The sequence below is a fragment of the Daucus carota genome, chromosome 4 (genome assembly GCF_001625215.2).
Source record: "Daucus carota subsp. sativus chromosome 4, DH1 v3.0, whole genome shotgun sequence".
Classification (NCBI taxonomy): domain Eukaryota; kingdom Viridiplantae; phylum Streptophyta; class Magnoliopsida; order Apiales; family Apiaceae; genus Daucus; species Daucus carota.
In genome coordinates, this window is record NC_030384.2 from 28,568,816 (window position 1) to 28,691,146 (window position 122,331).

General features: G+C 34.6%; 12 protein-coding genes and 1 pseudogene across 15 annotated transcripts; 9 read left to right on the plus strand and 4 right to left on the minus strand.

Moving 5' to 3' along the window:
* Positions 1-9,289: 9,289 nt before the first annotated feature.
* Positions 9,290-14,927, plus strand: LOC108215742 (chlorophyll synthase, chloroplastic). Its single transcript, XM_017388300.2, has 15 exons — positions 9,290-9,505; positions 9,641-9,685; positions 9,892-9,980; positions 11,903-11,990; positions 12,227-12,312; positions 12,402-12,488; positions 12,581-12,646; positions 12,728-12,811; positions 12,896-12,957; positions 13,281-13,356; positions 13,444-13,506; positions 13,612-13,693; positions 13,974-14,050; positions 14,154-14,201; positions 14,545-14,927. The coding sequence occupies exons 1-15, from the start codon at positions 9,397-9,399 to the stop codon at positions 14,605-14,607; spliced, it is 1,125 nt and encodes a 374-aa protein (XP_017243789.2). The 5' UTR covers positions 9,290-9,396; the 3' UTR covers positions 14,608-14,927.
* Positions 14,928-17,500: 2,573 nt separating this feature from the next.
* LOC135146745 (wall-associated receptor kinase 2-like) lies at positions 17,501-20,374 on the plus strand. The gene is made up of 3 exons (XM_017392487.2): positions 17,501-18,656; positions 18,746-18,907; positions 19,024-20,374. Exons 1-3 carry the CDS (start codon positions 17,708-17,710, stop codon positions 20,244-20,246), a joined length of 2,334 nt encoding a protein of 777 aa, XP_017247976.2. The 5' UTR covers positions 17,501-17,707; the 3' UTR covers positions 20,247-20,374.
* Positions 20,375-24,255: 3,881 nt separating this feature from the next.
* On the plus strand, positions 24,256-30,593 carry LOC108219183 (wall-associated receptor kinase 2). Its single transcript, XM_064092154.1, is given in 8 exon segments — positions 24,256-25,267; positions 25,355-25,528; positions 25,613-26,830; positions 28,475-28,662; positions 28,756-28,893; positions 28,993-29,167; positions 29,250-29,984; positions 29,987-30,593. Coding segments are annotated over 8 exon segments (4,053 nt in total). The 5' UTR covers positions 24,256-24,333; the 3' UTR covers positions 30,478-30,593.
* A 5,425-nt stretch (positions 30,594-36,018) lies between these two features.
* On the plus strand, positions 36,019-39,358 carry LOC108216540 (wall-associated receptor kinase 2-like). Its single transcript, XM_017389330.2, has 3 exons — positions 36,019-37,072; positions 37,170-37,337; positions 37,902-39,358. The coding sequence occupies exons 1-3, from the start codon at positions 36,133-36,135 to the stop codon at positions 39,122-39,124; spliced, it is 2,331 nt and encodes a 776-aa protein (XP_017244819.1). The 5' UTR covers positions 36,019-36,132; the 3' UTR covers positions 39,125-39,358.
* Positions 39,359-47,326: 7,968 nt separating this feature from the next.
* On the minus strand, positions 47,327-49,264 carry LOC135152285 (uncharacterized). Its single transcript, XM_064092155.1, has 2 exons — positions 49,199-49,264; positions 47,327-48,721 (listed from the first exon to the last, which is right to left on the minus strand). The coding sequence occupies exon 2, from the start codon at positions 48,506-48,508 to the stop codon at positions 47,327-47,329; it is 1,182 nt and encodes a 393-aa protein (XP_063948225.1). The 5' UTR covers positions 48,509-48,721; positions 49,199-49,264.
* A 3,073-nt stretch (positions 49,265-52,337) lies between these two features.
* Positions 52,338-55,781, plus strand: LOC108217144 (putative wall-associated receptor kinase-like 16). The gene is made up of 3 exons (XM_064091620.1): positions 52,338-53,298; positions 54,075-54,263; positions 54,403-55,781. The coding sequence occupies exons 1-3, from the start codon at positions 52,626-52,628 to the stop codon at positions 55,620-55,622; spliced, it is 2,082 nt and encodes a 693-aa protein (XP_063947690.1). The 5' UTR covers positions 52,338-52,625; the 3' UTR covers positions 55,623-55,781.
* Positions 55,782-72,905: 17,124 nt separating this feature from the next.
* Positions 72,906-74,566, plus strand: LOC108217146 (ERBB-3 BINDING PROTEIN 1-like; annotated as a pseudogene).
* Positions 74,567-74,769: 203 nt separating this feature from the next.
* On the minus strand, positions 74,770-90,312 carry LOC108215778 (uncharacterized). Of its 4 annotated transcripts, none has more exons than XR_010291533.1 (24): positions 89,949-90,312; positions 89,718-89,827; positions 89,169-89,241; positions 88,160-88,221; positions 87,242-87,383; positions 86,589-86,804; positions 86,414-86,480; positions 85,657-86,056; positions 85,148-85,295; positions 84,883-85,043; positions 83,616-83,715; positions 82,401-82,475; positions 82,151-82,285; positions 78,849-78,938; positions 77,951-78,127; positions 77,724-77,828; positions 77,477-77,635; positions 76,662-76,706; positions 76,334-76,555; positions 76,044-76,150; positions 75,898-75,951; positions 75,726-75,786; positions 75,439-75,655; positions 74,770-75,152 (listed from the first exon to the last, which is right to left on the minus strand). XR_010291533.1 is itself a non-coding variant. In XM_017388345.2 (24 exons), the coding sequence occupies exons 1-23, from the start codon at positions 90,087-90,089 to the stop codon at positions 75,494-75,496; spliced, it is 3,030 nt and encodes a 1,009-aa protein (XP_017243834.1). In that variant the 5' UTR covers positions 90,090-90,312; the 3' UTR covers positions 74,770-75,152; positions 75,465-75,493. The 4 variants fall into 4 exon arrangements, 1 of the variants encoding a protein (XP_017243834.1); XR_010291532.1 differs by having other exon boundaries at positions 75,726-75,783; positions 89,169-89,259; XR_010291531.1 differs by having other exon boundaries at positions 89,169-89,259.
* Positions 90,313-94,773: 4,461 nt separating this feature from the next.
* On the plus strand, positions 94,774-99,153 carry LOC108216137 (dnaJ protein ERDJ3A). Its single transcript, XM_017388820.2, has 7 exons — positions 94,774-94,999; positions 95,364-95,419; positions 96,336-96,409; positions 96,908-97,443; positions 97,577-97,918; positions 98,038-98,388; positions 98,520-99,153. The coding sequence occupies exons 1-7, from the start codon at positions 94,919-94,921 to the stop codon at positions 98,805-98,807; spliced, it is 1,728 nt and encodes a 575-aa protein (XP_017244309.1). The 5' UTR covers positions 94,774-94,918; the 3' UTR covers positions 98,808-99,153.
* A 737-nt stretch (positions 99,154-99,890) lies between these two features.
* LOC108216640 (zinc finger BED domain-containing protein RICESLEEPER 2-like) lies at positions 99,891-102,314 on the minus strand. The gene is made up of 4 exons (XM_017389464.2): positions 102,141-102,314; positions 100,861-101,903; positions 100,738-100,793; positions 99,891-100,100 (listed from the first exon to the last, which is right to left on the minus strand). The coding sequence occupies exons 2-4, from the start codon at positions 101,546-101,548 to the stop codon at positions 100,080-100,082; spliced, it is 765 nt and encodes a 254-aa protein (XP_017244953.1). The 5' UTR covers positions 101,549-101,903; positions 102,141-102,314; the 3' UTR covers positions 99,891-100,079.
* A 1,545-nt stretch (positions 102,315-103,859) lies between these two features.
* Positions 103,860-106,939, plus strand: LOC108216609 (pyruvate decarboxylase 1). The gene is made up of 6 exons (XM_017389418.2): positions 103,860-104,449; positions 104,946-105,109; positions 105,217-105,867; positions 105,944-106,061; positions 106,263-106,451; positions 106,568-106,939. The coding sequence occupies exons 1-6, from the start codon at positions 103,925-103,927 to the stop codon at positions 106,736-106,738; spliced, it is 1,818 nt and encodes a 605-aa protein (XP_017244907.1). The 5' UTR covers positions 103,860-103,924; the 3' UTR covers positions 106,739-106,939.
* Positions 106,940-111,234: 4,295 nt separating this feature from the next.
* Positions 111,235-114,089, plus strand: LOC108217920 (pyruvate decarboxylase 1). Its single transcript, XM_017390831.2, has 6 exons — positions 111,235-111,827; positions 112,040-112,203; positions 112,311-112,961; positions 113,042-113,159; positions 113,350-113,538; positions 113,652-114,089. The coding sequence occupies exons 1-6, from the start codon at positions 111,303-111,305 to the stop codon at positions 113,820-113,822; spliced, it is 1,818 nt and encodes a 605-aa protein (XP_017246320.1). The 5' UTR covers positions 111,235-111,302; the 3' UTR covers positions 113,823-114,089.
* Positions 114,090-115,996: 1,907 nt separating this feature from the next.
* Positions 115,997-117,515, minus strand: LOC108217147 (F-box/FBD/LRR-repeat protein At1g13570). The gene is made up of 2 exons (XM_017389992.1): positions 116,640-117,515; positions 115,997-116,305 (listed from the first exon to the last, which is right to left on the minus strand). The coding sequence occupies exons 1-2, from the start codon at positions 117,513-117,515 to the stop codon at positions 115,997-115,999; spliced, it is 1,185 nt and encodes a 394-aa protein (XP_017245481.1).
* Between the last annotated feature and the right edge of the window lie 4,816 nt (positions 117,516-122,331).

The window sequence follows — 122,331 nt, forward strand, 5'->3', positions numbered from 1 at the left end:
CAATGGGTCGGGTAAGCCTTCCAAATGTTCGTATTTGATGTAAGAAGGATTAAAGTTGAAATATTGACTTCCACTCTGAAAATATTCTCGGAATATTCGTTTAGTTGTTGCAAAAGCCATGTTGATAAATTTTCTTATGATTTTCTTTTTACAATAAGAGTTTGTGAGCATGTAAAATGGCGGGAAAAGAATACCTCTCAAAACTTCAACACCATCATTCAACTTCATCAAGAACTCAATAAGTCTCATATCATGTTTGATTTCAACAGTTTCGTAGAGATAGTACCTACAAGAAAAATCAGATATTTTTGACCGATTATTTCTGAACGCCTTATTTGTGACCGAATGCGATCAAATTTAATTAAATTTGACCGGTATTGGTGGTCAAATTTAACCGTTTCCGTTGTAGTGAGTGCAAGTACCATTGTCACAATTACGGACCAGAAGTGGATCATTGGAGTCCAATTAATCCGAGAGCATCTTAATTTTTGTGATGAAAGTAGATATATTATCATTACCTTGTTTGATTTCATACAAAGCTTGTTGTGTTTCAAAACGTTGTGTGCCTTATGTTTAACCATATCTTTTTTCAAGATTCATCCAAATTTTCCTAGTCGTAGTAAATAGAGAACACTTCTAGCAATATTCTGACCAAGGAAACCTCATGATCAAGATGTCAACATACTGTTACAACGATCCCAGGCTGTATAAGTCACTTCATGCAATCTTGATTTGATGATACTTCCATCAACAAATCTAATTTTGTTTTTAGCAGACAAACTCAAAATCATTGAACATTTTCAATCGTTATAGTAATCACCATCACCACTAAAAATTAGAGAAACAAGCTTCATACTAGGATTATCAGACGAATGTAGAAATAATTATTAAATTAGGACTAAGTGAAGGATCATTAACTCAGTGTTCTAGCCATAGAAAACCCCTCAAAGAATTGAGAAATATATCAAAGTAAATGGAAACACGAGGAAATGATTAAATCAAGACCGATGTAACATCAAAAACATTAAGATTCAACCGGAAAAACATCATGAAACAAGAATGAAATGATAAAAATTACAAACAAATGCAAACCAGATAAAGAGGAAGACCGTAAGAGAGATCGAGAGAGAAATCACCAGAGATATGGCTACAAACATGTGTACAAGATCCGCAACAAACTAAATAAAGACCGTCGTTTGTATACCATGTTAAGATACTCATGGAAGCAACAAACATCCACTATCTCCATTAAAACCATCATGAACTCATTATTCCTTACACCTAGAAAGCTACTATACTGCATTGTTTCTACTGTAACTAAAACTCTCATTATGAATAACTAACTAGAAGAATGTAGGCTATACTATATATATGTAAGAAGAAAAATTATTTTTGTAAGTGGTTGTGTATTGCCACCACTTTTTGAGTTGTCAATTAGTTGCTAAATAAATGAGCAATCTTCCTGTGGTTTTGATCTATGGTAAGTATTGATTAAGGAATTTGGTTATCATTTTACCTAGAGTGGATCTTAGGCCTTTAACATATCAAACAAAACTAATCTTGGGCCTCTGACATATTAACTAGAGCAAATCTTGGGCTTTAATATATTACCCATAACTTGTCTTAGGGCATACCCAAAACTAATCTTGGGCCTTTGACATGGTATCCAAATCTAATCTTGAGCCTTTGACATGGTATCCAAATCTAATCTTGAGATTTCGACATGGTATCCAAATCTAATCTTGGGCATTCGACATATTACCTAGAGAGAATCTTGGGCATTCATAGCATTTAGAGCGGATCGTGGATAGCATCTAATTAAAGCAGATCGTGGATGGTGAACAATTCATATGTGAGGATGGATGGAGATGCTGCCAAGATAAATGAGGCACGACTCTTTAGATATAAGGATGCACGGCTAAAGATCAGGGATCATGTATTTGGAGACTGTTGAAGATTGTGAAAACAATGTTGTGAAAACAATATCATTTTTCTAAATCCAATGCTATGTTACTAGAATTTCTCAAACCCCCAGAGGTTTCGATAGATTTCAATATTACATAATTTATATGCACATTTATTAGTTATGTACATTCCTTGGAATAATAAACAATGTTATAAATAGTAGACAAGCTCGTTCTAAGATAGAGGCACTATTGAGGTCCGCAAAATATGAGGATATAACTGATCTTAATTTTAAACACTCATCCTCTGCATCAATATGTAAATTTTATTAAAAAATGTGAACTAAAATTTTATTTTATATGATATTCATCCTATCTTATATGTAAATTTTATTGTATTATGTTATATTATATTTGAATATACTTTTATTTATTAGCTACACCCTCTGTCTCACCGAATTCCTTACATTGAGTGAAGTTTTAGTTGTTTATGATTGGTGATAATTTTTAAATTAAGCTATGTAATGTATGTTTGTCATTGGAATTCGAAGTTATGTTTAGTTAGGTCGTGGTTATTGGTTTCACGGAATGATAATTCCCTGATTATGATCTCCATTATTAGCGTGTTTATGCTATGGCGACTAAGGGGAGACAAAGTGACGGTTTTACTCGCTGGAGGAACAATGGAGGTGGAACTTTCTACGAGGGGAGACATTCAAATTGGAATACCTCTTTAGATTCTAGCGGACTCAAAGAAGAATGTTTCGAGTTAGTACGCAAGAACATTGAGCGGTTAAATGAAGATGAAAAGCAACATCTTAAAACCTCGCCTGAAAGAAGCCATAATCAAGGATAACTTGAAACTTTCCAGATTTGCGATTCGAAGAATCCATTTCTTAGCTAAGCATGTACAACGAGGGCTATTAGAAGGGGCTTTAGCAGGAGTGGAAAAGGCACCATAGGATCTACAAGACTTATTGTTAAGTAAAGGTCAAAGGAAAAGGGCAAATATTTTAAAAAAAATCAGAAGTGCTGGAGACGGTCTCTAGAAAGCAAAGAGAAGCTGAAAAAAGGGACCCGATGAACTTCATATGGGATCACAAAGAGTTTATTGTTGTGTTTCGATGCATAAAACACAGCGAAAAAAATTAAAACAATATAAATTTCAAAACCCATCGCATGATCCATGCAAAAATAAATATGTAATTCATGGATTAGATATTTATTATAAAGTGATTTACAATTTGGTTGTCTAATGGAGGTCCAAGCTTCAATGATCACCACGTATCCCATCACGATATGATCTACGCCTTGAAGGTATCCACAATCTTACGGAGGATGAGCGTGTACCAGCACCCGAATCTTCTTGCTCTCTCTATCTCTCTAGCTCAAAAGCTGCTAGGGTTATGTGTATTTTTACAATATAAAAACGTAAACCCTAATCTAGGCTTAAGAGATTATATAGAGAGTGGAAAAAGAGTACTCCTAACTTTAAAATGATTTTCGAGTTATAAAAAATATGAAATTCCTAATCATATTAGACTTAGTCTTACTCAATCAACCAACAACATAATTTCAATTTATTAATTAATTCAAATTCCTTATTTATTTAATTAATTGAGTCCCACTCAATTAATCAATAAATAATTTGAACTATTACCATTTTAATATAAATTCAAATTTATATTAAATAATCCTCCTTCATTCTTTGTGTGACCCTTAAGGTTATTATTACATTGGCAATAATTTTAATATCTTATATTAAAATTATAAACAATGAGCGGCATATAGTAATATATCATTACTACCCAAGTAATAATAATTAAAATCAGTTATCAATTAATTAAACCTTTCATGAATAACGTACAATATTTATAATACTTTTAACCTCATATTATAGATTAATTTAGAAGCATGTAATTTGTCATCCTCATTATAGTTCAATCCGAGTTTCCTTGATCAATGAGTAGACTAATATTTCAAGTCAACATTTGAGTGTGACCACGCATTTCATAGTCTATATCCACAAGAAACCAATATCTCTCCGAAAATAGGAGGGTTAAATCCTTTCTCGATCATTCATATTTCTCATACGATTTATAATGTACCAGAAGTCCACTTTTATCATTAAATCGGTCAAAGGCAACTTAAATGTAATCAAAGTATATTAGCCATCGTATAAAAATATAACTGATTTCAAGTCTAAGGATCATTACATCATTATTATCACTGTGAGATTACTTATGACACAATACACTTGAAGAATCTCATTAGGTCTATCCAACAGCATATATATATTTCATTCATGTGCTTGTGTTCTTGACTTTAGTATCACGTACTATACCTATGATCAATAAGATGTGGTCATTAGTCAACAAAACACACTAGTCTTAATGTATTATCATCGTTCCATATTAATAATACTCGACTACAGATGTTTAGAAATATCAGTACTATATATTGTTATAATCTCATTTCTAAGTCACGTACTTAAAGATATAGAATTTATATTATATTCCACGGACATTTATTAATCTAACATTTATAACGCAGTAAATAAAGATATAATAAATTATAAAAGGAATAATCAATAAAACAATGTTATTAATAATCATATGTCATACATATTCTTTAGTATGTCTATGTGCCTTATATTTGTAGGGATCAAGTCATACCTATTCTCGGAGGCCAAGATGCCTAAACCTATCCAAGGTAGGTTTCTTGTGGATAGGCTTATGTCCAAGACGGTGGCCTATAGCCTGCAAGGGTCTTTTAAAATCTTTTAGGGTCTTCAGCAAAGGCGGTTCTGATAAGTTCAGAAGGCAGCCCATTCCACCGGGGCACAGTCATAAGGCCCAGTACCTCCCTCCAACTTGGTAACTTCACGAATATGACATTTGATCAGACTGTCCCCTAGTGCTTGTGAATGAGTCCTTACCCCCAGTGAGGCTAAATCACTAGAATACAGGACAAGGTCTCCCCCAAAATAATGGCATATATAATCAACCCGATTCCTCAATGAGGATAACCCATCAGAATACAAGTTCTATATGTATGATCATTTTCAGATAATCCCGGAGGGTCTTTGATAAATGATATAATCACCTTAAGCCCATACACGAGGATAACCCGACAAAATATATACGTGATTGAGGATTGCATATCACAATGGTCAATGGGTAGGGCTTCGGAAGCCATGGGCATCAAATACCCTCAGAGTGGCCTTCACTAGTATTCAGGGACATCACCCTAAGGAGGGGCCATCTATCAAAATTCTTATGGTGTAGCAAAGCCATTTTTTTTTCCTCCTAAGACGAGCCCTTAAGGGAGCACCCTTCCTTCATATGACAATCCCACCAGGGGCGCCCCCTTTCTCCAGGGAAAGTAGTCTCTTCTTACTTACTTTATCAAATAGACCAATAATATCAGGCTCATATATAAGACAATGATCCGGTTCATTAGCATGTAGACACATTTTGCGTATAAAATGATTAAAATAAAATGTTTAAAAGTATAAGATACTCTGGAGGTCATCCTCTTACACTTAATAATTTTAGATGTGTTGGTTACTTCATATGATATCAGAGTCGGAGAAGATTCAGTTTATATCTCTTCAAATCAATTTATTTTATTTAAATATTTATGTGTATTGATAATTGATGATGGTAATACGCCTTTTTTTTCGAAAATATGATGGTAGTACTCCTGTATGATGTTTTTCAATCATATGATTTTGAAGCAGTTTTAAAGAGTATAAGATCATCTGGGGTCTTCGTCTCTAACTTTAATGTACTGTAGCTTATCGAAGCTCATAGTCAATCTAGAATAAGATGATGAAAAATAAAGAATTCGAATATCATGGAGTAAAAAAAACTTTATTAATCGCAAAAACATATTGCGAGCCTATAGTTCGAGATAATCAAATTAACAATATATTAATGTGCTAGAGTTAAGTTCAATGGAGACCACATTTTTTTTGGAGACCTGGAGACCACATATGTTCTGCAAGTAAAATATTTCATAAAAGTATTGCAAAACGTCTAATTTTGCAAATCATGTTCTACAAAATCATTATTTCATTTAAAATCTTAAATATCATATAAGTTTTACATGTGGAATATTACAAAATATTTTGTTCTATGAAATATGTTTAGTTTGCAGAACATTTGTTCAACTTGCAAAACATACATTATCTACTTATTAAACACAGATAATCTTCAACAATTTTAAGAATACATGATATCTGCAGAACATATTTTACAAAATAATGTATTTTATAATGTTTTGATTGCAGAATATACGTGGTCTCCGAGGTCTCTGATGAAATAGCGGTCTCCATTGAACTTTCCTCTAATGTGCTATAATAAAAAATTATTTTCAAAGAGGTGACGTACCATTATAGTCTAACGATCCTTTCGCGTAATTAACAAAGTTCGAGTTTTACTTACATTTCATATTAAAAGAAAATATATCGACATACGCAGTAAAAAATTGGTGCGGTGGTTGAGTTCTAGTATCCCATTGTGGGAGGTCAGAAGTTCGAGCATCATGCCTACAAAAAGCCTGTTTGGGGCAATTTTAAGATGGGGCTTAAAACTGTTTCCAACTTTAAGCTGAAAAATGTTTGTTAGTGTAATAAGTCAGAAGTCGTATTAAAATCAGAAATAAGCCAAAATCTGACTTAAAGTCATAAGTTAGTTTTAGGTACTTTTTTCAGTGACTTAATTTTTTTGAACTTTTTTTTCGATAAAAATTACCCATAAGTCATAAGTTACTCATAAAATACTTCTATTTTTATCTTTATATTTTTAATAACCAATAAGCCGTTAATAAGTCAATATTACCGAAACAAACATTTTAAATTCTCAGCTTATCAGATAAGTCACGTTAAGTCATAAGTCACGTTAAGTCATAAGTCATAAGCTCAGCCAAACGGTCTCAAAATTTGTAATGAAAGAAATAATTTTTTATATGCTTAATCTTCCGTTTTCAGTGAAAGTTTTGATGGAATCATATCATGTGTCATAAAGGAACACCACCGAAAAATCATACAAATGAGTAGGTTTTGCAAAAATTAAACTTATCCAGAAATAAAAAAAATAAGCAGCATCCATCAATTATATTGATTGCTCTTTTATCGAGTATGTGAATAAGAAAATACTAAAAAAGTGCTATTTATGAAACATGTAATTAAAATATTATTCCAATTAATATCTTGAAAATTATGTTAAGTTTGATAGTAAAGTAGTGCAAGATTAATATTGATTTATAATCATTTTTTACTTGTAAAAGATACAAGATCTTTGAAATGTTTTAAGGGAAATTTATATGCTGCCAATGTAGATTTGGTTTTTTCAAAGTAGTATGATCGGCTATTTTAAACTTACAACTAGTAACATCGAACTATTAACTTCTTTCAAATTACACAATAATCTAACAAAGAGGTCGTTTGGCTGAGTTTATGAGTTATGACTTAACGTGACTTATGACTAACGTGACTTATCGGATAAGTTGAGAATTTAAAATGTCTATTTGGGGCATTTTGACTTATTAACGACTTATGTGTTATTAAAAATATAATGATAAAAATTCAAAAAAATTAAGTCACTGAAAAAAGTACCTCAAACTAACTTCTGACTTAAGTCAGTTTCTGGCTTATTTCTGATTTTAAACCGATTTCCGAATTATTACATAATAAACAGATTTTTTTCAGTTTAAAGTTGGAAACAACTTTAAGCCCCAGCTTAAAACTCCCCCAAACAGGCTCAAAGTGTTATAATTTGAAAGAATTCAATATTGAAAGACCACATGATCGTATCACTTGGAAAAGCAAACTCTACGGTGATAGGTTAGGAATTTCCCATTTTTTAATATAAAGATGATATTTATAAGACATATTTTACAAAACAATACAGTTCAAAATATTACATAAGTGCAAGTCCAACATCTGCCCTATTTAGTGTTCTAAGTCATAATATAAAGCACTTGATTAAAAAGATTAATCCAACAATGTCCTAGTGATGCCTTAAAATATTAGGACACCTGACAAGTGCCTTATTAATGAGGCATTTATTATGCATGCCAGCAAGTCCAACAGTGTCTTAGTAGAAGCGCTATATATATAATAATATATAATGTCCTAGTGATTTAGGACACTATACACATAAATCTATTCCAACAATATGCCTTATCTTCATGTCTTAATATTAAAATATTAATATATTTGAATACAACAATATATAAGCGAAAAGGTGTGAAAAGAAAGAGAAAGTGAATATTTTATGGATTAAAATGGTTTAGGACAAGTGTGGTAGTGCCCTATAAATAAGCACATGTAGTGTGTCTTAGTGTTTTAAGAGCAAGTCCAACAATGTCTTAAAAAGTGCCTTATATATATAATAAAAAATGATGTCCTAGTGATTTAGGACATCATTTTAATATAACAACTCCAACAATATGCCTTATTATTGTGCCTTATTATTTAAATAATAGTATATTTGAATTATTGTTGGAGGGAAGTGAAAAAAAAGAAGAAGAGAGGTGTGTTGGAATGTGATCAAGCTAATATTTTATTGATAAAAATGATTTAGGGCATGCATGATTGTGCCTCAAAAATAATTCATTTGTTAGATGTCCTAGTGTTTTGAGGCACCACTAGGACATTGTTGGAGCTCCATTTTACTTCAATGCCTTAAATTTTGATTTAGGACATGATTTTAGGGCACTCTTGGACTTGCTCTAAGGCACTAGGACTGTTGGATTACATCTTTATCTCAAATGCCTTAAATTTTAACTTATGACACTATTATAGGGCACTGTTGGACTTGCTCTTAAACCTTGACAATCAATAAAAAATTAGTTTCATTTCATCTCTCTCTTCCCTTCCTTTTCATTTCCCTCTGATAATGTTAAATATATTAGTACTATTTTAATAATAGGACTTGTGGATAAGGCTTCTTGTTGGAGTGAATGTATAAAAGTAATGTGCTAAACCACTAGGACATCATATTTTATTATTTGGTGCTATTTTGCATTTACTATTGGACCATAAATTCTATTTTAACACCAAAAACCACTTTTTGATTTCAAATTATAACAATGACTATATATTTTCAAAAAAAAAAATGACTATATTTATTTTAACATCACAATTGGATTTGCTCTAATATTAGATTACACTGGCTTTTATTTTGATCCAAATTAAAGAAATTGAACCGACCAAATTTTCAAAACATCAAAATCCAACCGAATCAAATTTAAATACCTTAATTTAAAATTTCAGTTAAATTTTCTTTGGTCCGTTTTTTCCAAGAAAATTAGCAAATACTAGGAAAATACTTTTTGTCAATACGGAAAAAAGATTCTCACACGGACACACAAAGTACAATACACACGAGTTAAGTTATCATCTACAACACTTTATCACTTTAGATACTAAAAAGACAAACAAAAGTCTTGGCCTGCCGCTCAAAATAAAAAAGGAGAAGCATCAATGGCTGCTGCTGTACTAAACACAGTGTCATCAATCAGATTATCAAATGTTAAGACTAACCCACTTCGAGTTCCACGCCTTTTAGCTACCCCATCTGTTTCTTTTGCTCGTAAGCTCACTCTACTAGTTAAAGTTTCGATTTTTAGCTCTGTTTTAGATTTGTTTTCTTCATATTGTTGAAATGTTAGTGTGTTTTTTGGTTTATTTATATTGGGTTTGTTAATCTTGTTTTGTATTTAATTAGGCCGGCAGCTTACGATCAGAGCAACAGAAACAGATGCAAATGAAGGTATGAATAAATTAATGACTGATTGGGTTTAGTTGAAGTCCTTTTAAAGAGAAGCTATTTGTTTTTTTGAGTTTTTTTGTTGTTAAAATGAAATAAAATTTGTATAGTTGTACATGAAAGCAAGCAACAAGATGGGCTGATGTAATAATGAATTAAATTTGAGCTGGAATATATGTGTTGTGTGATTATGAATTTTGTTGTGGCAGTTAAACCTCAGGTACCAGAGAAGGCACCGGCGGGCAGTGGTTCGGGGTTTAACCAGATACTTGGTATTAAAGGGGCCAAGCAAGAAACAGTAAGGCCTTTACATTTCTGTTTTATGTATTGTAACTAGATCTTAACATTTGTGTTTTATGTATAGTAAACTGGGCTAACTTCTTGGTTTAGTTTAGAATTTTTTTTAGGAGTTGTAAATTGTAATTTCTTGGTAAACTAATCACACATCAGATACCTGGAATATATTGTTATAATCGCTAGGCTATAAATAATAATGTTCTTTGCTTCATAGACATTGTATCTCTCCAGATAGCAAGGTTTGGCTGGACCCACCACGAGCACCCTGTGGTTCCAACCCTGGGTGGCATTGGTAGCTAAAAATTGATACTTTTACCCTTTCTTGTCAACCCAAAAGCTTGCTACCAATTATAGTAAATCAGTTGTTCGCCTTATATTTCACAACTAGAGGGTCAAGTTATTACAGTTTGGTGAAATGTGGCACATAATGCCACATTTCATATGCCAATTTACCACAATTTCGTAATTAGGACCAACTATATCACCATTAGGAGACATTTATAGGAGCGTAAGGTGAAACACATTGGAGACATAAATCACATGTGGAAAGTGTATGGTATCCTGAGCATTGCACGGGCTTTTTATACTTAGGCATAACAGTAGTCACACAGGGTATATGCGCATTTCTCTCATGAGCATTGCACGCCTATTTTACCAATTGCAGTCAAGCTGGTCCCACATGATGTATTATTTGGGACGTTTCTCCTAAATTGTGCTATGTGAGTAAAAATTTCACTGTGGTATTTTGGTCATTCTTTTAGAAAGTAGGCACGATATACTGTATTTGCTATTAGGAAAAGAAATGGGATATAGTAGTATTATAATTTAATGTCGGAACCCTCCAAGGATCGAGGCTCTATAGTACAAATATACTACAAAGAGGGATAAGCAAATGATTCAGTTTGCTAATTATTAATATAATTTTTTATGATTCAGAATCGGTTACAAGTCGAAAACTATAAATGGTGGACAATTCGAAGAATCACATATTCAAAATAGATGGTGGTAATGTTATAAAATACCTATTAATGGTCCCTTGGTCCACCATTTGTCCCTCTCTCAATTTACAAGGAGGTCGAGTATTCTACTCTTATTAATATCAAGTTGTGTTTGTGTTTTAATTATTAAAAAATTGATATCCATTTGTGAACCGAAGTATTGTCGCTCTTTAAAAATCACAGGTTGTCTGTGTGCGACTTTTTAATGGTCTAGGGAATCTCTATAGTGGTCCTAGCTTAATTTCCAGGAAAAGAAAATTTTAAAAATAATTGCCATTATGTTGTAAAGTGCATCATTTGTCAAACACTGGTATAATTTACAGAACAAAAACACTAAAAAATGACATTCATCCACATTTTAAACACAATCAAAAACTTAAAGTCAAAATAATTAGAATAGAGTCCCTCCTAATTAGTAAACCCAGTTCCTTAATATCACAAGTACTAGAAGTTGATATAGATATGTAATAGCAAAAAGAAAAATATGATATAAGAACATAGATTTAGCAAAAATAGTAAGATACTGAAAATTACAGGAGAAACTAATGTATCTCTGTTACTCTGTATGTTCATTAACAAATTTTTAGCAATTCATTCATCATGTCATATGGGGAAATAATTTATGATTTTGTTTGCAAGTAGAAAGAAAATGATTTTTTTTTTTGTTGCTAAATTGATAGTTTTCTTCTGATTTTTATGGTTTGTTTGCAAGAACAAATAATAATTATACTTTACAACACTTCCCTTATCACTTGTACGACCACGTGGTGATATTGCAAATGCATACTAAATTTATACTTTACCTTTTAGTTAGTTTGTTTGCACGGATAATATGTAATTTGTCCAAGAAAAAAATTGTTAGAAGTAGTGAAGAAACAAATTGTCATACAATCCAATACATAGCCACATTTTCTGTTTTCCGCAGGATATCTGGAAAATTCGAGTGCAGCTTATGAAGCCTGTTACTTGGCCTCCACTGATATGGGGAGTGGTTTGTGGTGCTGCCGCTTCTGGTAATATTGCTTTCTTCTGCTGAAGGCTTGCTCAAAAAATTTCTCTTCTCCATCTAATCTCAAGTGATTCTTTATTCTGTTTACGGTTTATTACAAGTCACAGTTCTTCTGTCTAATTTCTGCCATGACTCGTATGTTTTTATACTTATGAACTAGAATACATCTGTGAAGCAAGTTAATGCAATGTTGATGGTATTTTAAAAGTCAATTTTGATCAGTTATTATCGACTTTGCAGGAAATTTTGAGTGGAATGTAGAAAACGTTGCTAAATCAATTGTTTGCATGATGATGTCTGGTCCCTTTTTAACTGGTTATACACAGGTGAATCTCTGCTGCATAAACTTGGTGCTTATTCCCGCTTGATTAATTTCTTTGAAGTCAATAAATTTTGTATTTTCTTATTTATCTAGACGCTCAATGATTGGTATGACAGAGAGATTGATGCTATTAATGAACCTTATCGTCCGATTCCTTCTGGGGTCATATCTGAGAATGAGGTTAGTAATACAAGTTATTGTTATCATAGACATACACGAAAGTTATCTCCATTTTTACGATAATTTTTATGCAAGAACACTTTCATCCTCAGGTTATTACTCAAATATGGGTACTGCTTTTGGGAGGACTTGGGTTAGCTGGTATACTTGATGTGTGGGTAGGTCTTTTTAAATTGATGATCTTCTTCAGCAAATAACACTGAGCTTTCTGTCCCTGAGCCTACTACTCCCCTTCACAGGCAGGGCATAAATTCCCTATCATGTTTTATCTTGCTTTGGGAGGGTCTTTTATATCTTACATCTATTCTGCTCCCCCTTTAAAGGTAATTGTATTTGGATATCACAATTATATGATTGAAAATAGTTCTTTTTCAAGCCTCACGCAACTCTTTTCTCCTTTTCTACAGCTGAAACAGAATGGATGGATTGGAAATTTCGCACTAGGAGCAAGTTATATCAGTTTACCATGGTATGATAGCTTACCATTAGTGATTATCCCGTGTCTTCAACTTTTGTTTAAATAAAGAGAAAGGAAACAATAATTTTTTTCCCCAAATACTTGATTGCTCATGCAATTTTTGGCACTTTTACTTGTTTTTTTTTATTCTATAGACAATAAATGAGATTTTATTCCTGACCAAATCGATCAGCTTCGACAATAAACCTTAAATGACAAGGATATAAAATTGGCTCTTAAACACTTATTAGGCTGTCATTAATTCTCTTTCACCCACCCACACACACAAAAAGAACCCAATTACTGTATACATGATAAGCATATAATTGTGATAGGTGGGCTGGCCAAGCATTGTTTGGAACCCTTACACCCGACATAATTGTTCTCACACTGTTGTACAGCATTGCTGGGGTATGTTTCTTGCATAGCCAAATTAATTCTTTGTGAACCAGACCAAAGATTACCAAGTCCTTTACCTCTTTACATTTCATGTTTTAGCTGGGAATTGCGATTGTAAATGACTTCAAAAGTGTTGAAGGAGATAGAGCAATGGGATTGCAGGTTATTGCCTTGTCTCCTTTAATGAGATCTGTAGCATATGTTAATTCATAAAGTCATGGCATATAACCTTCCATTAACCTTCATATGTTGATGATATATGTCCAGTCACTCCCAGTAGCTTTTGGCTTTGAGACCGCTAAATGGATATGTGTTGGTGCTATCGATGTGACGCAGTTGTCTGTTGCAGGTATGTAATCTATACATATGGAATTTGATGCCACCGTAATTACCTAAGAATCATGTTTTTTTTGCATCCTTATATTCTTGCTAGGGTGTTGGGTAGGGCTGTAACTCATTCCTCAGGAGCTGGAATGTTTCACTTAATTTTCTAACATGCCAATCATACTTCATTTGCATTATTTCAGTATTTATCTGCTAACGTCCAATTAGAATTAAAGACCGACTCTGTTGTCTGATGTTGGATAAAAAAGTGAAGCCAATAAAGTTATTATATGTTCCTTCTGCAGGTTATCTTCTTGGAGCTGGTAAACCATACTACGCATTAGCACTTCTTGGTTTAATTGCTCCACAAGTATTTTTTCAGGTACAATATCTTTTACGAGCTACCCTATTTTTGCATATTCAACTATACGTGACTTGTCAATTGCTTTTACTTCTCTAACACTTGATATTATCTACATGAACAGTTCAAATACTTTCTTAAAGATCCAGTTAAATATGATGTCAAGTACCAGGTACTGATTTCTTTTTCTTTTGCATTAAAGATTAGAAGTCCAAAAATAACTTGCACAATAGCAAATTACTTTGACGGCTTTATCTACCAGTTTAATGATGAAATAGTGTGTTAGCATTTGCTTTGTTTCATAACAAACAACCGATCTTGTAAGTCTAGAAGTGATCACACATATATTTAAGTATCTACATTACATTTTACGGAGCATAGACATAATCGCACAACTTGTAATTGTTCAAATACCTAAATGATCCCATGTCGTGGGAGAAATAAAAAAACTTGATTCCTGCAAGTAACGACAAAATGAACCACAACCCTTGATTACACTACATTATTGTTTTCAGGCCAGTGCTCAACCATTTCTTATACTTGGTCTATTGGTGACGGCATTAGCAACTAGCCACTAATCACATGTAGCAGTTGCCATACTGGAGAAGACAGGCAAGAGCGGCAGACTAAAAAGCAGCACAGGGATCAAAATTGACAGAGGTAACACAACCGTACCAGCTTTGCCAAGAATGTTGTTGTTTGTAAGATTGCGCCCAACACTTCACCCATTTTGTTTGTTCCTGGGTCATTTTTGGTTTTCTTTTTCCACTCATCCCTTTACTAGCTTGAATTTCTATGGTTTATTAGGCAATGTTCTAGATCCAAAATTGTATATAACTTGAATAATGTGTGCTCACATTCTCTGACCTTACTCAGCGTTTTGTACTTGTTTCCATCAGATTTTTTGGTCCCAGTTCTTCTGGCAGCGGAACTCACACCCTCCCGAATTAAGTTGCTTCTGCAAATAATAAATGTTAAAACATCACTTGTAACTAAAACAATAAAAAGAAAATAATATGACGAATAATATGTTTCATATCATATATGAACATTTAGTAATATATGACGTGGCCACAATCTAAACGATGACTAGACATGAAACAACTAGTGGGGCAACAGCACAACGACCTGAAGACTTGACTGCCAGATCAAATGTTAGGTACGGTTATTCCAGTTGAGTTAAATTAACTGAAATATATATAAATTTCATAACCGAATTTTGATCATTTGTATCTCCCCAAGTCTGACTCAGTTTATATGATTCAAAAGTTTCATATGTTCTTTACGAGTTAATTTTAATGGAGACCACATTTTTTGTGAAGATCTGGAGACCATGTTCTGCACGTTAAATATTTCATGAAAACATTGCAAAATGTATAGTTTTGTAAATCATGTTTTACGAAATCATTATTTCATTTAGAATCTTGAATATCATATAAATTTTACATGTGGAACATTACAAAATGTTTTGTTCTATGAAATATGTTTAGTTTGCAGAATATTTGTTCAAGTTGCCGAACATACATTATCTACTTATTAAACATGGATAATATTCAACAATTTTAATGAATAATGATATCTGTAGAACATATTTTACAAAATGATGTATTTTATAGTGTTTTGATTGCAGAACATACGTGGTCTCCAAGGTCTCCGATAAGATTTCAAATATATAATTTATTTCATAATCTGAAATTAATTTTATTAAATTCTACGTAACATGAGAGTATTGTAGATGGAAAATTATAAATACATGATTCGCAGATATAAAAAACAAATGACACTATTGAAAAAGCCAATTTCAAGAGAATACTATAAATAATATCCCAAAATTTATTGCAATGATATATTCTAACCAACGGTCAATTGGGATTTAACTTTATTATCAATGCATATGTTTTAACCGGAACAATGTCGAATGACGAGCAGTCATAATATTTGAAGATTTTTAATAAAGATGAAGGGTTTCTTAGAATAATTATTTATTCCATTGAAGTTTATATTATATAATATTGAATATATATATTAATATATTAATATTATTTTTATTGGGAAATTAGATTGAAATTTTAATTATGATATAGTTGAATATTTAGGAATTTCATTTCTTCGACCTTTGCATTCCTGTAGTTCTTAACTATAGTTCTAACTCCAGTTCAAAAAAAAAAACTATAGTTCTAACTCCAGTTCATGAAAATAGGGACTCCAAATTGAGGAGTCAAAAATTTTTATAAAATGTTCTTGGATCAATAATATTATTGATTATCTTGATAAATATCAAGATAATATATGAAGAAAACATGATTCCAAGCCGAGACTTGACACATTAGGAATCCACTTATGTAATAGAGTTGATCCACTGAGGTATTGAGGAGCGGTGTAGGATCAGAAAGTTCATATTCTTTCGTCATTGATTAACAATTTGTTGGACAATACTCAACGCAGGAATGTTCCAATTTTTATAATATCTATTCCCCAGGTTTATATTGTCCATTTCATTGATTGCAACCAAACAGAGCATAATACTACTGATCTTTACCATTCTAAATAAGCAGGGATGTATATTCTTCTCATCTCGTGCAACTCTAATTCGATCTCCCACCGATTCAAATGGGAAACATGAATTTTTTTTCAAATATAATAAAGAGATCTTGGAGACCTTTATTAAAAATGATCATGACAGGTCAGTGGATTAGTGTTATGTCGCTCCATCCATGATTTTCAAATATGATGCCGATATCATTTTTATATATTTGTATTATCAAAAATATTAGCAATAAATATATTGTGTAGATAAGTGTTAGCTCGAGTTGTTTAAAATATGATATAAATGTAAAAAAATAAAATACAATTGGCTTTGTCTTCCTGAAACCGGGTGTGATTCGGCTTTGATACTTTTGCTGGAAACGTTGGGGTAGTGGCTGAATGACTACCACCACATGTTGGCTGAATTTGCATTTAATCTTAACACCATTTCGACAGGGATATGCAACAACATAGATAAAGGAAGACAGTGACCTTAACCTACAAGCTGTGTACCATCATTGGCTGTTCAACACCCCTTTACTCGCATCTGAAAGTGAAATTCTAAGGTGGTGCTTGGCCACGGCTTAAAAGTCTGGATTTATAAGTTAGAACTGTTTGTGTAATAAGTCAAGAAGTACTTATAAAAAGCCGAGAATACTAGCTTTTATGTGATGACTTCTCCTTATTTCCCAAACACTTTAATGACTTATAAGTATTAATTTGCTTCTAACTTTTATTTCACTTCTTTACTTTAATCAAGAAGCACTTATTTTAACCCCACCCAAACGACCCCTAACTCTATCGAAATTTTACAGACACGAAAATTTCACAACCAACTCTGCAATAATGCAGGAGAGGACATGATCAAGACTCGTATCTGTCCAAACTCTAACGCGTTTTAATAGTTTCTTAGTACTTTCAAGGATTGCAGTCTAGTGTTTTGCTGATCAGCGTGTAGATACGAGTATGTAAAGGGCTGAACATTCTTCTCATGTAAAAAGTATTTGTTCGATACCCTGTGTCACAGACTCGGCACCCATTGACTCGTAGACTTGAGAAGTCGGGCCTGCTATAAATTACAGAGCTATACTGAGAATATACACATTAAAACATAAACTGCTGAGTGCTCATATCAAAACACTAAACAGTATTATGAAGGCCTTATTTCTTTTTCTTGCTGTTTTAGTGTTCTTTTCTTGGGGGTTAAAACCGCTAGAGTCTACCACATTGAAATTCAATACCAGCGACACTAATCACACTATTATGCAGGCTAAAGTCATTACAATTCACCCGGAATGTCAGAGGAAATGTGGTGACCTAGTCGTACCATATCCGTTTGGCATCAATTCAGAAAGTCTCAACTGTTCCATAAATCCGTCATTTGCTATTACCTGCAACAGTTCTACCAAGCCTCCGAAGGCCTTCTTAATGAATGGTAACGTTCAGGTTTATGATATATCCAACACTGAGTTGCGGATTTCTAATTATTTGGCTTTTAGGTGCTATGATAAGTTTGGCAATCTAACCAGCGACGAATATTCCTACATTAGTCTGGGAGAAACTTCATTTACGTATTCTGCTGCAAATGTATTCACTGTTGTTGGTTGTGATGACTTAGCTAACATATATAATGCTCCGGCTGGCACTTTGCCTAAAGGATGCAGTACAACATGCCAAAACATAAACGAAGTCACTGAAAACGAGACTTGTTCCGGCAGTGGCTGTTGTCAAGTACCCATCAATGTTGTGCAGTACTTCCGAGCCTATCTCCACAGCTATAATGACCATACAAATGTCTCATCCTTCAATAGATGCGGGTTTGCATTCATGGGCGAGAAAGGTAGCTTCACTTTTCGAGGTAAATCAGATCTTGCTGATCCAGTTGCCTTCTGGAATAGGACTCGGCAAAGTGTTCCCATAGTACTAGATTGGGTAATTGGGAATAAAAGTTGCACCGAAGCAGCTCACTTGAAGTCTTCTGTTTGCAAATACCCAAATAGCTACTGCATCGACGGAATTCTGGCCAGAGGATATAAAGGATATCAGTGTAAATGCAATGAAGGTTATGAGGGCAATCCATATCTCAGTTCAGGTTGCCAAGGTAATTATCTAAGTTGACCGTGCTTCTAGTTTTGAACTTGTTTATTAATTTAATATTATGTAACTGATTCGATTTTTATCTTTTCTAAGATATCAATGAATGTGAACGAGATCATGATTGCGAACAACTCTGTATCAATACCAATGGAACTTATAGTTGCTCTTGCGAACATGGGCACTATACTGACCCTAGTGATCTGAAGAGATGCATTGCTAAAAGCTCCAAGCCCCAACTGATCATATTTGTAATAGGTAATTAATCCTAAGTCCTCAAGTTTCATACAGATATTTGTAATAGGTAATTACTCTTTAGTCTTATTTCCACATATCACTTATTAGTTCTGATAAATCATGGGTCGATAATGCAGGAACGGCAATTGCTTGCATTTTGGTGATTACTGGAATGAATTGGTTGTATTGCATCATGCATAAGAGAAAACAATCCCAACTGCGAGAGAAATTGTTTCACCAGAATGGCGGTCTCTTGTTAAAACAGCAAAGTATCTCCGAGGGTGGTAGTGTTGAGTCAACAAAACATTTTACTTATGAAGAACTGAAGAAAGCAACTAACAACTATGCTGCTGATAGAATAGTTGGGCAAGGTGGTTATGGTATAGTTTACAAAGGAATTTTACCTGATCAACGTGTCGTTGCAGTCAAAAGGTCAAAAGTATTGGATCCAAGTCAAATAGATCAATTTATCAATGAGGTGGTAGTTCTTGCACAAGTTAACCACAGAAATGTGGTCAAACTTCTAGGATGTTGTTTAGAATGTGAGGTACCATTGTTGGTATATGAGTTTATATCCAATGGCACTTTATTCCATCATGTCCACAGTACTGACGGAGGCTTGTCATGGTTATCTTTAGACAATCGGTTGAGAGTTGCTGCTGAATCTGCTGGTGCCCTTGCGTATCTTCATTCAGAAGCTTCTATGCCCATTATGCATAGAGATGTCAAATTAGCCAACATATTACTTGATGACAATTATGTTGCTAAAATATCTGATTTCGGAGCCTCCAGGCTGGTACCCATGGATCAAACTAAAGTGATCACATTAGTCCAAGGAACTTTAGGATACTTGGACCCCGAATACTTTCATACAGGTGAACTAACCGACAAAAGTGACGTTTATAGTTTTGGAGTAGTCCTTGCAGAGCTCTTAACAGGAAGACAACCAATTTGCATGGAAAATTCTGTGGAAGAAAAAAATTTAGCCACATATTTCATTTCATCCCTCAAGGAGAAGAAATTATTTCAAGTTCTGGATCGTCGAGTAGTGAGAGAAGGGTCGATGGATCAACTTCAAAACGCTGCTCAACTTGTGAAACGGTGCCTTAACCTTAATGGCGAGGAAAGACCAGCTATGAAGGATGTGGTGACGGAAATAGAGAGTCTGAGGAAATTCAGCAAACATCCTTGGGCTAATCGACATGGCACTGAGGAAACTACAAGCTTGATAGTTCATACAGAGATTCAGCATTCAGACCTCTATGAAATTCAGCTAAGTTCTCATGATGGGAATAACTCTGAACAGTATAGCTCAAGTACTACTGTTAGTTTGTTGCACCAGCCAAGCAGCCCTCGTTGAGATATATCTTGAACTCCATGATTTGTTCATAATACATGCATGTGTATTCTAAAATTTCATTTCCATGTCTAGTTACCGGTTTGTTACACGGTTCATTTCTATCTAGTTATGCATACATATTCGATAAAGTGGTTTTTATACAAGGAACACACTGTATACGCAAATAGTTATATGTTTTAGTAGGGAAGCATTCGATTCGGTCAACCGAAGACCGAACCGAATAACCGAAAAAAATAAATTCGATTTAATTAACCAAACTACATATTTCAGTTCAGTTTTCGGCAATAAAATTTCAAAAATTCGGTATTTTTTTGTCAGCTTTTAGCCGCGGTTAACCGATAACCGTTCGGTTGATAACCGTTACTTAATTGTCAATACTAAATAATTTATTAATATCACCTAATTATCTATACAGAGAAATTATTCAATTTAAACTTTAAAACCAAATAGATTTGAAACTCCTTAAATGAACCGAAGATTCTTTACTTCAATTAGCTTTAAATCATTTTTTTGTTTGTGTATATATATTTGGGTTTATGTGTATATATTTGGGTTTGTATGATAATGAGGTTAGTATGTTAATCTTTGGGTTTGTGTATCATTGTCTGTATGTCAATTAGGTTACTTGGAATCTTGGATACACTGCTGTTAACATTTCACCGTTGGCTGCTGCTACTCCTTGTTCATGTGCTGCACTCAGTTGAAATAATATCAGTACAGAGCATGTATAATGTTATGTGTTACAGAGCTGCAGCTAGAGCTGGCCAAATGAGCAGGTTCGAACCGCTTGTTCGGAACAGAACCGCCTACTTATTTGTCAAAATTCTACTTGTGGCGGGTTTGATTAGGCCCGGCTCGGCTCGTTAAATATTACGAATCGAATACGAATAACTATATGGGAAACTGGAACCGGCCCGCGAATCAAACTAATCATGCACGTCTTCGGCTCACGAATCGAACAAGGCGAACGAATCAAACGAGTCAGACAAATCGAACGTATTCAGCCCGGACCGGCTCGCGCGGAATCAGCCTGCGAGTCCGGCCACGCGCCAGTCTGTTCTGCAGGCTGCAGCAAGGTTCGTCTGTGACTCTAACTCGTCTTTTATCCCCAATGTTTGTCTCCCCTCCCAGTTCAGCTTTTGCAGGCACCAACGGCTACATAGCCAGTCTTTCCCTCTTTTTGTCATTTCATCGAACACCTGCTTGGCTGCTTTGCACTCGAAAATTACTAGCTGAAATAGCGACTACAAAACCTTTTTTTTTTTTTGCGCTAAATACAAAACTTTTTTTAATCTAATTAACTGAATTACTAGCTGAAATAGCGACAACAAGTTACAATTACAACAAGTCAAGATATATCAGTGGCAACTACGAATTATAAGCTGCAGATCGCAAGTAATAATCATGATACATTTTTAGAGATTTAGTTCAGTAACATAGATGGCAGAACTAAATTTTTTAATAATATTTACTTGTTCAACTGGGAGTATGTTTTACATTTTTATTTTTTACAAATTTTGAAACTGAAAGCAAACCAAGATTTTAAAATCGAAATGAAATAGATTGTTCCGCGTTGCGGTTGCGGTTTTTGATTTTTAAAACCAATGATTTTCGGTTCCAACCGATTTTAGTTTATCCAAAAACCTAACCGAATTGAGATTTGCTCTCCCTCATCCGTTGCATGCTTATAAGAATTTCAAAAATCCGTAAAAAGACTTAGGAAAGGATATCTACGGTAGAGAGGCACAATATTCATCACAAAACAAATTCATATATAACAATCAGAAAAAATAAAAATAATATTAATCTTTGTGCTAGATGCACAACTGGAAATGAAAACATAAGCGAGAAATACGCATGTTAAATTAATATGTGCGAACTTTTTTTAATAACCACTTGGAGCTTTCTCGTTTGAAACCGGATATTAAGAGTATCTCCAATAATCTCTTAATTAACTCTTAAATAATAATAAATATAATATAAAATATTAAACTCTAGTAAATTAGTCATTATTAGGAGTGTGAACTTCAACAATATTCTTTATGCTCACTTTTAATATTATATTTTTTTCTTGTTTGAACTCCACTATGACAAACATTCAAATTCAAATGAGAGATAATTGATATTTTATTATAAAAAAATAAGTTAAAAATCATGTAATGGCTCTTAAAAGAGAGGAGAAAAAAGAGGCTTCTAGTATTTTTAGGAGCTATTGAGAGTCTCTTGGAGTTCTATTTTTTCTCATGCTCCTATTTTTGGTCTTAAGAGCCTATTTGAGAGTCTATTGGAGCTGCACTAATGAATATGCTCTAATGAATAATTACTACTCCTTCTGTCCCGTGTAGTTCTATGTATACGTATGGGGTGTGACACAGATTTACTGATTCGGAGTCACGTCCGGTTCTCAGACCTGCCAAGAACAAATCTCGACCGGTGAAATCATAATGCGCATAAAGTGGGTGTAGTGTGAGTAAAATAATAGGACCAATTAATATTTAACGTATAAAGTGAGTGTACCGGAAAAAAAATGGGTGAAGTTAATCTTTTATATTATAAAGTTTTATATTATTTTTGGAATCTATACAATTGAATGGTATATCCAAAAAGAAACCGTATAAAAATGAATTAGACGAGGAGTAATGAAACAAGGACCAGTTAACAGTCTTGACCGTCACCATGGAGCAACCATATTTGATGCCAAAACATCGAAGACCCAGCTTATGGAGTTGGCATAGACCTGCAAGCATTGACCAACAAGCATACTTTTCTAAATGTGGAAAGCAAGGCAAAAACTGACGGTGCACATTCGCAGAAGACCATTCGGATAACAAGATTAAAGGAAACTGTGGTGTGGAGCTTCACCTGTAACATCAATACCAGCTGACCAGAACTTTACATCGTACACATTGTCATATCCGTCGAAAGACTAGCGTGTTTCAAGGGCAATTCCTTTTGGAGTGTATTGCAGAGCTTTCCGATTTGTGATGCTACCGCAGAAAGCAATTTTTGAGGTAAGTACTGAGGTTGTGGTGGCAAATGCTGAGAATTTTCATACTTGTTTGGTAGTTGAAAAGTCTTGGAGAGCGAGAGCCTGGGTCGGCCTTGGGTAAGGCGACCAAGGCGAACGGTTAGGGCACCATTATTTTAGAGGCACCAAAAAATCTATGCGTATATAGTATATATAGATAAATTCATGCATTTATATATTTACATGCATGTGAATTGATTGTGTTATTAATCTTAAAACAATATTGAGTCAATTTTCAAATGAGTGATATTTTTGATACAAACTTACAAAGTGAGTGACTAAATTGAGTCAATTTTCAAATGAGTGAGTAATTTGATATATTTGAACCAAACGAATTATGACATTGATATTTATCCCAATTTAAATGTATGTAAATTTTTGTTTTACGATTTTGAAAAGGCTTAATGACCTTTTAGCCCTTGAAGTTTGGGTGGAAGTTCCGATGCGGCCTCGAAGTTTAAAAACGTACCTTTCGACCTTCAAAGTATTTTTGTCGTACCTTTTAGCCCTTATGGCATATACTGGTATATAACGGGGTGGACAAAGTTGACATTTCACACGTGAGGGTTAAAAGGGACATTAAACATTAAGGGTTAAAAGGAACATCTAATGTATTTTAATGTATTTTATAGGGATTAAAAAGGAACGAGATGTATACTTTAAGAGTTAAAAGGTATGCCCAAACTTTACCCCGAATATGAATTGTCAACTTTATCCCCCGATTTATACCGGTATTTTTAAAAATGGCTAAAAGGTACAATAAAGATACTTTGAGGGTCGAAAGGTACGTTTTTAAACTTCGAGGCCGCATCGGAACTTCCACCCATACTTCGAGGGCTAAAAGGTCATTAAGCCATTTGAAAAATAGAAGTACTATTTTCAAAATTCGTTTAGGGCACCCAAATCTCTGGGGCCGGCCCCGCGGGGAGAGCAGACAAGGGGAGTTATAGGAGTATGATTGCTATATAAACAGAGCTATGGACTGAGGAACAAGAATATACAGCAACAATATACACACCAAGAACATACACTTCCGATATCGAAAAGCTAAACACGAAAATGTCCTCCTGTCTTTTTTTCCTTGTTGTTCTCCTGCATTTTTCCTTCGGGTTAAAACAGCTAGAGTCGACCACTCTTAGTTTTAATACCACCGACGCTAAACACAGTATTCGGATGGCTAAAAACATTACAATTGAGCCAAAATGTCAGAGTAAATGCGGAGACCTGACGGTACCATATCCGTTTGGAATCGTATCAAAGGGTCTCAAGTGTTCCATAGACCCCTCTTTTGATATTACGTGCAACAATTCTTTCAATCCTCCCAAGGCCTTTATACAAACTGGTAACATTCAGGTGTATGATATATCGGACACTGAGTTAAGAGTATCAACTTTCATGTCTTCCAGATGCTATAATCAGCCCGGCTTTTTAAATTACACCGAAGCTCGGGTTAATGTTGAACCTCCGTATATATATTCTGACGCAAATGTGTTCACAGTTGTTGGTTGTGATGACTTTGGCAGCCTTTTCAGAGATGTAAATTCCGTTTCCCGTAAAGGATGCATGACAACATGCGACGACGCTGAGGATGTCGATAAAGATGAGTGCTCCGGCAATGGTTGTTGTCAAACATCCGTCAATCTTGACAAGTATTTCCGAATCGGTCTTTCAAGCGATTTTAATCATACATATAACGTCTCATCATTTAACCCGTGCGGTTATGCATTTTTGGGTGAGAAAGATAAATTCAAGTTTCAAGGCACATCAGATCTTAATGATCCAGATTTCCGGAACAGGACTAAGGCTAATGTTCCTATAGTACTAGACTGGGGTATAGGGAAGAACAATTGCATTGAAGCACAGAAAGACCAAGCTTCTTATGCTTGCAAACATGAAAATAGTGACTGCATAAATGGAAGTAGGTCTGGTGGATATCGTTGCATTTGCAGAGATGGTTATGAGGGTAATCCATATCTCAGTCCAGGATGCCAAGGTAATTAATCTAACTCTTCATTCTAATTTTGAATATTTGGAGTATCTAATGAGCTGATTTAATCTAATTTAATTGTTTGATTGTAAGATATAAATGAATGTGAACAACATACACATGGTTGTGAACAACACTGCAATAATACTCAGGGGGGTTTTAATTGCTATTGCGGATCCGGCTACTCTATTGATGTTCGTGATGGCAAAAAATGCACTGCTAAAAGTGTTTTAATTGCTAACGGCAACAGGATCAAGTTGGTATTAGGTAAATTAGTTCTCAGCAATGATCCATACATATGCATAATGTACTGGAATAAATAATCATGTGATATACGGGTGTATCATGCAGGTTTGGTAATTTGTTGCCTTTTAGTAATCATCGGAATGAACTGGCTGTACTGCATCATGAAGCAGAGAAAGCATTCTCAATTACGAGAAAAATTCTTTGAGCAGAACGGGGGTTTTCTCTTAAGACAACAAAGTATTTCTGAGGGAGGTAGTATCGAGTCTACAAAACATTTCACTTACGAAGAATTGAAGAAAGCGACCAACAACTATGCTGCTGATAGAATAGTTGGACAAGGTGGTTATGGTATAGTTTACGAAGGAATTTTACCTGATCAACGTGTCGTTGCAGTCAAAAGGTCTAAAGTATTGGATACGAGTCAAATAGATCAATTTATCAACGAGGTGGTCGTTCTTGCACAAGTTAACCACAGAAATGTGGTCAAACTTCTAGGATGTTGTTTAGAATGTGAGGTGCCATTGTTGGTATATGAGTTTATATCTAATGGCACTTTGTTCCATCATGTCCACAGTACTGACGGAGGCTTGTCATGGTTATCTTTAGACAATCGGTTGAGAGTTGCTGCTGAATCTGCTGGTGCCCTTGCGTATCTTCATTCAGAAGCTTCTATGCCCATTATGCATAGAGATGTCAAATTAGCCAACATATTACTTGATGACAATTATGTTGCTAAAATATCTGATTTCGGAGCCTCCAGGCTGGTACCCATGGATCAAACTAAAGTGATCACATTAGTCCAAGGAACTTTAGGCTACTTGGACCCTGAATACTTCCATACAGGTGAACTAACCGACAAAAGTGACGTTTATAGTTTTGGAGTGGTCCTTGCAGAGCTCTTAACTGGAAGAAAACCAATTTCCATGGAAAATTCTGGGGAAGAAAAAAATTTAGCCACGTATTTCATTACTTCCCTCAAGGAGAACAGATTATTTCAAGTTCTAGATCGTCGAGTAGTGAGGGAAGGGTCGATGGATCAACTTCAAAACGCTGCTCAACTTGTGAAGAGGTGCCTTAGCCTTAATGGCGAGGAAAGACCACCAATGAAGGATGTGGCGACGGAAATGGAGAGTCTAAGGAAATTAACCAAACATCCTTGGGCTAATCAACATGGCACTGAAGAAACCACAAGCTTGATCGTTGATAGAGAGATTCAGCATTCAGACCTCTATGAAATTCAGCTAACTACTCATGGTGAGAATAACTCTGAACAGTATAGCTCAAGTACTACTGTTAGTTTGTTGCACCAGCCAACCACCCCTCGTTGAGATATATCTTGAACTCCATGATTTGTTTATAAATCAGGCATGTGTATCCTATAGTTTCATTTCTATGTTTAGTTACCAGTTTGTTGCACGGTTAATTTCTATCTAGTTATGCATACGTATTCGATAAGGAGGTTTCTATACAAGTAGCACACTTTATATGCAAATAGTTGTATATTTTAGTAGCAAAGTTTTACATAGTTCATTAATTGTATATTTTATAGGATTTCTTCCTGGCTGATAAGATCTATCTTGTAAGTTTCGCATAAAAAATTCTCGCTATAAAATGTCTGAGTTGAGCGAGAACTGAACTCCTTGTCTGAAACATGATATAGGGATAAATTCTTACTCCGAGACTATCTCATTTTGTTTTTCGTTTCAATTAATTACTAACTCCATAAAATCCAGACTTTAAATCATCTTCAGTTTTAAATTTAAAAATGTCTGTTTGTGTAATAAGTCAAAAGTCGGCTTAAAGTAAGCAAAAAGCGACAAGTCAAAAGTACTTTTTTCAGTGACATAATTTTGTTAAAACTTTGTTTTAGTAAAAGTTGCCCATAAGTGATAAATCACCGATAAATCACTTTTAATTTTATTATTACATTTTTAACAACCACTAAATCATTAATAAATCAAAATTATCTAAATAGACATTTTAAGTTCTTTGCTTATCCTATTAAATCACTTAAATCACGTTAAATGATAAATCATAGCTTTAATTTGAGTAAAATTTGACAACCGAGCTTATGGAGTTGCATAGACCCGCAAGCATGGACCAACTACTTGCGAAGCTTACTTTTCTAAATGTCGAAAGCAAGGCAAAAACTGACGGTGCACATCTGCAGAAGACCATTCGGATAACAAGAATGAAGGGAACTGTGGTGTGGAGCTTAATTCACCTGTAACATCACTACCAGCTGACCAGAACTTCACATACTACACATTGTCATATCCGTCCAAAGACTTGCGTGTTTGAATAACATTTCATTTTTGGAGTGTATTGCTGAGCTTTCCGATTTGTTATGCTACCTTAGAAAGCAATTTTGAGGTGAGTATTGAGATTGTGGTGGCTAATGCTGAGAATTTTCGTACTTGATTGGTATTTGAAAAGTCTTATATATAGAGCAATGCACTGAGGAATAAGGATATACAGTAAGAATATAAGCTGATGATATCAAAATAAATAAAAACAACAATGCACATCTTTGTTGTTCTTCTTGTTTTTGTATTGTTGCACCTTACTAATGCGGAAATCATCACAAAGCATGGATGTCCAAGTAAATGTGGAGACGTGACGGTACCCTATCCATTTGGCATTGAAGGTTATAACTGTTCCATAAACCCCGCGTTTGATATTATATGCAACCATTCCACTAATCCTCCCAAAGCCTTCCTCCCAGGAAATAATAGTGATGTTGAGGTTTATCACATATCCATCAACAGCACCGAGTTACGGGTTCCAAATTTTAATTTATCCAAGTGCCCTCCTTCTGGTAACAAAGTCGATTCCCCTATTATTTGGGACTTTAATTTGGAGGGAACTCCATATATGTATTCCAACTCAAATGTGGTGACAGACTGACAGTTGTTGGTTGCAATTATTCTGCGCTAATCAGCCCAATTAGCGATCCCTCGGTTACAGGATGCATTACCACGTGTGAAGACACTGACCAAGTCCGCAAAGATGAGTGCTCTGTAGGCAGTGGCTGTTGTCAAGTACCCTTTAGTGATCAGCAGAAGAACTTCCAATTTCAACTTGATATCTATAATAATGGAAGTACAGGTTGTGCGCATCGTTTTTCAGTAAGAAAGAAAGATTCGAATTTAGAGGTAAATCAGATCTTGACGATTTAACCTTCCAGAAGAGGAATTTGGCGGCTCCTGTAATACTGGACTGGGTTATTGGGAATACAAATTGCAAAGAAGCAGCTGAGAACCAGAGTTCTTATGCTTGCAAAGACGAAAATAGTGACTGCTTCAATGCAACGGGGTCGAGTGGATATCTTTGCAGGTGCAAACAAGGTTTCAGGGGCAATCCATATCTCAGTTCAGGATGTGAAGGTATTTAACTAAAACAGAGATCTTCCTCTTGTTGTAGGACCAGGTAATAATTGTACTATTTAATTAATTTAATGTGACCGGGTGTTTCCATTTTGCAAGATATCGATGAATGCAAATCCAGAAGATAATCGATGCCAACAAAGATGCAATAATACTCCCGGGAACTATATCTGTTCTTGCGAAGATGATTTCTTTCTTTTTGAAGATTATAAATGCATTGTTCTAGGCTCCACCTCCCAAGGCTCCAACTCCCAATTGATCAAGGTTTTAATAGGTAAACTTATGATCACTATTTTTTCTACCAACAAAACCATATATCTAGATTATTATATCTGATCCTTGCGTTTATAATGCAGGAACAGGATTTGGGTGCCTCTCCTTAATCATATTAATGAATTGGCTGTGTTGCATCATGAGGAAAAGAAAACATATGAAGCTAAAAGAGAAATTCTTCCAGCAGAATGGTGGTCTACTGTTAGAACAACATAATATCGGGGAGGGTGGTTCTATTGATTCCACAAAACATTACACCGATGAAGAGCTAAAAAAAGCAACCAACAACTACGCGGCTGATAGGATTCTTGGACAAGGTGGTTATGGTGTAGTTTACAAAGGAATCTTACCTGATGATCGTGTAGTTGCAATCAAGAAGTCTAAAGTAGTGGACAAGAGTCAAATAGAGCAATTTATCAACGAGGTGCTGATTCTTACACAAGTTAACCATAGAAATGTGGTCAAACTGTTGGGATGTTGTTTAGAGTGTGAGGTACCATTGTTGTTATATGAATTTGTATCCAATGGTACCTTATACCATCATGTCCACAACATTAGTGGAGGCATGTCATGGCTGTCTTGGGAGGATCGGTTGAGAATTGCTGCTGAATCTTCCGGTGCTCTTGCATATCTTCACTCTGCAGCCTCTATACCCATCATCCATAGAGATGTAAAGTTGGCTAATATTTTAGTGGATGATCATCATGTTGCCAAAATTTCAGATTTTGGAGCGTCCAGGTTGATACCCATGGATCAAACTCAAGTGACCACCTTAGTTCAAGGAACTATAGGGTACTTAGACCCCGAATACTTCCATACAGGCAACTGACTAACAAAAGTGATGTTTATAGTTTTGGAATTGTCCTGGCAGAGCTCTTAACAGGAAGGAAACCAATCAGCATGGACAATCCTGAGAATGAAAGAAATCTAGCCACATATTTCATAACCTCCATGAATGAAAACCGATTATTCCAAATTCTAGAGCCTCGGGTATTAAGGGAAGGGACATCGGACCAGTTTCAAAAGGCTGGTGAACTTGTAAAGAGGTGTCTTGACCTTAATGGTGAGAAAAGGCCAACAATGAAGGAAGTGGCAATGGAATTAGAGAGCTTGAGGAAATTTACTAAACATCCTTGGGCTAATCAGCCTATCAATGAAGAGACAACAAGTTTAATAGCTCATTCGAGGATTCAGCATTCAGACCTCTATGAAATTAAGCTAAGCTCTCGTGATGGGAATGGTTCTGAATCTGAACAGTATAGCTCAAGTACTACTGTTAGTTTGGTGCACCAGCCAACCACCCCTCGTTGAGATATATCTTGATCTACATTCATGATTTGTTCATAAATACATGAATGTATATCCTAATATTTCATTTCTCTGTTTAGTACCAGTTCAATACACAAGTTCATTTTTGTCAAGTCATGCATACCAATTCGATAAAACGGTTTTCAGTTTTCATGTTTATGATGTAATTAGCATACTTTAACAGTCTTTAAACCTTATTGTAGTAGTTCAATTAATATAGTTGTAGTTGTATATATATATAGGATTCAGCTAAACTTCTCATCACTACAAGAAAAATTGTTAAAAAAAACTTCCAACAACACATCTGTCAAAAATTCACAAATAAATTTCCAACATTTATCATCAAAAATATGTAATCACATTTTTACAATAAAGAATATGTCAAAAGTTTATGCATGTGACAACCAAAATCGTTGGAAGAACAAACTTTTGACCGCACGAAAGTTACACGATATTTGTTGGAAATTCATTCTTCTTACCAACCAATTTTGTAAGAAGATAATATTTCCGACAAAAATACAATCACTAGGAAGTTCACAACTTATGACAAGTTTTATCTGTCAAAAGTTGGTGTGAACTTCCAACAGATAGTTTGTAAGAATTTATGTTTAAATTTTTATTATTATTTCATAGAAATTCATTTAAATATAAATAAATTATATTCCTGACAACAATGTACGTCAGATGTTAAGTTTAATACTATAATATCCTTGAAGTAGGCTCTACGTTTATTTTCCGACAAAACTGAAACTTCCAATGAATTTCAGAACTTTGGAGTACAAGTTTTCCAACAAAGGTATTCTGTCGGAAGAAGGCATTCTTCTGACGGAATACAGGCTAAAATGTCTGTCGGAAATACATGTATTTGGTGTAGTGTGCTCAGATATTAGATTCAGTTGTTTTTAGGTATATATGCCTTATATGTGAAGAATGGACACATTGTAGAAATATTTGCTTTAAAATTGAGCTGGAGCTTTGTAATACAATTGCTCCTGGTTTCACAGGGTTCAGGATATCTATCTATGCTTTTAGACTACTTCCCAGTTATATGAAGTTGCTGGGCAACTTACATTCCACAGGAGCACACATACGTTACATATGCATATGAAGTTGCCAAATCAAGTCATCATTGTGCCTCGTGTTTCATTTCAGTGCATTGACCGTCATCGATAAATCTTTTTTCTTCTGTTTAAACTGACAATTTCGGCTACATAAATGCAGAGGAGAATTCAGCACACAATGGAACACAAAATGAGAGCTCAAGACATCATTTTTGTCAAAAAATGGTATAAATTTCAACCAACGGATATGTCAATCTAGAGCTGCAATGGTTACAATGAGAGATTATTGAGTACTTTCTACATGTGATCAGTATCACTTTAAGTAATTGTTTAAATCAGGTTTTCTTTTATTTTTATGCACAGTTCTAGAAAAAAACTGGAGACTCACACAGATTGTTATGCTAGTTTCTTTATGAGCGTCATTAATCAGAGCGAGCTCTGATACCATATTGAGAACGAGAACTGAACCTGGACACAAGACAAGGACTATGGGGGCAGCAAGAACCAGAGACTTTGGCATTGACGCGACATGAAGACCAAGACCGCGACGACTTTGATTGCGAAATGAAGTCTACTTTAAACACTGAGAACAACAATTAATGGTTCTTCCTTTCCTAAAGTTTATAAAGTACTCTGATAAATACACAAAATGTTGTATCAAGTACTTGTCTTTGAATGATCAAGCCTTCATTCGTTTCATGGCGTGCTCCAACAAATATCTTCAAATAGTTCCTCCAATAATGTGGACATAATTTCTGCGATAGTGTCCAAACTTTAGGGACTTTATAAATAGCTTTTCATCACTATACAGTGTGAATAGCTTTTCCATTATGTCATCTTTATTAAATACTGGTGCTCGTTCATTCTCGAAGTACCTCCTTTTTTCTAAAACTTCTTTTAGCACTTCAGTTGTCCTGAAAAAGTCTTACAACTAAAACGTGCAAGTGGGGGCGGACAATTCTGGCTGTGATAAAGAAATGCAAGAGACTAGTAGCCTGTTCTGGGCTTAAAACCTCGAAAATGTCTGTTGTTTCCGTAAGAAGTGAGAAGCCGGTTTAAATTAGAAATAAGCCGAAACAGACTTAAACAGTACACAAGTTCGTTTGAGGTATTTTTTTCGTGTGACTTAAATTTTTTTGAACCATTTTTTATTATAATAATTAAGGTAAATCATAAGTTACCCATAACTCACATTTATTTTTATTATTATATTTTTACTAACTCATAAGTCAATAATAAGTCATAATTATTCAAACATACGTTTTAAACCGACAGCTATCGTATATTTGTTAAATTCTGTTGTTTTATATTTTTCAAATTAAATTATTTAAATTTCAAATTATTATTAATTAGATAATCAATATAACTAAGTTACAAGAAAATTATTTTATTAAAATTTATTGATATAAAGAAATTCAAGAAAGGAGGACATACACATTACAAACTTATTAATTTTTTTATAATTCTAATTATTTCCTAAAATATTTATATAATTATTATCAGTAACTAAGAACAATTGTATACCGTGGAAAAAAAAAAAGGAACAATTGTATACAATTTTTTTATATGATTTGCAATCAAATACAACCTAAAATAATTTATTTCGAAAACAATAGGGTTTCTTTTTAATTGAATTCACTAAAAAACAGGTGAATGCCCAATACAACCTTTTTACATCAACTGCTACCCAAAATGACTAGAGCAGGAAAAGTGACCAAAATGACGAGAGAAAATCGCATTCAGAGAATGCGTATACTGTTTTCGCATTCCTTGGATGCGCATGCTCTGACTGATTTGATACACACGCATTAGCACTATGCGAGGCAACGCTAAACTTCATATTTTTTTTAAATTAGTTACACATTTCTAGGATGTGTGCTAAGTATATACGCATTGTCAAAATGCGCATACTTGTCTTACATATCACAAAACACACCCCGGACACAATAAGTGAACCCGAACCCAGGAGCACTTCATGAATGACGTCGCCACCGACCTTCTGTCAGAGATCCCGTGCTAATTACAAGTTCTCAAAACACTGACTAAACCCTAGTTTAGTAACATATAAATAATACTCCCTCTGTCCCATTTAATTCTATACGTTTCTTTTTAACTGTTCGACACGCATTTCAATACTCTTATAAAATATAGTTCCGTAACTTATTTTTGAGATTTTCTTTTTCTGTATAAAAATATAACATCTAAACTTTAATTCAGAAAAGAAAAATTTTAAAAATAAATTGCACAACTACACTTTGCAGGAGCATTAAAGTCCGTGCCGCTTCCCCGTCCCCCAATGTATACAACTCAGGCATTAAAATAATAATACATGCGGACTTGCAGTGTGTAGGTGATGAAAGAAGAAAAAAAAAAAGTGATGTGTGATGTGTCTCGTATGTATAATAAAAAGAAAGAGAGATGGGATGGGGATGCATATACTTCAAAGAAGGATACACGATGTACTTGGGTAGTAGTTGGGTTTGATATTGTACACGCATTCGTCGAATGCGAAGATGAATGGTTAAAAAGGGCAACAACCCCGACATTAGTTATTTCGGGCATAGAGTACATGAATATTAGTTATTTAGGTTATTATCTCCTAAAAAACAAGATAAAACTAACACCCCAAAATGATCGGTTACGTCCATAAATGATCAGTAATATACCTAAAACCGACCATATACGATGGTCGATTTAGGCACATTGGTAATGTTTAATGTATAAAACCAACCATCTCAGTCTCAATTTTAACTGGTGCAAAAAACTTGCACAAGCAGGGCCTACACTGACAGCTAGTGCCACTTGGATGCAAGTGCCACGTATGCACATATAACTGATAGGATGGGTGGTCGGTTAAAATGTTTGACCGGTAATGATTAGATGTTTTCGGAGTAGAGTAAACCCGATCGAGCCGGGGTGGGGTTTATTCTAGATAAGCTATGGCCTATTAGAACCAACCAACTGTAACCGACCAACGGAGGTGGTTGGTTAAGTCTCCTTGGTCGGTTTTATAACGGAAGCGGCTGGAGTTTTTAAAATCTGACCAACCATAACTGACCGGCTCTTTTGAAGACGTTCGGTTTTATGCGATGTGAAATGGTAAGGCCAGTCGGTTATGACAAAGTCAGTCGGTTTTCTAGCTTGTGGAATGGTAATCATGATCGGTTATGATTTTTCGGGTGGATTTTCTAGGATGTGGAATGGTATACACAGTTGGTTATGGGATGTGGAATAGTATATCAATAAATCACTTTTATTTTTACTATTATGTCATTAATAAATCGAAATTGTCAAAACAGACATTTTAAGTTTGGAGCTATCTAAGCCCCTCTTAACTCAACCAACAAACTCACTGGACTCTAAGCCCCTCTTAAAATAATTTTTGAAATTACTTTGAAATATTATAACAAGTCATAAACTTTAAAAATAAAGTTGTCTGAGTAACTAATATATTTATAATATATACTCAGATAAATTATCCATCAAATTTATTTTTATTATTACGTTTTCAATAATTTCAGTCATTTATAATATAAAATTATTAAAACGGATATATTAAACACTTAAAGTTAAGGGGAGAAAAAACTGTGAAATATAAGATGGTGGCAGAGACAAGGCAGATCCTTCTTCCTCTGAGAACAGATGGGCAGGAGAACCCTAGAAGAAGTGGGAACAGTAAATATGAACTTGAGGGGCAGTGAGGTTGCTACTCTCACATATTGATATAGGAAATTACATGTTATGGCATCATGATTTTACTATAAACTTCAACACTTAATAGTAGTTGTTAATATGTAATGTTTTTATTGTGTAGTATTAATAGAGTCTGAACTGATGGCAATTGTAAAAGGACAGAACCCTCTGTTGGTGTTTAACGTTGTATTTGAAACAACACTGCGTCCACTACTTGGTGTCTTATTTCAGTATGACTGGTTTGTTATTTTCTAACACAGGATAAATCTGACATGAATTATGAATGGCTATTAGTTCGCTTCAGTTTTGTTCTATAACGCGCTTAGATGAAATGACCTTGAAGTTTACAACCTTCAAAGGTAGTAACATGTAAGGATGCGTTCACTAGGATGGAATGGAATGAGGGGGAAATGGAATGAAAATATATAAAAAAAAAGTTTTATGGAGAAAGAAGAAAGTATGAGACAATAATGATTAAAAATGAGTGAGTTAAAACTTTTCATGAAGAAGATGATAGGGAAACATGATGAACAAGTGGAATGAAAATTCCTTTCATAACATGTGGGTTATAATGTAGTTCAAATAGTTAGAATGGATTGATTGAATGAATGAAAATTATAAACAATTTCTCTAATTACCCCCAATTTATATTAAAATACCATTCGATTCTCCCCTCATTCCTTTCCATCCAAATGAACACAGTCTAGGAGTATGATTTTAACTATACCATATTATGCGAACAGTGAGTTTCGTTTGCTGTTGAAAAGTCTTGTATAGCTATAAAGATTAAGCGTGTGGGCACACAAGTCATTCATGCTTTAAAAACAGAGCTATATGTGCAGTCGGGAATCGAATATACACACCAAGAAAATACATTTCCGCTATCGAAAAGCTAAACACAAAAATGCACTTTGGTCTTTTTTTCCTTGTTGTTCTACTGCATTTTTCCTGGGGGTTAAAACAGCTAGAGTCGACCACTCTAAGTTTTAATACCGCCGACGCTAATCACAGTATTCTGATGGCTGAAAACATTACAATTGACCCAAAATGTCAGAGTAAATGCGGAAACCTTAGGGTACCATATCCGTTTGGAATCGTATCAAAGGGTCGCAACTGTTCTATAGACCCCTCTTTTGATATTACGTGCAATGATTCTTTCAATCCTCCCAAGGCCATTATACCAACTACTAATATTCAGGTGTATGATATATCCAACACTGAATTAAGAGTATCTACTTCTGTTTCTTATAGGTGCTATAATCAGTCCGGCGCGGTTTTAACTAAGGAATCACAGAAAGTTAGTTTAGCGGCAACTTCATTCCTGTGTTCTGCCGCAAATGTGTTTACAGTTGTTGGCTGTGATGACTTTGCCAGCATTTACAGAGATCCATCTTCCATTTCACGTAAAGGATGCATGACAACATGCGACAACGCTGAGGACGTCGATAAAGACGAGTGCTTGGGCAATGGCTGTTGTCAAACACCCGTCAATCTTGAGAAGTTTTTCTCCTTCGGTCTTTCAAGCGATTTTAACCATAAATATAACGTCTCATCATTTAACCCCTGCGGTTATGCATTTTTGGGTGAGAAAGATAAATTCAAGTTTCGAGGTACATCAGATCTTATTGATCCAGCTTTCCTGGACAGGACTAAGGCTAATGTTCCTATAGTACTAGACTGGATTATTGGGGATAAAAATTGCACTGAAGCACGTAAAGACCCAGCTTCGTATGCTTGCAAACATGAAAATACCGACTGTATAAATGGTAATCAGTCTGGTGGATATCGCTGCAGTTGCAAAGAAGGTTATCAGGGTAATCCATATATCAGTCCAGGATGCCAAGGTAATTAATTTAACTGCATTTAGATGGTTATTCTAATTTTGAATATTTGGAGTATCTAATGAGCTGATTTAATCAAATTTAATTGTTTAATTGTAAGATATAAATGAATGTGAACAACATACACATGGTTGCCAACAACACTGCAATAATACTCAGGGGAGTTTTAATTGCTACTGCAACTCCGGGGACTCTATTGATGTTGATGGCAAAAACTGCACTGCTAATGCTAATGGCTCGAACTCCCACGGGATCAAGTTGGTATTAGGTAATTTAGTTCTCAGCAATGATCCATACATATGCATATAATGTACTAGGCTTAATGCCCTTTTAACCCTTTTTGGGGGGTTGTATCGATGTTGCCTCAAAATTTAACTCGGCCGATTCAACCCTTCAAATATCCGATATGTTCACATTAGTCCTTATAACCGGGATGAAGCCAAAAAATGGTATATAACGAAGGGTAAATTTGACAATTATTATTGAAGATAAAGTTCTCGTTCCTTTAACCCCGAAGAATACATAGATGTTCTTTTTAACCCCTAAAGAATACATTGAAATTCATTACATGTTCCTTTTAACCCTCAATGTCTAATGTCTTTTTTACCTTCACGAGTGTGTGAAATGTCATGATTGTTCATCCGTTATATAACGTTTTTTGGTATGAGCTAGGGGTAATCGGAACATATTGAATACTTGGAGGTTTCAATCGGCCGAGTTAAAACATTGAGGCCGTATCGGTATACACCCCCAAACATTAATGAGGGTTAAAAGAGCATTTAACCAATGTACTAATATAAATAATTATTTGAGATACGGGTCCATCATGCAGGTTTGGTAATATGTTGCCTTTTAGTAATCATTGGAATGAACTGGCTGTACTGCATCATGAAGCAGAGAAAGCATTCCCAATTAAGAGAGAAATTCTTTGAGCAGAACGGGGGCTTCATCTTAAGACAGCAAAGTATCTCTGGGGGAGGCAGTGTTGAGTCTACAAAACATTTCACTTATGAAGAATTGAAGAAAGCGACCAACAACTATGCTGCTGATAGAATAGTTGGCCAGGGTGGTTATGGTATAGTCTACAAAGGAATTTTACCAGATCAACGTATAGTTGCAGTCAAACGATCTAGAGTATTGGATACGAGTCAAATAGATCAATTTATTAACGAGGTCGTGATTCTTGCACAAGTTAACCATAGAAATGTGGTCAAACTTCTAGGATGTTGTTTAGAATGTGAGGTACCTTTGTTGGTATATGAGTTTGTATCGAATGGCACTTTATTTCATCATGTCCATAGTACTCATGGAGGCTTGTCATGGTTATCTTTGGACAATCGTTTGAGAGTTGCTGCTGAATCTGCTGGTGCCCTTGCGTATCTTCATTCAGAAGCTTCTATGCCCATTATGCATAGAGATATCAAATTAGCCAACATATTACTCGACGAGAACTATGTTGCCAAAATATCAGATTTTGGAGCCTCGAGGTTGGTACCCATGGATCAAACTAAAGTGATTACATTAGTCCAAGGAACTTTAGGCTACTTGGACCCTGAATACTTCCATACAGGGGAACTAACCGACAAAAGTGACGTTTATAGTTTTGGAGTGGTCCTTGCAGAGCTCTTAACCGGAAGAAAACCAATTTGCCTGCAAAATTCTGTCGAAGAGGAAAAAAATTTGGCTACATATTTCATTACCTCCATCAAGGAGGACAGATTGTTTCAAGTTTTAGATCGTCGAGTAGTGAGAGAAGGAACGAGGGATCAACTTCAAAACGCTGCCCAACTTGTGAAGAGGTGCCTTAACCTTAATGGTGAGGAAAGACCAGCAATGAAGGAAGTGGCCATGGAAATAGAGAACCTCAGGAAATTCACTAAACATCCTTGGGCTAATCAACATGGCACTGAAAAAACCACAAGCTTGATAGTTCATACAGAGATTCAGCATTCAGACCTCTATGAAATTCAGCTAAGTTCTCATATTGGGAATAACTCCGAACAGTATAGCTCAAGTACTGTGAGTTTGGTACATGAGGCAACCAGCCCTCGTTGAGATATATCTTCAACTCCATGAGTTGTGTAATTATATATATTCATAATTAAATACATGCATGTGTACTACTGCTACTGGTCAGTAGCTTCGGTTGTTGAGCCTCGTGCAATTAGTTAGGTTGTGGTCTTCCTGTGTTGTTCCAAGTCGGTCGTACTCTCTCCATTTCAAAATGTACGACGTTTTGATTTTTTGCACGTAGTTTAAAATTTTTTGACCATGTACTTATATTTATTATTTTTAAATTTTTTTTTAGATAAAAGTATATAGTCAGAATTTTAAAGTATAAATTTTTTTTAAAAAGAAATTATGATTCTAGGTGCTTGGTCAAAACACTTTGATATGTGTCTAAAAAGTCAAAGCGTCATACATTTTGAAACGGAGGGAGTATACATTTTGAAACGGAGGGAGTAATAGAATAAGTAAGCGAAGCAGACGATAACAGTCTGTTCTCTTGTATCCTAATATTCATTTCTGAGCTTAGTTACCACTTACCAGTTTGTTACACGGTTCAACTTTATAACTCATGCATGCGTGATGCGTATTCCATAAAAAGGTTTTAAAAGTTTTTGAAAGAAAAATTAATTATTATTAAAGCAAGTCATCCAAGACTACTGATGCAACAATAATATAGGATAGATTATCCTCACTGAAACTACAGTCAGATCCCCACTGAAACTACAGTCAGCCCTCCAATAGAGAAGCTCGCGCCAAAGAGTGCGCAACCTTATACTAATTAGTAGACCATTTTACAAAATGCAAAGAAAAAGAATCAAAAATCAGACATCAAAGCCTTACACTTTAAAAGAAGAGTAAAATGCAGGATGTGTACCTCTAGTTATACACTTATGCATTTTGTGTACCTATGATTTCCAATCTAGCAAAGTGTCTACCTCCAGTTTTAAAATTCTAGCACTATGTGTAGTTCCGTTAGAAATCATTTAATGGAGTTAGTATTGCAGGGGCAGTGGTGGTAATTGTGATAAAGGTCTGCGTCACTGTGTGTATGTACTGCATAAGTTCAGCTTGTTTTTGTTTCGAAGGGACCCGAACTGTCTAACCATGAGGGCTCCTTTTCATTTTCTGATGCAGTTAAGTACTCCATAAATTATTTACGATTTTCTAATATTATTTGATATGATTTTAATAGGTATATATAATATAATTTAATAATTTATTTATAATTTTTTTTATAAATGTTTAAACATTAAATTTTTATTCAAATTATTTTTAAATAATTTATAAAATTATACTGTGTTGGTGTATTAAAATGTATATCATCCCCGACCTTGGGGAGAAGACTCTTACCGCTCTATCTGAGTTGTATACATCGAAAAACGAGACATGGGATACATTTTAATGTTATTGAAAAATATAATTCTATAACTTATTTTTTATATTTAAATTTTATTAAGAAAAAAAATTTAACATAATTCGTAGAACTATATGTTAGAGAAGCATTAAAATACAGTGGCCTAAGTTGACAATAAATTATAGTTTAAATATATTCTTCTTTATTACATATATATATAATTAGTAAATTATTATATTCAATTAAAAGATTTTTTTTGCAAATTTTCTCATGAATATAATATGTATTTATATACATTATTATCATGTATTTTATAGAAAAATTAATATTTGTAATTCCTTTCTTTATGAAATAAATATTTGTAATTATAAATTGGGATACACAAATATAAGATATATAATTACTACTCACTATGACCCCCTAATTGCTTATCTTGGGAGACAGGATTTAACACGAATTTTAAAACTCCTATAAAAAGTAGATTCATAATTTATGTTATACTATTTTTTGTGTTTAATTAAATAATTTTGAAAAATTGTTTCATAAATATAATAGGTATTTATATAAATTATTATAATATATTTTATAGAAAACAAATATTTTAAATTTTTTCATGAAATAAATATTTGTAATTAGGAATTGGGATCCAAAAATATAATATGTATAATTAATTACTATTCTCTTTGTTCCCCTAATTATTTATATTGGGAGATAGGTTAAGTACGTATTTATAAATTTTTAAAAAATATAATTTAATAAATTGTGTTTAAAATTAATTCCAAACAAAAATTTAATTTTGAATATTTATAGAAAAAGAAATCTTGATTTTGTTTTTCCTTGGTTGAGAGAGCAGAGCAGAAGCAGTGTATACGCACATGGATAGCTGTTGGTCATGTAATTACCATCCCTGCCCTTGCACAACTAACTCCGGTAATTGCTTTTTAACAGAAATACACGCAATGCAAGAATAAGGGTTAAATGGCGTTTTGGTCACTCAACTGACCGGAAACTTGCAATTGGGTCATCCAACTCAAAAAGCTGTCAGTCACATCATTATACTCTTAAAAATTTTCATTCAGGTCACTGGCCGTTACACTCCGTTAAATATTTGACGGAAAGCTGACTAAGCGTCGTGACTGGGCTTAAATAAATCCACCATGGCATGTACAGTCGACTGAAGTGGCATTTTGGTCACTCAACTGACTACAAACTTGCAATTGGGTCATCAAACTCAAAAAAATTTCATTTAGGTCACTTATCATAATATCCGTTAAAAATTGAAAAAAGAAAGAATTAAAAGCTATCATGCAACACCTTTTTTCCATCTTAAAATTTTTTAAACTTATTAACAAATGAAATAAATACACAAACATAAAATCAGTAGTTTCACCCACAAAAACTTAATATTTATTTATCTTTTATCGTTTTATATATCTTAAGGCCATTTTTTAAAAAACTTCATACTTATAAATTTATTGTCACTTTAAAATATTTTTTGGTCATCGTGAAAAAGTCCATAAAAAATTTAACGAGTTTTTTCAAGATGACCTCAAGATATATACAATGATGAGATAAACCAAGATTTGTTAATAAGTTTCGAAATTTTCAAGAGAGAAAAAAAAGTGTTGCATGATAGCTTTTAATTATTATTTTCTCAATTTTTAATGGATATGATGATAAGTGACCTAAATGAAAGTTTTTTGAGTTTGATGACCCGATTGCAAGTTTTTAGTCAGTTGAGTGACGAAATCGCCACTTCAGCTGACTGTACATGCCACGGTGGATTTTTTTTAAGCCAAGTCATGACGCTTGGTCAGCTTTCCGTCAAATATTTAACGGAGTGTAACGGTCAGTGACCTGAATGAAAATTTTTAAGAGTATAATGATGTGACTGACAGCTTTTTGAGTTGGATGACCCAATTGCAAGTTTCCGATCAGTTGAGTGACTAAAACGCCATTTAACCCGCAAGAATTTTGATGTTGGAGGTACACACTTTGCTAGTTTGAGAAAATGAGGTACACAAGGTGCACAAGGGTGTAAGTATAGGTACACACCATTTTACTCTTATAAGAACACAACAATATAACTTCTGTTGAACACATGTTTAAATAAATATTTTAAATTTATTATTTATTAATTATATTATATTTATTATTTTATTATATTATCATCGTTTTAATGTACTTATTTAATTATTATTATTTAGATATAGAATCTTCTATGTATAAACATTTTGTCCTATCTTAAATTTTGATTTTTTTCTAAAAAGTTTATTTTCAAATACATGCATAATGTGCCCGTTTGGGAACACAAAATAAGCTCATTCTTTTCATAACAAGCCAGCTTGCTTTTCTTCATCCGTTTGTGTAAAGAGTCAAGAAGCACTTATAAAAAATAGGAATGCTAGCTTTTGTTTCAGGACTTCTACTTCTTTACCAAACACTTTAATAACTTATAAATCTTAATTTACTTTTCACTTTTAATCCACTTATTTTTTTAAACAAGAAGTCACTTCTTTTAAGCTCACCCAAATGACCCCAATATCAATTTACCTCATAATGATATGTTTTATTTTAGTAAAATCATTACGTCGTTTTATGATTTTCAAAGTGATGGAAATAAAATATTCAGCCAATAAATATAAGTTGTTTAGCAGGATTTTTAATCTTTTATAAAATGAAAATTTTAACTCACAATCTTAGAGATGTAATCTCTTAGAGCATCTCCAACCATAACAAACCCTCAACTAAAATGTGAGTTGGCATATCAAAATTAAAAAATATAGCCAACAAGGTGAAAAAATGTCACTCCAACCACAATCATCCATTGTCTATAATTTTAGTCAACCTCTTTTGGATGACTATATTTGTCGAAGATCTACAGCCCTGTAAGAAATCTGTAACAATATTATACATCATTTATTACCATACTGAACTGATATATTTTATTTTAACAATCTAAAATATTAATAATATACTATTTTAAATTATAACCAACCAATATAGTCAATACATTGAAGCACAAGGTTCAAAAAATTAATATAATATTTTATCGGTCTAATTTAACCAACGTCATTGGAGATGCTCTTAGACGTCTAATATGTAATTGTTACTTGTAACACTAGTTGTTGGCAGTTGTTTCAATAGTTATTGACAAATTAATATAAAAGTCTAATGGAGCTTTCAAGTTATATAACTCAAATCCAAAATTAATTTGTTATCAATTGTTTTAACAATGTCTTGTGTTTCGGTCTTTTTACTATAATTAATGTGGATTGGCTAATAATATCAATGTAGACTCCTTAGTTATTTGAAAACTTAAAAGTGATAGAATTTTTTTAAATTGCTTTGTAAATTATAAATTGTTTTTTTAAAAAATTAAAATGAATTATTGTACTGGCGATATAATTTTGTTGGTGGTATAAGCGTTACAATACAAAATTATAGCCAATATAGAAGTCTAGGTTTGAAGTTAAATAACTTCAATTCAAAACAAATATGTTATCAAATTCTTTTGACTATGTTGGGTTGTTTTGTAACTACCTATGAAACAAAGGTGGTCGTAGAAAGGGTTGAATACAACCCAAGATTTTGATCAATATTTCAGATAAACAGTTGAAATTAGAAATTTTAAACAATTGATATTTTTATAAATACACAGGTGCAGATTCTTTTAGCATTTGTGTGTTTAAGAACTTTCTCAAATGCTAGTGTTGTCTCACATACACAAAGTACTGCTACTACTTGGTTATATACTCCAAGTTTACAAAGCAAATTAAACTACAAAATGACACACTTTTTTACGCTCAGAATGCTTTGCTTCTTCATTTAAGATATTCAAGTTTACACTTTTCACCAAAAGACTCCTTATTTATTTGTTGTCTTGTTTACGGAAAGTTCAAACAAAGGTTCCATATAGTGTTTGTGTGACTTGGAAGCTAATATACAAATATTTTTGTTAGCATCGTAATGACCTTATAGAAAAGCCTCTAACTAATAAAATGTGTGTGACTGAATGTATTTTAAGAAAATAAACATACATATTCACATAGTCATAAGTTTTTCTTGCATTAGATTCACAAATTCAAATTAGATCTAGATGGCAATGTTTTGTAAGTAATAGGTAAAAATAGAAGCAAGAATACACTACAAGAAAATGGGTTAAAAGCGACCATCAAAATTTGGTGGCTTTTAACTAAAAGCGACCGTATGTGGTAGCTTTTAATTAAAAGCGACCGCAAAGAGTTGGTAGCTTTGAAGAGGGTCGCTTTTACTTATTCCGGTCGCTTTTATATAAAAGCCACCGCTTTTACGGTCGCTTTTGTTAAAAATTAAATTTCTTTATACCACTTCAAATTTTTGACCAAAATTTGAATTTCCCGCCCTTGCAAAATAAAAGCCACCAACATTGGTGGAATCTGAAAAGCAACCATATTTCTCTTCGGTCGCTTTTGTATGGCTATTTCTCAAAAAAAAAAAACAGACCTTTTTTACTGCTACCCCCTGTTTATTGCACAACTCAATAGACCATTCAACCATTCAAATACTCAACACTATCTAATTACTGGGGAAGGGGTGTGAACAAAATACAAATTAATAACATACACAGAATCTTTCATAGATCCGTTTAAAATTCCCGATAATACACATAATAGTTAAGTTCTGATCTTTGTTCCGGTTACAATACCATATCATGTACCAAAATATTATATTAGCAGCCTACACATACTGCCACTACTGCCAAAAACTATATCATAAATAGACTATTTAACTAAAGATAAAGGGGACAGTGATTTAAATTCCTGTCATCGTCATCGGCCTCTAAATCATCCCCGTCCAGTAAGAAATCAGGTTCATACATCGGAATATTTGAATTGTTATCCTGCACAAACCAAACATATATCAGGAACTACTCAACATCAAATTACTAAGGGTAAAATCTACAATAATTGAATATATTGAAATTATGAATACAAAATTTTATTTATCCTATGTTTCATCTTTATAGTGCTGGTATAGCTTCTCTTGGTTACATTTTGGGCTGGTTTAGCGTCACTGGTATAAGAGGGAAGGCTTTGACCTGGTGTAATTTTCACTTAGGGTTAATGATATTTGCTTTGCATAATTCTGTAGGGTCATGACCATGGTTATTATCTTGATGTACTATTAAACAGTTTATTTATAATTGATCCTGCTTAAGTTATAAATTTATTTTAGTTTGACTAATTAACTACTGTACTTTAAGTTCTGCATGCTTGTGCACATCAAACCCTGGTATTGCTTGTGAGCTGGTGGGAGTTAGCTAGACATTTCTTTTGAAGCAAAAATCTGGGATTTCTTCAGTACCCAATTCTTTTCTATAAAAATGTAATCCTATATACAAAAAGTACTAGGGTCTGCAACAAACAACTTAAAAGAATAAAGATAAGATAATCTGCCATTTCCAGATTTCTAGTACACCTAAAAAATTACACCACTGTTTACATTCAAGTAAATTGACTACTATGAACTCATTTTGTAGGGTTATGTCTATGACACAAATGGAAAGAAATATCTTGATTCTCAAGCTGGTCTCTAGTATCCAATTCATGTTTCTAATATCAAACACACCTTCTGGTATATAAGTACAACACAGAAGAATAATATTCTGACATTTCAAATAAACTTATAATAAACACAACCATAACAAGCCTACAAAATCCAGAACAAAATCTACCATCACAAATGATTATAAAGAATGATATCGAGAACAAATCAGCAAACTAGAGCAAATAAAAGAGTCAAAAACAGTAGAATAAGGCAAAACAGAGTAAAAAACAGGTCAAAAAAGAACAAAAAGCGAAGAGTAGTGATTGTAGTAAATTTTGAATTAAATGAATAGAAGAGTTAAAAAATTATTACCTCCACTATAACTTTTTTAAAGTTCTCCATCACCTGACCAATGACTTCACGTGCAATCCGCATATATTGCTCCCATGAAGATTGTTGTACCGGATCAGTCCTATCAGGAAAAGCCACAGTAGCTAATTTCTCCAACCTCTCATTAAGTTGGGAGTGTGGAACTGAATCCATGCCATCCATGAAGCGGACCATAGTTGTCACCTCGGTTAAAACCTTACCAATGATTGAGTATGCAGCCTCTGAAATATTTGTTGTAGAAGAGTCAGTAGGCTGAGAAGCATTCAAACGAGCTGCTTCATCCGCTCCTAATAATTTTGATACAGTTTGTCGAGGATACAACACAACTGTATTTTTCTTTGGCTTTCTTGCTTGCATTAGGAGATGCAATTCCCGCTTCCTCTTACTAGCTGGAGAGAGAGGTGCCTCTGGAGCTGGTTGAGAGTTGCTCACATCCTCCAAAGATTGCTGCATTATATAATATGTAACAAATAACTCAGTTATAATGTGCCTAAATTAATGCAAATTCACAATGACCTAATAAAAATAATTTGCAACATACCATTATATTTTTCACTGTTGGCTCTTCAATGTTGTAGACATACTTGAAAAATTCTAGATTAGTGACAGGAGTCTTCAATTGTGTATCCAACTCCTGTAATATGCAATTATTATTTATTATGCAAAAAACTATAAATATGCAATTATTATTACTCTATTACCAAAAGATTATAAATATAACACATATTCAGAATAAAAGTAAACCACTGAAAAATACATTCCAAATATTATATACAGTGCCTTGCAAGACTGTTGCAGCGAGTGTGTGAGGGAAAAATACATTCCAAATATTATATACAGTGCCTTGCTAAACCACTGATAAATTATAGTCATGTGTCCAACTTCATATCCATATCCAATAATCTTAAATAATTTTAAACTAAAAATCTGACCCTTGTATGTATCCATGCTCGTGTTCGGAAAACATATCCACATTAACGAGCTGTGCCATAGAATGTAGATTTACCACCATACTTGAGTTGTTTTGCTCTTACTTCTCCAATACAAACTGGACATGCCAACTTGCCCTTAGTGGACCATCCACTAATCATACCAAGTGCTGGAAAGTCATTTATTGTCCACATTAACGCTACTCTCATCATGAAATTTGAACGTGATGCCCTATCATATGTTTCAACCCCTGTATGCCATAAGGACTTTAATTCATCAATTAAAGGTCGGAGATACACATGGAAGTCTTTTGCCGGATCATTCGGTCCAGGAATGAGAAGAGGCATAAACATGTACGGAGCTTTCGTGCACATGGATGGTGGAAGATTATAAATAACATCAATCACAGGCCACACAGTATATTCTCTTGCGTGTGCATCACGAAAGGGGTCAAAACCATCAGTAGCAATGCCTATTCTGACATTTCGTATTTCTTTGGCAAATCTGGGAAATCTTTGATTAAATTGTTTCCATTCATCTCCATCAGCCGGGTGACTTACTTGACCTTCAACTGTAACTCTATCATGGTGCCACGTCATACACTTTGCAGTCTTCTCGGACATGAATAATCGTTGTAGTCTCAATGCAAGAGGAAAGTATCTCAAAATCTTTCTTGGGATCATCTTTTTCTTTTGATCCTTTTGAGGCTTGTATCGATTTTCATTACATATATCACAATATATCTTCTCACTATCCTCTTTGTAAAACAACATACAATCATTTACACAAGCATCAATCTTTTGATAGCCCATGTTCAACCCACTTACCAATTTCTTCACATCGTAGTATTTCATGGGCAACTTGTGACCATTTGGCAACACAGATCCAATGAGTTCAAGCAACTCGTCAAAACCCCTATTACTACAACCATGCTTATGTTTGAATTGGAGTAGCTTGTTCACAAATGATAATGTTGTAAATCTTGTATTATCATGATAAATTGGTTCAGAAGCACTATCTAGCATCTTATAAAAGTTCTTTGCAGTTGCATTCGGTTCTTCTTCATCATTCTCGAATTGTCTTGTTGCCTCTGCAAAATCTCCAAGCATTTCACGTGCATCATAAAAATCATCATCCATGCAACCAACATTCCTAGAACTTGTTCCAATGTCAACCCGTGACCTATCACTCTCCCCGTGATAGTACCATATTGTATATCCCAGCATAATACCGTGCCGATACAAATCCAATGTCACATTATCGGGAAACTTGAGATAATAATTTCCACATTCGTTACATGGACATCTTATCCTCCCCTTTGAATCATCCGTTCATGCACTAGCAAATTTGATGAAATTTTCAACACCAATTTTATATTCATCCGTTATTCTCTTGCTCGCATCAAACCGACGATTCATCCAACTACGATCGGAAGCCATCTACAAGGTGTCCAAATATTCTAATAAATTATCAATTATTAATCTACACATACACATCTAAATAAAATCACCAAATATACAATAAATAAACAATAATTTAGCATGTCATTTTAACATAATAAATATTCTAATATATTATTATTGTTACTTATTTTCAATAAATGTTATTCAAAATGATTGTTGTTAACATTTTAAATATTTCATATCCATAACATTTCTCTTCTTGAAAAGTTAGCAATTAATATTTTTCATGTCATTTTAGCAATTAATTAAGAGAAATGACTTACTTGCTTTGAAATTAGTAGATAACAACAAAAATTTAGCATGTCATTTTAACATAATCATGTAATTTACAATTATACAAGAAACATATAATAAATTTGATAGCAACTAATATTTAGCATGCCATTTTAACATGATAATGTAATTATCAATTACACAAAAAATAAATAATAAATTATGAGAAATGATACTTACTTGTTTTGAAATTAGTAGATGGGTGAGCTTGAAGGAAGAAGAGAAAATGGTGGAATATGTGGGAGAGATGATGAGAAAAGAAGTGGACACAAAGCCACGGCAGTGGATAAGAAATATTTTGAACAAAAGCGACCGCACTAGAAGGCAGTCGCTTTTGTGCAAAAGCAACCAACAATGATTTGCGGTCGCTTTTGTTTTTAACATTTTTCGCCTCCCACCGCGGGAATTTTCCCGCCCTACATATTAAAAAAACAAAAGCGACCGCAGGACACTGTTGGTCGCTTTTGTATTTAAAAGCGATCAAATAAAAGCCACCACATGCAAAAGCCACCAAACAAAAGCGACCGCCATTAAAAGCCACCGTTAACGATCGCTTTTATTAGTCAGAAAATGAAAGTTTGAACTTATATCAAAAGCTACCTGTTTCGGTGGCTTTTATTTGTGGTCGTTTTTATTTGGTCGCTTTTAACCAATTTTCTTGTAGTGATAAAGATACAACAGTATGTTTGGTAAAAGTGTTGTTTATAGACTTTAAAGACAATCTTTTTTTTCTTTAGCGTTATGTAAATGGTTATCAGACGACAAAAACGCTTGTCTTGTATGGAAAAAAATAGATTAAAAACATAGTAGACTTGCCTGAAAACAGAGGCATACGAGCAATAAATTAATAATCTGAATGAATTTATATTTTATAATTAGGTGATAGAGACATATAAATGAATATACAAATTGGTGACCGTTGTGTTAATTAGAAACAAAATATTTTTACTATTTGTTGGTACACTCTTGAATTATATATTAATGAACATGATCTTAAAGCGTTTTATTTCTTTGTTTTGTTTTTGTTTTTATTATTTTGTTAGTTGAAATTCTATAAATTAATATAAGCTAGTGATTTTATGTTCATATTTAAATTATTTTTATTGCCTGACATTAACTCACGAAACAACTCTAGAAAATTACTATCATTTTTCAAAACTCAAATAAATAGTAATTCATAATAATATTAGTCAAATTCATATTAATTATAGTAAAAGGAACGAAATAAGAAATTGATAAAAAAATAGTTTTTAAATTCAAGTTATATAACTTAAAAGGTTTATTAAACTTCTATTTTAATTTATCAAACAACTATTGAAATAATTATTACTATTAGATCTAGAAGGATCCAGCTAGTGTTATACACATAACAATTATCTATTAGGCATCCAAAACATTAGGAGTTAAAAATTTCAAATTTTCATAAAAATTAAAACCTACAAGCTAGGCCTATAAAATTCCTATCATATGTTTCTGAATTCAAATAAATAAAGAGTTCATATATTGATATTATTAGTCAAATCCATATTAACTCAAAAATTAACGCTGCCGTTAAAAAATTAAGGACAATTGGGTCATAAAAAACTTCCTGTTAGTCAAATTCCTATTATAATATGCATCTTTTTCGTCAAAAATTAACGGTGCCGCTAATAAATTAAGGACAATTGGATCATAAAAAAATTTAAAATACAAGACCACTTCAAAACCCTTATTACCCATAAGGACCTTGATAAAGATTATGCTCCTTGTTATCATAAAGCAGTGAAGTTCCATGAAGGACTTTCAAAGCAGCTCATACATTAAGGGCATGTTATTGATGTTTTTGCTTGTGGTCTTGACTAGGTAATGTCATAGCCAGTAAAGCTCAGTACTATGAAAGAATATTTATCAAGAGAAGAAAGCTATTCACATGTTCAAAACTTGTTAGGTCGGGGTTGCTGAACTTAAAGTAGCCGTTGAAAAGTCTGGTGGATTAGCTGTGCTTGCTGAAAGCTTTGGCCATGCTGTATTTAAGGACTCTTTGAAACATGATTTTCAATCTGGAGACCTAGATCTTGGTCTTGCGTCAAAGTAAGCTTCAGATAAAATAGTTGTCTTTGTGGCCTAGCAAGTGGCTAGATCATTGCCCACTGCTTGAAGAAGATAAATTATGAAGAAAATAACACTTAATTAGGGTTAATACATACTGAATTAGGGCATAAATGGGGAAGAAGACTGATTTTCCGGTTTTACCCCTGGCCTATTTAGCGTTAACGTGGATATTTAAGGGAAATAGCCGAAAAGGGTGCATACTGCCGCGCACAATAAATAAGGGGACGTGAATGTAATTTCCTAAAGTATGTATATACTAAAGTGTGTTTGGGATCAAATATAGGGGTGCAATTTGCAATTAACTCTTCAAACTAATATCTTTCACAAGATTGTAATAAAAACGCACAAGATTGCAATAAAGACCAATAAGATGTGGTACATTGCTTTGACAAGGGCAAACTCTGCGAAAATGAAGCCACTGTATTGCTAACATTAAAATAATTGTATGTGACCAAAACACAACTGGGTTTATTACTACCAGTAACAGCAGATCAACTCATTCATATATATGAGTCACCTTGTTCAGACGGGACCCGATTGGTAAACGTTTACTGGAACGCCATAGACAAATATATAATTCGAAGTTTTTTAAATTGCTGACATAAATTCACTACAACTTCAACATTGACGGATAACAATGTTTGCTTTTAAATATTACTCTACTTGCATCTCAGAGTAAAATGTCAACTCATATACATAATACACTCTACTTGCATCTTAAATATTCACTCTTGAGTGCGACCTAAAGTTGACCTGTAACATAATTGGTTGTTCACACGAGGACCTGAAGCAGAACCATTTGTAACTGAACTCAACCAAAACCCAAAGATGAACCAGGACAAGTGGTTCGGTTTCTGGTTCATAATTATACTAAGCATAAATTTGTTTTACTGTCGAATCCGATAAATCTGATCATTTGATAGGAAGACTTGTTGGAAGTTTTGTTTGTCTGTTGAAAAGTCTTATAGCCATAACGTTTAAGTGCCTGTTTGATAAAAAGTCGGCTTCCACTTTTCTTGACCCGTTTATATTAAAAGTAGTAGCACTTATAAGAAGCTGACAATGCTAAGCTTAATTTACTTCTCACTTCTAGTCCACTTCTTTTTACTTTAAGCAAGAAGCACTTTTTTTAAGTTTAACCAAACGGTTTCTAAGTGTGTTGACAAAGCTTAAGAAAGCTATAAAAACAAGAGCTAGGCAGTAAGGATATACACATCAGTAACATAAACTCCTTGTATCAAAAAAGCTAAGCACAAAAATGTACTTCTTTCTTCTTGTCTTACTGTACTTTGCTCGGGGATTAAACCCAGTAGATTCGTTCTCCCTCACATTTGAAACCAACAATACCAATCACAGTATTATAATGGCTAATAACATTACAGTTCTCCCAGAATGTTAGAGCAAATGCGGAAAACTGACCATACCATATCCATTTGGCATCAACTCAAGGTGTTCAATAAACCCCACCTTTGTTGTTACATGCAACGATACTGAAGATCCTCCCAAGGCGTTCTTGATGGGTGGCAACGTTCAAGTTGTAGACATATCCAACACCCAGTTGCGAATCACTAATAGTGTGGCTTACAGTTGCTATAGTCCATTGGGCGAGGTAACTTCTACCAAGAATTCTTCTATCGAATTGGGAGCTACTTCCTACATGTATTCTGATGATAACGTATTCACTGTTATTGGTTGTGACGACTTTGGCAATGTGCTGAATAATGATTATAGCAGCTTGCCTAAAGGATGCAGTACCACATGTGAAAACATTGATGAAGTCCGTGAAGACGGGCCTTGTTCAGGCAGTGGCTGTTGTCAAGTAAACATCAACCTTCTCAAGAAATTCAAAATCGTCCTTAAATCCTTTAATAACCATAAAAGCGTATCATTATTCAGTGATTGCGGCTATGCATTTTTAGGCGAGAAGAACTTCAAATTCAAGGGTAAATCAGATCTGAATGATTCAGGTTTCTGGAACAGGACTATGGAGACTGTTCCTATAGTATTGGATTGGGTTATTGGGAACAGAAATTGCACTGAAGCAGCTCAGTACAAAAATTCTTCTGTTTGCTACCAAAATAGCAAGTGCGTTGACGGATTTGGAACTCGGTACAGAGGATATAGAGGATATCGTTGCAACTGCAATAAAGGTTACCAGGGCAATCCATATCTCAGTCCTGGATGCCAAGGTAAACAACTAATGCATGAATTGGGAAGGAATAGATTGAAATTTGAACTATATTATGTTTATAAATTTCATTCTTTCCTCCCGTCTATTCCTTGAACTCTATTATATATTAGTTATAAATTTCATTCTTTCCTCCTATCCCTTCTATCTTCATTTGTTTTTAGTCATTCCATTATATTCTCCCCAACGAAAAACAACATACGTTGATTGCTCCAAATTTTAAATTTTCAATAACTGAGACTTGAATTAATATTGACGCGTGTAAAGTATATATTGACCATTATGTATGATCTCTTTAAATTGTAATCAATATCTTCAAGCACTATACTATTTGTATTTACTACATATTTGGTGAATCAAACACAACTGTCATTTGTGTATTGCATAATTGATTTTTGTGTTCGCGCTCAAGAGAGAACTAATTCTTAAAATAGAACCATAGAACACGCACTAAGATTCTCTTGCAAAACTCTAAATTTTAAATAGATATTCATGATCTAAATCTAATTACATGTTTTTTGCGTCGTTGTTTGTGTTCAAAATTAATATTTTAAAAATATAATACATAAACACGACATTTTTTGCATGTGCAATTCTGTTCGCAGAACCCTTGTTAATACTAGAAGGTTCTAAGGGTTCTTAGGCTAAGGGTTCTAGGAGAACATGACCCTTGATTTTTGTCTTATGGTTTTCTTCTCACACTTTTCATATATTGTTGATATCTAATCTTTGGTAGTTTTTCAAATCAGAAATAATTCGATTTTCATATTATGCAAGATATCAATGAATGTGAACAAAAGCATGATTGCCAACAACTTTGCATCAATACCGATGGGAATTATATTTGCTCCTGCCGAAGCGGATACCATATTGACGATTCTAATCATAAAAATTGCATTGCTGAAAGCTCCAAGCCACTGGTGACCCAGAAAAGCTCCAGGTCCCAAGTAGTCCGGTTTGCATTAGGTAAGTTAGACCTCACAGCTAAGAGTACCCCATTGATACACATTTGATGTATTCATAATTTGATATTTTAAAAATATTTAAATACTCATTTGCCTTGCCACATCTTATTATATGATTTCTCTACGGATCAATAATGCAGCTATCGGGTTTTGTTGCCTTTTGGTAATTATTGGAATGAATTGGGTGTACTGCATCATAAGGCAAAGAAAACATTCCCAATTAAGAGAGAAATTCTTTGAGCAAAACGGGGGTCTCCTCTTAAGACAACAAAGTACGTCTGAGAGTGGGAGTGTTGAGTCTACAAAACATTTTACTTATGAAGAACTGAAGAAAGCAACCAACAACTATGCTGCTGATAGAATAGTTGGCGAAGGTGGTTATGGTATAGTTTACAAAGGAATTTTACCTGATCAGCGTGTAGTGGCAGTCAAAAGATCTAGAGTATTGGATACGAGTCAAATAGATCAATTTATTAACGAGGTAGTGATTCTTGCACAGGTTAACCATAGAAATGTGGTCAAACTTCTAGGATGTTGTTTAGAATGTGAGGTACCGTTGTTGGTATATGAGTTTATATCCAATGGTACTCTGTTCCATCATGTCCACAGTATTGCTGGAGGCTTGCCATGGTTATCTTTGGACAATCGGTTGAGAATTGCTGCTGAATCTTCCGGTGCTCTAGCATATCTTCACTCGGCAGCTTCTATGCCCATCATGCATAGAGATGTAAAGCTAGCTAACATATTACTGGATGACAATTATGTTTCAAAAATATCAGATTTCGGAGCATCCAGGTTGGTGCCCATGGATCAAACTAAAGTGATTACATTAGTCCAAGGAACTTTAGGCTACTTGGATCCTGAATACTTCCATACAGGTGAACTTACCGACAAAAGTGACGTTTATAGTTTTGGAGTGGTCCTTGCAGAGCTCTTAACCGGTAGAAAACCAATTTGCATGGAAAATTCTGTGGAAGAAAAAAATTTAGCCACATATTTCATTACCTCCCTCAAAGAAAACAGATTATTCCAGGTTCTAGATCGTCGAGTAGTGAGGGAAGGAACGTTGGATCAACTTCATAATGCTGCTCAACTGGTGAAGAGGTGTCTTAACCTTAATGGCGAGGAAAGACCAACAATGAAGGAAGTGACGATGGAAATAGAAAATCTGAGGAAACTTTCTAAGCATCCGTGGACGCAAGGAAATGAAGACACTGAGGTCTTAATAGGTCAGACAGATTTTCAACATTCAGATCTTTACGAAATTCAACCAAGTTCTTACCATAATGTTGTCAATGACTCCGACCAATATAGCTCAAGTACTATTAGCTTGTTGCATCCTCCAACCAGCCCTCGCTGAAATATGGCACGTTTTGTTATTTGTGTGATACACATGATAGGTACACTATGTAATTAAGCTGTGCATCTAATATATGAATGTCTTATGGCGTATAATTTTCATTTTAATTAAGTTGTCGATCAAATACTGATGTGTGTACTTGGCTTGCATCTGTATGCATGAATGATTTTAGGCTTCCTTGTTCAACCAATTTATGAAACCTTCTATATATCTTTATTAAAAGAGATGAATTGTTAGGCACCCGGATCTCCAATTTTCCGAATCAACAAAAAATCATCGAAATCTGAAATTGATTAAATTATTACAAATTTTTATAAGATCTCCAATTTTCGTAATTTATTAAACAATTATATAAAATATTTCAATAATTTTGAATTTATTATTTTAAAAGGATCTTTTCGTTCTCTACAACTTTCATTCTTCAAGTTTTTTTCAAAAAATATCATTTAGAGGGTCAAAAAAATTAAATAAAATCTGGTTAAAATAATTTTTAAAATTTCTCAAACTACTCGCGAGAATTTTAACCTTAACCGTCAAAATTAACAGAATTGGTGCAAAATGACGCGCCAAACGAACCAATATGGTGCAAAATACAATTATATAAAGTATTAGCCTAAAATATTTTTACAACTAACTATATGTATATAATCATAACTGTATGTTCACCATATTCGAAACCCTATACTCCAGACACATATGGGACCAGCCACCAGGACCCATATTCAAAAGAATCGAAACCCTATTTCTACTCCTACATTTGCAGATCCCATCTTCCCCAATTCCATCCGATTTACGTTCACTTTATCCTAATTCAGCATCATAACTGTATGTTCACGATTTTTTTTTTGTTTCATTGCACCAGGTTTATTTAAATAATTGGCTAAATATCAAAACGGTGTTAGATGATGAATGAGATGAGAAGGAGCTTGATCTCTCCTCTCCTGAAGTTGTCACCAAATATAAACTCTCCGCTGAAACTGTTAACAGTATGTATATCTTTATCTTTATATAAGTATTTCTATGTATATGTGTTTGTGTGTATTGAATTGATGAAGCTGAAATGGATAATGGACTGTTTTTACTTTTTGGGTTGTTCTATTTTTCTTTTTGTTTTCTGGGTTTTTTTTTTTACGTGGTTTTAATTATACATTCTGTAGAGCTGGTATGTGTTATGAAGCTTAGTGGTTTTTTAAAGAGGGTATATGTATTTTTGTCCTATAGAGCTGGTTGAAATGTTTTTCAAAGATGTGTTTTTGATCAATGTGTTAGGGATAAAACACGGGATTCAACTTCTAACGCAAAGCACACACAACAATATATTTGACGCGGAAAATCCACGTCCCAACTTGTATTATTAATCAAAACCGTTATCAATAATACAATCAAACCAAACTTGGATACTCAAGTCTACTACTCAAGTATCCGCCCGCAAGCGATACCTAAGTCTACATCTTGAGCACACCTATCAAACACAATATAACTATGTATATATAGCCATCTCAAACTTAGATGATGTGCTAAGAATATTACCTTTAAATATCGCAAGCGCACGATCACCGTTTTAATATTTATGATTCGTCCACAGAGATTAAAAATTAATTTTCGACACCTTTAAAATAAAATCTAGGCGAATTAGACAATTTGGTCTTGATTTTGATTTGACTAATTAAAGAAAAACGAATACTGATTACTAATAAAAACAAACGATTAAACCAAAAAAAAGTTAATAAACTAAATTAAACTCATAATTCAAGATTTATTAAAAATTGAGAAAATGGGTTTTCTAATTAAAACGAAACTAAAAGAAAACTCAACAGTGAATAATGGAACACTTATTATCCTGAAATCAACACCATGCAATACAGTAGCTTGCGACTAGTAATACAAAACAAGATAAAACAATAATACTCAGTACTAACAAAGACAAAAGCAGGCTCAGTAACATATCAAAATTAATGCCATAATGAAGAAACACAGCACCCGAAAGTTTAAAACAAGAGTTACCATGACATGTATCCTTAACCGAAAACGCAAACCCAGCCTAAAAAGTAGCAGAACACCACAGCAAACACTGACTTGTGGCGACTCAGGACTCTCGACTAAGCAAAACACAAGAAACAAAAACGCAGCAAGAAATTAAAAGAAACTCAGCCAAACAGCAAACGAACCCAGCCACACAGATTCAGACTAACTAAAACTCAGAAAAACAAACTCGACCCATACTCAAGATGCAGACTCAGAACTCGGCGGTGACTCGCTACAAAGAAAACAACTCAACTAAACAAGCTACTGACTCAAACCAACAACACGAACGAAACAAATCGGTGAACAATGACTCGGAAACAGCAAGCAAAAACGACTCGGGACAAGGGTTTTCGACTCAGCTACAGAACTAAACTCGGCACTAAACTATCGACTCGGAACTCGATCTACAGACTACACCAAACTTGCGACTCGGTACAAAACAAAAGAAAACCAAGAAACTCAGACTCGCCGGAACAGAGCAACAAACAAACTCGAACTCTACAATGAACATAAACCCAGCAAACAAATCTCAGCAGACTCAGACAAATCGCAGCAACCAACTCGAGCACAAACCACTCAGTACAACTCGTGGGCTCGGTGGCAACTCGGCAAGCAGAAACATAAAAACAGAGGAGATGAATTCGTTTTTGTAACCAAAAGGAGGTGAGACTTTAGTTAATACAAGAAAACAAAAAAGGATCTGGGTTTGATTTAATTAAAAACAGAGCAGGGGTTTAGGAAAGTGAAAACAGGGGAGAGGGTTTTGTTTTAACCGAAACAGAGTAATAGTAAACTGGGTTTGTTAAACGAGGGTTTTTAATAGCTAAATTTTTTAATTATTTTTATAATTACTAATTAGCAATTTAAGCAATAAAATCAAGAACAAGAAAATTTGGGGTTTTAGATCTAAACCCTAACACAAATTAATTTTGTGCTAGGATTTAATTTACTAATTTAAAAGATCGCAAATCTACACTAATCACAAGCTCAATGACTTCTTTTTTTCCCAAAAAGCAATTAAGCATATGGTGGTACTAAGAAGCAACATTTCACTTGGAGCAAGAAGATTAAGACAATACAAGATTAAGCTTAAAGAAGATTTGCATTAAAAATAAAAGTGTTTACAAATATGGTATGAAATTGAGAGAACAAAAGAAGATCTAGCACTATACTACCTACCAACTAGGAAAAGACTAGGTTAAAAAGATTATCCTTACAAGTAAAGGGGGTGGGGGTATTTATAGCTAGAAATGTAGGGTTTAGGGGTAGGGTGGCTAAATCTAATCCATCCATGTGTGAAGTGTGTTGGGTAAATCATAGCCATCCATGTGCCCCCTTGCTTGCCAACTCTCTTTGATTTTCTTCTTTTCTTTTCCCTTTTCTTCTTTTTCTTGCATTTTCTCTTCTTTCTTTATTTATCTACAATTTCCTGAAATAAAATAAATAAGCGATTAATACTACGAAAATAAACAAAAATAGGCACTTAAATATGCAAAAATATGGACTAATCAAACTTCCCCATACCTATCTTTTGCTCGTCCTCGAGTAAAAATCAAAAGAAAAGAAAATAAACTAAGAAAACTAGATGCGATTCCTAGGCTCCTTTTCGTAGGCGTGACGGGTGATTTTAGGTTCACCAACCCGTTAAACTCGTAGACGATCTCTAAAAGAGGAGTTTTGTCTCCTAAGGGTTTACAGAAGATATACCCATAAAATCTTTGAGACATTCTAGCAAGTGTCTACTCGACTCTACTCTAATTTCGTTGGTGTTAACAAAAAGCGTTTTTAAGGAAAATATGACTTAAAGACTCATCTACTAATAATCAAGATACAGTTGTCTCTAATCTACTTGCATCGACACAAAGATTTACTAGAAATCCAAGGAGTGTAAGTAATTTAAGGCCTTTGATGGATCCTAATTGTCTAAGAACATTTTCTCTTTTTCAACCAATTTTGAACTGACCCAATCTCTATCGAAACAAATATCTAGCCAAACTTCACAAACTCTTATTCTTCTTTTTTTTTTCTTTTTTTTTTCTTCTTCTTTTTTTTGCATTGACTTTATTTTGTCCGTTTTCTTAGGCAAACAATGTTACCCATGTAGCGAGCTTTGGGTCAGTGACTCCCAAACCAAACGGTCTTAGGGCACTAGGTTTTGAAATCCCCCGACGGACTTAATTGCTCGAGTAACAAAGGCCACAAAACGAGACTAGCCAATCTACTTTTGCCCATTTATCTAAAGAATTTATCTATAAAGAACAATGGGTATTGAAGTAGTTTATTCCTCTTTTCTTTTCTTTTTTTTTCTTTTTTCTATCTCTCTTTTTTTTCTTTTTTTTCTTTTTTTTCTTTTTGCATTCGCAAAGGTTCGATTCGACATTGTTTCAACATGTGGGTTCTCTCTCAGGTATCGAATCATATCACTAGACAATCTCTTCATCAAAGGTCTTGTGCAAATGTGTGTGCCATCTTGGAATTACAAGTACAAATCGGTCGATACAAGTTTCAAAAAGACAATCTTACTCAACTACGTTCAAATTATCTAAAAGACATTACATATATATACTTTTCGAAAACATGCTAACACCAACTACTACTAAAGTTCAAGTGAGGGAAAGACAACTTAGCTAAAACATCTCTATTTTTGGATTTTTCTAATTTTTCATTTTTTAGGGTTTTCATTTTTTTAGGAATTACACTAAAGCCCTCCCCATACCTAAATCATGCATTGTCCTCAATGTATGCAAAAGAGAGAATTAAAATGAGAGAGTAAAGAGGAAAAATACCTGAATAGGAGATGAAGGGGATTTTTATTAACTACTGAAGCAAATTACATGATCAAGGGTCGATGAGGTGGATGACCTCTTCCTCCGAATCAATAGGCAATTCTAAAAATGGTTTAAGACGTTGACCATTAACTTTGAAAACATTACCATTTTTAGGATCCTGAATTTCAACAGCACCGTGAGGAAACACAACTTGAACAATGTAAGGACCGTCCCATCTAGAACGCAACTTACCGGGAAACAAATGAAGCCTAGAGTTGTAGAGAAGAACTTTTTGGCCGGGAGAAAAGGATTTTCTCAAAATGGTTTTATCATGGAAGGCCTTGGTTTTCTCTTTGTAAATTTTAGCATTTTCGTAGGCATCATTCCTAAGTTCGTCCAACTCGGTCAATTGTAACTTCCGATGACTACCGGCGGTGGGTAAGTCGAAGTTCAATTCTCTAATGGCCCACATGGCCCTATGCTCTAACTCAACCGGCAAATGGCAAGCTTTACCATACACGAGTCTATAAGGAGACATTCCTAAGACGGTCTTAAAGGCGGTCCGATAGGCCCATAAGGCGTCTATCAACTTGGTGGACCAATCCTTCCTATTTGAGTTGACCGTCTTTTCTAAGATTTGCTTAATTTGCCGGTTTGAGACCTCTACTTGGCCACTAGTTTGAGGATGATAAGGGGTAGCAAGCCTATGAGTGATGGAGTACTTCTTAAGAAGAGACTCGAATTGACGGTTCTTGAAATGTGTCCCTTGGTCACTAATGATAGCCCTAGGTGTACCAAATCGAGAAAAGATATTCTCTTTAAGAAAGCGAAGGACAACTTTGTTGTCATTAGACCGGGTCGGAATGGCTTCTACCCACTTAGAAACGTAATCAACCGCGAGAAGGATGTAAAGGTGGCCAAACGAACTAGGAAATGGGCCCATGAAATCTATGCCCCACACATCAAAAAGTTCTATAATAAGGATTGGGCTCATAGGCATCATGTTCCTCCTAGTGATTCTTCCTAGATGTTGGCACCTACTACATGCGGAACAATACTCGGCGGCATCCTTAAACAAACTAGGCCAATAAAAACCGCATTGGAGGATTTTAGCGGCGGTCTTTTTCGCACTAAAATGACCTCCACATGCTTGATCATGACAAAACGAGAGGATGCTATGAAACTCACTATTTGGGACACACCTCCTAATGATTTGATCGGGACAATGTTTAAAGAGATACGGGTCGTCCCAAAAGAAATGTTTCACTTGAGAAAAGAACTTGGCTTTATCATTCTTGGACCATGTCGAGGGAATGTCACCGGTTGCTAAGTAATTGACTATGTCGGCGAACCAAGGGAGAGTGGAAATTGAGAGAAGGTGTTCGTCGGGAAATGACTCGCTTAAGGGCAAGTCGTTAGTGGATTCAACCACTAATCGAGAGAGATGATCGGCGACGACATTCTCACAACCTTTCTTATCCCTAATCTCTAAGTCAAACTCTTGGAGCAACAACACCCATCTAATCAAGCGGGCTTTTGAATCTTTTTTAGAGAAAAGATACTTAAGAGCGGCATGGTCGGTGTAAACAATGATTTTGGACCCGATAAGATAAGAACGAAACTTTTCTAAGGCAAAGACTACGGCTAGAAGTTCCTTCTCGGTGGTAGAGTAATTGAGTTGGGCATCATTTAAGGTCTTACTAGCGTAGTAAATGACATGAGGCCTCTTATCTATTCGTTGTCCTAAAACCGCTCCTATGGCATAATCGGATGCGTCACACATAAGCTCAAAAGGTTGACTCCAATCGGGAGACTTCATGATCGGGGCCGAAGTCAATTCTCTCTTAAGGTCTTCGAAGGCATGAACACACTCACTTGTGAATTCGAATTTGACATCCTTAGCTAGAAGGTTGGTCAAAGGTCGAGCCTTTTTGCTAAAATCTTGGATGAATCTACGATAAAATCCCGCATGTCCAAGGAAAGAGCGAATTTCCTTAACGGACTTGGGAGGTGGGAGATTAGCTATTAGGTCGACCTTAGCCTTGTCTACTTCGATCCCTTTTTCAGAAATTTTGTGTCCTAAAACGATTCCCTCTTTAACCATGAAATGACATTTCTCCCAATTTAACACTAAATCCGTTTCCTCACATCTTTTCAACACTCGATCTAGATTGTTAAGGCATTGGTGAAAAGACGGGCCAAAGATGGAAAAGTCATCTATGAAGACTTCTAGAAAGTCACCTATCATTTCCGAGAAGATGCTAGTCATGCACCTTTGGAACGTGGACGGGCCCGTGGTTAGGCCGAAAGCTAGACGTCTATAAGCGAAAGTTCCAAAAGGGCAAGTGAAGGTGGTCTTTTCTTGGTCCTCGGGTGCGATTGGGATTTGAAAATATCCCGAGTAACCATCTAAGAAACAATAAAACGCATGACCCGCTAACCTCTCTAGCATTTGATCGATGAAAGGCAAAGGAAAATGATCTTTCCTAGTGACGGCATTGAGCTTCCTAAAGTCTATACACATTCTCCAACCGGATTGGACACGTGTGGGAACTTGCTCATTGTTCTCATTCGTCACTAAAGTGATGCCCGACTTCTTAGGCACTACATGGACGGGACTCACCCACTTGCTATCGGAAATGGGATAAATGATCCCATTGTCTAAGCACTTAAGAATCTCTTTCTTAACTACCTCCATCATGGGAGGATTCAACCTCCTTTGAGGTTCTCTCACGGGCTTTGCATCTTCTACCAAATGAATCCTATGTTGGACAATCGTCGGGCTAATTCCTTTAATGTCCGAGATGCTCCACCCTATCGCTCCCTTATGCTTTCTAAGGATTCCTAAAAGTTCTTCTTCTTGTGACAAAGTCAAATTAGAGGCAATGATAACGGGATATGACTCGTTAGGGCCTAGAAAAGCATACTTGAGAGTGTCGGGAAGAGGTTTGAGTTCTATTTCCGGCGGTTGTGACTCAACGGTTTTCTTAGGTAAAGGCAAATGCTCGGGTTCAACATCACGCTCTTGACTTGTTGTCGGAATGGTGGATTCTAACATTTGGTTGACCTCATGTGTGTAGTCGGAAACATCCCAATCCTCTCCAAAATGTTTTAAGCAAAATTCAAGGGCATCTTTAGGATTCATGAGATCTTGATCAACTATTTCATCAATTAGATTAACGTCCATGGGTTGATCATAGAAATCATCGGATTGTTTCCCTACATGAAAGATGTTGAGGTCGATTGTCATGTTGCCAAATGTTAGCTTCATTAAGCCATTCCTACAATTAATCAACGCGTTGGATGTAGCTAAAAAGGGTCGTCCTAGGATGATGGGAATTTGATTCTTTGGGTTCCTAACCGGTTCGGTCTCTAGGACGACGAAATCTACGGGAAACACAAAATCACCTACTTTAATTAGCACATCTTCGATCATTCCCTTAGGAATTTTCACGGATCGATCGGCTAATTGAAGCGTGACATTGGTTTGGCGGAGCTCCCCTAAACCTAAAGCTTGGTAGACAGAATATGGAAGGAGATTAACACTAGCCCCTAAATCAAGTAACGCCTTATCCACAAAAGTTTCTCCTATGACACATGAAATTGTAGGACAACCGGGGTCCTTGTATTTCACGGGAATTTGGTTTGAGAGAATCGAACTAATGTGAGACGTAAGGAAAGCTTTCTTAGGGACATGGTTGGTTCTCTTATGGGTACATAACTCCTTAAGACACTTAGCATATGAAGGAATTTGTTGAATTGCATCTAAAAGGGGTATGTTGACCTTGACTTGTTTAAACACTTCCAAAATCTTCTCCATTTGAGCCGATTGCTTAGGTGAAATAAGTCTTTGTGGGTAAGGGACTCTTGGTTTGTAGACTACTTCACTTTGCAACTCGGGTTCCGGTTCCGGGTTTGGGTCACTCGACTCCTCACGGGCTTTTGAACACTCGGGTTTGTCATGATTAATGGTAGTAATGGGTGGACTTGGATTAGAAGTCGAATCTCCTTTGTTACCGAGGTTCTCACCAACTTGGGTATCAACTTGTTTACCCGACCTAAGAGAAATGACCGAATGCACATTATCCGGGGGTCTTTGATTAAATGGAAATTTTGGGTTCGGCTCCGGTTGACTAGGGAATTTGTTCTTTTCTCGTTCACACAACGTGCTCGCTAATTGACTCAATTGGGACTCTAACTTAGAGACGGCTTGCACATTAGAATGCAAAAGTTGCCTATCTTGAGTTAAAGTTTGCATGAAAGTTTGTTGGGATTGGGTCAGGTTAGTTTGCGATTTCACTAAGGCCTCGATGCTCTTTTCTAAGGAATTGAGTCTCTTATCCGAATCATTAAAACCGGTAGGATTCAACGGAGCTTGACTCGGGTTTTGATAATTCGGAAAAGCGTTAGGATTGGGCCTTTGAAAATTAGGTTGTGGAGTTTGAAAGTTTTGACCTTGGTTCCACGAGAAATTCGGGTGATTCTTCCACCCGGGGTTGTAGGTTGGTGCAAAAGGATCGTTTCTCGGCTTAGGTTGAAACATCGCGTTCACTTGCTCAAAATCATGAGATTGTTGGATCTCGGGATGGGAAGCATTATAGTTCGGGAACATAGGCAAAGATGAGGGGCCACTATGAGACTCCAAAGCTTCGAGTCTCTTAGTAAGGGTTGCTAATTTGGCATCGGTTGCCACATTGTTTCCTATCGAGTGCAAACCCCTAGAACTAGACGCCTCGATCGACTTTTTAGGTTCCCTAGTAGACTCCCATAACATTGTTTTCTCGGCTAAGTCCTCGAAAAATTCCCACCCTTGGTCCTCATCTTTTTCCATGAATTTGCCTTGGCACATAGATTCTAACAAAGCGGTTGTTTGACTATCTAAGGCCTCGTAAACAATCTTACAAAGTCTCCATTTCTCTATTCCATGGTGGGGGCATTGTGATAAAAGATTTTTGAAACGATCAAAGAATTTCCAAAATGACTCATTTTCCCTTTGATGGAATTGATTTATTTCATTTGTAATTCGAGTCGTTTTATGGTTTGGAAAATACTTTTTAAGAAACATTACCACAAACCCCTCCCAAGTGGAAATAGAATTGACGGGTAGACTATACAACCATTTTTTAGCATTTTCTTTTAAAGCAAAGTTGATTAGTCTAAGCCGAATGGAATCTTCGCTCAATTGTTGGAGTTTTTGCAAACCGCAAACCTCCTCAAATTCTTGGATAAAAAGATAGGGATCCTCACCTTCACTCCCTAAAAATTTAGGCAACATACTAATGTGATGTGCCTTAATCTCGAAGTTATTCCCATTAACGGGAGGAAGAGTGATACATGATGGTTGAGCAGAACGGGACGGGTAACAGCGGTCTTTAAGAGACAACGCCATGTTTACTATCGGTTCGCTAGCTTCTATGGGTTCGGAGTCCGAAGAGGACGAAGAAGGAATTTCGATGATCGGTCTAATTAATCTAGACGATTCGCTCCTAACCCAAGTAGTTCGCATAAACTAGATAGTAAACACGTAGCAAATAAGTGCGAAAAATAAAATAAACAAAAGAAAGGGTGTAAAAGTGAAAGAAAAACTTAATTCTAGGGTTCCCTAAAAAAAATGAGAACTAGACCTTGCTCCTAACGTTAAGGACCACCAAAAACTCGATAAATCCAAAATTATTCGGACCGGTCTGGCCAGTTTGGAGCAGGCATTGCCAAGAGGCCAATCTCCGCGCTTAGACACCAAACCTTAATCGGCCAGGTAAGCTTTCGCTTGTCCTAGACACCGAAAAGTCGGAATAATTAAAGATTACCTCGTCTTTTAGGTACCTTCCTAGTTGAGCGCGAAATCCTAGGGGCTAACGTCTAATTCAATTTTATTAAAAGGCTTGGGAAATGCAAAATGAAGTAATTAAATCGTTGTGGGCCAAGGAAAGAGTGATGAAATCCCTTCCCTTATCTTGTGAGTGGGTTTTGCCCTTAAGATTTATTTAAAATGATGCACCACACAACGAGATAATAAAGGCGATAAACAACTATGGATGCTTAGACTACGTGTTTTAATCTAAAGAAAAGAAATTAACGTACCTTTGGGTCCTCCAGCGATCACCACAATTTAAGGTACGAAAATTTAAAAACAAAAATTAAAATCTAAATGATGTGCTCCTAAGTGATTAAATGCATGATGCACAATTATGTAGTTCTAACTAATATTTTTGGATTTTAATTTTTTTATTTTTTTGTGATTTTCAATTTTCAGATTTGTTTGTGATTTTCTAAATAAAAACGAAAAATAAGAGTGGAGAGATACGGGATACCAAAGCAAGCTTCCAAATCCGAGCAAAATTTGTCCACTTTACTCCATAATTCCCGAATAATCCTCCTCGAAATAAAAACAAAAATAGTGAGAAACAAACTAATCCGAAAGATTAAAAATAAAGGTGCGAAAAATTAATTTTAATCCCCGGCAGCGGCGCCAAAAACTTGATGTGCTAAGAATATTACCTTTAAATATCGCAAGCGCACGATCACCGTTTTAATATTTATGATTCGTCCACAGAGATTAAAAATTAATTTTCGACACCTTTAAAATAAAATCTAGGCGAATTAGACAATTTGGTCTTGATTTTGATTTGACTAATTAAAGAAAAACGAATACTGATTACTAATAAAAACAAACGATTAAACCAAAAAAAAGTTAATAAACTAAATTAAACTCATAATTCAAGATTTATTAAAAATTGAGAAAATGGGTTTTCTAATTAAAACGAAACTAAAAGAAAACTCAACAGTGAATAATGGAACACTTATTATCCTGAAATCAACACCATGCAATACAGTAGCTTGCGACTAGTAATACAAAACAAGATAAAACAATAATACTCAGTACTAACAAAGACAAAAGCAGGCTCAGTAACATATCAAAATTAATGCCATAATGAAGAAACACAGCACCCGAAAGTTTAAAACAAGAGTTACCATGACATGTATCCTTAACCGAAAACGCAAACCCAGCCTAAAAAGTAGCAGAACACCACAGCAAACACTGACTTGTGGCGACTCAGGACTCTCGACTAAGCAAAACACAAGAAACAAAAACGCAGCAAGAAATTAAAAGAAACTCAGCCAAACAGCAAACGAACCCAGCCACACAGATTCAGACTAACTAAAACTCAGAAAAACAAACTCGACCCATACTCAAGATGCAGACTCAGAACTCGGCGGTGACTCGCTACAAAGAAAACAACTCAACTAAACAAGCTACTGACTCAAACCAACAACACGAACGAAACAAATCGGTGAACAATGACTCGGAAACAGCAAGCAAAAACGACTCGGGACAAGGGTTTTCGACTCAGCTACAGAACTAAACTCGGCACTAAACTATCGACTCGGAACTCGATCTACAGACTACACCAGACTTGCGACTCGGTACAAAACAAAAGAAAACCAAGAAACTCAGACTCGCCGGAACAGAGCAACAAACAAACTCGAACTCTACAATGAACATAAACCCAGCAAACAAATCTCAGCAGACTCAGACAAATCGCAGCAACCAACTCGAGCACAAACCACTCAGTACAACTCGTGGGCTCGGTGGCAACTCGGCAAGCAGAAACATAAAAACAGAGGAGATGAATTCGTTTTTGTAACCAAAAGGAGGTGAGACTTTAGTTAATACAAGAAAACAAAAAAGGATCTGGGTTTGATTTAATTAAAAACAGAGCAGGGGTTTAGGAAAGTGAAAACAGGGGAGAGGGTTTTGTTTTAACCGAAACAGAGTAATAGTAAACTGGGTTTGTTAAACGAGGGTTTTTAATAGCTAAATTTTTTAATTATTTTTATAATTACTAATTAGCAATTTAAGCAATAAAATCAAGAACAAGAAAATTTGGGGTTTTAGATCTAAACCCTAACACAAATTAATTTTGTGCTAGGATTTAATTTACTAATTTAAAAGATCGCAAATCTACACTAATCACAAGCTCAATGACTTCTTTTTTTCCCAAAAAGCAATTAAGCATATGGTGGTACTAAGAAGCAACATTTCACTTGGAGCAAGAAGATTAAGACAATACAAGATTAAGCTTAAAGAAGATTTGCATTAAAAATAAAAGTGTTTACAAATATGGTATGAAATTGAGAGAACAAAAGAAGATCTAGCACTATACTACCTACCAACTAGGAAAAGACTAGGTTAAAAAGATTATCCTTACAAGTAAAGGGGGTGGGGGTATTTATAGCTAGAAATGTAGGGTTTAGGGGTAGGGTGGCTAAATCTAATCCATCCATGTGTGAAGTGTGTTGGGTAAATCATAGCCATCCATGTGCCCCCTTGCTTGCCAACTCTCTTTGATTTTCTTCTTTTCTTTTCCCTTTTCTTCTTTTTCTTGCATTTTCTCTTCTTTCTTTATTTATCTACAATTTCCTGAAATAAAATAAATAAGCGATTAATACTACAAAAATAAACAAAAAATAGGCACTTAAATATGCAAAAATATGGACTAATCATTAGACAAATCAGAATCTAACTCTAACTCTTAAATACCTAACTACAATTGGAATCCAATTCTGAAATCTTCAACTCAAATCAGAATCCAATTCCAACTGGGTTAATACCCAAGAATCCTCTTCTAACTATGTGACCAAAACATATCTTATAATAATTGTCTAAACATACAATTATTATCCTTATATATTTTGGATCACCAAAATCCATGTTACCTTGTAATGGGCTGATACCTAACAATCCTCCCCTTCAGCCCAATACAATCAACAATCACGATGAAGACACCGGCGTCCATCCGCCAATGCCTCCCCTCGAACAAGAATCTCCGCTTCTCGTTCTTCCAAACTTTGAGTGTCACCAAATTTCACTTTAATGAACTCCCAACCACCGCTTTTTATCAAAACGGTATATCCATCTACAAAATCACGTGCATCAACCACGAGTGCTCTTCCATCCATGAGTCACCCGATCCTTGCTTTCACAATCCTCCGGCCTCTAGAAGAACCATCCAATCTTCTTCCATATTGAGTCCATCATGATTGATCCACGGTGCAAGTCAACCGACATACCGCACGTAACTTTGCCTATTCCTGCTAACAAAATTCACCATACTCTGCATTCTCGATTGAATCCCGAATTTATCCTCAACCCCATCAATCACGATCCTGACCTCGGCTCTTGATACCACTTGTTAGGAAAAAACACGAGATTCAACTTCTAACGCAAAGCACACACAACAATATATTTGACGCGGAAAATCCACGTCCCAACTTGTATTATTAATCAAAACCGTTATCAATAATACAATCAAACCAAACTTGGATACTCAAGTCTACTACTCAAGTATCCGCCCGCAAGCGATACCTAAGTCTACATCTTGAGCACACCTATCAAACACAATATAACTATGTATATATAGCCATCTCAAACTTAGACAAATCAGAATCTAACTCTAACTCTTAAATACCTAACTACAATTGGAATCCAATTCTGAAATCTTCAACTCAAATCAGAATCCAATTCCAACTGGGTTAATACCCAAGAATCCTCTTCTAACTATGTGACCAAAACATATCTTATAATAATTGTCTAAACATACAATTATTATCCTTATATATTTTGGATCACCAAAATCCATGTTACCTTGTAATGGGCTGATACCTAACACAATGTGCAGATGCTTTGCAATTAGTATTGGCGACAAGTTACAGTGTAAGCCAAAGGCAAGTATTGTTAATATATGTGAGAAGGGAAATGCCTTCACTAGAGAGTATGGTTGTAGCTGTTGTATTTTGGGTTTTATTTATTTGATCATGGTAATTGGGTAGTTTGAGTGTGAAGTGGATATGAGCTATGCATGATTTCTTAGTCTATCTAAACTCCTCTAAATGATGATAACTTGTATAAGCTATAGACTATTGTCTATGTGAAGCTTTTTGTCATAGTTACTCTGATAGGGAATATATTTCAACTGCACTGTATTATAATCTTGATGGAGAACAAGGGTGATAGGATTCAACCTTCCATGTCAGAACTTTGTGCTGTTAATCTTTAGCTAATCATCTTTTTCTTCTGATAGGACACTTTAGTTATTGTCATCATCGCTCTTTTTCGACCAGCTCACTGTCATTGCATAACTGAATCTATATCCTTGAACTTGTTTATCATGTTCTGTTAGAAGCCTTATATTGTATATAGAGTTTCTTGAAGTGCTTTAGCGGTTAAAAAATTCTTATATCTTTCCATGTAACTCCTTCAGAATGCTAGCATGACTCTACATGATGAAGAAATCATCTGGCCAAGGAATTAATTTCCTGTGAAGCACTATATAGTCATAGTTACACTGATAGATGTCATGCTCTTTTATGGAGTGATAAGACATGTTGTTATTGATCATGACATTATGTGATTCTCTTTCTATCACATATCACTTCAAGTAAGTAAAACATCGGATTGCTTGCCTGAATTGTGCACTGTAGCTACTAGATTATGTAGGATTGTCATCATCTTTCTATATCTTTTTTCCTTCAGCCCACTGCCACTGTGCAAATTCTTTTATATCCTTGAACTTGTCCATCATGTTCGTTTAGCCTATATGGTTGTATCTGTATCAGTTTTTGCTATTGCATCATACGATAGGTACAGTTTTCAGCTTTCCATATAACTCCTTCAGATAGTCAGGATGACTCTACATGAAGAAGATACTAATTGGCTATGGCATTTTATTTCCGATGAAGCCATTTATAGTCATAGTTACACTGATAGATGTCATCCATCTTTCCTTTCAGATTGTTTTACCTCTCTTTTAAGAAGTGCAACAATGTGTTATTATTTATGTGCCTCTTGTTTTTTCATATATTACCACAAGTACTGCAAGGCCTATATTTTCAATCCTAGAACTTGTCCATTATCCTTGAATTAGACATCCTGTAGTTGTCTTGGTTGTAGCAAGTGCATAATAGGTATTTTTTGTTTTTGTTCAATGCTACTCCTTCAAAATGTCAGAATGACCCTAAATGAAGAAGGTAATAACTGGCTATGGTAGTTTACCTCCTGTGAAGCCACATATTTTCATAGTTACACCGATAGTGGTCATGCTTCTTTCCTTTCAGTCAATTCTTTATCCATGTAAAGGCAGTGGTGGAACCAGAGGGGGGATAGGGGATGCTAGAGCCCCCCCTATCCTCGAAAAAACAGTGTATATTTTTTTCTAGCCCCCGCTGAATTAGTGATGTCAATATAATTTTTTTTAGTCCCACTGAATTATCAATGTGAGGGACTAATTTTGTAAAAAAAATATTAAAAGGCTTGTTGCTAATCACATGCTTTTGTTTCACAAATAATTAAGCTCCATTTACAGTAGGGATTATAATTTGTTAATTCTTGAAAAAAATTTCATTTTGTTCAATCAGAACTACCATGGCTGTTGTATTTCCTTTAGTTTTATCAAGAGCATCATCCGTACAATTTTCAGCTTTCCAGATAGCTTCTTCGGAATGGCAGGAGGACTCTACATGAAGAAAGTACAAACTGAGGATTGAATTTTAATTTTTGTGATGCCACATATTGTCATAGTTACACCGATGGATGTCGTGCTTTTCTCTTTTTAGTTAATTTTTGTTGAAAGAAGTGTTTCTGATCATGTGCCTTCTTTTTAACACAAATATCTTCAAGTATGGTAATGACTTTAGCTTCTATATCCTTGAACATGTGCATTATGTTTAGTTATAAACCCCATTGTTGCGTCTCTTTTTTCAAGAGCATCATAGGTACAAATTTTAGCTTTCCATACATTTCCTTTGGAATGTCAGAATGGCTCTGCTCGTAGAAGACACTAATTGCCTATGGAATTTTAATTTTTGTAAAGGCACATGTGGTCATAGTTGCACTCATAGTTTTCATGCTTCTTTGCTGTTGGTCTATTCTTCCTCCCTCTTAAGTATTGAAAGTTCTTTTTTTAACACGTGCCTTGTTTTCACCCAAAATACCTCGAGTACAGTAGCATCAGTTTCGAATGCCAGAACTGTCCACTGTTACTTGTTATATCTGTCTTCTCATAGAAGAATTTAGTGGTTTTCATCATTATTCTCTGTTTTCTACTGGCTCCACGCTATTGAACAGGTGATTTCATATTCTTGACCTTTGATATTCATGATATTTGTATCCAGTAACTTGTCACTATAAATTTCTCTAAATTGATGTCTGTCTTATTTAACAAATAAACAATTGCTTCTATGGTGCTACCTGTTAAAAGTAACATGAGTTTGAATCTGGCTGACTTTTTTGTTGAAGTTTATCTTATAGAGCTTATACTTGTTATCTCCTGATATAACATACTCTACTTGTTATATTTGAGTTGGATATCTGGCACAGTTGAGTGCTTGCGCCGCTTATCAAAAAAAAAAAGTTGATTGCTTGCACCATAGTTGCTGAAATTAGTAGAGGCGGCTGGACGTGCTAGTCAATTTCTTGAATTACACACTAGGCATGCATTCAGTAAGTAACTTCACAGCATCTTGCCACCAGAATTTATGGTAATATGTAGGTGCTCTGATAACTACAGTCAAACATTGAGTGGTTGCTACCTTCATTACTTGCTAGGTAATTTTGGTTTCATTCTGTTAATATTTGGGTGCAGACACAATGTGTGCATATTTTGTGGATTTCTGATGCTTACTGTGACCTGGGAAGTAATTCTATGCATTATTTATAATATTTTGGATTGCTTGCTTAATTTTGAGTTGCTGTTCCATTTTTTTCATACCTGATGATCTGCTAATGCTACTAGTATATGTAGTTAAATCCATTATTAGATTAAAAGTTTTCTTTATTTCTCTCCAATTTCTTGTGATCATTCTTTTTGCTGTGGCAGAACAAGGATGTGTCTGAAGCGGTTCAAAGGGTTGCCTCTGCCTATGACTGTAAATTGTTGAAGGAGTTCTAAGTCATCAGCTCAAAGAGTTTGTGATTGACGGGAACAAAGTTCTCTACAATGTCTCAAGCCCTGATACAAGAGTTGATGCTGATGAGTTTGAGGAGAATGAGGTTTTAAGCTATTGATATTGTCACCAGCACAGGAGAAGGGAAGGTAAGATTTATCATTCAATACCTTCTCTGATATACACCACTTTGATTATAATACAATAATCTTCGCCTTTTGAATGATGTAGGAAGTAATTGTTATGCTTAATAGCCATCTAATAATTCATACCCTTCTGTATGATTGAACATTACAGCACAAGTTGTTGGATGAAAAGCAGACAATTGTTTATAAGAGAGCCGTGGACAAGAATTATCACATGAAAATAAAGCATCAAGGTTCATATTTAGTGAGATAAGTCAAACGTTTCCAATTATGCCATTCACAACAAGGTTTGTCAATCTTTCAAATCTTATGGTGCAAGTCGTAACATGTTTTTTCAGACCTCATCATTATCACCTACGAGTCTTAAGATTTTATTTGGCAGGGCTTCAGAAGAGAAAAGAGGTTGCCTTGGATTAATGAAAATGTGTGAATCATATGATCTTTTCAACCATATTCCAATCTTTATGAGAAACCTGGTAATATATTATTGCAAGACTATTACACAGAATTTTTGTTGGATGTACCCATAAAGGTAACTCAATTTATCTTTCTTTTTTTCGCACTGATGGAATTTTTTGTTTCTGGTTTTCAGGTGATTATGTTGCCCATATTGAGTGTACTGGTTTGCTAATGCCAAATGGATCGGACCGGATCACTTCTCACCCTTTACAGGAGTTGGAACTTCTAGAGCCGTAATGGCAGTGCACAGCAAGAATGGAGACAAATTAATTCTTTCAAGTCTTCTCCTCACTGTACCTTTCCCAGCTGGTAATGAAATGATGAATCTCAACTGTACCAGATAACCTAGTTGGTCTTCGTACATAAAGTAACAGGAAACCGATTGTTATGTTGGGCAAAGTTATATCTTCGTCTGTTGGCTTTTATTTTTTTTGGTTTTCCATTTGGTTGGAAAATTGTAATGAAAAATTGTGAATGAACATAGCAGGATTAATAAATAAAAAATAGAGAATTAAAACACATGAACCGATGAAATTGGGAAGAGTGATGAAAGGAGAGGATGAAATGGAACAAGAAATGAGAGGTAGGAATTAGCCACCGTAAAAGATGAATTCTATGTACTCAAAAATAATTTTTTTATCACACGGTGTTACCTCAACTCCCTTAAAGGCACAGCTCTCTCTTCATAACGGCAAAACCAATCATCTCCTACTCTTTATATGACCGTGTTTTCTTTTGTACCAATCTCCTGTACTACAATCAAAATCTGTGTTCGCACTAATCTAGCAGCAAAGTTAGAAACAGTATTATAATATGATAAATCAAGTAATCCCAAATCCTCATTAAGCTGCCTTTGGCTTCCGACAGTAGTCTGTTTTTGTCAATTACATTACTGCACAACAAAAACCATTGACATTAATCATTGGACAACAGCTCTCCCCCACTACATGTATGTAATAACTTAACTTTTGAAACTCAGATGCTCAATATCCCTATGTTTCTAAATTTGAAACTCAGATGCTCAATATCCCTATGTTCCTAAAAACTATGTCATACAAGGACAACAATATTTACAATTTTTGGACAATCTGTATACAGCAATTGCAACTTTGTTGAGTGACAAAAAGAACAAGAAAATGCCCCAGAGCCATTTCCTGCACGAGCACGCCCATTCCCCTGCACATCGCCACCTGATGAAGTTGTAAAGTAGAATTTTAATAAGATGTATTGCTATTCTCAGCTGGAGGTTGACTTATAAGTAACCAAGTAATATCACAAATAACCAAGTAATAACACATTAATATATACTACATTACTGGCTTAATAAAAAAATCCCAGTTTTTTTATCTAAAAAATCTTTATTGCCCCATATGAGCTCCAACTTTTTTATCAAAAAAATCTTTATCACCCCCCATATGATCTCCTTTATAGGACTAGAGAACAGGAGTATACTAAAGATGTAAAGCATAATATTACCAAATGACTGGAATATCACACAATACCAGCAAATGGCTGGAACATCAGTTCTGGCTTATGTCATATTCAAAGCTTGCTTTAGTTGAGCAAAAGCTGCAGGATGCATTCTACCAATGGCGGAATCAAATGACTTCCCGTGAAGGGCAGCACAGGTTTGAAGATTTTCGCGCACTGAGTTCTCCAGTGATAACTGGTGTATAGGGTCAGATAGTTTGATCTATAATAGAAACAAAAAGTCAGTAAATCACTCGCGATATATAATGATGTGTAAAATTTTGGATATTTACCTGTCTCTTCCTGTACTCTTTGGTAGGAAACTGAGGTCTGGCAGAGCTCATATTATCGCTGCTGTTAATTAATTTTTTGATATTAGAAATCAAAAGCATTATTTTGTTTATGAATTTATAGTAACTAACATTAAAATTCGTGAACATGTTATACTTCAAAATCTAATCTAACCTGGACTCTTCCGTTAAATCTTCGCTTCCACCCAGTATAACACTTGTACAAGCACTATTACAATTCAAGATGCAACAAGGTTTTAACAATGCTCAGTTCTATGCTTAATTGCAGATGATTACAAAATTAAGAAGCTGAACAAATACCTCAGGATCTGATCAAGCTTGTCAAGCACTTGAGGTAATTTTAGTGTCAATATAATAGAAAGGGCTAAACCAAATGTCTTTCTCTGAATCGATGTCACATTGTCAATCTGCAATCAAGTAAGAGAACATATGAACAAATATAACTAAATGCAATATTATCACGACAACATAGTGGAAATTAGCTCAAAATACAAACACAAGAAATCTTATACACTTGATGAAACAAGATTGTAGCAATTCCTCGGATAACAAGGCATACATGTAATTTTGAATATACTGCACCAACTGACCTTGTCAAGCCATATGTCAACCAGACAAAGAAGTACGCCTTCTTCACTTAAAAAACCTGCCTGCTGGAGTAGTACCAATAATGATGGCTGTGTTGTTAACTGTGCAAGGTAATTGGTGTTCATTACCAAAATCCTTGCCAAAATAGCTGCTGAAGAAGCTTTTACAGTTGTTTTAGAAGGATCATGATTGTCTCCTCCAATTAAGCATATAACAATCAATTTCTACGAATATTCAGTAAAAAACACAAGTACATGTAAGTGTATATGTGGTATGCAGAAAATGCAGGCGGTACAAGAAGATTAGGTAAAGAGGTCAACAAGCAATTACCTGAAGAGTGCTGCTAATTAACTGGGGAACCTCGACAGGGAAACACTGCAAGAAATTTAAGAAAACAAATTAGCAATGTGGTCTTTAATGTCGAGCAAGATTCTTGACTAAAGTATTATCTGTGCAATTCTAAACAAACTATCACACTATAAACTGTTGAAGATTTCATTCACAGTTTCAATTACTGAGCCATCAAAACTTTTGTCCCACTCTACAAAAATCCCTGTGTCCCAATCTAATCTTCTTTTCAGCTTTTGGAATGCTGATGTTGAAAATAATTTAATTCCGACAATTAATCCTCACACACATTCTATCTGTGTTTATAAATCTACTATTCAGATAATTTCAATTACCGAGCCATCAAAACTTTTGTCCCACTCTACAAAAATCCCTGTGTCCCGATCTAATCTTCTTTTCAGCTTTTGGAATGCTGATTTTGAAAATAATTTAATTCCGACAATTAATCCTCACATTCTATCTGTGTTTATAAATCTACTATTCAGATAATTTCTCTCACTATATATACACACGATATACAGGAGAATGCATATATAAATATCACTTTCCGATACATAAAAATCAAGGAAATCTTGGGTTTTTCAATCAAATTAAGGGTATCAGAAAAATGTTCTACAAACATGCTATTAATTCTCGCATTAAATTTTAATAATTTATAGAGAAGAGGACATTCAGATTAGGATGAAAGGACTGTCAATCAAATAAAAATGCACAAGGCATTATTTTTAGACAGGGTAAAATGTTTAAACAGAAAAGACAAACTGTTATACCCAAAAAAGCTCTTTCTCAAAAAATACCTGAATTAGAAGGTCAATGACTGGAATAACTGACAGCAACCCTTTATCGTTGATATTTTCGACAACGAAATCTAGAAGTCTGGAAACACTAGACGCATGAAGATTTAGAAACTCATTACCACCCAAAAGTATGTATCCTTCAATAATATTGGCAGCAACCTACACTTCAATGAATAGCCCTCGAGAGTTACACAATATTATCAGTCATCGATATAAAGTGGACTTGAAACAAATCACTTATTAAAACCTTCACGTGAGCAGAACTTCTGTTCAAGATCTCCACAAGATGTGGGAAGAGTCCTAACAGTTGAGGTACCATTGAAGGAGAATGAGAAATTGTAGCTTCCCATAACTGCAAAACAAGCACATCATTGTTAATAACATATGAAAAGAATTGACCTTGCAGATCTCTAACTTACTAGTGGTACTATTATATTAAGAATTGAAATTTAATGAAAAAAACAATTGGCTAACCAGCATATAGTCTTCTAGAAGTTCATCTGGACTATTTATAATGAGTCCACCTTGCAAAATGGGCACTAACATGTTGTAACACAAGGGTGACTGATAACCCAGTGCGACAACAAAATTCTTCAAAGCAGTAAGAAGCTGAATCTGCAGAAGATTTTCACCAGAAGATTCTTCCCATGCCTTGGAATATTTACATAAAGAATTAGGATAATATATACATTACAGATAAGGAAATACAATCATTACAACCTTATGTTAATAAATGCAACCAGAGAAGTGTATAAGATGCATCTGACATCATGCTGAAACTATAGGCAGCACATAACCCCTTGCTTTTACCTGAATGAACTGCCTGCTGAAACTATGGGCAGCACATAACCACTTGCTTTTACCTAAATGAACTGCCTGTAGTTTTTAAAATTGCAATATGCAACATGATAAAAATTAAATGCTCACATCACCAGCTAAAACAATGGGACTTGAATCTGACATGACCAATCACACCGTGCTAAAGTTAAATTCAGTACCCAGCTCTATTGGAACAGGGGCTAAGCCTTGCTTGGATCATATATAATATTAACACACACACACCCAAAACTCGTACTAGTGGCCAAACAGACAGGCAGACAAAAAAAACAATGATGCAATTGATAAAATACTTGAAGGACAGAGGAGGTTTAGACCACTGGCATAAATAGTTAACTTGAAATGGCGTTGAATCCTTATCAAGGATACTAAAAAACAACTTCTTGTGAAAAGGACAACAAATAACATAAACAATAAATATAGTTTTAAAATTCACGAACAAATAATTTACTTCATTTAGGCTCTTAGCAATATCCAGCAAGTATTTTATTTAAAATCAGGCCGGATAACTAATCCTAAGGAACAATGATAATACCTTCTGAAAGAATTGCACCAAATTGTTGGCATAAGGAGTGACACCATTGACATGTGTAATTAAAGCAGATATGGTATTGAGAACTTGAACCTGAAACAAAAATGTATAACAAATTTGATTAATAGACGAGAAATACTAAAATAGAAACAATCTGTCAATAAGAAGATCGAAAGCCAAAAGATAATAAAGCCTGAAAGAAATTGAATTCACTTTCAATAAAATCAATATGAAAATGTTAAAAAAATAGGTTCTGAAACAAGAGTTCTATTGCACAGCAATCAATGTGCCAGCAATTTTTTTTAATCTCATACTTCCGTATCCAAATTTCAGGTTCTTTTTTGAGAGATATATTCCTCCGTTTCTTTTGTATGTCGCTTGACTTTTCTGGGAACAAGCTTTAGGTGCTTTGACCGAATAAATAAAAATTTCCCTCCCTCCCGTTTTATGGGAACTACTTTTTTTTTTTTTATGGATGTACCAAAAAGAACAAACCTTCCGTTTATAGCATCTATTTAATATAATTACAAACACACATTCATATACTACACTTTTTTAAAAAACTCATTTTCCGTGGTCGAAATTGAAGTCAAATATTCAACTCTTAAAAAACGTGCTAGTCAAACTAGCTCACATAAATGGGACGGAGGTAGTACTATTCTTAAATTTTCATTTTGTAAATCATAATATTGGTTACAACACCCTCTCCCAAGAATTGGCATGGAAATATGGAATATGTCAATGGAACTAAGTTGACTAAGAACAACCATGAACTGCAAATACTTTGTTTAGTGTAAAGAATCGATTAGAATTTGAAAGAAAAAATAAATTGATAAATCCCTGAACTATCCCGGTTTTGTTGTCTAGGTCCCTGAACAAAGATTCTGTATTTCGGGTCCTTAACGTTTCAAAATTTTTAGTTGAAGTCCATGCCGTTAAAAAGATTCTGATGGAGTTAGAATCTTCTGACATGTGGCATTTTTTTGCACCTCATCAGATGATTTTTAAGTAAATGAAAGAATAAATAAAATAAAAGGAAAAAAAAATATTATCCCAAAGACGTCTATTACTATTTAAAGATATATATTCATTAAAACACACATATTGTTCAAATTTAAATTTATCTTCAAAATATTAGAACATTTATACCATATTATTAAAACTAAACATGCAAAAGTTTGGTTGTTTTGTAGTCTTGTACAATAGATTATAACCGTTAGATCACTTAAATCAAATTGATTAGAACCGTTAGATTAAATTTTCTATATTTATACTACTAAAGGTCTAAGGTTCGAATCCCGTCAACAACAAATTAATATATATTATTCGTTAAACACATAAGAGAAAATTATTAACTATCAAAGATCATCTTTATAGGCTGGTATACATTAAATGGATGAATATTATATGTTAATATCAAAATTCTAAAAAGTAACTTAAATATAATTTCAAATAAGTTATGAACGTTATATTTCACTTAAATTTTCAAACATTAATATTAATATTATATTTAATGCCATCAACTCAGTTTAAAGTACAAACATATAAAATTATATATTTATATATATTTCTAACATCACATATACTATCTATTCTTTTATCGTGTATGTTGAAATATTTAGTTTTATTTTGAAGATAAATTTATATTTGTATGATAGAGTTGGACTCTATGGAGTCTACACAATTTGGAGTCTTTGGAGTCTTAAGACAAACACTGTTGGAATTGTTTTACATCACGTGGCTGAGATTATTTCAAAGATTATACAATTTTTTTAAAAATTGAAAAGTTGATAAATCACTGTACTTTTAAACCTTATACGTAGAGTTGGTGAAATCATATCCCATAGAACACTCTCACGAAAAAATCATTAAAACAAGCAGAACAGCAAACAGAAAACATATCCACAATGACTTTGAATTACAACCTATTTTAGTGAGAGAAAAAACGCCAAGATCAAACAGAATAGGATCCACACTTTTGCTTTTCTTACAGAATGAGTTTTGGAATGTAAATGTATTTTTGATTTTGATTGTGATGTCTAATTATTCTGTATCTAAAATCCACGCACGTGACTATTCATCTTGATTTGTCATTTGCAGTACAACTGTAAAAGTACAATCTAGACATCACTGTAGAACAAATTAGGAATAAATTGAAGGACAACTAAATGGAATAAAGATGGGAGACAGATCGAAGATAACGATGATTTTAGAATTTATACATATAAGTAAACATATAATACACTGACTTTAAAAAAAAAAAAAAAAAAAGGAAAGCCGTTGGATTTGAAGAAAACGGACGGACCAGATGAAGTACTCCAATACTCCAAATAAGTATGGTCTCCACAAAACTTAGGCCTTGTAACTTGTATAATATGTGTGTTTTAATTAAAATATATCTTTATATAATAAATAGACGTCTTTGAGTTAATAAAATTTATATTTTAAATCATCAATTATTCTTTAATTTGTGTTTAAATCAGCTTTTGAGATGTAAAAAAATTAAGGCCACCACGCCTGCAGAATCTTTTTAACGGTGGGGACTTAAACTAAAAAATTTGAAAAGTAAAGGACCCAAAATACGGAATCTTTTGTCCAAGTACCGGAATAGTTCATGGATTTATCAATTGATTTTCCCAATTTGAAATGACTAAATAGATGTCAGCTTGTGGCTGTAGAGAGGTGTGAACTACAGTTTGGTTAAGTAATTATACTAGCTTATATCCCGTGCTTTAAGTAATTATACTAGCTTATATCCCGTGCAAAGCATGGGTTACTTTTAAATGCCTTATATTTTCAAAAATATTTAGTTATTTTGTTTTTAATATTTTCTTTAATAATTTTAAAATAGAATACGATTGTTGGGATTTTAAAATTATTTCTATCTATACAACCAATATTATAAAATTATTTTTAATATGTTGTTGATGGGAATCGAACCTTAGACTTTTGTATGCAAAAAATAATTATGATTGTATCTAATGGTACTCATCATTTAAAGTTAGAAGAATTTAGCAGTTGTGATTAGAAGGGATAACCAAACTGAGGGAATAAGCAAACTACAAATTATACCTATGTTCAGTTATAATAGTATAGTGTAGATTAAATGAAGGAAAGGAGAACAATTCAATTTTAACTCGAGCAAAATTTTATCATTACACGACACATAAAACTAGAGTACAAAATCTACAATAAGCTAATACTACAGAGGAATCAAATGCTTATGCAGATAAGGTCACTTTTGTAGGGGCGTAAAAAGAATTTATAAAAATCGAACACTTATATACGAACTAAAATAGTTATACCTTGGAGTCAAACTCTTGAACTTCCTCTACTAATTTAAAGCACGAGCACCAACAGACGGGAAAAAGATCGGAAAACTCCTGCTCGGAGAAAGTTGCATCTTCTACATGAAAATACAATGACCGAGCTGCTGCCAGCTTAAAATGTAGAAGAGATATAATTTAAAATTTTATTCCAATGAGCAAAGAGCCAAAGAGAATTTTTAAAGTGAACCAATGTGATAAGCTAAAAAGCCTTTTAATTTATACATACCCTGACACATATATCATTGTCCTGCAGCAATTTAATTAAAGCGCAATACACTGCTCTTCTGGTGTCATCTTTAATCTGTGAAGAAGCTAGCATAAATTAAAATTTTGTTTTAAAAAAAATCATGCTAGGAATAATGCACGAGAATGTCGCAAAAACATGACACACATTCCCTATATTGCACTAAAACTCAAAAGAGACGATGCTAATCTCAACTTTGGAGCATTCACATCCCTCTTGGGTCCTTTATCAAATGGACCGAGTTGTTAGAGGCACTGCCATGTAATTATATCTGCCTAAACAAAGAATTGTTAGTGGGGCGGGGATCGTGATTCCCGTACCCGCCCCTTATTAATTTTGTTTGCCCATCCCTACAGGTATTTCATCCCCACCCCCATCAGGATATTATGCTTCCCCGCTTCCCCGCCCCATTTCATCGCGCCCTGTTACTATATATACTAAATAATTTTGCAGGAAAAAATATTTAAGATTTGAATTTCAAATTTTCTTTCTAGAAATACATGAAGAACATAAAATATAAATTTAAAAAAAAAATTAAAAAAAGTTATTAATTTTAAAATTAAAAATTATTGCATACATATTGATAGTATTTATAATTCAATTAAAATGATATAGAATTAAAATTACTTTAAAAACATGTTAGCAAAAAATGAAGTATGAGTGTATGCAATACAACATATAATCTTATTTAATCACAATACAATAAAATAATTTTTTTGATAATATTAATTAAACATAAATATATTATATTGAAATTTCATAGCTTTATATAAATATTTAAATAAAATTATAGGATTTCCCACGGGGAATATATTGATACTATACCCGCCCCATATTTTAGGGAGAATAAATAGTCTCTGTCACTACCCCATTCCCGTGTTAACGGGGCGGGGCTGTCCCATTCGGGACGGTTACCCCGTTTACCCCGCCCCATTTAGAAGCCTGCCTAAATGTCTTTATAATATAAATGAAAGAATTTAATATGTTTCCATAAGTAAAACGAAAATAAATAAGCTGATGCACTACATGAATTTTTATATGTAAATTATAATAGCTAAGCTGATACACTACAGCAACACCTACATGCATAAGACTAAAAGTAAAGAGGGAGAATATTTGACACCAAACACAAGGTACTGTGGAGAATAGCACAACAGATAGGTAAATCCTCTAAGCCAGCTCATGCATAAATTATACCTCCGAGACCCACTGCCCAAGAATAAGTGCAACTTTCCTATGGATGATCCGCATATTTGGATGATCATTTGTCAACTCTAAAGATAATGCACCATTAAACCTACAAAAAATGTTTAAAGGTCATAAAGCCATTAAGTACATAGACAAGGAAATTGTTATATCCGTCCACTTAATGTAGAATACATTACATGAGAAGTGAATTAAAAATATAAGATTCTGAACGCTAATCAATGGTATTGTGATGTCACAAGTAGATTACAAGATTAAAAAGAACTTGATCATTAAAAAAGCGAATAAATCAATAAATATCTAAGTGTGCACTGAGAGGTAATTAAAAAGGGGAAAAAAGCCTCATTAGTTAATCACTCAATTTTTCCCAATCAAGAATCGAATGATTATCGTGGAGGTATCTCTCTTCTTCATGTGGGATTCGTTCACACTTATCAACCTACTCTGTTGGTTACTGACAATGTGACATGACTTCATATGGAATACGCCAAGTTTTTGCACAAAGATATGATGTGGTAATTCAGGTTTTTAATAAACTATTGTGTAACAGAAGTGAACAACAGAACTGAAAAAACACAAGTATTTGACTATTTGAATGTATGAAGTGCTTACAAAATTGATATAATTCAAAGAGAAAAAAAAATAATTTGAAGCATCCATTAGTTAGGACCTCTGAGATTAAATGGCTCTCAGTAAGTCAACCATAAACTAATCGATACTGAATAATGTCAGTATCCACCTTAGGTCTTTGAAATGTACAAAAAGATATCTGATCACAAAACAGATGCTCGAAAACATATACAAGTTAATGTTAGACTTTATTACTGACGGAGAATATATTATATTCCATCTAAATGATGCATGATTTGATCTTTACAGAGATGAATATTAGGGAGAAAAAGAAACAGGAGACAATAAATCTTCACTATAATGTCCGACATATAAAAAGAAGAATGTTGGACTTAACTTGGAGCAAGATGGATGCAGATATCACAGCAGAAGTAATAAAAATCGTTTATAGCAATTATAAACTACCACAATATTTGAAAACGGACTGAAGGCACATGTTTAAGTCACAATCCAGGTTGTTTTGTATTGTGAAAACAGTGCCTTTGCAACATGACACCTAATTCATAAGTCTTTACACCGTCAGAGTTCGAATTAATAATTTGTTCAAACAACACATTCGAGCAAGAAAACAGAAATCAAATGCAAAAGCTGAAAAGCTATGGTTATACAGCAACTTATATAAACATACCAGTCCTTGAAGCTTAAGTAATTTGATAGCTCATAATACACGTATGCAGCAGCACCATAAGCAGCTTCTTTGAGAAGTAAACCCTGGGTGATTTCGGATACAGAAGAAGGACACTCACTCATTGCCTCTTGTAGTATAGAAACCACAACAGGACCTAGAAGCTGAACAGAGATGATTGTTAATGTTCACCGGTATAGAGAAAAAATAATTGATAACTAACAGATCTCTAGAGAACTGTTGAAAATATGATGATATTGTCACGTACTTGGCTATGATTTTCAAACAAAACAATGTATAGTGCTTCAGCACATGGCCTCAGTTTTTCCGACCAGAGAACAGAATCCTCCTCATGATGAAAAGACTCAGGGTTCTGGTACCATTCCTCCACATCACTTGCCGACAAAACAAAGTACCTGTTTCAGTAGAGTGGCACAGTATTAGTTAGAGATAATATAGTAGCACAGTCAATAATAATCTAAAGATGCAAACATGTAGCCAGATTTAAGTATAACAAAGTTGACAACTGTAAGAAGCTAAAAAGAATGTTGTGGAGATGTTTTCACACGGTAAAATTTTGGCATATAATCCAAGACAGGAGTCATACAAATTGAAGATTTGAACAGTCGCAGATGCAGCAGAATATTGCTTTTCCAAATTACAGCCCTTGATTTTGGCTAAAAAAGATAATGACAATATCAAGGTAATATGATCGAAAATTTTCCATTGATTATGTTTGACACTTGCAGGACATTACAGAGAGAAATTTGTAAATACCTCCGTATCAATATGTTACATAAGATCACCACCCGGTCACTTGGCAGAAGTGAGGAAATAACACCAGCAACATGACTAGACATGCTCTCTTTAATCTTCTCAAATGTAACTCCATTTTCACCCATCACACGACCAGTCAGGTTTAGCTTGTATTCTTTACATTCAAGTATAGTTTTCACCATTGACATGCACTGAATAATATATTTCTCAAATGACATTAGCTCCGGCCCAGGATCTGTGATTGTATTCAAGGTGAAGTCTATGACAAGAGGCAGGACACATTTATCACCGAAGGAATACGGATGACACTTTTGAATTGTAACTAGAATCTTCATCAGTTTAGTACAAGCCTTCTTCAAGAAGTCCCAGAATCTCAGATGTTTCTCACGAAAAGATTTATCTGCAGAAATATTTTGGCATCAGGTGACCAGGCATGTAACTAAAACAAAGAATGGTAATTTTAATTTGTACATTTCTAAGCAAAGAAACAATACTATCACTGTGTGACTAAAACATGTCTGTCTCCTATAAAAGTCCATCATATGTATGATGAATTCAGCTCGAGCAATCAGCCAAGCAAAAACCATATACAGGTAGTACTAGAAATCATTACTATGTCTAATCAGGATGGTCATGGTCCTAGAAGGGTGTATTACCAAAGCATAGAGGTATATTACCAAAAATACAATACAAAACGTGAGAAATGAATTATGTAAAAGCTAGAGCTACTTTAAACAAATGCAACATGATGTCTCACAGTGTGGAAGAAATGATTCAATGGCCTTCAAAAACAAAGGAGAGACCTCTTTGACTTGTCGAACCTCCTGAAAGAACATTAAATTGTATTTAGAATTAGTAAGATGGCAAGGGGATCTCAACACAGTAATGAGCATCTAATGCCAGATAAAAATGAGGTTTCAATGCACCGATACCTGCATAGATCTTGCATCACTTTGGAACCCAGCAATGATCAATTGGCGTAAAATCTTTGAGCAGAGATACCATCTTTGACATGTTATATAAAGGTCATCATGCGTCTCCGAAGCATTTGAGCTTAAACTTTGAGCAAGCACAGAAAAACCATGCAGTATTGCCTGTGCATCCCTCTGCCAAAGCTGCCAGCTAAAATCGAAGAATTGGGACGATATCTGTAGGGAAATAATCACAAAATCACATAAACTATATCCTATACACAAGTCCCCTTGCGTATACACAAGGAGACAAATACTGACATTTAGCATACCATTATACCAATTCATGTATCTTCTTTTATTTTTTAGAGGGAGTGAGGAAACCAAACCACTTGATCCGATTTCTATAGAAGTTCAGTATGGTGCAGTTTGAAAAAAAAGTAAGGAGTTGTTAGATTATGTATATACCGCAGAACATAGAACTTCCCAGGCACACCTCCTGGCAATATGATATGCCAGAATCGAGGACTAGAAAGCCCACTATAGGGAAAGTGAAATGGTTAGATCATCAGAATAATCACATGTATCTTCGGATAATTTACACCCCTTAAAATAATGTAAAAATAGTAGTAAACACAAACATATGCTGCGTGTTCTTGGTATAGAGAGTATACCTGCGCAAAATTTCTCTGGTCTGCAGCAAGACGTTTTGTAGACAACTCCTTCAAAGTTCGGAAGAGGATCAAAAAGATTCTTTGTGAAGTAAGAACATCCGCTGATTGAAGCTGCTGAGACAAGGTAGAAAATAGCTCTGGCCTGAACAATTGATCAAACGAGTAATAAATATATAGATCTCAATAAGCCAGAAGATATGAGTAATAAATATATAAATCTCAATAATCTACGAGATATATTCAAAAACATCAGCATAACTTCAATAAAACAATGTCAAAAAATAATAGGGTCAATGGTCATTATAACAAAGCCCAAAGGTCTTAGAAACATAAACTCTTTAAAAAAATATTCTTACCTATGTGCTCCTGGATTGTCCTATGTACATCCTGTCCCCTCCATTAAACTTTGTTTTATTTCACCCTCACCAGATTCATAAAATCCAATCGAATATTGGCCAGAAAACTTTCGTTTCTTATGTATTATGATCACTTTCTCAGCCATTTAGAATACAAAGGAGGACAATGGACAATGTATACAAATTCAATTGGAATCCGTAATCCCAGCGAGATTATATTTGGGTATAAACTTTTTCAAATTAAAATTCTAAAAAAGCTAAACATAAAGGGTTAAAATTATAAGGTTGCATTACACTGAAAAATATATTACTCTTCTGCAACTGTCTAAATTAAAGAAAAGAAACCATCTACTAGCAAAGTACCTTTAATATTGAGACCCAGATGTTTCTCCTAAGACATAATCAACAGCATTTAGTGCACAAAATCAGTGAGTTTTCATTATAAAGCAAAAAGTTCTTAATACTCAAGTCAACAGGTACTGTTTTCACAGTGTCGCGTTATTTGGTGACTTTTGAACATAAACTGAGGAACATAATTATATATAACAGAACTGACACGTACCATTCTTTAGGATAGTCAAACCGAGCAATCTTTGAAATGAGCACAGCCAATGTAACAGCAATCTTCATAGCGCCATAAATGAAAAAGTTAAGAAAAGATGCATACCCCAACACTTAAAAAAACTCACTCCAATAAGAACTAAGGAACAGAAAATTTAAGTTTGGATTACTAAACAATAACAAGTTTGAGAACACAATTTACCTTTCAGGTCACTTAAATGTTATAACAAGTTGCCTCCGAGTAAACAAAATGCAAGTTACTAGCTAATTGTTTTCAATCCATAAATACAATATATGGATCAAATATTTTTGCCCAAGTATTCAGTGCTATTTAAAGCGCGATTAATGGCGCAGTTTAGGTGCAAGATGTGCGATTTTTAATATCAGCGATTTAATGTGATTCTGAACAGTAAAAAAGCACTAGAGAAGCGTGCTTAAGCGCTACAAAGTGCTCACGTTTGGTGTGTTTCCATGAAGATGAAGGTGTTAATGAGAATGATGTGTGTATAGCTTCTGGTGCAGAGGAACCTCTTTATCGTATGAGGCTCTTGACAAGAGGAACATCACTACTTGAAACTGCAACTCATAGGCATTCTTCTTCAACGTCTATAGATGTACAGGAATAGGAAGAACAAGAATATGAAAAACAGGAAATTGAACTAAATGACTGCTAAGCTTTTGAATTTAAATATCATTGATTGATACTTTATTATTGATAATTTTGTCATATTAGACATGTTAAGAATCTAATAAGTAATATATATTTGTTAAAAATTACGATCTTATTTTTTCCGACAAAAAAGCTTGCGACTAATGGCGCTTTGCGACTCGAGAGTCACGCTTGAAAATTAGGTCCGGTGCTTTTTAAGATATTGCGCCTTTAACAACACTGCGAGTATTTTATTAATAAATGACAGGATCACGTAACTTAACATATAAACATATTCTCCGGGGAAACTAGAATAAGACAACAGGAACATGCGTGTATTTGTAACATGTAGACAAATTACCTGATAATTTTCTTCTCTCAAGTGAGACAGCAGTTTTTGCCTTAAATGCAATTTCTCCTCCTTGCTAATTCCACTGCACGTGTACACAACCCTAATGCTAAAGTATAAGGCATGAATCAACAGCATAACAAAGCATGAAGTTGCACAATCCACCATGCAATGGTCAAACCCCAAATCCTAGAGTATATCATTAAGGATGTAAAACTTGAGTATCTTCATATTCCAATTCCAAAAAGTAATACATCACCGCTTAACTATAGTATACCGTAAGTTAGTACAGGTGAATAAGTAAAACATATTACGTTGTACTTTCATAATTTTTATCTCTAGCTTATAACTTGAAGTTATCGTTTTCAAGCAGGTACCTCACCAAATCGTATGTCCTAAACTAAAACATCTACATATTACATACACAAATCTTATAAACATATTGTACGTCCTAAACTAAACATCTACAAATTAAACTCTACTAAACCTCACGAACAAACTCAATTCAATCATCGTCAAATTCACAAATTCACCTAATATTAAAACAACGCCGCAACTTACCAACTCTCGCGCCTATTCCTCCAGTACCTCCCAACACTGTTCTTAAGATACACAGAAGCCAGTAACCGAACATCCGTCTGAGCCACCAAATCCTTGGCAGTAATCACCTCCTACATTCCGAAAAACAATCACGCATATAAATGCACAAAACCTTAGGAAAACAAAATGTGCTCATTTCTCGAAAACTCGAAAACAACACAACACAATCAGCACAAAACAGGAAGCAGTTACCAGCAGACAAGAGCAGAAACCAGGCCGGTTTTCGGAGTGCGAAAGCGCAGCTTCAGCAGGCTTCCGGAGGTTCTCATCGCCACTAAGCGAATTGGAGAGGAGCGTATACATAGTAGGTAGGTCAGCTTGTGTGAGCGCCATAACAGCACTACACAAATTCGCTAATCACTGCACAAAATCACAATCAATCGGCTTGAAATCGAGCAATTAGAGTAATTATGCGAATTAATTACGGTGAATTAGTATGATTTTAGATGAAACTGAGTGAAATTATTGTAATGATGTTTGATGTGAGGGGGTTGATTAGAGAGTGAAGGCTTAGAAAAGTGTTTAGCAGAGGAGAAGTTGCGTTCTTGGTTATATGATTTTCGTTTCATATTTATACCTCATGTAGTTCTGAGTTTTGGGCCCAAGACCAAGTGATGGTCGGTCATTTATATTTTATTATTTTATTAATAAAATACGAATTTTAATTATCTACTGTATTGTGTTGAGAGACAAAACCAAAATTAATAATATTTTTCTAGTGATATTCTACAAAATAAAAATTATATTGAATTTAGAGAATAAAACATTTGAAACGGACGGAGTTGAGCTAAGTTGTTTCTTTTAGATACACTAATATTTTGATTTGGTTTAATTTTTTAGAATAAATCACATATATATTATTTTTTTAAATTCACACTCTTCTAAAACATATTTCCATTTTCATTATTCTCTTAAATCATTGAAAGAATTATACCAATAATTTGAAAAACTTTACAAATTAACAAACTAAATCAATTAAATTATGATTTAACTGGAAAAACCTTCTTCCATCGCCACTCTTCTCCTATCCTTTCTAATTCTTTGAATCTTGTCAATCAAAGATTTCATTAATAGTATGATTTTTGGAATCTAAAAATTCTAAACATATATAATTCAGATTTTATCCTATATAATAAAATGTTAAAATATTCAATCATGATTTTAAATAAATATTGAATATATGACATCATTTTATCAAGATTTGAAATTATCCTAAAAATCTAGTAGTATGTAATTAAAATATTTAAATTTTTTAAAATTTGACGTGTTCGAAAATTGATGAAACTTTTAGAATTTTATAAAGAGCTTTTTTCACAAATACCCAAGTCAAAAAGATTTTTTGCAAAAATACTGTCAGTTTTTAAAACAAATTGCAAAATACTATACTTCAAAAACCATATATGCAACCACAAATGCAACTTTATAAAAAAATTTGAAAATTACATTTAGTTGCATAATAAGTTGCAACCAGTTGCAAAAGGTTTGATAAACACTCCTGCGGGGCCATAAATAATATTACAAACTCACAAACAGAAAATCAACTAAAACAACTCAAAAATCAACTCAAAGCAACCATCAGGAACCAATACTTACGGTCTATTTATATCATTGTCCTTCTCTCTCTTTCTCGATCTGCCTTCTCACCTCCTTCTTTTGACCCTGTCACTTTGCCGACCCATCAACAGCGACGCACCGCCGACAAACAAAAAAACCACTGTGAGCAATCAACCACACAAATACATGCATACAACCACCAACAATACGCAACCTTTAATCGAGTTTAAATCAATTTTGATTTCTCCAAAATCCGAAACCCAATTCATCTTATCAATTCAGAGAGATTGAAGAGAGAGAGGCAGACAAAAAGAGAGCGCAATTCATTCTAACTGAAAGAGAGCGAGAAGACGAAGCGGGAAAGAGAGATGAAAGAGGCATAAAGAATGAAAGGGGAGCCGTATATTTGCAAAACAGAAGTTGGTAGTAACGTAAGTCTGCAAGCTTTTTAGGGTGATAGTATTATTGTAATTAGTATGTTAAAAAGAGGTATTTTGATATTTTATAAATGATGAATTTCATGATATTTCTTAGTATGTTTGATAATTTAAAAAAGAAATCCAGATTTTATAAGATTTTAAAGGATTTGTGCTGATAAACTAAAGACTATGCGTCAAATTCTCGAGGTTTTACCATATTTATGTTATTATAGACCTATGATCAAAATCAATTATAATCTACTAAAAATATTAATCCGTTAAAATCCAAAGTATTTATCAAAAATACTATTATTTGTAAGTCTTTTAATGATTAAAGTAATGGCCAAAATATCTTTTAACTAAATGCAACTTCAATATCTTTACAAAAAAATATATTTGCAATTCTTCATATATACAACCTTAAAATACATAAATATACTTACAAATAAATCATTACCAGATATTTCCATAACATTCACCTTCAGAATATCTAAATCATCATCATCCCCGTTATAAAGTATGCATTCAAATCTAAGAAAACAGATCCCAAAACTAAGAATAAAGACGAACAATTCTGCTTCGCAAGCATATGACACCTCTTCTTTTGCAACGGATAATCTCGAATTTGACAATTTTTCTAACTTCCGACAATTTGGTTTAGATGACAAGGACAAATCTCTTGATGTTAGAGTTAAGCACCGTCTCTTTTCACTTCCGCTGCCTTTATGTAACTTAACACGCGCGAGAAATAGAAAAATAAGTATTCTTAGTTGTTTTTAGCTACTTTATTAGTCTGATTTTTTTGATTTTCCGGTTACTTTTGTGATTAGTATTGACACTCATATTTTGATTTTTGCAACCACATGCAATTTATTATGCAATTAAATATAAATTTTTTGAAATTAATTAAATATAATTTTCAATCGATCTTTTCGAAGTTACATTAGGGTTTCTAGCAGTTGTAGATATGTTTGCAAATGTAACCTTCGATTTTTGTAAAAAAATAATGGGAAAATAGATTTTTTTTGTCACTCAACTTATTGTGTATTTAAAAACTTGCCACCCAACTATAATTTTTTTTATTTTAATCACTGATGTTAGGTTAGGTTAGGTTTTTTTCTTGCCATTAAAGTTAGGTTCGGGTTTGATTATTAGCATTGTATCAATTCTTTGTAGCATTATTAAATATAGTGGTAATTTGTAATAGTTTGATGATTTGATATATTGTCTATATCTTTATATATACTATCTTTTATGTACCTAAGATCGTTTACCCTGGGTGATATGAGTTTGACACGTATTTTACGGCTTCAAAAAGATATAGTTTTATAAATTATTTTATTTTTTTCTTCCGAAAAAAAATTTAGTGTTTTAAATTTTCATACACAAAAAAAATCTCAAAAATAAGTTATGAAACTATGTTTTATAAGAGTCTTAACGTACATGTTAAGTAGTTGAAAAAACTATAAACAAATTTAAGGGACGAAGGGTGTAATAATAACATAAAATGATGCATTATAGACGACAATCATCGAAGATTAAATTTTTCTCTCTATTTATTTAACTTTATCTTGAAAATTATAATAAGATAAAGTTATTAAAATTTATGAAGATAAATTTAAGAGAGATTTTAAGTTGAGCTAGTCGATTGAAACTTTAATAGTGAAAAAAGATGCATCGTATCACTCAATTAGACTTTATATTAAGAATGAATTGTTTGAAGTCATTGATTTTATATTGATGATTTAATGAAATTCTAGAATCCTAAATATGATTTCCTGATTTTAATTTTTTATCAGCTCATTTTTTTATTATTATTGTTATATGTAAAGATATAAACATACGTCACATCATCAAAATATAACATACAATCACTATGCATAATTGATGTTACAAAAATATATATCAAAATGCTAATATTCATATTCGAACCTAAGTTGGTGACTAAAAACAAATCCAAACCCAACATTAGTGAGTAAAACGAGAAAAAATTTAGTTGAGTGGTTAGTTTCTAAAAACATAATAAGTTGAGTGGCAAAAAAATCTATTTTCCCAAAAATAATAAAAAATTGGTGTTTTTACAATTTTTATCTAGAAGATTCTATATTTTGCAACTTTTTAAGAAACAACAGTATTTTGCAAAAAAAATTCTATATTTGGGTATTTGAGGAAAAAAACTCTAAAAATTTGTTATAATCTCAATAGAATACATCATAAACATTTAGTTGTGTAATACTAAATTTTAATTAAATGCATCGAAAGGTATAAATTTTTAAAAGAAACTAAAATATATCTCAAACTTTTTGATCTCCCATTGTTCAGAAAAATGAATATTTTTTCCCGTCCTGTCCGATTTCAATCCGATCCTCATCTCGCTAAGGATATTAAGAAATTTTCCTCTTAGTGAATGACAAATTAATATACTATAAGAATTCGGGCATGATAAGGACCAGTGTCGTCTATCCCGAATTCGTCGAAAAGAAAAAAACAAGAACAAAGATATCTAAAAGTTCAAAAATCACGGTTTCAACAAGAAGGTTTTCGGGGATGATATTGGAGTACGAGAATACATTCATGACAACAAAGTTAACCCTCTATAATCATGAAATTAAAGTCATCCGATATCGAACCCGGTTTCCAAATATCACATATCGTTTCTTAATTCAGACAAAAAAATGCTACAATTATAAAATAAAATTAATTTATTACTATAAATTTAAAATTTTGTTCAATACATTATTTCATCTTTTTATATATATAAGATATAAGATATAAGATATAAGATAGAAGATAGAAGATATATAATATATTTTTTAGTAAATTGTTGAAATATTTTTTTCCAGAACAAAAGCCCGATCCACAAATTTGGTATAAAACCTTCACACGTGAGCACATTAAAACCCCAACAGATACAAGTACAACGGTGATGCAATAATCAAAATCTCTCGAATCCCATTGGCTAAAATTCGTGGAACTTCAAAAATAATCCACGTGGCAAGTCTTTATCAAAGAAGCCTCTCGAACTTTATTTTGTCCCCGCGAAATATCTATTTAACGCGAATCTCTCACTTTATTTTTCTTGCTGCTTAAAGAAAACATCTTTGTCATCAACAAAAATCCAGATAATTTAGCACTAATTCTTCAATTTCAAGAATCGAGATAAAAACGACGTCGAATTGGGTGGAAAATATGAATGCCCGGGTTGCGTTTTGTGTGATTTTCTTGGTATTTTTCTTTCTTGTTGATTCCAAGAAGCTTGACCCTTACAAGGTAATTCTTTTTTCTTTTTATTGTGTGTATCGTTTATGTATTTATTTGCATTTAAGTTAATAGATTATGTGTGTGTTTGTTTTTTGTTCATGGGGTTTTGATTTCTTGAATTGATATTTTGTTTTTTTGTTGAAATTGATAATTTTGTTGTTTTTGTGGAAAGATTTGATTTTGATTGTTATTATGTTGATTGTTTGTTGTTGTGGGGTGCTTTTGTTTTGAATTGCATTTTTAGGGGGGGGGGGGGGGGGGGGGGGGGGGTATTGTGTAAATTTTTTGATTTTTTCGGTGGAAGAGGGGAGGAGGGAATGAGGATTGGAAGCCATGTTCTTGTTTCGCTTATGGATTCTTTTGTGTGTTTCAGGTACTTGGGGTTGACAAGAGTGCAAGCCAACGTGAAATTCAAAAAGCATTTCACAAGTATGTTTTCATTTTCGGATATATTTAGAATGCCTGCATATGTAAATGTCGAAATTTATAAATTATTTTGCCGGACTGACTTTATGATATGGATTAGCGATCAATGCCGAAGTGATGCTAATTTGATGTTAGGATTAGTAAATTGTGATGAGTTTGATTGAAGTAAGCACTTAGGCTTCTTCTAAGTTCTGATCGTTATTCTGAAGTAACATGGTATTTTGGATAACTTGTGTGGAGTCGTGGCATGATATTTCTAATTCTAGCAAGTCTGGATCCCTAACCTGCAAATAAAAATTATTAAAAGAGAAAGCTAATAATGATTTAGTTCTGTGTGTACTTTTAGTACGAGTGTCTGCTAGTTTTGTTTTTGTTTTTGGGTAAGAATTTATGAAAGTTTCTGTGTAAATTGCAACCAAACATGATTAGGAAGTTGATACCAATGTTACCTGTAAATCGGTTGGATGTGTCCAACAATGACGTGTCCAGATGTCATAGTCAATAAATTCTTAAAAAATTTGCATTTTTAGCCTAGTGTCTGAAAAGAGTAAGGAGATAACTTCGAATGTTACAGGAGCATATAGCCTGAGTTTGCAGCAATGGCATCTTCTCTTCGGTTTATAAGAGCTTTGATGTAGTCAACTTGGTCTCAATGTATCTCGTAAACTTGCTGCATCTTTTACTAGCATATCAATGACTTCAGACTTTACTTTCAAATTTTAACTTGAATTTTTAGAAGTTGGAACTTTACAAATGTAAGGTTTCTATATGGATCATCAAATTGTGTTGTGAACAGGATAATTCCAATTTAATGCTCAAGACCTGAACTGTTTTACCTTGGTTCCCATCCCCACCATTAAAATAATTAAAAGGGTGTGATGTGATTTCTAACACTCCGTGCTGTGAATATGTTTTGCAGGCTTTCTCTCCAGTATCATCCTGACAAAAACAAGAATAAGGGTGCCCAAGAGAAGTTTGCTGAGATTAATAATGGTAAGTTAAACGTTGCACTTTTCATTCCTTTTACAGCACTTCCTCTTCAGTGAAATAAATTGACCTTGTGGTAAAATTTGATGTTCATAACATGGAAAGGTAGCTATCTATTGTTCCTTTGCTCACTTATTGAATGTAACTTTCTTACAAATGACGCATATCAAGGAATTATATATCACACCTTTTACAGTACTGGATTCCTTCCTTATTTGTACCTGCATTTTCTAGAAATAGGTAGTGAGATGCAGCATAATTAAACTTTATTTAACATGGGGAGTAGCTGATTTGAAAACGGCATGAGGGAAATGTAGGGATTTTGCTATACTTCCTGCAATACGTAATCCTGTCTAGTAAGACCATGTGCTCTTTATGCCAGCTACTAAAGCTTAGATAATATTCTTTGTTAATCAAGTAATTCTGGTAAAATGTCGATGGGAGTTTCATATTATATACTTTTTCCAATAGTGTTTATTAATAACACCCCTTATCTGTTTTCAGCTTATGATATCTTATCCGATGAAGAGAAAAGGAAGAATTATGATTTATATGGAGATGAGAAGCCAAATCCTGGATTTGGTGGTGGCAGCCCTAATGACCAAGGTTATACTTATTTCACGAGTGGTGGGCCAGGACAGGGTGGTTTTAACTTCCGCCCTGATGGATGGCAAAGTATGGGTGGTCAAGGAGGTTCGAAGTCGTTCTCTTTCTCCTTTGGTGGACCCAGTGGGGGTGGCGGTGGCTTCGGTTTAGATGATATTTTCTCCAACTTCTTTGGTGGTAATATGGGGGGTGGGAGCCATTTTGGTGGGAGTCAGTTTGGCGGGAGCCAGTTTCGTGGTTCCGGTAGTTCGTCAAGACCTGATTCACGACCTTCTAGGAGCATTGCTACTGTGAATTCACAGACATATCGAAAAGAAGTAGCTGACAAGGGGATTACTTGGCTTTTGTTATCATCTACTTCCTCACTTCAGGGTAACCAGTATTATGAACCAGTTATAGAGGAGGTTGACAGTTCTTTACAAGGGGCATTAAAGGTATCGCTTATGTTTACTATTATATCTGAACTAATTTGTACACAAAAATAAAATAAAGACCATCCATTCTATAGATATTTTTTTGTCTGGTCTCCATGCTCTAGATCTGATCATATTCTGATTTATCTTTCAGGTGGGTAAAATAAACTGTGATACTGAAGCATCACTCTGTAAAGAGCTTGGTATATTTCCTCGCAGAGCTCCCAGGTTGTTTGTTTATTCTTATGCAGCAAGTGGAAGTGGTTCACTAGTAGAATACAGTGGTGATTTAGCTGCGAAGAGTTTAAAAATTTTTTGCCAGGAACATTTGCCAAGGTTCTCAAAACGTGTCAGTTTGGACCAGTTTAAGTTTCCGTCTGGTGATGAAAAGTCTTTACCAACAGTGATGCTTCTTTCCACAAAGAAAGACACACCTGTTATCTGGCGTGCTCTTAGTGGTTTATATCAGAAGAGGTTCCTCCTCTATGATGCTCAGGTAATTCTTTCATAATGACTAGTTACTTGTTAGTTTGTTTATAGTGGTAGTGGGTATTACAAGCTGTTTTCTTTTTACTCCTTATTTTGGTGCTTAATTAAAATTCAAATATGTTATAGGTTCATGATACATCAGATCCAATGGTGAAGAAGTTGGGTGTTGACTCACTTCCTGCTTTGGTTGGTTGGACTTCAAACGGGGAGAAGCATATCTTAAAAACAGGAATCTCCGTAAAAGATTTGAAATCTGCAGTTAACGATCTTAGTGGTTTACTTGATGGTTTCGAGAAAAAAAATAAAAAGGCTGGTTCAACAAGCAGAAAACAACAGACTGAATCAGAGGACAAGCAGATACCCACGCTTAGCGGATCGAATTTTGATTCTGTCTGTGATGAGAATATTCCTGTTTGCATAATCGGTGTTTTCAGGTCATCGAAAGCAAGGACCAAGCTTGAATCAATTTTATTGGAGGTAAATTACCAGTGACCTTTCTCGAATCAAAATAATGCCATAAGCAAATTAGATTCAAATATATTAAAACTTTTGCATTGTCTATTGATCTTTTGATTTACACGGTATCTGCATTACTTGTTTGTGTATAGGTATCCCACAAATCACTATCAAGACGTCAATATTCAGCCTCTGGTGGAAAAGAAACTATTGCGTATGCTCTACTGGATGCAACAAAGCAGTCATCATTTTTGAACTCATTTGATAAAAATGGATATAAATCATCTGATAGTCTCTTGCTGGCCTACAAGCCACGAAGGGATAAGTTTGCAGCATTTGTGGGCGATATATCCATGGAGGAAGTGGAGAAATTTATCGGTTCAGTTCTTAACGGTGACGTCCAATTTTCAAAAACACGGCAGAAACCCAAACTAAAGTAAGCAAGTTATAGCTAGTTAAAGCGAAGATCGCAATCAGTTCACACCCACATTGTATATTGTAGCACAAGATTACACCATCAGTTTCTGCAGTTTCTTGTCATTGCGAGCATGTATAGAATAGCGAGTGGATTCGCAAAAACAGGGCAAAATACGAGGGAATCATGTATATTACGAGTTAAACTCTCCCCCTTTTAGTGAAATTTTGCATCACAGAAAAGTAATGTAGAAGGGTGAATGTGCCATGGTGCACACTTTTAGAAGTATTATGATCCATCTGCCTAAGAGATACAGAAACGAAGCATGGCTGCTCAAATTTTTAACGAATTTTTGGAGTTTTGAGTTTTGAGATAGATGCGAGTGAATTTATTTGCAGAATTAGCGGAAAGGGGGCCCGAATCAAATTTTGATAATTTTTGGTTTAATATTTTTTGCATACAGTCATCGCGAGATCTTGGAATAATGCTATAATTTATGCATATAAAAAATGGGATTAAAATCCGAAATAGAATACACATGTTTATGCTTAACATTTGTGCATATAAAAAATTAATTAGATTAAAATCTGAAATAATTGAATTAAAATCTGAAATAATATACATATAATTATTCTGAACACTTGTGCATATCAAAAATCGAAGTAAAATTCGAAATGAATTCATGTTTACCTTGATGCATGTAGACGTTAACTTTAGAGTTGCAAAACCAGTGCGCTCACCGTTTGTTACATGTACCTTCTACTCGTTTTCCATTGAATCCTAGATCTTGATGTCGGTAGCACGAGAATTTTCTAGAATCTATGTAGTATCTATTTTCCGATATAATTTTCGAATTGTTTTATTGAAACTATTGTAAATTTAACAGGCGGCGCGACACATAGAATTAGGGCTGAGTATTCGGTAAAAACCGAACCGAATTACCGAATACCGAAATAACCGAAATACCGAATAAGCTCAAAAACCATAACCGAATAGGGTACCGAATTTAATTCGGTTATTTTACCGAACCGAATTTTTTATTTCGGTTAAAACCGAATACCGAAATAAAAAACCGAAATTTTATAACAGTGAGCAAAAATCACAAAAATAATGGAGAAAATTCACAAAAATAATGGAGAAAAATATCACTACATCATTTAAAGTTTTAAACCAGTACATCAATAGCATCATTCCAGTAATTTTAGACTTTGGTACATTAAACTTGGAGCAAATGAAAATACAAGTGGAAAACAATTCAGCAAAAGCAAGTTAGTGGCATCGCAATCCAAGTCCTTGTTTAGTCGCCAAAGATGAACACCTGAAAATGTTATTGAAATAGTTAGCCATGTGCAAAGTGAAAAGTGAATAGCTTAGCACCTGCAGTGAGGACTAGAATCCAATGGCAAAAGAACTTGATGTCAAAAACAAGTTCATTCTGGATAGATATTATATTCATAGTTTACATCCCTGAAAAGTAAAAAGTTGGTACATGTCTAAAGTAATTTTGTTCCGTAATCTAGTTCACAACCAATAACTGGGGTCAGAGCATGTCAAAAACATAGATAGAATATGCTTCATTACTATCTCATAAATTTGAAAAGACTAGGTCCTTGTTTTAAATTATTTACTTGCAGAAAAGAGCAGATAGCAATATTTAGTTAGTGCATATAATCTGTAGCCAATTTATCATAGTGAACAGACTGGCAGAGCTTGTAACTGATTCACACAGTACAATTTAAAACTTTCAGTGAGGACCTGAATTTGTACCAACTTAAACTCTTCTGGATTGGATAGAATTAGTGCAATGTGCTATGTGTATGTGTTATTAAAGCAGCAGGCCAAAAAAAATCAGAGTCCAGACTGCAGAGGCTGTGCAGACTGCAGAGTGCAGAGGCTGTACAGACTGCAGAGACTGCAGAGTGCAGATATGTATTAGAACAAGGCAGCAGACATACCGAATTGGCAGTTGAAGGAGTAGTATGTCCGGCACGTACATCCAATTTGCTTATATCTACAAAACAAATTTAGTTAAAAATAAATTAATATGTAAACTATAGAAATAAATTTAATGGTCGTACCTTTCTCAAGTTCAACCATATCATCGTGTGTTTCCTCGACATTAATTGCCTTTGCCGTTTTACGCATCCAATCTTGAGCACAAACAAGACTTTGTACCATTCTAGGAGATAAAGAACTTCTAAAATCACTAATGATTCTTCCGCCCGTGCTAAAAGCTGATTCGGATGCCACGGTTGATATAGGCATAGCCAAAATATCACGCGCCATTTGAGATAGGATGGGAAATCTCACTGAATTTAGCTTCCACCAACCTAATATATCAAAATCATCGGTAAATTTCTTAGGTTTTTCACTCAAATACTCATCCAAATCCGAACAACCAACACCTTGTGAAACCATTCCATTATCCCTCTCAAATTGAAGCCTCAACCTAAGAGAAGGATGCACGGGACCACCATTTTCTTCAAACAAATTCTCTCTTCCGCTATTAACATCGTTGCTCATTCCCATCTTAGACTTGTACTCATCAAACATTTTTGATAGTGTCTCTTCCACATCTTTTCCCATTGCCCCACCTACTTCATATCCATACATGTCTTTGAGCATATACACTAAAAATTGTAGCTTATGCCTTGGATCAAGCACAACGGAAAGAAACAAGAATTTATTCATCTTTCTTGGATTTCCCCAATACTTGTTAAACTTTTGAAACATTTTTTCTCCCATTTCATACATCTCACAATGCATGTCAAGTACCCACCCATATAATATGGAATGAACCGCATATATCTCATGGAAGAAAAGGTTAGAAGTCACATAAGATGTGCCGGATATTTTAATAGTTAGATCATAAAATATCTTCAAGCAAGATGCGAATTTTCTAACAACAATCCAATCATAGCTAGTAGGCCTACCCTACTTGCACCTTGCCCTTAATTCACCAAGCTCATTCTGAATTTTGTCATAATGCTTCCAAACTTCACTCCTCGGTTTCATTGCTCTGCGTTTCTTGTGAGTTGAAGCTGCACTGTCCACAGGAGGGTCAGTGCTGGTCCCTCCAGTAGGTTCAGTAGTTTGCATATCATTCTCTCCTTCCATTTTACTGCATAAACAGAGTGCTTCAGTACTATGTGTATGTATTATATAAAACAGAGTGCTGCAAGCCTGCTGTAACTACTGCCTATACTTAATAAACCCGTCTAAAATCTAGATTAACACTTTAATACAACAAATTAAGACTGACCCATGAATCACTGAAAGATCAAGAACTGAAATCAAAGGTGAATCAACTGATTTCCCCAAAAATCGGAGGTGTAGTGCGATCGAATTGAAAACATACCTTAATCGAAGATGAAGAAGATGCTGGTGAAGAAGAATCGAAGATGCTGGTGTAGTGTGAGCGCTGGAGTGAAGAAGAATCGAAGAATCGAAGAATCGAAGTGTTGGGCTGTCGGCAGTCGGGCTTCTCTTCGGGGTGTCGAGCTAGGTTAGTGTAATAGTGTGTCTGAAGTATGAGTTTTTAAGTTTTAAAATGGTATATGTATTAAGATCTATTAAATAATAAATGTTTATGTGTATAATATAATATATATATAATATATTTTTTTATTTTTTATTTTAAATATTTCGGTTATTCGGGTTTTTCGGTTAATTCGGTAAAAAAACCGAAAAAACCGAAATACCAAAATAGCCAGAAAACCATAACCGAATTAGGTACCGAAATATTTCGGTTCGGTTAACCGAACCGAAATATTTCAGTAATTTCGGTTCGGTATTCGGTTAACCGAACCGAATGCTCAGTCCTACATAGAATCCAACTGCATCAGCACTGAATATAATAGCATTTGACAGGTTGACAACACTGGGTCAACAAGTCAAACACCATTCAAATCAAGTGTTTCAAACCCTGAATATAGCTTACTGGTTGTTAAATAGATTTTGACGTTTCTATTACAAACCAGCCAGGACTCAAAAAGTAAGAAATACTTTATTCTTACTTATGGCATGTGGGCATTGTAGCTTATTGCTTTTCCGATGAAAAATCGGCTTGACTCGTTTGTGTAAAAAGCTGAAAACACGATAAAAAGTTGGTTTATGACTTTTTTTTCCATCACCATAATTTACTTTTTACTTCTGCTTGAATTCTTTAATTTAATCGAGTAACACTTTTTTTAAATTTAGACAAATGACTCAATTATTACTCGAGGAATGGAATAAATAAATAAATAATTTCTTTCCTTCCGTATGGACATATGTAAAAATTATTATCTAAATAAATTCGTAATCGAATTTAAAGATTTAAATATTTTCTTATGATACGTACCAAATTAGATATAAAAAAAGATACGAATCATGAAAAAAAATATTGCAACAAACATTATTTATAGATAGATATAGATCTGTATTTCTATTAAAAAAATAATATTATAAGTATGTATACAAAAATTCATTAAAACCATGTAAATAGGAAAAGAGAAAAATGTTTTAATACTAAATTTTGATAAATAAATATTTTAAAATTTGATGAGCTCGTTGACTTCGGGCACGCATTTTAAAGTTCATTGACCGCATAGCTATATTATTTATTTTTGAAATTTTATTTTTGTAAATAAAAATTTTCATTTACAAAAAGAAATTTAAAAGTAAATTTTGAAATTATACGGTCAATTCATCTTAAGTTACGTGCCAAAGTCAACTAACTGATCTAATTTGGAATGGAGGATTCCATAATAACTAATGTACAAATGATAAAATTAGTTGAGACGGAGAATATTCACTATCGGTCCTACTATATTCACGCATTTCAAGCTTTTATTCCGACAATGTGCACCCAACCCACCAAATCAGTACTACACACGCGTCAAACCATTTTACATGTATCACGGATTCAAAAATCAAAAATCCACCGAAAATTTTAATATCGCCGTCCTCCTAATTAAACGCCCCTGGTTTTTCTTTTCTTCTCCTCCAATCCTTTCTCCTTTTACCTCCTCAGAAACCCTTAAACCCTTAACCATACATATAAATACCCCTCCCCATCTTATCTCTCTCATATCACAACACAAACACCTCTCTCTCTCTCTCGCTCTCCCTCTCCCTCGTCTCTCTCTCTCTCTCTCATTCATGGACACCAAAATTTCAACAGCCACCACCTCTCCCCCTACACGCAACGACCTCGGCTCACCTCCCAAAAACAGTTCATTCTCCCCCATGCACGACACACCTACCACCCACATTAACCCCTCCGAAGCCACCCTAGGCCGCCACTTGGCACGCAGACTAGTTCAGATCGGAGTGAACGACGTTTTCTCCGTACCCGGGGATTTCAATCTCACGCTCCTTGATCATCTCATCGCAGAGCCCGGGCTCAACCTAGTTGGATGCTGTAATGAGCTCAATGCTGGCTACGCGGCTGATGGTTACGCCAGGTCTCGCGGTGTTGGTGCGTGTGTTGTTACGTTCACTGTTGGCGGACTCAGTGTGATCAATGCGATAGCCGGAGCTTATAGTGAGAATCTTCCGATTATTTGTATCGTTGGAGGACCGAATTCGAATGATTATGGAACCAATAGAGTGCTTCATCATACTATTGGCTTGCCGGATTTTTCGCAGGAGCTTCGTTGCTTTCAGACTGTCACTTGCTTTCAGGTATCGTCACATTTCCAGTTCTGTTTTCATTATTTTCTGTAATTTAATTGCATTCCATTTTTCGAATTTGTTTTTTCCGCACAAAAGGGGGTCGGTGTTAGGCTAATATTAGTCCTGATTAATCCTCGAAAATTAATATAGAATCTTTTCTATATAAGTCATGATTTTTAGTTAAAAAATAATAAATATTTAATTTTCAGCCCTGACCGATCCTTAAAATTTAGCAATCTAGTGTTTTAACCTGAGTATTTATCTGTCAAAAAAAAAAAAAAAACCTGAGTATTTCAGAATCTAGTTCTGTCACGGTTCGCGCACACACTGACACACACATGCCGTACTATGACCATATAAATATTTATTATGTCACTAATGTATCATTCGTATTTCAATGTTTGAAAAAAGAATGTGGAATGGTATGTTGTTATGGTTTTTGGTTCGTATGAATTTATTGTTCAACATAATTTTTAAAATTTTATATGGTGTGGTGGTTTTTTAGGCCGTGGTGAACAATCTGGAAGGGGCTCATGAACTTATTGATACTGCGATTTCGACTGCACTGAAAGAAAGCAAACCTGTTTATATAAGTGTGGGATGTAACTTGGCTGCTATACCACATCCTACTTTTAGTAGGGAACCAGTTCCATTCTCACTTTCTCCCAAGTAAGCATTCTTTGCTACAGATCTCCTTTTTGTTATATCATGTTTAATTGTATTTTGTTATTGGTTTATGTGTTATTTTACTTGGGATTTATTTTGGGGTTGTGTAGATTGAGTAACAAGATGGGTTTGGAAGCTGCAGTCGAGGCCACAGCAGAGTTTTTGAACAAGGCTGTTAAGCCAGTAATGATTGGGGGTCCAAAAATGCGTGTGGCCAAGGCTTGTGAAGCGTTTGTTGAATTAGCTGATGCTTGCGGGTATCCTATTTCTGTGATGCCATCGGCCAAGGGTATGGTGCCTGAACATCATCCACATTTCATTGGGACGTATTGGGGTGCGGTGAGCACTTCATTCTGTGCTGAGATTGTGGAATCAGCTGATGCCTACCTGTTTGCTGGACCGATCTTTAATGACTACAGCTCTGTCGGTTATTCTTTGCTTCTTAAAAAGGAGAAGGCAATCATCTTGCAGCCTGATCGTGTAGTCATTGCAAATGGTCCTACATTTGGATGCGTTTTGATGAAGGATTTCCTTCAAGCTCTTGCAAAGAGGATTAAGCACAATACTACTGCCTTTGAGAATTACTACAGGATTTATGTTCCAGAAGGGATCCCTCCCAAAAGTGCACCCGAGGAGCCTCTAAGGGTTAATGTTCTGTTCCAGCATATACAGAACATGTTGTCTGGTGACACCGCTGTCATTGCTGAGACAGGGGACTCATGGTTCAATTGCCAGAAGCTAAATTTGCCAAAGGGATGCGGGTTAGCTCTCCTCCTACTATTTAAATTCCTCCTGCATTTTGTTTGCATTGGTTTACCCCTTGGGATGATAATGCAGGTATGAATTCCAAATGCAATATGGATCCATCGGTTGGTCTGTTGGTGCAACTCTAGGGTATGCGCAAGCTGACAAGAATAAGAGAGTAATTGCTTGCATCGGTGATGGCAGCTTCCAGGTAATTATCTCTTGTTACAAGCCTAAAAATTCTTAGTGATACTTATATCATGCATAAAAATCTTGGACCACCATGTTGTGTTGGCAGATTGTAGAAATGGCTGTAGAACTAATATGATCTTTGCGTTCACATCAACAATATGAAAGCCTAGAGTTTGTAATACCGTTAAAAATAACATTAGACATGGTATATCTCTGACAGGTAACTGCACAAGATGTGTCAACAATGCTGCGATGGGGTCAAAATCCGATTATTTTTCTGATAAACAATGGTGGTTACACCATTGAAGTTGAGATCCATGATGGACCATACAATGTGATCAAGAACTGGAACTACACCGCCCTGGTTGATGCAATCCATAATGGTGAAGGCAAATGCTGGACTACTAAGGTCAGTCTCGGTCGGAAACGTTAAATAAATTATAAAATCATTACTTCTTAACAACAATGAAGCCATTTGTTAAATTCTTTTGCACACTACTTAAAATCTTGAATGTATAACTACAGGTCCGCTGTGAGGAAGATCTTGTGGAGGCGATTAAGACAGCACTTGGAGACAAAAAAGATTGTCTTTGCTTCATTGAAGTGATCTGTCACAAGGATGATACAAGCAAAGAGTTGCTCGAATGGGGATCTCGGGTCTCTGCTGCTAACAGCCGTCCACCCAACCCCCAGTAGATCAGTTGCTGTCACTGCTTCCTAAATAATTCTTATTATATGCTGAACATTGCATTACCCTTTTGAGTTTCTCAATTATGAGGAAGTTGATTGTTTTGTTTAGTCAAAAAAAGTATCACGTCCTTGTACTTGGTATGTTTATGCTATAGCTGCATCTGGTTTATTACCATACTTAAAAAGAAATATTCATATTTGTTACTAGTAAGTGTGTTGAAAGTTATTTTAGGATGTTTGATCTCTCTTATCAGACTCAAAGTCTCAACTATATTTTCCCTATTTTCATTCAGTCCATAAACATATGTGTTGTACAATCTGCCAAAAAAAACCAAGCAACAGCAGCTATCTATCGTGTTCGTGTGCAACAGCTATCTATCGTGTTCGTGTGTGTGAATAACAGAGTAGTGCAAATAAAAAATATGGATGAAACAAATCAAATAATGAGGAGACAATAACGGAGAAAACCCGAGTCTAGCACGTGATTGCCTCCTTAATGCATATTAGCCCTCACCGTATGTGTTATCGAATCGTCTCCTAGGATAAAACGGATTACAGTGAAGCAGTGCGTCACTTCTAGTGAACTTGAGACGCGTAAGAAACTATAGCAACATTAAATCTGTAATTGACTCAAACAAATATTTCATCAAATCAATTACAATTATGCGTATGAAAAATGAATTAATTATTTAAGAGCCGTGGTCTTCGCAAGCTTCGGATTTGCCCCGAAATCCCATGATTTGAACACTACTAAAGTGTTGTGCTACATACAGCAATGGAAACTCTTTTTTCATATTTATGTAGGACTAAAATTTGTTTAGCAAAATTTTCACTTTCAAGAGACCAACTTTTAATGATCACATCTCATTCAGCTCTTAATAATTTTGAATAATTCAGCATGCCTCATAAAACTCTCTCTGACGGAGAAGACACTCCAAGCATCAATGGGTTAATTGGCCAAAACATAATCGAACTGATCCAAAACTTGCAATTAGGTTATCGAACTCTAAACGCTTGCATTTACATGATTCAAGAAAATAAAACTTGCATTTAGGTAACTATCGTTAACTTTAATAACAGAATGAAAACTGAACTTGCAATTTATAAATGAAAATATGTAATAATTTTATAATTTTTTGACTTTGATTACTCAACTACAAGTTAAAGATCAATTCACTTATTCGATTGCAAGTTTATATTAGTTCAGTTAATTAATTGCAAGTTTATATTAGTTCAATTAGTCGAGTGAAAGTTTGTTGACATTAGTAAACCAATTGCAAGTTTTGACTTAGTTCAGTGATGTTTTAGCCTATTTATAACCCAAGCATCAATGTTGCGAAAGCAACTTTCACTACTCAAATTTTCGGTTCAAAATGACTTGCTGATAATGAGGGGGTTGGAAACCCACATTTTCCAACAATATGTCAGTTGATGGATTAATCCCCATTACATCTGTCAAGTTCATGTTCATAAAGCACAACTTGTTTAGAATTTTTATTTTTTTATATAAATTATGCTATTTTTTGGAGGACTGAGTTGCCAAAACCAAGAATGAGTTTTTAGAAAAGAAAAGGGACTAGAACATGACAAAGAGTTGTTACGTGACAACCTTGAAGCGTGGAGGAGTCAGGGGCAAGTACTACCAATCAAAGATATGGATGTCAGTGAAAGCGAGGAAAAAAGAGGGAAGCCCGCCAAGAACCCTGGTTCCCATCCCTCTACATCTTGAAGACTATAATAAGGTCATTTACAATGGGGTTTCACTCCCTAAAGAGTTGAAAGAAGGATAGTTAAAGTTTTTGCAAGACAACAATGACATCTTTGCATGGGCAGCAACTGATATGCATGTTATGATTAAGTCAGGGATAAATCCCAATTCTCATAACTCATACGTTAAATGTGGATCCAGAAAGGAAGACAATGAAGCAAAAGAAGAGGAACGTCGCTCCAAAAAGGCAGGAAGCCATAAAGCAGGAAGTAGAAAAGCTATTCAAGCAAGCTTTATTGAAGAAATTCAGTTTCCTCAATGGTTGGGAAACCTTGTAATGGTAAAGAAAGACAATTAAAAGTGGAGAATGTGTGTGGACTTCACGAAGTGGAATGATGCTTGTTCTAAGATTGTTTCCTTCTATAGCGAACTGATACCTTGATAGATGTCAGTACTGAGCATGAGATGCTGAGTTTCATGGATGGTTTCTAACGGGCATAATCAAATCAATATGCATAAGGATGACATTTTAAAGGTATTGTTCATAACTAACTATGGTCTATTCAACTATGTGGTTATATTTTCGGACAAAAGAATGCAGGAGCCATGTACCACCGCTTGATAAATAAAATCTTTAAACACTTGATTAGGAACACTATAAAAATATATGTTGATGATATGTTAGTCAAGAGCGTAGACAAGATTGACCACTTAGTACACCTTAGATAAACTTTCAAAGTCTGAGGACTCATTTGATGATGCTCATAAGATGATGCTGAAGGAGTAGGGTCTAGAACCTAGGACTGATGATCTCTAAACGAGGAAATGAAGCGAACCTTGCCAAGATAAAAACTACCTAGACATGGAGTCAGTGAAGCCTATCAAGGATGTCCAGAAATTGACAGGGTGGTTTTAACTTCCGCCCTGATGGATGGCAAAGTATGGGTGGTCAGTGACGTCCGAAGTCATTCTCTTTCTTCTTTGGTGAACCCAGTGGTGGTTTCGGTTTAGATAATATTTTCTCCAACTTCTTTGGTGGTAATTTGGTGGGTGGAGCCAGTTCGGTGGGAGTCAGTTTGGCGGGAGCCAGTTTCGTGTTTCTGCTAGTTCCAAGGCCTGATTGGCAACCCTCTAGTAGCATTCCTATTGTGAACTCACAGATGTATCAAAAAGAAGTAGGTGATAAAGGGATTACTTCGCTTTTGTTATCATCTACTTTGTCACTTCAGGATAACCAAGTATTATGAACCTGTTACAGAGGAGGTTGACGACTCTTTACAAGGGGCATTAAAGGTATCAGTTTATGTTTACTATTATATCTGAACTAATTAGTACATAAAAAATAAAATAAAATCCATCCACATGCTCAACGGGCCTGATCATGCTCTGATTCATCTTTCGTGTCAGCATCACTCTGTAACGAGCTTTCATATGTCCTTGCAGAGCTCCCAGGTTGTTAGTTTATTCTTATGCAGCAAGTGGAAGTGGTTCACCAGTAGAATACAGTGGTGATTTAGCTGCGAAGAGCTTAAAAACTTTTTGCCAGGAACATTTGCCAAGGTGCTCAAAACGGATTTTATTTGTTTACGGAATAGTATTGTATTTTAACAAGCGGAGCGACAAAAAACTTGATTCAGAACATTATGATCACTATCTAAAACAAAGGTATGTTGGAATATTTAGTACATTGACAGGCTGACACTTGACACCACTTGGCCAACTAGTCAATACTATTCAAATCAAGTGTTTCAAAGACTGAATATAGCTTATTGACTCTCTCTCATTTCTTTATCGTTATTATTTTGATTTTGAGATGTCCCTCTCATTTCTTTATGTTACTATAAATAGTAAATTTTTCTCATTATTACACCCACTATCTTCCCCTACTATCTCATATTTAACAATCTATACTATACTATAATAAGCCAACATAGGTATAATTTGTCGTCGTACAAAATTTTGGTTTGGTCATGTTGGTTTGGTGATTCACTTTATAACTAAAAGTCTGCTGCACGTAGAGTTTTCATAAGCTTACATCTCTAAACAGTTTGATATACTACAAGATAAAAACTCCACCATTATTATTTTAAATATAATTTATAATCAGTTGAAAATAAAAAAAGTAAATTTACTATCATTAATATATATTACTATTATATAATATTTAATAATTAGTTTTAAATTATATAGCCGCCCGTGCTTTGCACGGGTTTAAGGCTAGTAAAAACTAATATTACACTCATTATTTTCCTCTACTGTCTCAAATCTATTATTAAATATTGATAGGTCCCATCACTTTACCCAATTTTCATCTAACTTTACTATTTTTTATACATTGTGTTGGTCTCCATGTCCCCTTCTAATGTAAAGAATTGAGGAGGACGAAGGGAGTACTAATTAGAGTTGACGTACTATTACAAAGTACAAACCAATATTCACAACTTAGGATTATATATCTAACAAGTCAAATCGAATAGTACTACGAATAACAAAATGAGCTTATTATCGGACAAAAACCAAACATGTGACCAAACCGCCAAACCCATGAAGTATATAATAATAACAAAATCAGCTTATTACCAAATCAAAACCAAACATGTCAGTAAATTATTTTCACAATTATATCAATGATTCAGAAATCAAAATCATAATCAAAATCCTCTTAATTTTCAATATCACCTTACTTCTAACTCTTTGAGCGGTTTTTCTTTTCTTCTCCAATCCTTTCTATTTTACGTACCCTTAAACCCTGGAACCTTACACATAAATACCCCTCACCATCTCATCTCTCATCCTCACACACAAACACAACTTCATCTCTCTCTCTCTCATGATAACCTAAACCCCTCATTTTATAATATCATGGACACCTCGATTTCAACCGTCACCACCTCTCCCCTTGCATGCAACGACCTCGGTTCACCTCCGAAAAATAGTGCAGTTTCCCCCATTCACGACACACCTACCACCAGCATTAATTCATCCCAAGGGACGCTAGGGCGTCACTTGGCACGTAGACTAGTTCAGATTGGAGTGAACGATATTTTCTCAGTGCCCGGGGATTTTAATCTCACGCTCCTTGATCATTTCATTGCGGAGCCCGGACTTGAGTTGGTTGGATGTTGTAATGAGCTTAACGCTGGCTACGCTGCTGATGGTTATGCCAGGTCTCGCGGTGTTGGTGCATGTGTTGTTACGTTTACTGTTGGTGGACTGAGTGTGATCAATGCCATAGCCGGAGCGTATAGTGAGAATCTTCCCGTTATATGTATTGTTGGAGGACCGAATTCCAATGATTATGGGACCAATAGAGTGCTTCATCACACTATTGGCTTGCCCGATTTTTCGCAGGAGCTTCTTTGCTTTCAGACTGTCACTTGCTTTCAGGTACTGTCACGTATTTAGTACTGTTATAATATATTTGTGTAGTTTATCACGCGTTGTATGAATGCATTTTTATGTGTGTTTTTTTGTATGATTTCTCTTTTATGAAATATTTGGAATGGTATATATATTTATGGTGTTCTGTTTAATTTTTTATAAATGAATTATTCACAAGGTTTGTTTAATTTTGTATATATGGTGTGGTGATTTTTTAGGCTCTGGTGAACAATCTGGAAGATGCTCATGAACTTGTCGATACTGCAATTTCTACTGCACTGCAACAAAGCAAACCTGTTTATATAAGTGTGGGATGTAACTTGGCTGCTATTCCACATCCTACTTTTAGTAGGGAACCAGTTCCTTTCTCACTTTCTCCCAAGTAAGCATTCTTTTCTACAGATCCACGTTTATGTTATATCGTGTTTAAATGTATGTTGTTATGGGTTTATGTGTTATTTTACTAAGGATTTTTTTTGGGTTGTGTAGATTGAGTAACAAGATGGGGTTGGAAGCTGCAGTAGAGGCCACAGCAGAGTTCTTGAACAAGGCTGTTAAGCCAGTACTGATTGGGGGTCCAAAAATGCGTGTGGCCAAGGCTTGTGAAGTTTTTGTCGAATTAGCTGATGCTTGCGGGTATCCTATTTCTGTTCTGCCATCGGCCAAAGGTATGGTTCCTGAACATCATCCACATTTCATTGGGACGTATTGGGGTGCGGTGAGCACTTCATTTTGTGCTGAGATTGTGGAATCAGCTGATGCCTACCTGTTTGCTGGACCAATCTTTAATGACTATAGCTCTGTCGGTTACTCATTGCTTCTTAAGAAGGAGAAGGCAATCATCTTGCAGCCTGATCGTGTAGTCATTGCAAATGGTCCTACATTTGGATGCGTTTTGATGAAGGATTTCCTTCAAGCTCTTGCAAAGAGGATTAAGCACAATACTACTGCCTTTGAGAATCACTGCAGGATTTATGTTCCAGAAGGGCTCCCTCCCAAAAGTGCACCCGAGGAGCCTCTAAGGGTTAATGTTCTGTTCCAGCATATACAGAACATGTTGTCTGGTGACACTGCTGTCATTGCTGAGACAGGGGACTCATGGTTCAATTGCCAGAAGCTAAAATTGCCAAAGGGATGCGGGTAAGCTCTCCTCCTACTATTTAGTTTTCTCCTACATATTGTTTGCATTTGTTTAACCCGAGGGATGATAATAAATGCAGGTATGAATTCCAAATGCAATATGGATCCATCGGTTGGTCTGTTGGTGCAACTCTCGGGTATGCGCAAGCTGACAAGAATAAGAGAGTAATTGCTTGCATTGGTGATGGCAGCTTCCAGGTAATTATGTCTTGTTACAAGCCTAAAAATTCTTGGGATACTTATATCGTGCATAAAAATCTTGGACCACCATGTTGTGGTGGCAGATTGTAAAAATGGCTGAAGAGCTAATATGATCTTTGTGTTCACATCAACAATATGAAAGCCTAGAGTTTGTAATACCTTTAAAAGTAATACATGACTCTGACAGGTTACTGCACAAGATGTGTCAACAATGCTGCGATGGGGTCAAAATCCGATTATTTTCCTGTTAAACAATGGTGGTTACACCATTGAAGTTGTGATCCATGATGGACCCTACAATGTGATCAAGAACTGGAACTACACTGCCCTGGTTGATGCAATCCATAATGGTGAAGGCAAATGCTGGACTGCTAAGGTCAGTCTCAGTCGGACACGTTAAATAAATTATAAATCATTACTTCTTAACAACAATGAAGCCATTTGTTAAATTCTTTTGCACACTACTTAAATTCTTGAATATAACTACAGGTCCGCTGTGAGGAAGATCTTGTGGAAGCGATTAAGACAGCACTTGGAGACAAAAAAGATTGTCTTTGCTTCATTGAAGTGATCTGTCACAAGGATGATACAAGCAAAGAGTTGCTCGAATGGGGATCACGGGTCTCTGCTGCTAACAGCCGCCCACCCAACCCCCAGTAGATCATTTGCTGTTGCTGCATCCTAAATAATTCTTATTATATGCTGAACACTGCATAAAGCTTTTAAGTTTCTCAATTATGAGGAAGTTGATAGTTTTGTTTACTCTAAAACGGCATAACGTCCTTGGTATGTTTTTTTTTTTGCTCTATTTTCATTCAGTTCATGAACATGTCAGTTGATGGATGAAACTCCATTACATCCATCAAGTTCATGCTCATCTATGGTGAAATCTCGTGCGACAAACTTATAATTTCCACAAGTTGATATATCTCGGGTCCTGACAACTTTAAGGAAAATTAATTCAATCGTCCTCAACTATAGGCCGTTTATTATTTAGGTTCGTGAACTAGAAACCCAATTTTTTGATGCTTAAATTTTTAAAAATATGATGTCCCTCCGTCAAAATTCGACTAACGGCTGTCAGACAATGTTGACGTGAAAATTGGAAAAAAATAAAAGAAAAAGTAATTAGAAATACAAAAAATTAAAACTTCACGGATTGGAGTGGAATTTTGATATGCTAATCTTTGAGTGATTTAAAAAATGAGGTTGGTTAAAGTTTTTGATTTCGAGTTCACTAACGTATAGATATCTGCACTTTAATATTAAGAACACGAAGAAAAATCTAATTATAATGTTGATTTTTATACGTTAGTGAACTCGAAATCGTAAATTTTCACCACCAGTACTGTTCTTGAAATTACTCATAGATTAACATGTTAAATTTTTATTCCCGTCCGTGAAGTTTTGATTTTCTGTGTTTTTAATTATTTTGTTCTTTTATTTTTTCAATTTCCACGTCAGTATTGACGAATGACCGTTAGTCAAATTTTAACGGAGGGACATCTTATTTTTTTGAAAGTTTAGGTATCAAAAAATTGGGGTTTTTTAGTTCAAAGACCTAAAACATAAACGGCCTATAGTTCCCGGACGAATGAATTAATTTTCTCGACAACTTTATACACAGTATGTTTAGTCCACCACTATAATAGCATGATATGGTCCGCTTTGGGACGAGCCGGAACGGGTTTGTTTTTGGACATCTCCCCGAAGGTCTCATGCTAAATTACCTCTTTATATTCCAGCTATATTCCAGCTATTGGCCCCTCCTAGAACAAATGTGTGACAACTCCTAACAATTGATAAGTTAGCCAAAACTGGGGATTGTACTAGAGATCCACAAAACTTCAAGCTACAACATTGATCAATAATTAACCATACAACGTGATCAAGAATTGTAATTACACTGCTTCACCGGTTGTTACAGTTATTTTAACAATTGCAGAGAAATATCCATAAATACGAGCAATGTAGTTCAAATATTTAACCATCCAGTGATGCTTTAAATACATTTCAAATCAGAAATTCTGTTTTTAATTTCACATCCTTCCAGTTTAATAATCTTTATAACATAAAAATACTAAACCCAATTTTCAATCATAAATTCATGTTCATCTAACCACCACATTAGAGCATCTCCGGGTAACATGTTCCCTAAATATATAATAAAATATTCATTTTATAAGAGATTACTACATTTTATTGAATGGGAACTCGAACAACATTCCCTATTTCTATTTCCTATTATTATTATAATATTATATTCAACTTGTAAGTAGGAGAGAGAAAGGAGGGAAAGAGGGGGAAAAAATAGAGAAGTGAATATTTTATTCTTCAAAATAGTATGAGGAATGGTTCCACAATCCTTAAAAATGAGAAATAAAGTGGGCATCCTAACTTTTTAAGGGATGGCTAGCACTCTGCTGGAGTTGTGTTTTATGTCATATTCCTTATATTAATAGTTTAGGACACCATATAGGGAAGCTGCTAGAGATGCTCTTAAACCTAAGCCAGATGATATTTATATGTAGAAAAAATTCCATTTCAAATTCTGAAGAGATCTACGTACTGCTACTGCCATGTTTTTGTTGTATACACATGTGAAAGTTTACGAGCTCAGACACAAAAGATATAAGGAAAGTAAATCTCCAAAAAAAAAAAAATACAAAATATAAAGAAATAAAATTCCCAGAGTAGTACAGTGATCATATATTAAGAGTTCAGTGATCACTTATAGCTTGCTCTAAATCAAAAAGGGGAAGACAGGGGAAATTATAACTTAAAGTTTTTAAATGTTCTGAAGCATGAGCAGAAGCAGACTGCAAAGAGTTTAATCATATAGAATATATATCCTCAACAACATGTTCCAAGTGTTTGATCTCCGCTCTTGTTGAAGCCCTAGGAAATCGCAACATCTCCTCTGCCGCTGCCAATGCTACATCCTTATTTATGTCCTGACCACAGTGGATGAACATTGTTTTAAGCAACGGCGAGTGGCCTAGTAGAAACTGCACTAGCTCCAACTCAGCTTTGAGACCTCTGAAATGACTAAATATGACAATTTTAAGATGATCTCCAATGCTCTTCTGAGACACTTTTTTCCAATAATCTTCAAGATCGCCTTCTTTGGTATCCTTGTCGGCCTAGTAAAAGATAAAATATTCAACAGGTGTCAATAAATAGCTATAGCAATACAGAATGTGTTAAAGTGCATATGACTCACCTTGATATGTAATTTGCACAGATTGGGAGAACTTTGAATCAAACAAAGCAAAGTAGAGACTTCGTTTACGTCGGTCAAGTTTATATCATATATACCTAGAGTCTTTAGGTAAAGCAGAGGTTCATGAAGTCTATTTGGAGCTCCTCCTGCGGCCAAGTACTTTGATACAAGTAGCGAACAAAGAGCACAAGTTAGATGTTAATGAACAAAGCAGAGTTATAAAGTAAACAATGTGGAGAGGATTTAAATATCACCTTAATAAAATTCATTCCTACTGAAAACTTCTCAATTTTAGGTAAACAGCTGAGAACCTTGACCACATTGAATGCTTTTGTGTGCACTATTGCGTCTCTTGACAGCCAGAAAGAATATTGTATAAGGTTTTGTAACCCAGCCAAAGAAATTTCGGGAGTCATAAACGAAACCAATTGATGAAAGTATTTGAGATGAGGAGCGCGGAAGTTCATACGGAAGAGGCCTTCACAATTCACCAAAGTCAACTTCTCAAGCACAGGACAATCGAAGACATGTTCTTCAGCAATAACAACATCAATCAGCTCAAGATATTTCAAACAAGTAAGTCCTCCCGATGCAGGTGTATAGGGAAACCAAAAATCAACAAGCCTCAAATGAGTCAGATTCAACGAAGAGAAATTCAGTGCTGTAGAATGTTCAGACATAAAGCCCTCTATAGTAAGCTGCTTAATACCATTCCTTGATAATAAAGGAATCCACTGATCTATATAATCCTGAAAAACTAGAGTATCGTTATCGATATCCTGAGGACAACTGAGGGAGAATTTGAGAATGGGGCCATTGTGAAGCAGGATAACTTTATTAATCACACTGACAAATTTTAACATCTTTAGTTCTTCATCATGGAAATGCTCTAAATAATTATCCCACACACTATCAAGGAATATATCATCAAAGGCTAGTTGTGGAATCGTAGTCCAGCAGTGTCTCCAATCTCTTGACAGAATAGCAGTTCTCACTGCATCTCGTATTGGCAGCAAACATAGGATAGTTTCTTTTAAATTCTGAGGCAACTCACTGATTATATCTTTCTTGAACCTAGCAGACTTTCTAATTCTTGATTTTTCCATTCTCCTCTGCAAAGAAAATGTCATTCTGTTATATCCTAGATTTATGATGCATGCATTATATTCACATGACACATCATATTGTACAACATAGAAGCTTACTAATTTTACTAGACCTTATCGGAGAAATCTATCAGACTTAAATGTAATTATCAATGAAAACTAAGGTTGCGTTCACTTGGACAAAATAAAATTGGGGAGAATGGAACGAAATTTATACTCTAAATTGGGGGCAAGTAGAGAAAAGGTCTCTAATTTTCGTTCCTTTAAGCATTACATTGCAACTACTTGAACAAGAAATCTAACTCTCACATTTTGAAAAGAATGCTCATATCATTTAACATCATGTTTCCCTTCTATCTTAATCATAGAATGTTCAGACACACTCGTACTTACTCGCTATTTTCTAATACTCCCTTTTTTCTCCATTAAACTTTTTTTTAATGATTTTCCATTCCATTCCATTTGATTGAACACAACCGAAGTATTTTAACTTTTTCGTTCTCTCTTTCCTTCTTTCTAAACTTTTCCTCTTCCGGTATTATAGTAATCAAAACTTATGTATTAAAACATCTTTTAAATCAAACTATTTTGCAAAAAGTTATTGGAATCCCTTATTCATTTTCTTGTTTATTAATAATACATAATATGTACTATCCTTGAACAAATTAAGTGATTTAGGCTCCGTTGGTGAGTGCATTTTAAAACTACAATGCTATTAAACATAAGTGTTGCCAAGATAATTGTTTGGTGATAATTTAGATGTATATACATGTTTTGAAGTATAATATACAATATCAACACTTTTGGCGATATTTGATAATGACACCTATAATAGTCTTTCATGAAAACCTTAAAACGGCTTTTCCCAAAAGAATAAGCCTATTTCCTCTAGAAAATAACTTTTGAGTCAACAAAGTTTGTCGAATATTTTCGAAAAAATTAATTGACACGTCCCTGAACTATTCGAGATTTATTGGATAGGCCCCTTAATAAAAGATTTTGCATTCTAGGTTCTTTAACTTTTCAAATCTTTTGGATTACGTCCTTCCGTTAAAAAGATTCTAACATCTGTCAGAATCTTGTTGACATGACAAATTTCTTAAGACTTTATTAATTGATTTGTAAATTGGAAGGAGAAATGAAATTAAAACAAAAATAGACATACCGGCTAATATATACCCGTTAAGAGAATCATTACACACTACATACACATAACTTTATCTATTTGTGGGATTAGGGTTTAACTCTGAAATTGGGATAAATATTTGACATTTCAATGACTTATTATTTCCCAGATTTTGGTATGCAATATTTATATTACTCTCGGAGATTTTTTGACAATTTTTGTTGGGACTCGGGTATTTTAACTGATTATTGACAGATTGTTGGTATACGAAAATGTGTATGTTGTGTAAGAAGGGGTGAACAATGGGTCAGGCGGAGAAAATATTGGACTTAAATTTCGGTGAGCTCGAGTTGTCGGTGTTAGTTAGTGTTTACAAAAAAGATGAGTATGTATTTGTATATGTATTGACTATGTATTGGGTGTGTGTGTGTGTGTATAGATGTGTATACAGAGCAGAAAGATGAAAGAGAGCTGGTGGCCACCACCACAATGGAGGCCATGGCTGGTGGTGGTGGGTTATTGAAGGATGAAAAGGAGGTGAAAGTAAGTATGTATGTCTAGATGGGAGTAAGGAAAAGAGAGAGAGAATATGACATGTTCCATTATTTTTAGTCATCTCTGTTCTTTTTCTCAATTCGTCCAAGTAATGCATCACAACTTAAAAAAAACTGATGTCATCAATGTTCTTTTTCTCAATTCGTCCGAGTAATGCATGAAAAGTTTAAAAAAGCTGCTACATAGCTAGATTTTAACATCCATTAGAATTTAACTAAAAGAAGGACTTGAACCAGATATTTCAAAAGTTTAAATACCTAAGATAAGACATTTTTAATTTAGGGACCTAAACAATAAAATACAAATAGTTCAGGGATGTACTATTTAATTTTTTCCAACATTTTTTTGGTGATTTTTAGCAAAAGAGTGTTGATGCTCTCTATCTAGAACCATATGGTGTCAGAAGGCACTTTTCAACACTCTCATGCCATCCCACTAGATATTTAACCAAAACCTTAAACCTTAAAGTTTCATAAATTTTTAACACTCTCCTATCAATTATTGGTACCATTTAATTTAAAAAATGATAGCGGAGAAACTTAAACTTGAGCCTCCTCCTACCAATTTCGAATACCAATAAACACATTTAGACCTGTCAACAGACCGGAGCTCCGACGTGATCCATACGAGCCGGGGCCTTCTTACCATTTATGTGAGTCTTCGATTGTGATTATTTTGATTAATCATTTATTTAATTAGTATGTATGAGTTGTATAGTCAGAGCATCTAATACCAGTATCCCGTAAATTATACCATTTTGCTGGGCTTTATAACAATCCTTTAATAATTAAGAATTACCTTGACCCCTATCACTAACTTGATGTGATTTTTTTTACCATAATGAAAATGTATCATGCTACTTACGTCATGGTGTCTCGTTTAATCTTATCCTTCCTGAACTCGAAGAATCACCGACATGATTTTTTTAAATACTTTTAAATCTAAGTAAATAAAATAAAAAAAAAGTTAAATATGAATTCAGATTTCCCATCCGTGATTCGTGATCCTAATGGATCCAGATATGAATCGGTCTGTAAAAAATCCGGTCTAGATCTGATCCAAATTCGATAAAATAAATGGATATGGATTCAAACCCGATCTGTTGACGGGCCTAAACAAATTAAATAAACGAAGATGGACACACTCAAACTTAAGGTGCCTCTGACCAATTACCAATGCCAATAAATATTTAAATTAAATAAATTTGATGGAAAAACTCGACGCCGAGCTCCCACCAACCAATTACCAATACCAATGTGTATATGTTTAAATACATGGGGTTTAATTTCCAATACCAATATATACATTACTTAAATGAGGATGGAAAAACTCAAACTCAAGGCACCTCCAATAAATTACCAATGCCAATGAATATTTAAATTAAATATATGTGGTGGAAAAACTCGAAGTGGAGCTCCCACCAACCAATATCAATATAAAAAAAATAAATGGGGTTTGGGGGGCTCGAACCTGAGTCCTCTCCCAAACTGAAATATGATATCATGTTAAAGTAACCACTTCATCAGAAATCTTAAGTTATCACCCGATAATACACATATATCCATAAAAAATATCAAACAGATTGAAGCAAACATAGAGTCAGAATAGCTTACTAATTTATCTAGAGGAAAAATAAACCACCCATCGAATCCTTCACAACATCTTGACCATTGTAAGTCTGTAATACTCCACTAAGAAAAAAGTGTATGTGCCCTTTTATCGTGCTGATTGGTGTAACCGTCTTTCACTTTTTCAATTATGTTAAAAAGATTATCGAATCTCAAGGATATTATTAAAAAGATTTTAAAATGTATGTTACAATCTTAGCATATCTAATCATAATCAAAAACATTTTAAGTTATTTAATTTATATGATTTTATAGCTACTATTAAGATATTAATTGCTAGTATAAATTTTTTAATTACTCCGAATTTGTTAACTTTGAAAAATATTAATGATTCATTTACTGTTTTGGATTTAACAGTCTTCTGAATCCTTTGAAATTGAGTATACATTTAAAAGAATTTTACCAAGATTTTTGAAAGGTGTATTCGATCCAGATTCTAAATGGTAAAGACATCTAGTGATACCTCACAAATATTATAAGATTAAAATTGATTTAGATCACATAGAGGGCCGGTGGGATTTGCACCTTTATATTGGGTATCAAAAGCTTAAAACATCTTCTATAAACTTTAGAACTAGGATTATGTCAATGTTGGATAAACCGAAGTTTATACTAAATTCGGTGACTCCAATATTGACCTTCATGTTAAGTCTTTGAAGAACTATTCACAGCCTTATCCGAATGGTGTGCCTACTAAGATTGCTATGCCAGCCATTCAAGCAACAAATTTTGTGATCAAACTGACGTTGCTCATTATGATCCAACAAAATCAGTTTGATGGTCTTCCCATAAAAGACCCTACACTTCATCTACAAAGGTTTCAGCAGCTCTGGTCTACTATTAAGTATCATGGAGTCACTACAGAACAACTGAAAATTATGTTGTTTGGGTTTTCTCTTCGTGATAAAGTTCGGAATTGGTTGAATGACATCAAATGACTAATCGGGATGAAATTGCTCAAGCCTTCCTCACCGAGTATTTCCCTCCCAACAAAACACAATAATCTGGTGGACAAGTTGACAACTTTCAAGAAATAATATGATGACACTCTTAAAGATGCTTGGGAAAGATTGAAGTACACTCAACGTTCGTGTCCTTTTCACAATCTTGAGAAGTGGTTTCCTCTTAAACGCTTCTACTATGGTCTTGACTCTGAGATGAAGAGCACGGTTGATATGTTGTATGTGATGTTTTTTCAGATAAAGGAGTTGATGAAGGTTATGCCTTTCTTACTAATCTGGCTACAAATCGCTTCAATAATCTTAGAGCACCTAAGAAAGGGGGTAAACCTGAATTGATGTTTATTCACTTTTTATCATTTCAACTGGCAACATTGACACAATAAATTCATTCCTTGAAAAGTTTATAGGCGTCTAATACTCAACGTACGAGTACTAATGCATTATCTTCTATGGATCCTATAAATAATCAATTTTGTTAAGTATGTGGTGTTCAAAGCCACCTTGGTATTAGATTGTTCGTACAATGTTCAGAATTCACAGAAATTTTAGATGGAGTAGGCAAATGTTTT

Excerpts from the sequence above, each read along its gene's own strand:
- LOC108215742 (XM_017388300.2), top strand. The coding sequence starts at position 9,397 with ATGGCTGCTGCTGTACTAAACACAGTGTCATCAATCAGATTATCAAAT. Across the intron at positions 12,958-13,280 it reads AGTTATATCAGTTTACCATG|GTGGGCTGGCCAAGCATTGT; the intron begins GTATGATAGCTT and ends TAATTGTGATAG. Across the intron at positions 13,357-13,443 it reads TGTTGTACAGCATTGCTGGG|CTGGGAATTGCGATTGTAAA; the intron begins GTATGTTTCTTG and ends TTCATGTTTTAG.
- LOC135146745 (XM_017392487.2), top strand. The coding sequence starts at position 17,708 with ATGAAGGCCTTATTTCTTTTTCTTGCTGTTTTAGTGTTCTTTTCTTGG. Across the intron at positions 18,657-18,745 it reads TCTCAGTTCAGGTTGCCAAG|ATATCAATGAATGTGAACGA; the intron begins GTAATTATCTAA and ends ATCTTTTCTAAG. Across the intron at positions 18,908-19,023 it reads ACTGATCATATTTGTAATAG|GAACGGCAATTGCTTGCATT; the intron begins GTAATTAATCCT and ends TCGATAATGCAG.
- LOC108216540 (XM_017389330.2), top strand. The coding sequence starts at position 36,133 with ATGCACTTTGGTCTTTTTTTCCTTGTTGTTCTACTGCATTTTTCCTGG. Across the intron at positions 37,073-37,169 it reads TATCAGTCCAGGATGCCAAG|ATATAAATGAATGTGAACAA; the intron begins GTAATTAATTTA and ends TTTAATTGTAAG. Across the intron at positions 37,338-37,901 it reads CGGGATCAAGTTGGTATTAG|GTTTGGTAATATGTTGCCTT; the intron begins GTAATTTAGTTC and ends TCCATCATGCAG.
- LOC135152285 (XM_064092155.1), bottom strand. The coding sequence starts at position 48,508 with ATGCTGGGATATACAATATGGTACTATCACGGGGAGAGTGATAGGTCA.
- LOC108217144 (XM_064091620.1), top strand. The coding sequence starts at position 52,626 with ATGGGTGGCAACGTTCAAGTTGTAGACATATCCAACACCCAGTTGCGA. Across the intron at positions 53,299-54,074 it reads TCTCAGTCCTGGATGCCAAG|ATATCAATGAATGTGAACAA; the intron begins GTAAACAACTAA and ends ATATTATGCAAG. Across the intron at positions 54,264-54,402 it reads AGTAGTCCGGTTTGCATTAG|CTATCGGGTTTTGTTGCCTT; the intron begins GTAAGTTAGACC and ends TCAATAATGCAG.
- LOC108215778 (XM_017388345.2), bottom strand. The coding sequence starts at position 90,089 with ATGGCGCTCACACAAGCTGACCTACCTACTATGTATACGCTCCTCTCC. Across the intron at positions 85,296-85,656 it reads TGTAACATATTGATACGGAG|GTACTTTGTTTTGTCGGCAA; the intron begins GTATTTACAAAT and ends CTACTGAAACAG. Across the intron at positions 83,716-84,882 it reads TACTTAAGCTTCAAGGACTG|GTTTAATGGTGCATTATCTT; the intron begins GTATGTTTATAT and ends CATTTTTTGTAG.
- LOC108216137 (XM_017388820.2), top strand. The coding sequence starts at position 94,919 with ATGAATGCCCGGGTTGCGTTTTGTGTGATTTTCTTGGTATTTTTCTTT. Across the intron at positions 96,410-96,907 it reads GTTTGCTGAGATTAATAATG|CTTATGATATCTTATCCGAT; the intron begins GTAAGTTAAACG and ends ATCTGTTTTCAG. Across the intron at positions 97,919-98,037 it reads TCCTCCTCTATGATGCTCAG|GTTCATGATACATCAGATCC; the intron begins GTAATTCTTTCA and ends AATATGTTATAG.
- LOC108216640 (XM_017389464.2), bottom strand. The coding sequence starts at position 101,548 with ATGCATTGTGAGATGTATGAAATGGGAGAAAAAATGTTTCAAAAGTTT. Across the intron at positions 100,794-100,860 it reads TATGGTTGAACTTGAGAAAG|ATATAAGCAAATTGGATGTA; the intron begins GTACGACCATTA and ends TTTGTTTTGTAG. Across the intron at positions 100,101-100,737 it reads CTCCTTCAACTGCCAATTCG|GTGTTCATCTTTGGCGACTA; the intron begins GTATGTCTGCTG and ends TAACATTTTCAG.
- LOC108216609 (XM_017389418.2), top strand. The coding sequence starts at position 103,925 with ATGGACACCAAAATTTCAACAGCCACCACCTCTCCCCCTACACGCAAC. Across the intron at positions 105,110-105,216 it reads CCATTCTCACTTTCTCCCAA|ATTGAGTAACAAGATGGGTT; the intron begins GTAAGCATTCTT and ends GGGGTTGTGTAG. Across the intron at positions 106,452-106,567 it reads GCAAATGCTGGACTACTAAG|GTCCGCTGTGAGGAAGATCT; the intron begins GTCAGTCTCGGT and ends GTATAACTACAG.
- LOC108217920 (XM_017390831.2), top strand. The coding sequence starts at position 111,303 with ATGGACACCTCGATTTCAACCGTCACCACCTCTCCCCTTGCATGCAAC. Across the intron at positions 111,828-112,039 it reads AGACTGTCACTTGCTTTCAG|GCTCTGGTGAACAATCTGGA; the intron begins GTACTGTCACGT and ends GTGATTTTTTAG. Across the intron at positions 112,204-112,310 it reads CCTTTCTCACTTTCTCCCAA|ATTGAGTAACAAGATGGGGT; the intron begins GTAAGCATTCTT and ends TGGGTTGTGTAG.
- LOC108217147 (XM_017389992.1), bottom strand. The coding sequence starts at position 117,515 with ATGACATTTTCTTTGCAGAGGAGAATGGAAAAATCAAGAATTAGAAAG. Across the intron at positions 116,306-116,639 it reads TAGGAATGAATTTTATTAAG|GCCGACAAGGATACCAAAGA; the intron begins GTGATATTTAAA and ends ATCTTTTACTAG.